The sequence below is a fragment of the Diabrotica virgifera genome, chromosome 7, assembly GCF_917563875.1.
Source record: "Diabrotica virgifera virgifera chromosome 7, PGI_DIABVI_V3a".
Lineage (NCBI taxonomy): Eukaryota > Metazoa > Arthropoda > Insecta > Coleoptera > Chrysomelidae > Diabrotica > Diabrotica virgifera.
Window position 1 is genome coordinate 219,390,771 of NC_065449.1, and position 144,179 is coordinate 219,534,949.

The 144,179-nt window shown below is 32.6% G+C and overlaps 1 protein-coding gene across 4 annotated transcripts; it reads left to right on the forward strand.

The window, feature by feature from the left end:
• Window positions 1-24,576: 24,576 nt before the first annotated feature.
• Window positions 24,577-92,620, forward strand: LOC114333892 (uncharacterized). Of its 4 annotated transcripts, none has more exons than XM_050657171.1 (4): window positions 24,633-24,705; window positions 53,532-53,678; window positions 83,682-83,837; window positions 92,370-92,620. In XM_050657171.1, the coding sequence occupies exons 1-4, from the start codon at window positions 24,648-24,650 to the stop codon at window positions 92,555-92,557; spliced, it is 549 nt and encodes a 182-aa protein (XP_050513128.1). In that variant the 5' UTR covers window positions 24,633-24,647; the 3' UTR covers window positions 92,558-92,620. The 4 variants fall into 4 exon arrangements, with proteins under 4 accessions (XP_028139693.2, XP_050513128.1, XP_050513129.1 ...); XM_028283887.2 differs by lacking the exon at window positions 24,633-24,705 and adding an exon at window positions 49,297-49,485; XM_028283892.2 differs by lacking the exons at window positions 53,532-53,678; window positions 83,682-83,837; window positions 92,370-92,620 and adding exons at window positions 35,500-35,655; window positions 39,287-39,541 and having other exon boundaries at window positions 24,577-24,705.
• The last annotated feature ends 51,559 nt before the right edge of the window (window positions 92,621-144,179 follow it).

A 144,179-nucleotide genomic window follows, 5' to 3' on the forward strand; every position in this document is an offset into this window, starting at 1 on the left:
TTTTTTATTAGTAAACATTTTAAAACCATACTTAGTATGTTTTGAGGTTATGATATGAGAGAGTAGATCGGCTAGAAAATATTTGTTTTCGTGTTGCCAATTTTAAGTAATCAGTTAGAATTTATTTTTTGTGGAATGGTTCATACTGGGAAATACCTATGTGGTGCATACTGGGACATCTAAAAAAGTGGTCTATACTGGGACGCATGTAAATAGTGTATGTTTTAAGCGTTTTTCTGATGATTTTTATTTAAAAGTAGGTTTCTAATTAAATATTTTTAACTTTTGTATATTTAAAACATATCAATGTTGCCAAATTGAATAAAAAACAATTAAAGATGATAATTTTTATATCTTGTTTAATTTTGTTACAGATTTTTTAACAATGCCTAAGTGGGCGAAGGGAAAGCTACAAGATCATTATGAAGATAGTGCGATACTTCACTTGGAAAGAGCAAACCAGATAAAGAAAGCTGTCCTACAAGTAATCAGCGGTCAGAAAACCTTAAGAGAAGCAGCAGCAATAAACTCTATGTCAAAATCGGCTTTGCAGCGTCATGTTTCAAAATATAAGGCTCTCTCAGGTGATGAAACAGAGAATTATGATTTTACACAAAAACATGGGTATAAATCCGTATTTACTGAAGCACAAGAAGCTATGTTGGCACAATATTTACTTGATGCCTCTTATATGTGCTACGGTTTAACTGAAAGAGAGACTAGAATTTTGGCTTATTCTTTTGCCATCACAAATTCAATTGTTATACCAGATTCTTGGAATTTAAATGGTGCTGCTGGGACTGAATGGATGAAAAATTTCCGACATCGTAATTCGCGGTTGAAGTTACGCACACTGGAAGCTACCAGTTTGTCTCGTGCGACAAGCTTTAACAAACACAATGTTAGTGAGTTTTTTAAAAATCTAACGAGTGTGCTTCAAAAGTATAAATTTTGTGCAAGTGACATTTATAATTTAGACGAGACCGGAGTTACGACTGTTCACAAGCCTCCAAAGATATTAGCGCAAAGTGGTTGCAAACAAGTCGGAAAAATCACTTCGGGAGAACGAGGTATATTAGTAACAATGTGTTCTGTAATATCTGCAAATGGTACTTTTATTCCACCATTTATGGTTTTCCCAAGAAAAAAATTTATCCCAAAAATGTTACAACACGCTCCTCCTGGTTCTGGTGGTTCCGCATTTCCTTCAAGTTGGATGACTGCGAACACATTTTCAGAATGTTTGGATCATATTATCAAACATACTAACTGCTCTCCTGCTAAAAAGATATTAATTATATTGGACAATCATGAAAGCCATTATGCAGTTGATGTTTTAAAGAAAGCAAAAGATAATGGCATAGTATTTTTGACCATACCACCACACTGCAGTCATCGGCTGCAGCCTTTGGATGTTTCCTGCCATGGGCCCTTCAAATCATACTACAATATAGAATCTGATGAATGGATGATTAATCACCCGGGTACACCTTTAACAATTTATAACATAAGTGAAATTGTTAGTAAAGCATTTCCTTTAGCCTTTACCCCAACCAATATCTTAAAAGGTTTCCAGAAAATTGGAATTTGTCCGCTGAATTCCAACATTTTTACAGACCAAGATTTCATGATGTCTTATGTCACAGATCGACCGTCTGGAGTTGCAGCTTTACCAAATCCAGAACCTCAAAATACTACAACAACCGAAGCAAATACTCCACCCCAGTCATCCACTGAGGTTCATATTGTTCCCATAGAAAAGATATCAGTTGATTCAAATGAAATTAATACTGCCTATTTTGAACCTTCTGATTTACCTCCAGTAGCTGGACCTTCTCATTATAGAGCATCAATATTAATAACACCTGAAGGCATTAGGCCTCATCCAAAAGCACCTCCTAGAAAAAATACCACCAAAAGAAAGAAGGGGCAATCACTAGTACTTACAGACACTCCTATAAAAGATAAAATAGAAGAAGAGTATAGACAAAGACAAGAAAAGGAACAGTTAAAAGAAAACAAAAAACAAAAAGTCACAAAACAAGGGTTTGGAGCATTACAAAAAATAGAAACTAAAAAAATAAGAACATATGTAGTGTAGATTTATTACCTAACAAAAGGTACAAACCCCAATCAAGCTCTGAAGAGTCCGAAACAGACGACGACATGGAATTAAACGCACTTTGTGACGATGAGGACAATGATTTAGAGCCAGATATTTATATTGGCGATTTTGTTATTGTGAAATACCCTACCAAAAAAACTGTTCGTCATTATACTGGATGTGTTGAAGATATTATTAACGGTGAATATGTGATTTCCTTCCTTCGTAAAACATTGGGTAATACATTTACTTATCCCGAGAAAGAAGATATAGACACAATAGAACAAGATAGTATTGTTAGGGTTTTACCAAAACCTAGCGCAATAGGTTCAACGGAACGTTCAGCAAATCAGCTACAGTTCCAGTTTGATTTTTCTCCATTTAAAATGTTTTAAATGCTTTCTGTATGGACCATATGTGTCCCCATATAAACCAATAGTCCCACTATGAACCAATATTGGTCCATACTGGGACAAATGGTTCATACTGGGACAATGATTATGCAGTCCTTTCTATTAACTTTATCTAAAATTCCAATTGACACATAATCAAGGATATTCAAAGCAGTGATTTTATACGTTCAAACCTTTATAAAAATAAGAGATGCAACCGAAAGACTGAAATGTTCAAAAGTGTCCCACTATAGACCACCTTCCCCTATATTTAAAAAATCTGACGATTTGAGCCGGGCGTAAGGAAATGGGTGAGTCCCAAAATTTCACAAGAAAAATGCAAATATTTCGCGAAATGAATGACAGATCGAAAAACTAAAAAATATTTGCTCAATATTTTTTAAAAGTCTATCGAATGATACCAAACACGATTTCCCACGGAGAGGGGTGGGGGGTAAATTTAATATTTTAAATACGAATCCCGCGATATTTCGCGGAATGAACATCAGATCGAATATTTTTGAAAAAAATATTAACCCCACCACCCCACGGAGGTGGGGTGGGGGGTTACTTTAAAATCTTAAATAGGAGCCCCATTTTTTATTGCAGATTTGGATTCCTTACAAAAAAATAAGTAACTTTTATTCGAAATATTTTTTCGAATTATGCATAGATGGCGTTAAAATCGGAAAAAACGATTGTTGGAAATGGAAAGTTAAATTAAAAAATGACAAGCGCCCACTAAAATGGAAAACATTACTTAACTTTTTTTGGTTTTAGGACCTACTCTTCACAACCCAATAGGTCCGAAAAGCTCTCGAGTGACTGCACATTTAGCATACTTTGCTCCCCTACCACAATGACCAGCGGTAAAAATATAAAATCAAGAAATAAAAACAATAAATTTCAATAGCTATTGAAGAAGTGTGAGTTTTATTGAACTGAATTACAAACAAGAGACATTTTGTTTAATCTGAATTGAGTTATTTTTTAGCTGAATTAACAACTACTACTTTACTTGCTTATTATTTGTTATGACATGGCAAACTCTCATGGCACTGGGAATTACACAACTTTCCATTTTTTTTACATTTACACTTAACTGTTTTACATTTACTTTTGCAAGAACATCGCTGATAGCTTTGCCCACCCGACAAAGACGTTTTTGTAACATACTCACCCAAATGAAATGTTTAGTTTGGGAACCATTCTAGAGAAATGAAGGATTCTTTGCAGATGGTAAATTGGTTGCTGCTATACAATTGGGCAATCACCCTTCTTTAGTACCCAATTCGTATAGTTCATTTCACTCAAAAAAATTTAGTTCGTAATATTGATTAACAGTGATTATTGAATAGTATTTCGTTGTCACAACAATTTATTTTGTTGTTTCAACGAACTTTTAGACATTGACGAATGTACTTGGTTATTGCCACAATGATTGAATAATAATTGTGAGAATAACTAGAGTACATTATTCAATAACACTCAATTTATTCAGCCAATAACTTAGTTTCGTATATTTAATAAATACTGTTAATTGTGGCAGCAACTCACGTTCTTGATTTCGTAGATGACAAGCAATTACCTTGGTTTATTGTGACAACGTACAGATTTAATTAAAACAATGTACAAATGTTGTTAATATAGAGTAATATATGATTATTGAATAGATGTACACTGATTGTTGTGCCAACGAATGCATTAATCAATCTACTACTGCCTTTAATTCCCACAATCAATGCGTTAATTGTGACAATAATCGTGGTTGTTGAGACAATAAATGTTTTGCTTGACCATTTGAAATGTAACGGCTTTTTCTTATCGTGATACCCCTAGCTTCTCTGTGTTACCATTGTTTAAAAAAGAGTTCTTTGTTAAACAATGCTGTTACCTCTACCGAAGTGCCGAATAATAATTGCATTTTGTTTCCAAGTGTAGTCTGTAGTAGAAGGAAGATAAGGATAAGATATTACTTATTTTTTATATTTGAATAAAAGTAAGTTTTTTCTGATAGGTAAATACGGGAGAACATTCTAATTAAAAATAAACTTGTCAGTGTCTTATGTTTGTAAGTGTTTACTTTTAATATTGTCTTGTGATGTTATTTATAAGATGAACTAAAAATGAATTTTCGAATCCTAAATGAAAAAAATAATTAGTATTTTTGAAAATTTAAACGCAGAATAAAATATTACAGTATTATCGAGGGTCTGACGTCCCTGAGAACTTCTATAATGATTATTTTAATAAGTCACAGGGGTGAAAAAAAGAAAATTTAGTATGATTTTTTTATTTCAAATATACTATTCAAAAGAAACTTTTTGTTTATTCTAAGGGACTTTCAGCCCTCAGTAATAATGTAGTATTTTATTCTGCGGTTAAATTTTTCAAAAATACTTATTAGTTTTCTCAGGATTCCAAAAAAATGAATGCGTTTAAAAATAATTCGATCGAAATTTTGCCCCTGGGCTCTCAAAAATGATTAAAGTGTTATACATTTTTGAAATCACCATTTCAAACACTTTTAAATGAGCTGTCACATGATGTATTTTCCCATTAAAAAAAATCAAAGTTACGCCTGTCACCTGAAGAGGGATCGTGTAAAGTTCGAAACATTGATGTTATAATATACTTTGATAATTTTAAAATCGACCTGTCTGAGCGTTTTGCTTATGTGCTAAAAATAAATAAGTTAATAAGAGGGGGGAGTGTAACACTTATTCCAGTGCACTGTATAAGCGATATAATAATTATGAGAAATCACACAGTGTAAAGTCCTAAAGGTTAAGGACAATAAAGGGGATTTAAAAAATTATTATTAATCAATTAATATGATACATTGGGCTAAAGCATTCAGTAATTATTAATATAAAATACGTTCATAGTAGGAATGAACGAAACTGATTGTAACAATGAATAGAATTGCTTGTAAGAACAACCGTATTTATTGTGCCAATGAACGGAATTAATTGTAACAATAAACGGAAATAATTGTAGAAATAAACGAAATACGTTAGGAGAAATAACACTGTTATTGGCACAACGAATGGTCTTCGTCGGTCAATTAACGACGTTGTTGTTTCAATAAATAGTGTTCGTTGACTCAATGAACTGAGTTCGTAATATCAATAAAATGATATTATGGTATACATAATGAATATTCGTCCATTCAATAAACGTAATACATTGGCTCAACTAACGAAAATAATGAATCGATGAACATCGCTTTGTTGTTCCAATAAAACCAAGAATTGGACAAATTTTAAGAATTGCGTTTGTTGTCTGAATTAACATTTTTATTGATATTACGTACCTTTTTCGTTGAGTGTTTGAATACTCATAATACTAGCCAAAACATTTCTAGAATAACTTTGTGTCCAGCCAACATCTGGCACTCTTAATTTTACCGTATTACCGACATTACCAGGGGGATATTTCAAGTTTGATGTTTTAAGCATGTTCTTCGCTTTTCAAGACCTCATTTTGCACGTGTTAGTTTAATTGCAACGAATCTTACCTCTCTGAAATTTGATTAGAAGATAGTTCTTCTATTCTAGAATCGCATTAGATTCATTCACTGATTGTCGCTTAGGTTGCTCTGGTTCTTGTTCTATTAGAAGCTCATTTGTTTCATCCACTTCTGCTTCTTCACGTTCTTCAGAATCAGGACCTGACTGGGTTTCTTCTACTTGTTCCACTAACGCTTCCAAATCTTCTTCAGTCGAAATATTTTCTAGCTAGAGCATCTTCTGGCCGTAATGAAGTTTTCAAAACAATTTTGGCAGAAACGCTATTCCATTGTTAAATCAGAAATAATCAGTTCTAGGATAATGTAATGTAATATAGACGTATATTTTTTTTTCTACAATTCTGTATGTAGGTAGGTTAAAACAAAACGTTATGTCGGTAAAGAAAACACTTCTAAGATAGGTAGTAAACATTATTGTTAATTTTTAAAAACCCTAAGCACATGTCAAATCAGGAAAAAACAAATTTGGTGTCTTAATCAACACTGCGACTGAAGACTGATTATGCACGAGGTAAACAAAGACCTTGCGCTTGCATGCAAGTTCCTCTGGGAAATGTATACAATTACCGGTAAAAGTAGGAAATAAAGGGTTTTTAAAGAATATTTCCTACATTTACCGTTGACTCTGGTATATACAGTTACCGTTAATGGTGTACAATTACCAGATTATCTACTTTTTCCGTAACCTATACCTACATAAAAAATTACACATGTGATTTACCTATACTGGAGGACAACACACTTGCCACCTTTGCTGATGATACATACGGCTATCCAAGCAGTAGGGGCGAATAGTGAAAATGAATGTGACCAACAAAATGCAAATAGTAGTTAACCAAATCCATAAAAATGGAGGATCAGGCTGAATTAACCCTGGAACAGTCGCGCTCTCTTCTGTCGCCTAAGCAGTCGCGCGTTAGATTAAATCTAACAATACGAATTTAAATACGAAATAACCAAATTTTTATTTTATAATATTTTCATTTACTTGTTATTTTAAAATACCTACGCATTATTAAAATCTTCCTTGAGGCACTTACGAGTGGGAAGTTATGATGCAAAATTTTCATTAAATTATCACGGAAAAGGATAAAACATTAGATTTTTTTATAACGGCGCGACTGCTCCTAGTGCAGCCGATATGTGAAACAATTTTGCATTTAATGATAGAAGTATATAATTTGGACCACATATACTGCACGTATAAAGGTTCAAATTTAGATATCAGCCCATCTCAGATTTTGCCTTTTACAAAAATGGCGGGGATTCAAATTGGCGACTATTCATATGTGACTAATAGCACGATAACTTTTGAACGAGACGTCGTATTTCAACCAAATTTGGTATATAGGTTTGTTTTTTGATGACTAATATCTAGGTCTTGAATCTGAAGGATCGGTTTACCAGAATTTGTGTTTTTACTGTTTTTTATGTAAAAACATGTTGTTCTTTTTGAATTCATTCACCCTGTATATATAAATTTTTCAAAAAGATAATACCACCATTCAAAAGAGTGTAAATATATTTTTAGGAAATATTTTGAACTTTTCAGTTGTCCCAATTACCATTTAATAAATGCATAATGTATGTTCACATGTACCTATGGGCGGCAGATTCATTTTGAATGTCCGCCATTTTTGTAAAAGACTAAATCTGGGATGGCCTCATATCTAAATTTGAATCATTGTATGTCTAGTATGTGTGGTCCAAATTATATGCTTTTACCATTAAATGCACAATAATTCTTATATTATTATTTGCACGAATCTGCCGCACATAGGTACCTATTATATATGTGAAAATAGGTTATGCATTTATTAAATGGTAATTAATATAACTATAAAGTAAAAAAAAAATATTTCCTAAAAATTATTTTTACGCTCTTTTCAGCGCTGGTGTTACCTTTTTGAAAAATTAATATATACAGGGTGAAAGAATTGAAAAAGAAACAACATATTTTTACATAAAAAAAACAGAAAAAACACAAATTCTGATAAACCGATTCTTCTGGTTCTACTGGTTCTAGACCTCGATATTATTCATCAAAAAGAACCTATATACCAAGTCTGGTTAAATCTGCCGCACTATCCCGGGTTAAGCTAAATCCATTTATGATAATTTTACAAATAAAAAATACAATATAGTTATACCAGTTATAATCAACAATATCCAAGTACTATAATATGCAGATATTGCTAAGTATTTAGGTATAACATTAGATGCCAAACTACACTGGAACGGTCACATCAAGAAACATGGAAAGAACTAAATACCTATAAGGTATATATTAAAAAATGTATTGGCTGGTTGAAAGAAACTCCACTTGGACCTCGATTTTTGGCCCTTCGCTTCGTTAGTGAACGTATTCGCTTCGTATCTGTTTAGTGTACAATATAGCAAATGATCGATAACGAGGCGAAAGGTCAAAATCGAGGTCCAGCCGATCTATAATAAGTTGCTACTTTACAAATGTAGCGACCTGCATGGACTTATCGATGTGATGTGCTAGACCAAGCAATATAAAAATAATACAAAGATTCCAAAACATAATACAGAAAAACATTGTAGACGGTACGTAAAAACAGTGACCTCCATAAAGAAATAGGAACGGAAACTGTGGATATAATCATCAGGAAGATGAGAGGAAGTAGCCAGCAATGGCTTCGTAGACACAAGAATATTGAAGCAATCCATCTTCTGTATACTACTGGCAACCAAGAAGATAGAAAAGGCAAAGACTTCTGAACTGCTGATAGTGAAAAGTAGGGCATAGTGCTTGTGCGTGTGTGCATGGTATACCTCATTTTTTATTCTATCTGTTTTAATAACGGAGGAGTCATATTCGCAGATAGACAGACGGAGAGACAGACAGGCATGAAACCGGAAGTATATATATTTGTATTCTTCTTGGTAATACGGTCGAATGATAATATATCGTCTATACTATTTCAGATACTTCAAAACAGTACTTCCGGTTGCAGATCTGAAACCAGAAGGTCTAGTTCAAATTTATCACCTTTAATTTAACACCATCCTTAGGTTATGAGCTTTCATCTCATCATCATCATTCTCTTTGTCTTATCCCTATGCGGGGTCAGCTTCGCTTATTGCATTTCTCCACACAATTCTATCTTGGGCCATCTCAATGTCAATCCCCTTTACCAACATGTCCTGCTTTATCGTCTCTCCCCAGGTCTTCTTTGGTCTTTCTCTCCTACTCCTTCCAGAAACCTGCACTTTAGCTATTCTTCGGATTGAATGATTAACGTCTCGACGTTGAACATGACCAAACCATCTTAACCTATACTCTCTCATTTTGGCATCAATTGGTGCCACACCTAGACTTCCCCTAATATACCCATTTCTAATTTTATGCTTCTTTGTCACTCCATTCATCCATCTAAGCATTTTCATTTCCGCCACATGCATTCGTTGTTCCTCTTTCCTCTTCACTGCCCAACATTCAGTTCCGTACATGATAGCCGGTCTTATGGCTGTTTTATAGAATTTTTCCTTCAGCTTCATTGGAATTTTTCTGTGCAATCCTACTTTCACATGAAATTTATCAGTCTTTCCTACACCTGTCCTAACACTAATCGTTACTCCCTCATACATATCCCTCACAATCTTTACATATTCACCAGGGACTCCTTTCTTATTGAGTGCCCACCACAGAGTATCTCGAGGAACTCAATCATATGCTTTCTCAAGAGCAATGAACACCATATGAGCGTTTGTTTCTTTATAATCAAAATTGCATCTGTTGTTGATCTGCCCTTCATAAAGCCAAATTGATTCTCGGATATTTCGGTCTCTTCACGTATCCGTCTATGAATTACTCTTTCCCATATTTTCATGGTGTGGCTAAGCAGTTTTATAGCACTGTAGTTTGTACATTGTTGTATATCTCCCTTGTTTTTGTAAACAGGTACCAGTATACTGCTTTTCCATTTGTCTGGTATTTGTCCAACTTCCATAATTTTCTTAAATAGACCTGCTAGCCACTTTGTTTCCGTCTCTCCTAATGCTCTCCATACTTCCCCAGGAATATCATCTGGTCCTACAGCTTTTCCTTTCTTTATTTTTTGAAACGCTTGAGCCACTTCCTCGTTTGTTATTTTGGTGACCATTTCTGCTACTGTCTCCTTGACTCTACAGGTTGTCTGTCAAATTCTTCATTTAATAAGCTGTCAAAGTATTTTCTCCATCCCTCTCGTGAACTAGTATTTCATTATTTTCATCTAGGATACATCTAATCTGATTAAAATGTTTTGCTTTCTTTGCTCTCTGTTTTGCTCTCTGTTTTGGCTATTTTATATATCTTCGTTTCGCCTTCCCTGGTATCAAGTTGCTCGTATAGGTTTGAATACGCTTCTGCTTTGGCTTTTGCTACTGCTACTTTCGCTTTCTTTTTTGCCACCATATAGTTTTGAAGATCTGTGTCGGATTTGGTTTTTTGCCCCTTTTTATATAATTTTTCTCTTCTCTTTTATTTTTCCTTGTATTTCGTTTGACCACCACCAAGTCTCTTTATCCTCAAACTTTTTTCCTGGCGTTTTCCCAAGTATTTCAATAGCAGTCTATCTAATACTACTGGCCATTTTTCTCCAAATTGTATTAGGGCTTCCTTTCATGTTCCAACATATTTTTTCTAATATTCTTCTCCTGAATAGACCTTCTTTCTCATCTTTCAGCAGCCACCACTTGATTTTTTGTGGTCCTCTCCGATATTTTTGTTAAATTTCGCTTTTTACTTCGATGTCCAGAAGCATTTTATGTTGTTGGCTTACTGTCTCACTAACTATTACCTTGCAGTCCTTGCATTCACGTATGTCTTCTTTCCTTATCATGAAGTAGTCTTTTTGGGATTGATGTTGTCCACTTTTGTAAGTAATAAGTTGAGTTTCTCTTTTTTAAAGAATGTGTTAACAATCGCCATATCCAATGCTGTTGCTAATTCAAGCATGTCATCTCCGGCTTCATTTCTAGTTCCAAAGCCTAATCCCCCATGTATTGTTTCATATCCTCTCTTGGTTTGGTCCACATGTGCATTGAAATCACCTCCTATTATAGCTTTCTCCTCTGCTGGAATATCACTCAGTACGTCTCCTAATTGATCATAGAAAGCTCTTCTTTCATTCTCACCCAGACCTGTTTGGGGAGCATACACACACAACATTCAATACCTCTTTATCAATTACAAATTTCACTGACATCATTATATCATTCGTTCTTACAACTTCTACTACGTTATCTTTCATTTCACTATCAGCAATTATACCAACTCCATTTCTAGTGTTACTACTCCCTACATACCACAATTTGTATCCTTCACCTAGTTCTCTCGCCCTTTGTCCTTTCCACCTAGTTTTTTGAATACAAGCAATTTGAACTCTTCTTCGTTTGAGCGCATCCACTAACTCCAGACTCTTACCTGTAAGACTACCAAGATTCCACGACCCTATCCTGATTTTTCTAACCTGCAATGGTGTTCCCCTGAGATAGTCGTCACCCAGACAGACATGGATAATTCAACGTTTTCACATTTTTTCAAAACGAGTAAAAACAAAATCAGGAACACGTTCTTTTTACATAGACTTTTCTAATCATATAATAATACAACCTATGATTATCTCTGATTATAATCAAGAGTGTAGCCAGGGCCTATTTTACCACTAGGCCCGTGAGGCACCTGCCTCGGGCCCGAATTTTAATGGGGCCCGGAAAGATCACCAACAAAAAAAATTTTATTACAATAACAAAAGAAATTTTCAAAATTCTTTCATTTTATGAACAGGAAATAATAAATGACAACAATAAGAGTTATAATTAAACAATGTTTAATTGTTTAAATATACACTTTGTTTATTGTTACATAATTAATACATTTAAAAAAGATATTATTTAATATTAAATTATTTAGGGGCCCCAATAATTGTGTACTGCCTCGGGCCTGATTTGAAGTAAAATGGGCTCTGAGTGTAGCATTTAATATGTATCGTAAAAGCAACAACTAAAGAATAAGCTGTCTGTGGGATTGGATTTAAAGTTAAGGTGTAATTTTGGCCAAATAAAGTTTCGCGATAAAATTGAACAGGTTGAATTGGGATTGCAGCAAAGATACATTGTTTGAATCATGGGCGGAGAACAATACCTTTAGATCCATATAAAAAAATATTTTTTATATTTATTTTTTATTTATATTTATCTAAAAATTTTTGGCGTGGGTCATTTTTCTAAAGTTATTATTTTCGTTCTCTATAACAGTTCTCCTTCAGTAACAGGATCTTATTTTGAAACCATTATTAGACATATTTTAACAATTTTAACATACAGTACGAGCAAACGTACGTGTGAACGATCAGCTGTGAGTGGAAATTGAAATCAGATGTGGAGTGAAACAAGGATGCGTGTTGTCGCCAATTATTTTTATTGCCTACTCGAAAGAGATCTTGAAAAAAGCTCTTGAGGGTGAAACAGCTGGAATAAAGGTAAATGAAGTTCCCTTTAACAACATTAGATATGCGGATGGCTTTGTCATCTTATCTGAAAATATTGGGGATCTTCAGTGGCTGGTGACCAGAATGACGGAGTTTGGATAAGAATACGGTCTAGTGTATTACGCATTTACGGAATTAGAATTTTTAAAATGATCAAGTTTCATTTTCTTTTGATAATAACTCTAAAATTTTTAGTTTTTTCCGTGTCAAAAACCTTTTTTACCTAACTGATTGTTGTAACGTTATTTTGTGTTTCTTATAATAGTTTGTAATTCTTTCCAAATTACTTTAAGTGCTACAATTTCTCGCCAAAGTGACGTATGTGTGTGCTTACGTTACATTTTTTATCAAGACTCAAGATTTTAGAACCCGTAAAATAACTTAAGTATCAATTAACCGCTAAAACTATACAAAAGCTTTAAAAAATATTGTTCTTTATTAAACTGTAGACCTCAAAAAACACCCTGATAAATTTTGTATAATTTACACAAGGTTAACCAGGTTAAATTAAGAACATGTTTTTTCTACAAAAACCTTTTTTTGGTGACTTACGTTACTATGCCAAAAAAGTATCGATATTAATCTAAACTAATCTAAAAAAAACACGAGGACAGTAAAATTCCTGTAACTGGCGGTAGAAGATTAATCACAAAAATACTAGGTCCTTGTAAAAGGTTTATTTAAAAGCCTAAGTAAGGGCTACATAACATAACAGAACGTTTTCGGATTAAAAAAATCCATCATATATATATCAATCGGTTTTAAAACGTCTTGCGACGTTGTCCGATGCCTAATTTCCATGACACTCTATCATCCCATTGGCCCTCTCTAAGATCTCTTGCGCTCATCGCCTTCGTTATTCCCTCTCTCCAAGATTTCTTGGGTCTTCCTCTCTTTCTGCGGTTTGGTGGTACCCATTGCATAATTATTTTAGGGAGTCTTGAGTTATCCATCCTCTGGACGTGTCTGTACCATATCAGCTGTTTTATTTCTATGTCTGTTGTTAGAGAGCCGTCAACCCCCATTCGCTGTCTTATCTCATCATTACGTATTCTCTCTCTGCGTGACACTCCTACTGATCTTCTAAAAGCGTCCATTTCTACTGCCTCCAGTTTTCTTTTGTTGTTTTCGGTTATCCGCCAAGTTTCTGCTCCGTACAATAGACTGCTTTTAATAAGAGATTCGTAGATATTGTGTTTTCTTCTTTTTCCTATTTCATGACTCCATAGTACGCTGTTTAGACAACCTATTGTTTTTCTGGATTGTGTTATTCTTCTCTTTATTTCTTCATCATCTTTCCCCGTTGTGTCAAAAACGATTCCTAGATATGTGTAATGGTCGCAGGGCATGATGATTTCATTATTTTCTAATGTGATGTTCGATAGTTCGGTACCTATTGGCAGGTATTTTGTTTTTTCTGTATTAATTTCTAATCCCCACTTTCTAATCCATCATCAGTGTTAAAAAACCCTAATACATATAACCGAATTTTACCTTTGCTTAATTAATTAGGCTATACTTATTGTAGTGCTTTTTCAAGACTGATGATGGATTTTTTAATCCGAAAACGTTCTACAAAGGATCTAGTATATTTTAATCTTAAAAAAGTCTAGGCCTACAGGCCTATAAAAATAATAGATAAATAATAAAATTCTTTTACAATAATAATTAATTAATAAAATTGTCCGGGAGTTATTGTCCCGGACAAACAGCGCTTCAGCTTAACGTGTCGTCCTATTTAGGCTTTTATAAGATTTGATTATTTGTGCATATATTTTTAGTAAAATGTTAGATTTCCTTAATTTTTAGCCACGCTTTCTCGTTACATTTGTTGCAACAACCCTTCCAAACACCTGCTCATCCCTTTCTTGCCCCAAACCTCCGACATTACCGATTTCAATCCGTTTTGGTGTGTTCCCTTTCCGAAATTTATACCAGTGGAAAGTTTTCAGGAAAATGTGTGTCTGCATCTAAGTTTGCCGATTTTTACTACCTAAGAGGCAAAGAACAGACGAAACGTAACATAAAACTTAGAGAAGTCAAGAGTTCGTTTTCCGCGATCCGGAAATTTGTCATCAGGGTTGAATTGGCGTTTAAATATCTTATAAAATGGAGATTTTTTGAATAAAACCCTATAGCAATATTCTCTTACAACTGCTTGGTTTTCAGTTTGAGACCTCAAACTTTCCTCAAATACCTCTTCATGGATAAACTACAATTTTGTTTTGCTTGGAATTAAATACAATTAGTTCTATCTCATAACGTAATCTTAATTGTAAAAATATAAATAGTCAACACTGACACCATTTGAGATTAAAATTATTCATTGTCATTGTCTAGAAAAAGTTTCTATCTAGTCCAAGTAATGAAGCTTGATATAGGACGAAACCTCGCAATTTTTACAGAATGGATCGATTTGCTTGAAAATTTGAGAATAAGTAGTGGATAGTCCAAGGATCAAAATCTATATGATGCCAAAAGGCGCTTTTACCATGGGGGTGGTTGCCACCCGATCTCGGGGGTGGAAATTTTATATTATATTTTGACTGCAAAAGTTGATAAAAACATTCATTCTAAGCAAAAAGTGTTCTATAAATTTTTTTGATAAAATTAATAGTTTTCGATTTATTCGCCATCGAAAGTATTAGTTTTATATCGAAAAAATCAATGTTTTTTTATATAGGCTCATTTACGATTCACTCAATTTTTGCGATAGAAAAAAATTTTTTAAACTAGCTTCTTGGAAATTAAATAACCTACAATTTCATATTTAAACATTTTTTCGTATCTCTAATGCTAATCTTTCTATTCTGAAGAAAATGTGATTTTTTACCAAACTACAAATATTCGTTATTCGCTTTTAACTCCAGTTTTATAAAAACTATCATTCTAAGCCAGTCAAACTTCTAGAATCTATTAATAATACATAAACAAAGAAGAGTAAATAAGGTCAATGACCAAAAACACCGCTAACTGTCATTATTATGCTTCCAACTGGATTTCTCCTTTTTTTTCAAAAAAAAATATATTGATTTTTTAACCGTAACTTTTTTATTTTTTATCTTAGCAAGTTTTCTAAAAAATAATTTTGTAGGTTTTTGCATGATCTTTAAGCCTATTGATATTAAATCTTTTAAAAATGCTCAGTCGCAAAAAGTGGTGACTTTGAGAGGGTTGGTAAAGGTGGTTTTTGCATATTGTTACAAGTTTTAATTGTCAATAGCTCACTTAATTTTTGCCGTGGAAAAAATTTTTTCAAATCATGTTCTTGGGAACTAAATAAGCTACAATTTTATATTTAAACATTTTTTTCTATCTCTGATTCTAATGTGTCTATTCTGAAGAAAAGACCATTTTTTCCAAACTACAAAAATTCGTTATTCGCTTTTAACTCCATTTTTTTTAAAAACTAATCATTATAAACCGGTCAAACTTCTAGAGCCAATTAATAATACATAAATAAAGAAGACCAAATAAGGTCAATGACGAATTGTAATTAGGGTGGTGATTAGGGAGTTGCTTCCTATCACTTTTTCGCTGAAAAAAATAGGGAGTGACATTCTTTTCATTATAATTCACTTAATTTTTGAGCTAGAGACCTTTGTTTTATTTCTAGAGATAGAGATTTTTAAATACTTTAAATTAGTTTAAACAAGTTGTCCTCAAAAAATGCATAGTTTTTCCGTCTTTTGACTTTGAAACTACAATATTTAGCATTTGACGAAGAAGAGCTAACATATAATAAACTATAGCTCTATTGCTATTGGTCTTAAAGGAAACTAAGAAAAACGGTTTTATGTATTTTTTCAAAAGGTACATTTTTATTAAGTAAAGTTGTTTTGATAAAACGAAAACTTTTGGAGTTATTAGCAGAAAAACAATTAAAAACATTGATTTTTTCGATATAACACTAACACTTTCGATAGCGAATAAATCGAAAACTATTAATTTTATCAAAAAAATGTATAGAACGTTTTTTACTTAGAATGAATGTTTTTACCAACTTTTGTGATCAAAATATAATAAAAAATTTCCACCCCCGAAATGGGGTGGCAACCACCCCCATGGTAAAAGCGCCTTTCGGTATCATATAGATTTTGATCCTTGGACTATCCACTACTTATTCTCAAATTTTCAAGCAAATCGATCCATTCTGTAAAAATTGCGAGGTGAAAAGCTTCAGTTCCTGGACTAATCGTAGAATAATAAAAACATCAGAGTTTGCTGATATTATTACCTCATATATAATGATATAGCATTAATAATTTCCTAATTATTATTATTATTAAGCTGTTGTTATTATTATTGAAGTTATACTTAGGAGCGACTGGAAAAATTGTTGAATATGAACTTTTATAAAAACGATACTATGAACTACAAGCACACAGACATTATGAAGTTACTTGCTAAATCTTTCAAATTACGTAGTATGTGTCAGCGCAAATAAAGTGTGAAAAAAATATATTGTTTTTTTTTGGTAAATATTATTTTATAATAATTTTTGTGTCTTTGGATTTTTCTTCGTCGGAAATAAAATAATAAATAATAAAATATGATGAAAAGAAGATTAAAAAACAATCTTAATAATATTACAGTAAAACCTGTGTTAACGGCCACCTGTCAAAACCGGCCGCCTATGCTAGCCGGCCAGTTTCAAAGTTTCCCAAACCAAAATTTGTGGGCTATAAAACCTGGTATTAGCGGCCACCTTTTTATATCAGCTAATAGTTCTGTCATTTTTAGAGACCGCTATTGACAGGTTTTACTGTATTACAATGTGTCAAAATAATTCATGGTACCAGACGAATTAACTGCCATTCTAATTATTTGAGACATATTTTTATAAAATTGAATTATAGGTATTACTACTAACATTTTATTTATTTTTACTAAATCGAAATATTTTATAAATTATATTAGAATACTGCATTATAATGAAATATTGCTAAAATTTAGCAAAATTTTAAATTTTTAATATAAAAAAATGTTACAATAACTTTATAGCATATTAACTTAACATATTATAAACCAGTGCCTTTAAAACAGTTAATAATGTTCTTGGAGGTACTTTTTGGAGTGTTATATTTCGCCCGATTTTTAAAAAGATTGTAAAATTGTAAAACTGCAAAATTGTGAAATTGTAAAAATGTAAAATTGTAAAATTGTAAAATTGTAAAATTATTAAATTGTAGAATTTTAAAATTGTAAAACTGTAAAATTGTAAAATTGTAAAATCTTAAATTGTAAAATTGTAAAATTATAAAATGGTAAGGTTGTAAAATTGTAAAAAATTATAAAATGGAAATATTGTAAAAATTTAAAATATTATATTGTAAAATTGTAAAATTGTAAAATTGTAAAATTGTAAAATTGTAAAATTGTAAAATTGTAAAATTGTAAAATTGTAAAATTGTAAAATTGTAAAATTGCAAAATTGTAAAATTGTGAAATTGTAAAATTGTAACATTGTAAAATTGTAAAATTGCAAAATTGTAAAATTGTAAAATTGTAAAACGGTAAAACTGTAAAATTGTATAATTATAAAATTGTAAAATTGTAAAATTGTAAAATTGTGAAATGGTAAAATTGTAAAATTCTAAAATTGCAAAATTGTTAAATTGTAAAGTTGTAAAAATGTAAAATGGTAAAACTGTAAAATTGTCAAATTGTAAAATTGCCAAATTGTAAAATGGCAAAATTATAAGATATTAAAACGGTAGAATTGTAATTTTGTAAAATAATTAAATTGTAAAATTGCAAAATTGTAAAATCTTAAATTGTAAAATTGTAAAATCTTAAATTGTAAAATTGTAAAATTGTAAAATCTTAAATTGTAAAATTGTAAAATTGTAAAATTGTAAAATTGTAAATTTATAAAATTGTAAAGTTGTATAATTGTAAAATTGCATAATTATAAAATTGTAAAATTGTTAAATTCTAAAATTGTAAAATTGTAAAATTGTAAAATTGTAAAATTATAAAATTGTAAAATTGTAAAGTTGTAAAATTGTAAAACAGTAAAATTACACAAAAATTTTAAAATTGCAAAATTGAAAAATTGTAAAATTGTGAAATTGTAAAATTGTAAAATAGTAAAATTTTTATATTCTAAAATTGTAAAATTGTAAAACGGTAAAATTTTAAAATTGTAAAATTGTAAAATTGCAAAATTGTTAAACTGTAAAATTGAAAAATTGTAAAATTAAAAAATTGTAAAATTGTATAATCATAAATTTTAAAATTGCAAAACTTAACGGATCTGTCGCTAATAACTTTTAGGTGAATGCGGCTTTGTCTTTATATAATACAAAAAATTTATGTAAAATTTGTAAAATTGTAAAATTGTAAAATAGCAAAAAACAAAATTGTAAAATCTTAAATGATAGAATTGTAAAATTGTAAAATTGTAAAATTGTAAAATTGTAAAATTAAAAAATTGTAAAATTGTAAAAATATAAAATTGTAAGAAAGTACAATGGTAAAACTAAAAAATTGTAAAATTTTGAAATTGTAAAATTGTAAAATTGTAAAATTGTAAAATTGTAAAATTGTAAATCTGTAAAATTGTAAAAGTTTAAAATGGTAAAATTGTAAAAGTTTAAAATGGTAAAATTGTAAAATTCTAAAATTGTAAAAGTTTAAAATGGTAAAATTGTAAAATTGTAAAACTGCAAAATTGTAAAATTGTAAAATTGTAAAATTGTAAAATTGTAAATTTTTTAAATAGTAAAATTGTAAAATTTTAAAATTGCAAAATTATAAAATATTAAAATTGTAAAATTTTAAAATTGTGAAATTGTAAAATTGTAAAAGTGTAAAATTGTAAAATTGTAAATTTGAAAATTATAAAACTGTACATATCTGTCGCTAATAATTATTAGGTAAACGCGACTTTGTCTTCATACAATATAAAAAATTTCTTATTCTGATTGGTTCTATACTAATATTTTTTTCGTTTTTGACTTGGGGTTTGTCACATTAATGCCCGGTTGCACCAACAGATCTTAAACTTAAGTCGAGAATATCACAAGAATTAATATAATATAATTATAATATATTACAATAATGCCCGGTTGCACCAACAGATCTTAAGCTTAAGTCGAGAATATCATAAGAATTAATATAATATAATTATAATATATTACAATAAGAATACCACAATATAATAACAGATATAATTGATAATAAGGTAAGAATCTAAAATTATGGTGCAACGTAAGTGATACTCAAGGAGGCCCTATCTATAAGTAGAGCTTAGCTAAGTGGAGCTTAAGATCTGTTGGTGCAACCAGGCATAAGAATACCATAAAATAATAATATATATGATTGATAATAAGGTAAGAATCTAAAAGTATGGTGCAACGTAAGCGATACTCAAGGAGGCCCCATCTATAAGTAGAGCTTAGCTAAGCTGGAACTTAAGATCTGTTGGTGCAACCAGGCATAAATGCTTTAATCTACGAATCTTTGTTAGTTAATCGTTTTATACTATCTTCACTGGACCCAATGTTGATAGCCCAAGATGAAGACTTTTTGTTTTCTTTTTACATTATGAGTTGTAAAAAAGATATGTGTTTTAGGAAAATATATGAAGTAATTGTAATTTAAATTTAATGAAAAAATATAATCGTATGACATTATTTCTTAAAATATAAAGACAGAAAAGAAACAATTTTATTGCTGATAAAAAGATCAAAACTAATAAAAACGTTATCGAAAGATAAAAAATAATATACAACAAGTGTGGTTACGCTATATTGCAAAAATTTTATTTTTTTTATTTTATGCAAGTTTATATTTCAAGAAGATGAAGCCAATAAATTTTGGTATCGTTGGATTGTTATATTTTATATACTGAACTGAAAGTGAGTATTGCTAATTTGTTTTTCTATTTGTTGCAACTTTTAAATAATTGTGTTTAAACAGAAAATAACACAAAACGGAAACCTATATTAGATTTCATTAATTATCTATAGCTCATGTTGTGTCAAGCAAGTAGCAATTATTATTTTAGTTTTGATATTTTGGTTTGGAATTTTATATTTTAGTTTTGATAGTATTTCCTCTTTCATTGTTCTTTATATTTCATTAACATTAGCCTTTATAAAAGTCCATGCTTTTTCATCATCATCAACCCGTACGAGTCCACTGCTGGACAGAGGTCTCCCTCAGCTCTTCCCATCTGTCTCTGTTTTGTTAGGTCTTGCATCCAGTTACCGATAACACGCTTCAGATCATCGGCCCATCTAGTTGGTGAGCGTCCTCTACTCAGTAGTGCTTCTTCTCGTGGCCTCCACACTCCAATCGACAATACGTTTTGTCTATCGGTTGTCTGACAATGTGGCGAAGTGTGCTGCCCAATTCCACTTTAGCGACGCGATTTTTTCGACAGCGTCTGTTGTTTTTGTTCTAAGGCGTATTTCTTCGTTTAGGATTCGGTCTCTCAGGGAGACACCGAACATCTAGTGCTCCATAGCCCTCTGAGTTCGCGAATCTTGTTCACTGTATTCTGGGGAGTATTTGTTGTTTTTAAAAATATAACTCCAAAGGTGTACCAAATATATTAACATACAGTAAGGGGTTTTAACCCCCAAACCCCCCTGGGTGCGCCACTGCAGTGAGCACGTAAGCGCCTTAACAGACGGGCGGCTGTGGCCGTTCACTCTGTGAATCCACAAAAGTAGTTTACCGTGGGTTCTTATGCGAGCGACTGTGGCCGGCCTCAGTCACTCAACTGTGATGCAACGTCCGCTCCACATAAGAACCCACAGCCCACAGTCAATCATCGGAAACTACTTTTGTGGATCCACAGAGTCTGTTTCGCGCAAAAGGTTGGAATAAATTCATTTCCTCGTGAATAGACGACTTTGATAAGAAACAGGAAACAAGTCGATATTTATTTTTAAGTTATGACTTTTTGGTATTATATTATACTAGTGACTCATCCATCAGCTGAGGTTAATGACGTAATCGATGATTTTTTTAAATGAGAATAAGGATCGAGTGATAGCTCATTTGAAAGATTAATGAAAGGTTTAATAAATTTTTAATTGAGTTAAAATTTTTTTTAGGACACCCTGTATAAATAATTATGTTAATGTTTATATTACTGAATAGAGAATTGCATAACCTTTCAAATGAGCTATCAAACTACCCCTATTCTCATTAAAAAAATCATCGATTACGTCATATATAACGCTCAGATGAATGACGTCACTAGTATGAAATATATATACCAAAAAGTCATAATTTAAAAATAAAAATCGATCTGTTTCGGGATATGGTTCCAAAATCCCCCATTCATGAAAAAATGACTTTATTCCAACCTTTACGTGCTCATGTATATTAATATGGATATGTTTGTATGTTTTAAGAGGCTAGCGCACTAAACTGCTATGAGTGCAGTGACCAGACTGGAATAGATCCAATTGGCTGCGAAAGTGGGAAGAATATGGATCCTGCTTGGAGTATTCCTTGCTATTCTCCTCCGGGCAGCAAGCTGAGACCTGCTTGTGTAGCTGCTGTAATAGATGGCAAGTGAATGTTTCTGTTTTCTGATTAATGGTAATTTGTTTGTTAAAAAAATAATACTTGGGAAGGACGAATACTTAGATATAGGCAAAATTTTATTGTGGTGTTGCGTTTCTTTATTCAAATTCGTTCTTTGTGATATACAAATATATAGACACCAATATCAATCTACATATTATTTCTAGATTTTCCCAGATCCTTGGATATTATATTTAGTACTATTTATTTTATTTTCTTGTTTCATCATCATCATCAGTGGTGCTACAGCCCTATGAAAAAGCCTCGACCTTCCCAAGTCTATTACGCCAGTCAGTCCTATCCATTGCCAACCGTTGCCAATTTGCTGCGCCTATTTTTTTCCCATCCTCAACTACACCATCCTTCCATCTGAGTTTTGGCCAACTTCTATTTCTATTTCCCACAGGTTGTGACATAAGGATTATTCTAGGAGGGTTGTTCTGCTGTGATCTTGCTACATGTCCTGCCCATCTTAGTCTTCCTATTCTTATAAGAGATACTACGTCTTTTCCACCAAATATATGTTTATACCTGTGGTATACCTCGTAGTTTTACCTCCTCCTACAAACACCATTTTTACAGATATCATTGAATATTCCTCTCAGGATCTTTCGTTCAAATATAAGCAGAAGGTTTTCATCTGCCTTGGAGATGATCCATGTCTCCGATCCATATGTCAACACTGGTTGTATACTTTCTCGTTTAGTCACATAATATAATTTAGTTTTGAGATACTCTGTTTTCATCTCATCTTCCATTTAAAACTTACACCTCCTTTGTGATCATCCTATATCGTTTTTGATTTTAGCTTTCTTTTTTCTAATTAACTAGGATATTCATGTTATATTCAAACACTAAATATAAAATAAAATGTAACAATAATTATACTAAATATACTAATAAAATAAGAAAATTTACGGTTTCGTTTTGATTCAAATCTGTCTCCCTCCATCCTCCGACAGTACTATTTCTAGGTCTACCTGTTGTCAAGGAGGCTCCGAGTAAGACAAATTTACACCAAAAGGACCGTAGTTTCTCGACATAAATTAAAACTATTTATGTCGCAATATGGTTAGAACGCCCTCTAACGGGGAATAAGTGAAATGAATTTCTACTCGATTCAAGTTCTCTGTTTAACCCAGGTATGACAATACCAAAAGGCACCGTTAGGAAAATATTCCAATTTACAGTTCAGAAAACCCGTATGAAACGAGTCTGTGTTCTCTACCCGTATGAAACATGAAACGAAAAACATGTTTCATGAAAATAAAACACTGCTAAAAAAATCTTAAAGTCCTCCTACCAATGAAAGGAGTGTGATTCATGCTCATGACACATTTTTATTTTCGGAGAGTTTCATAATGGCCGGACGTATATTTGTTTAGCAGTGTTTTATTTCCATGAAACGTAATTTACGTTTCATGTTCCTTTGATGTGCGGCCTGCCTAATACAGATTATGGCTCGTCTCATACGGGTTCTCTGAACAACTGTAAATTGGAATATTTTCCTAACGGTGCCTTTTGGTATTGTCATACCTGGGTTAAACAGAGAACTTGAATCGAGTCGAAATTCATTTCAAAAATACTAATGCTGTTATTCGGTTCTAGACATATTCTACAGACTTTGCGGAGACGGCAACACATGCAATGAGATGAAATCAGAAATTGGATTTAAATGGTGTAAAAGTTGTACTACCGACTTATGTAACACTCACACTTCTTCTGTCTCCGTTATTACACCAACTTTATTAACTCCAATCATTATTTTTATAGCAGTACTAAGTTACTTTTAATTATAAGTTTTGTAGAAGTTGAATTTTTGTAAACATACTTGTAGAAGTTTTTTAATCAAAAAATCACAACATTTTTTTTTAGTTTTAGTATTTGTTTCTTGTTACTCTATTGGAAGATTACTGGCCGCTATATTTCAACTGATCTATCTGGGGTGAAGTCAAATGTGTGTGTTATATTATACATAAATTTGTTACACTCAGTACTATTTTGTAAAAACCTTTTTTGTGTAATAATGTAACATACCAATATCTGCTTGATTGTAAAATTATACAGAGTCATCCCTAATAACAATCACGTGGAAGCGAGTTTATTTTTAATTTAAAAAATCAGATACAATTATTAATTGTTAATTTAAATCTGATTGGCTATACACTAATTAATATATTTTCTTTACTTTCTGACTTAGGTTTTATCATATTAACTTCTTTCTCTTATATTAAATCTATGAAGTAATTTTTATAGGCTTATCTTCACTGGACCAAAAGTTTATAGCCCAAGATGAAGAGATTTTCTATTTTCTAAAAGAAGATATTATGTGTTTTAGTAATATTATGAAGAATGAAATATGTACTAAATAATTGTAACTTGCATTTAATTAAAAAATATTCTGGTGTGATATCATTTTTTAAAATGCAATTGAGAGAGAAAAGAAACAATAATTCTAATTTGCTGATAAAGAGATCAAAACTAATAAAAACGTTATCGAAAGGTAAAAAATAATACCCTATATTGGTCAAGATTTAACTTTTTTATTTTATGCGACTATCTGTTTCAAGATGAGACCAATAATTTTCGGTATCGTTGGATTGTTATATTTTATATACTGTACTGAAGGTGAGTATTTCTTATTTGTTTCTCTATTTGTTGTAACTTTTAAATAATTGTGTTTAAACAGAAAATAAAACAAAACAGAAGGCAATATTAGATTATACCTCCTATAGTTTAAATCTAATTTTTTGATTTCGTATATGGCACTTGGTTTTTTATTGCTCTTTGTATTTTAATGACAATAAACCAAGCTGCAGACGGGGGTTGTGAATTGCATAGTGTAGAACTCCTTCCCCTTTGTCTTCACTGCAGCATCCATCTGGCTTGCCTATTTTAGAAGCCTTGGAGGTGTCACCAGGGAAATGGACCAATAAGTTTTCAATTTAAAAATCTTTTAGTAATCTTTTAGTAAAATCTTTTAGTAATCTTGGTTGCATACAATCTGGCTACTGCTCCATCCACATTATAAAAATCATTTAATACAACCTACCAAATTGGGGTAAACTTTATTATATCCACATCTTTGTTGATGTTAGTTATTACTGTTGGAAAATTTTTAAAAAAATATCATATCACAATCAGTTGGCTGAGGTAACACATGGTAACTACTATGTCACATTGTCACATTGTTCGGTTTGATCTTTGACACCTTTCAGAAACATCACTTAACTTTCATTCAGTTGCCATTAGTCCAGAAAGCCACTGCGCATCCGCTAGGAAAAATATTCTAATTCGGATTTTTTGCACAATCTTACTCAAAAAGGACCCCTTTTAACAAATTTGTATGTTGCCAGGACCAACAGTTGGTCAAAAATTTTTGAAACGTTTTTTTTTTGTTTTTTTCCTAAAATTCTTTTTTCTGCATGGAACAAATTTTTTTTAGTTTTTTGGACCATTCCAAACAGAAAAGGTCTTTAGTGACTTTTCTCTAAAGTTGATAGTTTTTGGCATATGAGCGATTAAAAATTGAAAAATTGCGAAATCGGCCATTTTTAACCCTCAAAAACTATGTGAAAAACTGAAAATTTGAATATTGCCAAGGTAGGTAGATATTCTTTAAACATCGATTGATGAAATCCCGAAGAGTTTTTTGCAATACAATATTCAAAACTCCTTTGTTTTTTAATTGCTAATCAAGCGTGCGCGACACTATTTTCCACCGTTGCATGTGTATGCAGTATGGTGCAAATGAAAGGAATAAATTCGTTATTTCGTAAACCGGCGACTTTAAGAAAAAATCCCGAAACAGGTCGATTTTTATTTTTAAGTTATGATATTGTGACATATATGGTATAACTAGTGACGTCATCCATCTGGGCGTGATGACGTAATCGATGATTTTTTTAAATGAGAATAGGGGTCGTGTGCTAGCTCATTTGAAAGGTTCTTCAATTCTCTATTCAGTAATATAAACATTTACATAATTATTTATACAGGGTGTCCAATAATTTAATTTAATAAAAATTTTTTGGACACCCTGTATAAATAATTATGTACATGTTTATATTACTGAATAGAGAATTGAAGAACCTTTCAAATAAGCCATCACACGACCCGTATTCTCATTTAAAAAATAATCGATTGCGTCATCACGCCCAGATGGATGACGTCAGTAGTATACTATATATGCCACAATATCATAACTTAAAAATAAAAACCGACCTGTTTCGGGATTTTTCCTTAAAGTCACCGGTTTACAAAATAACGAATTTATTCCATTCATTTGCAACATACTGTATACACTGCAACGGTGGAAAATAGTTTCGCGCACGCTTGATTGGAAATTAAAAAACAAAGGGGTTTTTGATATTGTATTGCAAAAACTCTTAGGGATTTCATCAACAGATGTTTAAAGAATATCTACCTACCTTGGCAACATTTAAATTTTCAGTTTTTCACATAGTTTTTGAGGGTTAAAAATGGCCGATTTCGCAATATTTCAATTTTTAATCGCTTATATGCCAAAAACTATCAACTTTAGAGAAAAGTCACTAAAAACCTTTTCTGTTTGGAATGATCCAAAAAACCTAAAAAAAAATTGTTCCATGCAAAAAAAATAATTTTAGCAAAAAAACAAAAAAAAAACGTTTAAAAAATTTTTGACCAACTTTTGGTCCTGGCAACATGCAAATTTGTTAAAAGGGGTCCTTTTTTAGTAAGATTGTGCAAAAAATCCGAATTAGAATATTTTTCCTAGCGGATGCGCAGTGGCTTTCTGGACTACATAAAGTCATCGAAATGTATACTCAATTTTTTGCATCCCACATGTTGGGAATTTAAATACCTTACCTTAGGGCATTATTCCTGTTGCCTTTTGCCCATCACAAGGCATTTTAAGTAAATATGCATCTGTAAAGCATACATTTTATATTTGAAGGGTTATGACCCCTATATTTCTTTGGTGGCTCAGCTTGCATCCAGACTGTGAGTATAGCCACTTGTTTTAAACCTTAGTCAGAATTTAAATATTAATTTTACATTAATAAAATAGGTTATACTTACTTTTAGGTTACGTATTTTTTATGGGAAATAAGCCACAATTTTACTAAAAAATTAATTTATTAACGTTTCGAAGCCCAAATCGGGTTTCGTTGTCAAAATACAAAATACTATTAAAATAAAACAAACATGTTGTTGCTAAGTAAAAAAATTCTTCTAATAATTTATTTAATCTGACTCATTTATATTGGCAATTCAGACGTATATTATACATTTTAAAGTAGAAGACTTTAAAATGATATCGCCAATATTTATGAGTTGCGTTCCTGGGACGACTTTACTAAAAGATAGTTCATTCGATTACATGAAATCAATCCCAACTCAAGAATATCCGTCGCAAAAAAAAATCATAGCATGTGATCTGTCTTTAAAAAGACAACCAAATGCAACGATGACAGTAAAATTCTCGCGTTAGAGATTCCATAGTAAATCACGAGGGAAAACCAGGAAAAAACCTCGTGATACTATCCCGACATCGTAAGTATTTGGTCTTACATTTAATCTACCTTCAAAAAACTAATACCAAATACTTACGATGTCGGGATAGTATCACGAGGTTTTTTCCTGGTTTTCCCTCGTGATTTACTATGGAATCTCTAACGCGAGAATTTTACTGTCATCGTTGCATTTGGTTGTCTTTTTAAAGACAGATCACATGCTATGATTTTTTTTGCGACGGATATTCTTGAGTTGGGATTGATTTCATGTAATCGAATGAACTATCTTTTAGTAAAGTCGTCCCAGGAACGCAACTCATAAATATTGGCGATATCATTTTAAAGTCTTCTACTTTAAAATGTATAATATACGTCTGAATTGCCAATATAAATGAGTCAGATTAAATAAATTATTAGAAGAATTTTTTTACTTAGCAACAACATGTTTGTTTTATTTTAATAGTATTTTGTATTTTGACAACGAAACCCGATTTGGGCTTCGAAACGTTAATAAATTAATTTTTTAGTAAAATTGTGGCTTATTTCCCATAAAAAATACGTAATTATAAAAATGCCACAAGCAAATAGCTTCAGAACAACATTACTTTTAGGTCTTACACTGATGATGATTTTGTAATAAAATCGAAAACGTTTTGTTCTGATATAGCCCTTTAGGGATTTTAATAAATTTTATACCTTTTACAAAGGATTTATTCCAATTTTTTTTTAGTAATATTTTTAATATTTTTCAATATTATAAATGTTGCTATTAGGATTGAAAACTTTACCTTTCAATTGCCAGATGACGCTAGTCACCTAATCTATACACGTCAGTTGCAATGTGGGGGTAATTTGTCATGGTTGGTCACTTCGAGTATGGAGCAGCAGGCCTACGTCTCTCCGATGAGACTCCAATAAGAGTCGAAAATCGTCGATTCAGAGTGCTGGAGTGCGCTCCGTATTCTAAGTGAAAAATAAGATTGTTTTTCCTTTGCATTACAACTGAATAAAAATGGTATACATTTTTATTTTTATTTTAATAACATTAGCCTTTGTGAAAGTCCACGCTTGTTACTCATAAATAAAAACGGGGAGCGCATATTTTTTGTTTTTTATTTCTAAATATACCTGACACTCCACCAAGTATGCCTTGTTTTCAGTTTATTTTTGTAGTAGGGACTTCTTTCTTTTTCATGTACATTGTCCCAAGTCTTCCGGGTGGAACCGCTTCGATATTCTCTGGGCCGAGCTTTCGACGTCCTCTTTGACGTCATCTTCAGGGCTTCCGGAGTCTCAGTCTACCGAGTCACCAGACACTACTACACTTTACACTGGACAATGCACGGTTAATTTTGATATCAATGTGATTATTATAATGAATTATACAATATAATATCAATGTGATTATAATAATGTCTGTATAGTATGTTTGAAGAGGCCAGTGCACTAAACTGCTATGAGTGCGGTTATCAAACTGGAATAGATCCAACTGGCTGCGAAAGTGGGAAGAATATGGATCCTGCTTGGAATATTACTTGCTCTTCCCCTCCGGGCAGCAAGAAGAGATCTGTGTGTGTAGCTGCTGTAGCAGATGGTAAGAGAATGTTTCTGTTTTCTAATAAATAGTAATTGATTTGTTAAAAAAATAGTTATTTATGTATCAAGTCAGTGAAGTGACTCTTTATCGAACGAGTCTGATATTACGAGCAAATTGAGCGAGGAGAGTAACAGACGAGTTCGATAAAGAGATTTTACTGACGTGTTGGATACAAAATTTTATCGCCATCTCTAAAAAAAAATAAACAAATAGTCATATTTTGTTTAAATTTTTTATTCTACAAACATACAAATAAAAATTTCATATGACTAATGTCAGATGACTTTTGCATGATGGCCGCTTGCGAGTTTTAATCGATAGTGATTAATATTGGATAATATTATTAAATAGCTAAAATTTTGATTTATTTTATATGAATATACTTAAATTAGTAAATAAATTTTAAGTTCTCTCAAATAAATAATTGATTATTGCCATCGATCACTTACATCCAATCTAGGTTAATTTGATTAATATTTGCGGCAGGTAAGTTTCCTTTATTCTTTTATTATATTTTTTTTTTTCGCCACAGTCCTTTGTTTGTACCAGACATGTTTTCTTTCCTAGCTTGATTGCATTTTCTGTTTCGATAGCCTCTTTTAAGTGATTTGTATAAAATCTTCTACGGTATTTTTTAAGTGTTTAATCTGTTGCGACTGTTAGTAGACCAGTAATTACTACGTTATTTATTTTTATCTGTTTTTCAATCCTTTCTACTTTCTATTAGTGTTAGTTTATTTTTTGTTTTCTTCCAATTCCTGTTTTACGTTTTACCTACTTTCCGAACTGTAGAAAAACCTACTTTCCGAATTGTAGAAAAACAGCCCCAATTGGGAAGAAAATTGTGCTCTACCAGCATGACAACGCACCGGCTCATACGTCCGCTATCGCCATGGCCAAACTGGTCGGTTTGGGCTACGAACTACTGTTCCATCCACCTTTTTCTCCAGATTTGGCCCTATACGACTTCTTTTTGTTTCCAAACTTGAAAAAGTAACTCGTCGGACAGAAATATAAGTCTAAAAATAAAGTGTAAAATATATAAAAATGCTCTTATTCTGTTCTAGACATTTTCTACAGACTGTGCGGAGACGGCACTACATGCAAGGAGATGAAATCGGAAATTGGATATAAATGGTGTAAAAGTTGTACAACCGACTCATGTAACACTCAGACGTCTTCTGTCACTATTATTACACCAACTTTATTAACTCCAGTCATTATTTTTATGGCGGTACTAAATTACTTTTAATTACAATAATTTTTAAAACACAATTGTAGAAGTTTTTTTTATTAAAAATAACAACAGTTTTTTGAATTTCTTTCTCTGTATGAAAAAATTACTGGCCGCTGTTTTTTAAGATATTCTTCTTTAGGCGCGATTCGATTGAGGGTAAAATTGTACATAAATCTGCGCGCCTGCGCACACAGACAGTACCTATGTAGTTCGTTGCTAATCTTTCAAGATAGGTCTGTATGTATCTGTAACCGTGCAAATAAGTCATTAAAAGAATATATTAGTGTTTTTAGTAAATGTATTATTTATTATAATTATTGTGTTTTTGGATTTGTGTTTCTCTGTAGTAAAATAATAAAATATTATGTAGGTATAACATTTTTACACTATTTGTCGCCGTGTTGTATAATTATATCCGAAACTTACACGTCAATTACAAGGACCTCGCTGGAGTAGTTGGTAGGGTGTTAGCTCCGAGATTGGAAGGACGCGGTTTCGAATCCTGGGCGATTCATATTTTTTTTATTTTTGGTTGTTTAAATAAAAATTTTTTGAAAGTGGTAGATAAGAAAGTTAGTTTAATTTTTAAATAAAATACAAATAACCTGTTAAGTATATTTACTTCGTTTAAATTACCTATATAATAGAAGAATATGTTCTTACGTGCGTACAAAGTACACACACATTCTTTTTTTAACTGTAATCTGAAGTAAGTGAAAAGTGAAGAATACTAACCATTGTGCATAAAAATGTTTAACAAACGAGTTCTTTGAAAATGCTTCCTCCTTAAAACAAGATTTTCTAAATTAAAAAATGTTTATAAACAAAAAATCATTGTAAGTTAAACCCGAAATTAAGCATTTTTTAAATTTTTTATGATTATTAAAATAAACAATAAAAAAAGATTTCACCACATTTCAGAATGTAAGTTGTTATGTAGAAACTATAATACAGTTGAGTCCGCGAGTCTTTACCCGTGCGTCATCATTTAAGGCATACGAAATATCTTCCTCTTTTTTTTGAAAAATGGCTTTGGTGAGCCAATTAGCCAGACTTGTTTGTGATTGATTGCAGGAAATTTACTAAACGCAATAACAAGTGACAGAAAGTGGGAACTATTCCGATCACGGGTTATAGTATAAAATTTGACGTTATCAAATAAATAGACTGTCAAATTTAAGTTGTGCTTTAAAATTTTGGTGCATAATTACAGCTACATTCAAAGTAGCTTAATTAATTATTTTATTATTATTGATTAATATATAAATAAACAATTTATAAAAAAATTCAATAACATATTTTCTTTTTGTTATTTTATTCACTTTGGCGGAACATTAAACACAAGCATTTCTTGTACGTTGTCAAAATTTATCGTAAAATAACATAAACTTAATTATCATAAAATTTCTAACTCCAATATAAAATTAGTTATGAAAACAACTGTTTGTATATTATAAAAAAATTCAAAATGCAAAAATTCGACAAAATAACAGCAAAAAATTCAACAAACTGACAGCCACAAAAGTAAACAAAACCAAAACGTCAGAAATTGTACTTAGAAAATGTGAAAACATCCCCAGTCGTCTTTCTTTGTATCTATCTCTTTTCAATGCACTGAGTCTAAATCGTTCATAAAAATAACATGTGTTTTTACTTAATAACATGCGGCAGTTGGTTTGTTATTAGATTCATGCGTGGAAGAGAATCATGCTAGATAAAAATATGTGTTGTGTCTCGCCAGGTATTAATGACGCACGGGTAAAGACTCGTGGACTCAACTGTATGTATGTGCAAAAGTTTTTATACAAATATATTTGTTGGCCCCATTTGAGAAAAAAATGTCTAAAGATCGTGAGTTATAAAAAGATAAATATGTGTTTTAGGAAAATATGAGTAATAAAATACTAGGTAATTGTAAATTAAATCTAATTTAATAGAAATATCCTCGTATGACACAATTCCTTAAAATGTGGATTAAGACAGATAAGAAACAATAAATATTGCTGATAAAGAGGTGAAAACTAAAGAAAAAACGATATCGAAAGATAAAAAATAATACAAAAGAGATGTGGTTACCCTACATTGGTCTAGTTTTATTTTTTTATTTTATGTAAGCTTATATTTCAATATGAGACCAATAATTTTTTGGACCATTGGATTGTTATATTTTATATACTGCACTGAAGGTGAGTATTTCTAATTTGTTCCTCTATTTTTTGCAACTTTTAAATAATTGTGATTAAATAGAAAATAGATGGCGGTCAGATGGCTCAGTGGGCTGAGGCGCCTGATCGACAAATCTAGCGGATTTACGATCGAGGTTCAATTCCCGGCCCGGTCATTGAAAAATAAAAAGGACAATGTCGTAGTATAAAATTCTGTAGAATCTACGACTTGTTCTGGAATAAATTGGTATATGATCAGCCTATGGAGGAGCTAAAGGATAAGGGCTTGCGGCTTGGTGATACTCCTCTACAGATCCCTACCGAAGGGCGTTGACGCCTAATAACGGTATATACATATATATATGAAATATATGAAATAAAGGAAAAGATTCCTCTGGTATACAAAGAAATCTTCCCCAGTAGCGGACATGAAAATGTGAATTCAAAGTCTTGATAAAAGACGATGAAACGGCATAACATTATGTATCACATATATGCCTACAAAGCCACGTTATTCGCTACACATTCGTCAATTACGGAGAAACCGTAAAATGAGAAAATCGGCGATTGCATTTTATTCCACTCTGAACACCACCGATATCCTACACGACGTGTTTCATTCTCATATCACGTGGACGAAAGACTTTTGAACACGACATTCTGGGAAAGGCCCGATGACAAAAGGTCAGTTGGTCGCCCAAGAAAGAGCTGGAAGGACGCAGTAGCTAGTGATCTACGCAAAATAGGAGTACAGCAATGGGAAATAGCTGCTCAGGACCGACAACAATGGAGGGAAATAGTAAACGCGGCCAAGACTCATAAAGAGTTGTAGAGCCAAATGATGAGGATGATGTGTTTCATCCTTATATGAAGGGTTCGTCAGGGACATCTAGGTGGATGTTCAGAGCGGTACAAAATGCCACACGCCTTCCTGGTTTAATAAACTAACCAAACTTCAGTACAGTAGGTACGACATCTATATGAAATAAAGGAAATATTTCTCTAGTATACAGTGAAATCTTCCCCAGTAGCGGACGTGAAAATGTGAATTCAAAGTCTTGATAAAAGACGATGAAGTGGCATCAGATACCATTTTGTATCACATATATATGCCTACAAAGCCACGTTATTCGCTACACATTCGTCGATTACGGAGAAACCGTGAAATGTAAAAATCGGCGATTGCATTTTATTCCACTCTGAACACCACCCATATCCTACACGACGTATTTCATCCTCATATCAAGGATTCGTCAGGGACATCTAGGTGGATGTTCAGAGCGGTACAAAATGCCATACGCCTTCCTGGTTTAATAAACTAACCAAACTTCAGTACACTAGGTACGGGTACGACATCTATATGAAATAAAGGAAAAGATTTCTCTGGTATACAAAGAAAACTGCCAAAGAAAGATACCATTTTGTATCACATATATTATATGCCTACAAAACTACGTTATTCGCTACACATTCGTCAATTTTCTCACGTATGACATTTTGTACCGCTCTGAACATCCACCTAAATGTCCCTGGCTAATCCTTAATATGAGAATGAAACACGTCGTGTAGGATATCGGTGGTGTTTAGAGTGGAATAAAATGCAATCGCCGATTTTCTCATATACATATGTATGTATATATATAGAAAATAAAACAAAACAGAAACTAAAATCAGATTAAAATACCTATAGCTCATGTTGGATCAATCAAGTTGCAATTTTAGTTTGAATATAATATTATTTAAATAAATAAATCAAACAAAAATTTTATAATATATGTATTGAGATAAAAATTAACCAATAACAAATAAAATACGTCATGTTTACAGTAATAAATAAATGCAAGGCGCTTGTGCCAACGAGTACAGTCTATAGAATTTATTCGACGAATAACTAACTGTACAAATACAAATAGTTGGTGAAACACAATAAAAAAATATAATCGACTAATAAATTTTATTTGACCAATAACTAGTCACCCATTTATTTGGTGCTGGTGAAACCGGCCCTTAATGATATAAGTACTTAATTTCTTATTACAAAATAATGGTAGGGGAGCAAAGTATATTAAATTTGCAGTCACTCGAGCATTATGGGGACTTATTGGGTTGTGATTAGGTCCTAAAACCAAAAAAAGTTAAGTAAAATTTTCCATTTTAGTGGGAACTTCCCACTTTCTAAATAAATTTTCCATTTTCAACAATTGTTTTTTCCGATTATAGCACCATCTTTCCATAATTCGAAAAAATGTCGAATAAAAGTTGCATATTTTTACGTAAAGAATCCAAATCTGCAATAAAAAATGGGAGGTCCCATTTAAGATTTTAATGTAACCAACAGCCCTCTCTTTGGGGGGTCATGTTTAGTACAATTCAATAGATTTTAAAAAAATATTAAAGACGTATTTTTTATTTTTTCGATCTGACGTTCATTTCGCGAAATATTCGCTTTTTTTGTGAAACTTTTTGACTCATCCATTTCCTATTTTGAAATATACACTCTTTTGCATGTACTTAACTTAATACCTTATCTTAATCTGGCAATTTCCAGTATTTTTAAGGATATATTTTTATTCAGGCCCCCCTTAACGAACTTTCCTGTGTTAATAGCCAATATATGGTAGAGGTACATTTGCAGGGTACCAGGTTTCTCCCCGTTTGATAATCTGACGCGCTCGAGTAACTGCAAAAATCCCCGCTCCCCGCTTGGGCTCCCCTAACATAAATAAACTTGAATATACTTTTTTTGTTTTGAATTATCATTGAAAAATTATGTATACAACTTGCATTTAATTGTCATTATGATGCTGATCTTTCATACGACACTCGCAGCTTCGCGGCTCGTGATCATATCTGCCATACTCGCTTCATAATGACCATCATTAAATGCTCGTTGCATAATAATTATATACTATTGTATGTTTTAAGAGGGTAGCGCATTAAACTGCTATCGGTGCATGGCCCAGCTTGGAACTGGATCTAGCTGCGAAAGTGGGAAGGATATGGATCCTGAATTTAATCGTACTTGCTATTCCCCTCCAGACAGCAACGTGACACTTGCTTGTTTAGCTGGTGTAATAAATGGTAAGTGAATGTTTCTGTTTTCTTATAAATAGTAATTTCTTTATCTCTAAAAAAAATTAAAGAAACCGAGCCACTAAAATTACCGAACACTAATGTACACTTCTCCAAGAAATTAACGCAAACTTTCTAAATGTGTTGTTCCATTTGAGTGATTTTTTTAATATGTTATAACCATCATCGTTGGTTTGCAATTTTTAGAAACCACGAAATTGTTACCAGAAGATTGTTTCCAATAAAGTTTAATTTTTGATATGATTTTTAATTTTATTAAAAATATTTTCAAAAATTTTCAGTTGTCTTTAGCAGATGTCGCTACGAGTTCTACACCATCGGGTTATTTTGTTGTGAATCGATGCTAGCAGCCCGAATTTTAGTTGTTGAAGACTTGGTCTTGTTGAAATCAGCTCTTTTTTGTCAACGTAAGAGTCTTATTTTCGAAATAGCCTAATAAGTAATATGCCATCTAGTAGGCGTATAACGGTCCGAAATTCGTTGAATTTTTTGTTTCCTCCCTATATGCTCAAACCGTTAAGATCCATATTTCTTATCGAAGAATCGTAGTTCCTGACATCTTTCGTATTACGTAATTCTTCCTTCATTCACACGAAAGTCGCATTTATGATCTGTTTCGTTGATTGTACGATTCTCTGTGGTCTAGCGTTGATATTTGAGAGCCCCAAATTGTTTGTGTTTTGCAGAGGATGCGGCTTACTTTCAAAGCAAATTAATAGCTTTTTGAGTCGAAAGTGTTTATCTAATAAATTCTTTCGTAGAGATAACGTCTTAATTTGTCGATAAAATTCTTGAGAGTTCGGTTCTCAGATTTGACCGTTGAGTCTTAGCTAAGCAATTTCTTCGCAGGCATGAAAAGTTTGTTACGAGGAATCTGCGATTTTCTATTGGCGAAAAAGAATGATGATGGATCAGTAGGATGGTCTTAGAAAAATATCCTGTTTTTTTATTGGATGGAACTGTCTGATGTTTTTTAGAATGGGGAGATGGAGTGAGTTTTGGTTGTTAGAGTTATGAGAGAGCAGTTCTAAGTAGTCCAGGACAGAGATCAGTTATGAAAGATCAGTTCTAGAGAGCTAAATAAGAAGTTTGTGCCTTTCCGTCAGCAGGCTCTTTGCCTTGCTGACGGAGAAAATTGTTGAAAATAGTTCAATGGAGGAAATTAGTTGTTTGTGTTTAGTACAGTTTCTTCGAGTTTTTGTTCCAGAGCCGAAGTAGGCTTAAGTGGCTGCTGTGGTCGTAAATTCTCGACCGTATTTTGTATTTTTAGTGATGGATTAAACACATCCTTTAGTTTTCTTTTGTCGAAAAGTTCTACGTTTCTTTCAATTAAGTTTAAATAATAACAATAATAATAATATAGTATACCAGTGTTGCATACGATAAACGAACAATGGAATTTCATCTCTAATATAATTAATACCTGTACTTTGTCTGTAAAATTGAGTGTCGTTATGTGCGCGACAAAAAAAATGTGTCGTAACATTAGGACAATGTTTAACACCGTAACTGCCGCATGGATGGACTATGGATAAAGAACACATCAAGGTACTTGCGCTATTTTTTTATTGTTGAACTCTTACGTTTTCTCGCGAATTGAGGAAGCTTTATTTTTGCTATAACAACCTTGCTGAATTTTTATTTGTTTCAATAAAGTAAAAAGTATGTTTAATTACTAGGTTTTCTTTACCAATCTCTATCGCCCTTATAAAGTAATCACGCATGAAAGTAGCCTACGGTAAGTACAGATATTTCAAATAAACGGCATTCTTAGTTTAATATTTTTTTATAAAGTAAACATATAATATGATATTTTCTTTTTAATTATGGCGCCCCCGAGCAATTGAGTTTCAATTTTGTTTAACATCTATAAAGAATCCACACCCCTAGGTCTCTGAAGACTTAGTAGCTACCGAGGTATATCAAAAAGTTAAGTAGCATTGGGGCATACTTAGTGCCGGCTACAAAATTTGGCGCCCTCTCGTGAAGCCTTACAGGCGTTATTTAATTATTTTTGGAAATCTAGTTCTCTTCGGAGAATATTAAATACAAGTATGCATTTTTAATCCTCTATTACAAAGTTAGACCAAATTAGCAACATAATACCGAAAATCGCATGTCGATACCTTTTTTATACATCAAGATATCTTCAAAAAACTTGTAAATTTTAAATAACTGTTAATGTCACCGGTAAACGAAGTTAAGTAAAAGTTGTGTGCTATGGAAAAAACAAAGAAACATTTTACAGATATAAACGTATATAATTAATTAAAACAACAATAAAACAAACAACACTATAAAATATAACACTGAAATAAAATCAACTACTTACTTAGTGACGACCTAAATGTTTAAATTGTTGCCCATCATTTTCGATGCAAGCATTTACTCTTTTAAGAGTAGATTGAACAGCAGTGTCAATTTCTGCTCTAGCAATGCTTTGAATGGCGTTGCGTATTCTCTAGATTCTAGATCATGTTTTCTTGAGTAGTGGACCTAGCGGCAAAAACAAGGTCTTTAATCCATCCCCATAAATAAAAGTCTAAACCAGTTAAAAATATGTTGCTGTTCAATCTACTGGTGAAAGAGTAAATTCTTGCATCGAAAATGATGGGCAAGTTGCATAGTTGCTTTTATTTCTTTGTTATATTTTATAGTGTTATTTGTCTTACTGTTGTTTTAATTAATTATACACGTTTACATCTGGAACATGTTTATTTGATTTTTCCATAGCACACTACTTTTCCTTAACTTCGTTTACCGGTGACGGTAACAATTATGTTTAAAATTTACACATTTCTTAAGATATCTAGAGATAGAAAAAAGTCATCGACATGAGGTTTTCTGTATTCTGTTGCTAATTTGGTCTAAATTTGTAATACAGGATGAAAACTGCATACTTGTATTTAATATTTTCAAAATAAAACTAGATTTCTAAAAATAATTAAATAACTCCTCCTAGCTGCTTTAGCTGGCAAATTGCTTATTAGACCATTTCGAAAATAGGACAATTACATTGACGAAAAAGAGCTGTTTTTAATAAGATCAAGTATGCAAAATTCGATTTAACAGAACCGGACCTACAGCCATTTTTTTATAAGAAGGTTCCCACTCACCCGCATCTCTTATTTGCAAAGGTAGATTTAAACTTGTGAAATCAAATATGAGCAGAATTTATGAAGAATACGATGATGGGATTTCCAGTGCCCTTTCATTAGGCAAATTTTGTAAAAATTTGATATTTTAATCTTTGATATTCAATTACGCCCTCTAGCGGTGCATCTACAATTATGAAAATACTTTCCATGCTTTTCCCCAGGCTACTTTTGTTATAAATATTTACGGTTCCCTGAATATTTACTATAAACGGTCCCTGAGATATGGCTGAGGGCCATTCTAATTGGGACACCCGGTACATTAGCCCTTGAGGACCGACGACTTAACGTGCTCTCCGACGCACGGTGAAACGGCTCATATCATTTTTAGAAATGAAAAATTGATTGTCGTTGTTAGGGCTCGAACCCGCTTGCTCTGGCGTATGAGGCCAGTGATCATGCCATTGAGCTACGGCCTTTCACCATAATATTAAAAATATTACAATACTGTTATTCTGTTCTAGATACCTTCAACAGAGATTGCGAATCCGCCACTAGATGCGATGAGCTAATATCAGAACCAGGATATGGTGTAAAATGGTGTACAACTTGTTTTACCGACTTATGTAACACACAGACTTCTTCGGTATCTACTATTGCATCAACGTTATTATCTCCAATCATTATTTTTACAGCAGTACTAAGTTACTTTTAATTATAATTTTTAAAACACATTTTTAAAAGTTGTTCAATTAAAAATAAAAACATTTTTGAAGTTATACTTCTTTAGGCGCGATTGAAACTGAATTATTTTATCCCACGCGCCTGCGCACACCGGCAGTATGGAGTTAGTTGCTAAATCTTTCAATTTGTGTATGTGTCAGCACAAATTTAATAAGGTGCGAAAAGAATATACACTCCTGGCCAAAAAAATCGGGACAGCTTAAAAATGGGTCATTTTTAAAGTCTCCATTCACCTAAACCTGTTGTCTGATTTTAGTGATTTTTTTAGCATGTTATAGCCTTATTCTCTAAGAATCTCGATGTAGTAATATTGTTGCTAAACATGTAAATGTCATTATATACCGGGTGTAACAATAATACTGTGTTTTTTCCTCAAAGTTCGGAACACCCTGTGGAATATTTTAAAATTTAAAAAATATTGAAATTAAAACTTAGTTCTTAAGCCTTAGGCTTTCTTAACATTATGTTTTTTGACTTATTCACTTATGTTGGATAATAAAAAAGTTAGGTACTTTAACAATTAGCCACGTTCCTCATCAATACAGGGTGTTTCTAAATAAGTGCGACAAACTTTAAGGGTTAATGCTACATGAAAAAATATTGACAGTTTGCTTTATACACATATCGATGGTTAAGAGCGCAGATATATAGGGTGAGGCAGATAAAGGGCCTATTAGAATTATCTCGAGAACTAAAGACAACTGAATTATGAAAATTGGAATAAGGGGGTTCTGAAGACTGAGCTATTTAATGAAAATATTTTCATCTATTTGGTACTTCCGGTTATACCGGAAGTTGCTTATAACTTCGTTTTTTTAAATGGGACACCCTATATATTTTTTTACATTTTTGAATTCTCCTTGATTTCTTCTTTGTTAAAATATAAGGTTTTGTAAGATTATACAGGGTCGGTTAAAAGATAATTACGTTTTCTTATTAATTTCGTAGCAAAATTCACACCCTGTAGGATTGTAGTAGTTTGACATAATAAACTCTATTTATGTTCAAATGATTTTTAATATAGTTTACAATTGTTAACAATTATTAGTGTAGCTAAATTTTTAATTTTAGTATACAGGGTGGGTCGAAATTCGGAATGAGTATTTTCTGAGTTTTCTTAAATGGAACACCCTATATTTTAGTATTGTAATGAAATGATATTTCATGGTACTTTTTACTTTCTTAAGCATTCTCTATACCTAACTGCTTTAGTTTGTGCTTAATTGTTAATCGAACCAACAATCTTAACTTCGATGGTATTTTGAAACCTGAACCACTATTGGCAATTTTAAGTATCAGTATAGATTAATATGCATTTATTTCCAAAAAATTATTTGTGACTGAATATTTTCACGGCCAACCTAATACAATTTCACTAATTTTGTGTTGCAATTAATGTTTTGCTTGAATCACCAATAACTCACAAATTAAAGAAGTTAGGTATAGAGATTGCTTAAGAAATTAAAAAGTACCATAAAATAGCATTTTATTACAATACTAAAATACAGGGTGTTCCATTTAAGAAAACTCAGAAAATACTCATTCCGAGTTTCGACCAACCCTGTATACTAAAATGAAAAATTTAACTATACCAATAACTCTTAACAATAGTAGACTATATTAAAAATCATTTGAACATTAATAGAGTTTATTATGCCAATCTACTACAATCCTACAAGGTGTTAATATTGCTACGAAATTAATAAGAAAACGTAATTACCTTTTAACCTACCCTGTATAATATTACAAAACCTTATATTTTAAGAAAGAAGAAATCGAGGAGAATCCAAAAATGTAGAAATATACAGGCTGTCCCATTTAAAAAAACGAAGTTACAATCAACTTCCGGTATAGCCGGAAGTAGCAAAGACAAGAAAATATTTTCATTAAATAGTTCATACCTCAATACCCCTGTATTCCAATTTACAAGAATCTCTTAGCTTTAGTTCTCGAGATATTTCTAATAGGCCCTTTATCTGCCTCACCCTGTAGTATAGGTATCCAAATATCGTAATTGTTGAGGAGAACGTTTTGAAGTTTTCGCGTTACTTTTTGTTTGATACTGCTGATATACCGATATATCATAATGTTTGGGTAATAAGTTCCGGTATCATTATTAGCTTAATGTAGATATTTTTTAAAATATTATGTATTATTGGGTTAAAAAATATTTTTTTTGAAAATGTGTGTGGACATACAACATAAGGCGCATGTTACTGCATGTCCGGTCAAATAATATTTACAGCCATGAAAAGTTTGATCGCGTGAGCACTAACATTGTATGTCCCAAAACATACTATGTTTGTGCACTTCCAAACGGACATAAAATATTTGTGCAAGTCGGTTTTTAGTACAAATGGGAAATACTATATTTTGGCAAGGCCGTTTAACCCATTTACAATCATTCTGGACTTACAATAATTATGCAGAACATTCATATGACCCTACTGAATATTTTTATAATGTTATCTTAAAATTAGCAAAAAGTGGACATACTATATCTGTGCTCTTAACCATCGATATGTCCGCAAATGCTTCGTTTTCGAAATACGGGATGTTGAATTTTTTCTTACAAACTGACGATTTATTTATTGCTCTAAAACCGGTTGAGGTATGCAACTGAAATTTGGTAGGTTTTAAAAGGTAGTCATTTTACATTTTTGACATATAACTAAAAATTTTATATTCACCATTGCCGTGCATACAGAGGATATGACCGGGTTATATGACCCGTATGCACTCCAATGGTGAATATAAAATACATAATATATAATATATAATACGTCAAAAAATACGCAATAACTACCTCTTAAAACCCACCAAATTTTATTCGCATATCTCAACCAGTTTTAGAGCAATAAATAAATCGTCAGTGTATAAGAAAAAATTCAACATCCCGTATCTCAGAAACGAAGCATTTGCAGACATATGTTCATAAATCAAACGGTCATTATTTTTTCATGCAGAATTACCCCTTAAAGTTTGTCGCGCTTATTTATAAACACCCTGTATTGATGAAGAACGTGGCTAGTTGTCAAAGTACCTAACTTTTTCATTATCCAACCTAAGTGAATGAGTCCCAAAACATAATATTAAGACGGTTCCCCAAGGTGGACAACCTTAATAACTGGGTAAAAAATAGAATTCTGAGTAGAATAGAATTCCCAGTAGAACGACGGCGAGAGACGGTTCCCCAAGAGGAAGAGGACCAGGAGGAAGACCACGAAAACGATGGAATGACAACCAACTGGAGGCACCTTGAAAAATAGTCATGTCCACATAAACAAAAGAAGAAGACCAATTATTTAGAGTAGTAATAAATATTGAGCATAAAATAAATGAATAAGTAGAAATAATAAGTCAATTTTATTATTTAACACTTATTCTGAGAATTTTATTCTAGAAGCAATTGATTGGTAATTTACCAGAAAAAACGAACAAGGTTTTAATTTGGTATTCAATTGGCTCATGATACATCAATAATGGTTGATAAGTCGAATAATCTAGAAAAAAAACACGTCAATATTTATATGATAATTTACAACTTTCTAGTATTGATTGCTATAAGTAAATATGACACTTGTCTGCGTCTTGTCCCTGATTTGATATATTGGTTTGCCAGTATGTATATATGTATGTTCAATCTTCTTCTAAATTTTGGCCCTTGAGCAAACGGGTGACATAAAAATTACATAAACAAACGGGTGAGGCCTGTGATAATCAAAATAAAAAATTACGAAAAAAAAAAAATAAAAATGAAACATATTTTCATAAACCATAATATATACATGGGTATTTCAAAAATAGTATGGTTTGCTGATTCAAAACAGGAATATACAAAGAACGGATTTGGAAATAACCTAAAGAAAACTGAATATCATCTCGAAATAGATGAAAGTAAACAAATCAAAGGAACAGACAAGCAAAAGTATTAATTTAGGTCTCATAATATTAAACAAAGGATCGAGTGAAGAACATATAAGAAATAGACTAGAACAAACAAGAGACTGCATATAAAAATTGGACACGTTGCTATGCGGTAACAACATTAGCATAAAAACAAAAAGGAGAATATCACACCATGATTTGTCTACAAATCACAGATATGTAAACATACCTGGGTCAATAAACACAGACCACAGTGGAAAGTTGCATCAATAATCATGAAGGAAACAGACATGAAAAAGAGAAAAATCAAAGAAGCAGATCCCATCTTACTAAATGAAGAAATTTGTTTAGCAAATCCAACAGCAGAATGCGGCGGAGTTTGGTTGCCAATACTTTAAGAGAAGTTAATAACAAAAACATTCCAACATAGAGAAAAATTAACATAGTGCCACGTCCACCCTCATATATCTTTCCAGCCAAAGCTGGCTGCTGCCTACAACCATCATAGGCAGAGTACAATATTTGTTGACTGTGATATAAAATAACCTTAATAAAAACAATTGGCGGTTATAGACTCCTTTTCAGCAAATTTCTCTTACTTTTCTTTTGATAACGATTTCCAAATGTTAAAATCGAAACGTTAGGTATTTTTATGTAAAATATGTAGGATAGGTGGGGGCAAAGGTACGCATTTTCTAAATTTTCATCTCTAGTGAATCTCCTAATGCTTGAATTGGCACAGAGTAGGTATAGATGAAAGTGAAATTGATAAATTATTTTGTAATCATATTAGGAAAATGGAAATTCTTCAATAATATTTTTGTAGTGTTGATAACTTAAAAAAAAAAATGTAAATGCGTACCTTTGCCCCACCCAATGGGGCAAAAGTACGCATGAGCATAGAATATCAAGCTCAACTTGATATTCACTTTGAAGATTGACTTGAAACATGCATTTGCCAAGTCTACCTCACTGGGGGCAAAGGTACGCACTGCAAACGTATGCCACATTTGTGTGAGTACTTTTGCCCCATCCGGCAACCAATAATATATCTAACCTCAATATGAAACTATGCAAATGTGAGTGAACTTTAAACTGCCATGTAGAAGAAGTCTTCTAACAATAAACTTTCAATATGCACAGTTAATAATAATCTGAGTTTGAAAGATTAAGAATTAGAATCAATCAATTTTTAAGAAAAATTAGATCAAAAGGTACAAAAATAATTTTTACCTCATTTTTGTTGTTGTATTCGCCCTGATTGCCACAAATTTTCTCATCCAGTGCTACTGAGTAGTACAAACATATGCCACAAGGTGTTGTCGCCAACATATAAGAAATTACTAAAAAATGTAAGTGCGTACCTTTGCCCGTGCGTATTTTGCCCCCACCTACCCTAATTGTCATTTTAAAGTAACTGTGGCTAATCCCATATAAACATAACATTTAATTCAAAGAACTTAATAAACTATTTAAAAGCTGTCGATCTACTCCATATTATTTATTTTTTTTTGTATAAATTTTTTTACACTTTCAGTAGGTACTATTTTTTAAAAATCTCTTTTTTATAATAATGTAATATACCTATACGAGTATATACTACATTGGCTTGTAAAATTGAAAAATTATAAATGATCGTCACTAATTACCACGACCTGGTAGTCCAGAGTAATAAGGATTTTCTCGGGACACTCAAATATCCAGGTAGCTGACTACTTTTTTAGTTATTGTAGACCTATAGGAAGAAAACCTACCTGTTTCCTGCCTAATGTTCGCGTGCGTTTTTTAATTATTAACAATTTAGTGTAAAAATCGCGATTTTTTCGATTTTTTGCACTCCATTCAAAAGCTAAATAGTTAACATAAAATTACAACATTCAGTTTTTTAGAACATTGAAAAACCTTCAAAATGCCGATTTTTGAAAGTTAAAAAGTTAATTTGTTGCTACGAAACTGCAAAATAAGTGAAAGTCGTTATGTTAATAACTTTTACCAAAACTACATTAGAACTTTAGTGTTTTACGCAAAGTTGGATATTGGCGTACTTAACAAACCTTAAAAATTTTGAGACCGATACATTAATTAGTTTAAGAGTTATTCTATTTGTTTATCCCAGAGAACTTTATTTTGCATTAAGATAAGACAGAAAATAATGAAGATAGGGCAATTCTGAGTATGCCAGATGAAAGTAGAAGAGTGATAGTAACAAAATGTATTAAAAAAATTAATATAGTTAAAAATCCTAATGCCAAATTTTTGAAATTTTGTAGTTTATAAACATTTAGAAATGTTGTCCGTAGAGACAATATTTTTATATATTCGAAAATATAGTATTTTAACACGAATTTTCAAATAAAAGATATTGGCCTGGGTTCATTTGGGACACAGTTAGCCATATGTTTTTTTAATTCACAGCTAATTTATTTATGATAATTGAGGAACCTCATTAATGCCATTTTGAAGAATGAGATTTGTATTTTTTCTTTAAAAAACTGCACAAACATTGTACCTTCACAGCACCCTCTACGATTTTTCAAAAATGTAGGTTAAACGATTACTACGGGGAACCTACAAATCCACCGAGTTTTTTTTTTTTAATAATGGCTTTGACATAGCCAATTAGCCAGACTATTTGTTTTTTTTTTGTATGGTATTACAATAACAATTTTAAGTTAATATCTAAGCCTACTTATTATCTAAATTTACAGGGTGTTATAATATATTAATGCATACATTTTTCAATTTTTTTGTGATATTTTTACAATTTTTAATTTTATTATCTAAGCCTATTTAAAATTTAAATTTACAGGACGTTACATATTCGTAAAGACATTGTAACGTCTGCTTATTTTTTGAAAAAAAAATTTCGTTTAAATTGACAGGTAAAGGACAATTTAGATCAATTAACTTTTCATACATTACTTTAATATTTTGTCTGTACTCTCCACACTCCAATATGAGGTGCTGTAGATCTCCCATTCCACCACAGGCGCAATATGGGTTACCATTGATACCTATGCTGTGTTTGTATGCTGGGGTTAGTGCGTGATTTGACCTCATTCTGTTTATTGTTTTTATAGATAGCCTATGTGATTCTTGTTTAAACCATCTCTCATTGGGAATTAGTGGTTGGCAATTTCTAAAATTTATTCCGGTTGTACTTTGGTTATATATACACGTTGCCAATTTTGTTTGCAATGGTTTTTACTGATATTATCTATATCGGTTACTGGTAGAAGTATGTATGTTGTTTATGTTTCGTTTGGTTAAAGCTGCAGATTTAGCTAATTTGTCGACTTCTTTATTTCCAAATATTCCAGAATCCACCGAGTTAAAATACCGAAAAAGCAATTTCAAACGAATATAATTTTCCGTATCTCCGGATCAACTCAATGGATTTTGATCTTTCTTTTTTTAATTTGTATGTAATTTCTACGTAAATTACAAATATGCAATTTGTTTATAAATTTATTAATTAGTAAACAGTCTAATTCGTTTAAGCCACTCTTGAAAAAATAATTTTTTACAAAAATTTATTTTTTTAATCATAGTATCATTAACGATAGAAGAAGTTAAAGTACACTTTAATAAATAAATGATTTTTATTAGATAATTATTTATTGAAGATCATTTATTTATTAAAGTATACCTTAACTTTTTCTATGATTAATAACGATAGTATGATTAAAATCATGGATTTTTGGGAAAAAAATTTTTTTTCAAAAATTGTTTAACCTTCGGATGACCAAGCGGGGGAAATTGTGACCCCAGCGCAAGTTTTTCTTTAATAAATTCAAAAGTATTTTTAATTTTTAACTTATTATTTTTTTATTTGACTTTAATATCATTCTAGATATCCTCATATTTTGAAATAAAAAAAAATCCCTATATTTTACGAATAAAAAATATATTCTGAAGTTGATGTTTAGTAAAATAGCGTCTATTATGTGTTTTTACAAGTAGTTTTACGCTAATGACGTCGACTTTGCCAACTAACAAGACACTTACTCAGCATACACACTACACATGACACTAATACACTCATGTTGTGACTGGCTGAATGACATAAAGTCCATGCCAAAAAAAATTTAAATTTAAAAAAAAAACTTTATTTTTTGTTAATTGTCATTTTTGAATTTTTGTGACCTGGGGTCATTCCCCCCCCCCCTTGGTCATCCGTGTAACAAAAAAAGGTTGGTCATCGGAAGGTTAAACAAATTAGACTGTTTATTAATTAATAAATGTCTAGACAATTGCATATTTGTAATGTACAGAAAAATGACATACAAATTAAAAAAAGAACGATCAAAATATATTCAGCAGATCCCGAGATATAGAAAATGATAGTAGTTTTAAGTTGTCTTTTTTAGTTTTTGAACTCGTGCATTCGTCGGCTCCCAGCTTCACTTACCACGACTAGTCACCAATTGAACTACATTTTTAAAAATTGGTGTAAAATACCATCTTTTCTAATATGTCTATATGATTTCTATATATTTTCTATATAATTTCTTCTACGGGCAATATTTTACGGGCAAGTTATTCTAAATGTTTATACACTACAAAATTTCACAAATTTGGCATTAGGATTTTTGACTATATTAGATAATTTTTTTATCTTTGTTTAGTACATTTTGATAGCATCACTTTTCTACTTTCATTTGGCATATGCAGAATTGCCCTATCTTCATTATTTTTTGTCTTATGTTATTGCAAAATAAAGGTCTCTGGGATAAACAATTAGAATAAGTCTTAAACTTTTTATTAGAATAAGTCTTAAAAGCAACAAATTAACTTTTTAACTTTCAAAAATCGGCGTTTTGAAGGTTTTTCAATGTTCTAAAAAATTAAATTTTGTAATTTTATATCAACTATTTAGCTCTTGAATGGGGTGCAAACAATCGAAAAAAAAACGCGACTTTTGCACTAAATTGTTAATAAATAAAAAACGGACTTGAACTAGGCAGGAAACAGGTAAGTTTTCTTCCTATAGGTCTACAATAACTAAAAAAGTATTCAACTACCTGGATCTTTGAGTGTCCCGAACATGATATATGTCTAGCTTATTACCCTGAAGTATGGATGTCGTTTGGATCAGGATGTGCCTGATTAAATAAAAAAAAATACTAACGCTAATAATTTTCAATTTACGAGTGATTGGTTATATGTATACTGTAATATTTTTTTGGTTTTTTGATTTGGGTTTTGTCATCTTAAATTCATTTGTTCTTGAAAATCAAAGACATCTTATGTTTCAGTTCGATTCAGAGATGATGAATTATCTCCTTACGTCCTCTTCAGTCTCCCTAGACCTCATCAGGGTTGCTATATGAGCGTGGTTGATCATATAGCCCCTCTGATGAGGTCTGGATATATTTAAACGTACTTAAGGGGATGCTTGATCATCTTTGTACCGAAATGAAACATAACCTGTCTTTCATTTTCTTAGTTTACTCATGTGAGTACATGGAACCAACTTTCGTTGGAAGTTTTTTTGGCGAATGGACGAAATGCGATTGCATATTGTAGAGTCCCTTCGTCTCCTTCATTCGTGGTCTATTTGCCTTATAAATTGTAAAATATGTAGATTAAAGATGTGCTCAGAAATTGGTTCCACGGCAAAAGTTGTCAGATTTACGAATCTGGGATTCCTATTTCTTTTGTTCTTGTGTTATGAACTATGAACTAATCTTTGTAGACTATTTTCACTGGATGAAATGTTAATAGTCCCAGATGAAGACATTTTCTATTTGTTTTTTATTTATTACAGTGTTATGAAAAGATCAATATGTGTTATGAAAATATGAGGAATGAAATAATTAGTAATTGTAAATTAAATTATTTAAAAAAATATCCTCGTATTACATCATTTCTTAAAATGTAGGCTAATACAGATAACAAACAGTTCTAATTTGTTGATAAAGAGATCAAAACTGAATAAAACGTTATCGAAAGATTAAAAATAATATAAAACGGGTGTGGTTACCCTATATCGGTCTAGTTCTTTTATTTTATCTAAGTTTAGATTTCAAGATGAAGCTAATACTTTTTGGTATTGTTGTATTGTTATATTTTATATACTGTACTGAAGGTGAGTATTTATAATTTGTTTCAATATTTCGTTTCGTTTCAATATTTGTTGCAACTTTTAAATGTCTGTGTTTAGGGGGTAGGCGCAAAATCTTGGTCCAATGATGTATAAATACATTCATATTTTAAGAATCCTGAGAAAACTAATAAATATTATTTTTGAAAAATTTAAACGCAGAATGATAGATTACATTATTACCGAGTGCCGAAAGTCTCTTAGTATAAACAAAAAGTTTTTTTTTAATCCTTTTTCCTCCTATTTGATATTTCAGTGTGTTTTTATGTTTATTTAGTATTTAGTGTGCTTTTTATTTCTTGTAAATCTATATTATAGTGTAGGCTTCCTAAATAAACATCATTATTATTATCCAGATTTAGCTATACGACTCTTTATTCCCTCTAAGTGGAAAATTCACTCATCACAGATACCTATGGTATCAAAAGGATTGAGCTCTGGTGGGACTCTTTCCGTAATGTAGAGCCCTAGGTGACTTGGTATGCTGGAGTCTCTCCCAAAAATTTTCGTACACATCTGGCCGTAGAGAGTAGTACAGGTTTCTGCATGGTCTTATAAAGATGCTCATTCAGACCCAGCTTCCTTATGTTCTCTAGGATGCTCTTCGGAATGATTCCAGTGGTAGAGGAAATAATAAGTATTGTCTGGATATTTTGTACTTTTCATTTCTTTGTATTTGAATTTCCAGATCTCTGTACTTGGCTATCTTTTCAGTTTATTTAGTACGTAGATTATTACACCAGGGAAATAAGGCAAAAATATACCATGTTCGGGACACTTGAGCAGCCGGGTTGCAAATGAGGTTTTTTTGGTACTATATACCTAATAAATTATAAATACAAAAATGCCCATCACAGTTTGGACGAGAAATTTATTTATTAACAAATAAGGGTCAAAAATGAGAGTTTTTTCGCTTAAACCGCTACAGGTAAAAATAGAGTAATTAATGCCCGGTTGCACCGACAGATCTTAAGCTTAAGTCGAGAATATCATAAGAATTAATATAATATAGTTATAATATATTACAATAAGAATACTATAATATAATAATAGATATAATTGATAATAAGGTAAGAATCTAAAATTATGGTGCAACGTAAGTGATACTCAAGGAGGCCCTATCTATAAGTAGAGCTTAGCTAATCTGGAACTTAAGATCTGTTGGTGCAACCAGGCATTAGTGTCTTTTTTATAATATTTTTCTTTTAGTAGATGAGCCAAGGTTTAAAATAGCGTTTTTTGAATTTTGGTCCGATTATTTTTTGCTTCGGATATTGCAAAACAAAAATAAAATTTCGAAAATAAAAAATTTGCTATAACTTTTGCGAAAATGAATGCAGGACTTCCATATTGCACGAAAAGTTGAGTCAGGCAGTCCGTGCAATACACAAAAAAATTTAAGACGATGCGTCAATTAGTTTAAATTTTATTCAATTTGTTTATCCCAAAGAGTTTTTTTCGCAATGTTATTGTTCAAAAAATAATAATGATAGAGCAATTCTGTGAAAACAACATGAAAGAAGAATAGTCATATTTTCAGACCTTTTAAAAAAATCATTAAAAAGTCATTTTTATCACTCAGAAAACATTTTACTAAAATAGAGTCATTTTTGGCTAATAAACAATTTGAATTACTTTGTTAATATTGACTATAGGCTAAAACTACAATGGAATGTGATAAGGGTGGTATTTTTATACGAATTTTTAAAGAAAAACTTTTCACCTGGGTTAATTACGGTCAAAGTTAGAAACTTTTTTTTTTTAATTGACGGCTACTTTGTTTATAACAATTAAGCAACCTAACTAGAGCCATTTTGAAGTTGAAGATATATAAGTTATGTTTAAAAGTTCGAGTTAACTTCGAACCTTAACAGAATGGTTAATAAAGCTTTAAAAATGGCGTCCAAACGGAATTAATTCGTGGTCGGTGGAGGGGAATTACTAAAATACGTGGACTCAAAAAATGAAACTGATTCTGCAAACGTATGCTGGGATTAATATCGCTGGAACTTGTTGATGGATTTTGATCATAATTTTTTAAATTTGCTTGTACTCGTAGTCTTATAGAGTACGTTATGTACACGTACACACAACCCCATCTAACATTAGAAAATGTTAGGGGGAACTCCCCTTATCACTCAGGGATATGAAAAATAGATTACGACCGATTCTAAGACCTACCGAATATACATATATAATTTCATAAAGGTCGGTCAAGCGGTCTCGGAGGAGTATGGAAACTAACACTGTGACAGGAGAATTTTATAGATGTAAATATATAGAGGCTATTAACAAATAGGGGTTGGTGATAGAAGAGTGAAAATTAAGGGTTGTATGTATTTTTTAATTCTACATCATACAAAATTAAGGTAGATAATTTTGTCCAAAAAAATAAAAAAATGTCAGGTTGTCAGACACCCCTTCAACGTCCTACAGGATATACGTGTAAAATTGTATAAAATTCGGCCAAGCCGTTTCGGAATAGTATGGTAACTAACACTGTTACAGGAAAATTTGATGTATATAGAAGTAACTGCGAATCAAATAATAAAAGTGGCTAACTTTGAACCTAATTGACCTAGGCAAAAAGTTTTTTTTCTGAAAATTCGTATAAAAATACCATCTTTTGAAATCCTAAAGTAGATTTACCTATAGTCAATATTAACAAAGTTATTCAAATTGTTTAGAAGCCAAAAATGACTCTATTTTACTAAACTTTTTTCGGAGTGATAAAAACGACTTTTTAATGTTATTTTTATAGTTTAAAAATATAACTATTATTATTGCATGTGGTTTCCACAGAATTGATATGTCATTATTATTTTCTGAACAATAACCTTGCGAAAAAAAGCTCTTTGCGATAAACAAATTAAATAAAATTTAAACCAACTGATGAATCATCTTAAAATTTTTTGTGCATTATATCGAATGTTTGACTCAACTTTTTGTGAAATATGAAAGTCTTAAGGCCATTTTCGCAAAATTTATAGCACATTTTTTATTTTTTAAATTTTAATCTTATTTTGCACTTTCCGAAACAAAAAAGGATTGGACCAAAATTCAAAAAGTGCCATTTTAAACCTTGGCTCATCTACAAAATGAGGAATATTATAAATAAGATATTTAATTACCCTATTTTTACTTGTAGCGATTTACGAAAAAACTGCCATTTTTGACCTTTATTTGTCAATAACTAAGTTTCTCGTCCGAACTGTGACAAGCATTTCTGTATTTATAATGTATTAGGTATATAGCACCCAAAAAATCCAGTTGCAACCTGGCTGCTCAAGTGTCCCGACAAAAACCTTATTTCTCTGGACTATATTGTTGTTAGGTATCGCCACTTCAATTAGTGTGGATTGTCTCGTTAAATTATTAACTAGTATGAGATCTGGTCAATTATGTGCCACTGTTCCGTCTGTAAATACAGTGTGGTCTCAGTATAGGTTGTAGTTGTCATTCACAATCCTACTCTCAGGAACGTATTGATAATATGGAAAATGGTCCGTTTGCAGAAGTTTCAGTTTGATAGATAACTCTTGATGAAGGATCTTTTAGCAAATTTTCCTTAGTCAGTCTTAGGATTCAGTTATAGGAAATGCCAGACAGCCCATTATAAGATGTTCGATGGTTTTTTGGGTTTGACATCCATATCGGCATTTGTCGTTTTGGACCTGAGGATCTTCTACAATATACTTCACGTAATTCTTGGTTGGTATAACCTGATCCTAAATGGCTAGTAATGAACCTTCCGTTTTCGGCAATATCTTTTCTGATGTCAACGTTCGACACTATATTGTCGACGTAGTCTTGGCTGACTTGACTGGGATGTCGCCCATGCAGAGGTTTACCCATTCAGTTTTTTTTTTGTCCTTGGTAAGGTGATTTATGCGCCTTTCTTGTTCACTCAGTTTGATCAACGTTGTGTTATTTTTATTATTATTTTTATTACATAATTTCGTCCGTCACTGTATAATAATAACATGTGATTTTAATAATCACATATATATTTAATGCTTATATTTTTTAAGAGGGTAGTGCACTAAACTGCTATCAGTGCCAAGCGAAGGTTGGAAATGGGTCTGACTGCGAAAGTGGGAAAAGTGATTCTAATACTACTTGCCAGTCTTCTCCAGACAGCAATGAGACACTTGCTTGTTTCTCTATAGTAGTAAATGGTAAGTGAAGTTTTATATTTTCTTATTACTGTTGACTCGATTTTTTACTGCATTTAAATTGTAGTCTTTTGTTGTTCTGAAGCTATTTTCTTGTGGCATTTTTACAATTTTAACTATTTAGAATGGGAAATAAGCCACAATATTATTAAAAAATGATTTTTATTAACGTTTCGACGCCCAAATCGATTTCATGTAATCGAATGAACTATCTTTCAGTAAAGTCGTCCCAGGAACGCAACTCATAAATATTGGCAATATCATTTTAAAGCCTTCTACTTTAAAATGTATCATATGTATCTGAATTGCCGATATAAATGAGTCAAATTAAATAAATTATTAGAAAAATTTTTTTACTAAGCAACAACATTTTTGTTTATATTAATAGTATTTTGTATTTTGACAACGGCACCCGATTTGGGCGTCGAAACGTTAATAAAAATCATTTTTTAATAATATTGTGGCTTATTTCCCATTCTAAATAGTTAAAATTGTAGTCTTTTGGTCGAGATGGCCCTGTAATTGCTTCATCCACAACATGAATCTAAACTCGCGTTATCTCAACTCTAACTCACTCAGAATAGAAAGTCAACTTGTTTTAATCCAAGTCAAACAAATACTAATAAATGTAATATAACATCTAAACGAATGTTGTGTATTGTGTATATCAGGATATGAGGGGTATAGAAGCAAAATCCGCCAAGTCACATCTATCAAAATTTGCAGGAGACGTGAAAAACCATTACAGAGGACTCCTGCGATATTTTGAGCTTATGTTTAATTTACTTGTATTCTAGTATTACATATATTTTATTTGAATAATACAAAATAACAAAGAATGTGTGTGTACTTTTTATAGTCCTGTCGCCAGGGGGGGTACAACGGCCTCTTGTATTCAGATGGACTTACCCAAGTTTTTTTTATGTATTTTGACCCGTAGAACACGAATTTTTTGGGTAACAGTTGATCCGGATGTCGATAAGATTGTTATAAACAAAGAACTTGAGGAATTACATAGCAGCGATTCTAACCAAAAAATGTTCCTACAAATTTTTTCGTAGGATGCATAGTTTTCGAGATAAACGCGGTTGAACTTTCAAAAAATCGAAAAATTGCAAGTTTTGAACCCGAATAACTTTTGATTAAAAAATAAAATAGCAATTCTGCTTACCGAATTTGAAAGTTCAAGTCAAATTATATCGGTTTTAATTATTTGTATTGCTAAAAATTTATTATTTTATTGTTAAAAAAAGCTATGAACACCTAGTGCTTGAGTGATGTTTTCAATGATTTCTCATTTAAAATCGAACGAGTAGGTAGAAGAGGTAAAAGTGCAAGCGGGGCTATTTCTACGTAGCATGCATTAAAACGCATGTATTAGAGACGGGAAACACTATGTGTTTATAGCTATTTTTAACAATCAAAAAATAAATTTTTAGCAATGCAAATATTCAAAACAGATATAATTTGACTCAAACTTTTAAAGGCGGTAAGCAGAATTGCTATTTTATTTTTTATTCAAAGGTTATTCGGGTTGAAAAATTGCAATTTTTCGATTTTTTGAAAGTTCAACCGCGTTTATCTCGAAAACTATGCATCCTACGCAAAAACTTGTAGGAACATTTTTTGGTTAGAATGACCCAAAAAATACAAAAAAATGTTTTGTTTTGCGAGAAATCGCTGTTATGTAATTCCTCAACTTCTTTGTTTATAACAATATTATCGATATCCGGATCAACTGTTACCCAAAAAATTCGTGGTCTACGGGCCAAAATACATAAAAAAAACTTGGGTAAGTCCATCTGAATTAAGAAGGCCGTTGTACCCCCCCTGGCGACAGGACTAGTACGCACGTAAGAAGTTATACTTGTATTATATGATTTCAACGAAATCAATATACTTTAAACAGTTTATTTAAATTTTATTTAAATATTAAACTAATTTTAATACTTACTACTTTACTACTTTCCAAAATATTTAATTAAAACAATACTAAAAATTAAAAAAAAAAGAATAAAACACGCAAATACATTCAAAAATGTAACAAAGAAATGATTGCATTGTTGACAAAAATTTTAACTAAATTTTCTGAAAAAAAAAATAATAAATATACCTACAATCATAAAATGGTTGGTCTATCAGGTTGTTAGATTTTGAACTCACCGCACGCAGAATTTAGCTACCGAGACATATGAATGATGTGGGAAGATATAGCAACTAAACGTTTTAAACTTTTTTGACAGTTGCTTATTCTCTTAGTTTAATCAAATAAGTTTGATTCTTGTGGACCTAAAATAGTAAAATACAACAAAATATAGACTAAAAAAGTAATATACAGTACGTAAATCATTCAGCTGGACATAGGGAACATACATTGTATATATTTAGATACATAAATACATACATTGTATTATATTGAGATCATTGTTGCAACTTAGCTTTCTCGATGGCAATATGGTTTTTAGCATTAAGGGGAATTAACCTCAAACTTGACAACTCATTTCGACTGACAAAAATAAACGTCAAAATATTACAATGTAGTAGCTAAATATTTTTGGCATAAGCGAATGGGAAAACTGTTTAGTTTTGAAATTAGTTTTAAATAAAAAATATTTTAAAAATTAGGCAAAGTAAACTTTGTTTTTGATTTATTTATGGACAGCCTTGCTTCAAAACCAACTCATTATATTCGTTCTAACAGCTCTATCGCACCAAAAACTCGTACTCGAACTCGAACAGAAGCTAAACTAACAAAGGCTAGCACAGTTGGCACAATTCTCTCAATGTATATTTCCTATGACCTGCTAAACGATTTACGTACTGTATTAGATGAAGATTGGTAGAAATTTTTTTGGTAATCAAATTATGTAAATCAAAGTATTACCTCTACTATGTAGCTAGGGACATTTTCCAAATAGGTATGTAATTTTTTATTACAATACTGAAACATTTACGTACGTAAATATACATTTAATATACTTAAATATTTAATACAGTGGAACCCCGATAAGTCGGCCCCCGATAACCCGGAACTCCGGCTAACCCGGACCGATTTTTATCAGACAAACATTTCAACAATAAAAATGTATTGCTGTTACAAAATCTCGTGAACCTAATTCATTCATTTGGTGACGTCAATATACGAACGAAACGATTGAATCCGACATTACTGAAAATATCAGGGTGCAGATGGGACCCTGTCGCACAATTCGCAGCAAATAAAATAGTCGTATGTTTTTGGCTTCATTTTATTTCGGTTAAGCAAGAAACCCATTATGAACGGCCGGCACGGCACAGCCCGGCCCGGCACAGGACAGTCCAGATTCATTTGCATAGTTTTAAATGCAACGTAACCCATTATGAGCGGCCGGCTCGGCCCGGCACAGGCCAGCACGCAAACGGAACGGCCAAAATTCTCCGAGGAGAATAAAATCCGTTGAAGTCGAACGGCCTGAACGGCCAGTCGGCGCCAGTGCGTCATAATTGTTAGTAATAAGCAGATATATTGTTGATTTTTTAATTGAAAGCGCGTTGTTTCTTTTGAAATAAAATAATATGGAAGAACTTTTCATTAAGAGTGTCAGAGAATACCCATTTTTGTATGATGGATCGGACTCAAGTTAACATGATAGTAAGAAAAAGGACAATACATTGGTACAAATATCCGAAAATTTTGATCAATGGACAGGTACGTACATTATCTTTTAACCATGAATTCGTTTTTTTTAACATGATGCATATTCATTAAAATTGTGTAGTTTATGTCTTTTAAAAACTTTTATTTTATGATAGTTTTTAAAATATATGATCATTTTTCCGGTGCCGTGCCGTGCCGGCCGTTACAAATGGGTTTTTGGACGTGCCAGCCTGTCCTGTGCCGGGCCGGGCTGTGCCGTGCCGGCCGTTCATAATGGGTTTCTTGCTTTATACATACGCATTTTCAAGGTTCACGAGGTTTTGTACCAACTCTATGTAATATAATATTTGAGAGATAATGGGTATTTGTGTAATTTGAACTACATATACCATAGTAAAAATGACTCATGGCACACCACATTCATTGTCGTGTTATCGAAAACAACAGGCACCTGTATTATCCTTTATTTATTTGAAACTGTCTTAGCATTGTTTAGAAAAGACTATTAAAATTATTTTTTTAACCATGGTCTTAGTCATCACTGTTATTAAATAACATAACATCAGAGACGGTATTGTGTGTAGTAAAGTCGTATTGTTCGCTTCCGTTCTGTAATCGTTCGTAAATCTATTCAGATTTTGTGTGCGTGTTTTTGTTTATAAGGGCAACAAAACGTAAAAATGTTGTAGTGACAATGGAAAAGAAACTAGAAGCATTAAGTAGAATTGAAAAAGGTGAATTTTGCAGCATTATATGGTGTCGGTACATCTACAGTATCGGATTGGAAGAAAAATAGAACTAAAATCGAAGAATTTTTTTTTTTCAAAATGATAACAAAAGACAGTTTGGACAATCGGTGCAAAGGTAATAAAGCTAAGAATGAGACTCTTGACGACGCTTTGTATGTGTGGTTTTATGTGGAATGCAAACGTGGTTTACCAGTGTCTGTGTGACAATTATAACGGAGTTTATCTGTAAGCATACCATATTTTATTAATTTTTACCATTTTCTCCGGCTAACCCGGATTTTCGATAACCCGGATCGGCCGCGGTCCCGATTAAACCGAGTTAACGGGGTTCCACTGTATACTTAATTTAATATACATTTAATATAAATAAATGAAACATTTAGGTACGTACCTGTTGCTTTTAAAAACTATTTAAAAAGTCACTCACTAAAATTGTAAACTTGCTTTTTTCTCTGTCCTCACAACAATAAAAACTAATATACACAACATTTGTTTACTCATAACCGACATATTGAACAATTGTTGACAGGTTATTGTAATTACCCAATCAGAGCCCGTATAACGTTTGAGCTGCGCTCAGGACCAAGACTTTTGATGAATTAGCGCACATATAAATTGACTCACAACGCGCCTAAAGAAGTATAACTTCAAAAATATTTGATCTGCAGTTTCAGTATAAAATTAGTTTTATTTATGGACATGACGGGATTTGCAACAAAATTTAGCAACTTTGGATTTGAAATCACCAAAAATTCGGAACAACGTGTTTTTTAAACTTTACTTAATAAACTATTTTAAAAATTACTTAAAACACATTTATTTGTCAATATTTATAATTATAATTATTGTTATAAAATTGAAAATAACATAAACTCATAAAAATTTTGCGTGAAAGGGTAAATCACGTGTCAGTCCAAACGTTATGCCATTGGTCAGACCGGACTTGGCGGTCTTTGTTACTAATTTTTTTTTTTGAAAAAGGCGGGTTTTGCTGCTTAAGCGTATTTTCTCCTTTAAATTACTCCGATTTAAGGTGGGATTTGCACCTAAATTATGTTTGAACTTATGTATATACACACAACGAACAAATTCGCGTATCAAACGAAAATTTCACAAAAATGTGACTTAGCGGGTTTTGTATCTATACCCCTCATATTCAAGAGACCCGAAGCCGTCATACGCATCTGACAGCAGTAACCGTATGATGTCTTTAGGCGTCATCTCAACATTCAAAGTATTAAAAACGTTGTATATAGACGGAGAGGCAGCGCTGAAAAATCTATTTGAATTTACTAAAGCTAGATTTTTCACAGTTGATTACTGTGAGTGTGTAGAGAAACATACTGCGGTCGGTCAAGCGAAACGTAGAACAGGGCTTACTGAGAGGGTATCAAAGTTGCTTTCCTACGAAGGTAATTATTTCTATTTACTAAGGCTGAAAATCAATACACACGTTCTAAATTAAATATAAATAAAAGTTATTATAATAAATGATGGTTTTGCTTGTTTTAGATTCAGAGGGTTGCACACCAGCTAGACAGGCACTGTTTCTACCCTTTCAGGCGTCATAAGTAGCTTTCGAAAGTTTGCCCACCTCTGAACCGAAAAACAGCTACACCATCATTTTAAAGGGAATCTGAAAAATAATTCAAATTTCCCATCGGACGCGATACACCGACATCTACTAAAAAATTGAAGAATCTCAGATGCAGAATCCACCAATTTAATAAATTAAAATGGTAGATAGTATTTTAAAACTGAGATTTTTCGTGTTTGAAAGTTCTTACTGGTACATCCTTAATCTGCGACTTTTTCAATTAATAAGACAGCAGACGACGAATATAGAAAACGAAAGGGAAACGATCACATTTCGCTTTCATTCGTCTAGGAAAAACGGACATCAGAGGAACTTTCAGTACTCAAATCCGAGTAAAGGAAATAAAAATAATAAATGATGGTTTTGCTTGTTTTCGATTCAGAGGGTTGCACACCAGCTAGACGTTATTATAGTCGGTCAGCTGTATGACGGGACAGAACCGGTCGGTCGGCCCCAATATTCGATTGAGGAAATGAAGCAATTTGGCTCGCAATTTTTTCGTCCAGCATGGATTTACTAGGATTTTGTAAGATTTTTAAACACCTATAAGGCTGTGTAAATTAAATTCCATAAGATCCCCTACTTTTTAATGGGGGCGGGTTTAAAGGGCTCGAATAAGGGGGTGTTTGCTGATAAAGAGAGGTTTAAACAGCTATAACTGGCTAACTGTTTACTGTAATGAAAATCTATGCAAAGGGTAAATTTAGTCATTAAAAAAGCTACAATTTATTCATTTTTAATTTTTTTCGTATCTTCAGTATTTTCGGAGATATTTTGAAGTAAAATGTGAAAAATACCAAATTTAAAAAAATCAATTTTTGTATAAACTCCAATTGTTCCAAAATTAGGCATTTTAAATAGGTCAAGCTCCTTGAGTGTATTGATAATATAAATATAAAAAACTACAGAAAGGTGAAGACCAATTTGGAATTAGGAAGGTAGTTAGGGGGTTGTTTTCACTGATTTTTTCGTAGAGAAAAGCAGGTACCGATATTTTTTTGAGTCGCTAAATTGATAAGTCGCTTAATTTTCATGCTAAACATTTTGTTACTTTTTTTTGAAAGGTCTAATTGTATACTTGAAAAAAGATTATTTAAGTTTTCCTCGAAAAATGCAAATTCTTCCCATTATTTGGCTTTGAATATTTCAAATTATGCAATTGAAGAAAAAAGCAAACCTTTAACATGCCGTATCTCGGTTTGTATTGGTCTTAAAGATATTATAGGAAAATAATTTAATTTGTGTTACTAAAAGATATAATTTCGATATCTACAGTTTTTTTTATTAAATGCATATTTTTTGAGGTATTCTCAAAAAACCGCCTAAAAAAGTCGATTTTTTCGTCGAAAAAACTGTTATTTTCAAGCACGAATAACTCGAAAAATATTAGTTTTACGAAGAAAATGTAAAATACATTTTTTTTTAGAATCACTTTTTCCATCGAATTATATGGTTAAAATGTAATAAAAAATTCCCACCCCCGAGATGGGGTGGCAACCACCCCAAGGTTTTAGCGTATGATAGCGGCATGATATATAAAATGATTCTTGGACTATTCCCTACCTTCTGTGAAAATTTTAAATAAATCCATGCTGGACGAAAAAATTGCGAGCCAAAATGCTTCATTTCCTCAATCGAATATTGGGGCCGACCAACCGGCTCTGTCCCGTCATACAGCTGACCGACTATAATAACTTTTATTTATATTTAATTTAGAACGTGTGTACTGATTTTCAGTCTCAGTAAATGGAAATAATTACCTTCGTAGGAAAGCAACTTTGATACCCTCTCAGTAACCCCTGTTCTACGTTTCGCTTGACCGACCGCAGTATGTTTCTCTACACACTCACAGTAATCAACTGTGAAAATTCTAGCTTTAGTAAATTCAAATAGATTTTTCAGCGCTGCTCCTTGGTCTAATAGTTTTGATATTTTTATATTCAAGGCTACACATTTCTTTAGTCTTTTTTTCTGTTGCGATTCTAGTACAAAAGTGTATTGTTGTCAAATATTACAAGTAAAATAAAATGTAAAAATTTTATGAAAAATATTAAAATGCTCTCATTCTGTTCTAGGCTTTTTTATAAGAGGTTGCGACAAAACTACTTTATGCAATGATGAACCACCACCTGGATATGATATAAAATGGTGTAAAAGTTGTACTACTGACTTATGTAACACTCACACTTCTTCTTCCTCTATTATTACACCAGCTTTATTCACTCCAATCATTATTTTTACCGCTGTACTAAGTTACTTTTAATTATAATTTTTAAGCATATTTGTAGAAGTTTTTGAGTTAAAGATTAAAACATTTTTTTTTGTAGGTATTTGTTTCTCTATATTGTTGAACCCCCTAATAATCATATAAAATCATAAATATTGAGTCTCTTGTAGCCCAATAAGTGGAAAGAACTGTATCATTTAAAGCTTATTTAGAGAATTTTGTACTATAATATAAAATATGTATAATTATATAAGATATATACAGGGTGTAACAAAAATACAGGTCATAAATTAAATCACATACTCTGGGGCAAAAAATAGTTCGAATGAACCTAACTTACCTTAGCACAAATACGCACACAAAAAAAGTTACAGCCCTTTGAAGTTACAAAATGAAAGTCGATTTTTTCGAATATAGCGAAAACTATTTTTTATTGAAAATGGACATGTGACACACCATAAAAATTTTATGGGGGTTTCGTTCCCTTTAATCCCCCAAACTTTTGTTTATATCGCAATTAAATTATTATTGTTTTATCATTAGTTAAATTCAATATTTTTAAAACTTTTTGCCTCTTTGTATTTTTTCGATAAGGCAGTTTTTATCGAGTTGAGGCTTATTTGTTAATATGTTTCGATAATCTAGTTTTTATCGAGATGCGGCTTCTTTTATAATATGTTTACATAAAAATTTTATGGGGGTTTTGTTCTTTTAAACCCCCCAAATGTTTGTGTACGTTCCAAATAAAATATTACTGCGGTACCATTAGTTACACACAGTGTTTTTAAAAAATTTTTGCCTCCTTGTATTTTTTTGAGAAGGCACCTTTTATCGAGATGTGGCTTCTTTTTTAATATGGTTTAAAATATACCTAAAAATGTAAATCATACATAAATTTTCATAATATTACAAAGTCTCCATAATCCAGGGGCAGAAATTTTTCATTTATTATAAATTAATAAGTGGAAAATAGTTTCTGTCCTTGTGGAATCGGTACTCACCGGAGGGACCGCAGACGTTCGGAAACAATTAGCGTCTCTTTGCAAAGACAATGACGTCGACTTTGCAAAGTAACAAGACACTTACTCAACACACACACTACACATTACTCCCCTGACTTAGTAATAAGTTATACAATTACGTGGCTAAATGTTCTAGTTCTAAACCAAAGCCAGAATCAGAGAAAAAAAAAGTCTCCATAATCGTACTTAACCAGAAAAAATATGTGGTGGATTTGACAAATATTCAAAATATCTCGATAAAAATTGACTGTACTGAGGCAAAAAAGTTTTAAACATATTGTATTGTGTTTAACTTGTAAATTGAACTTTTAAAGTTTAACTCCAAATTGTTAACAGATCATACTGCCATAAGAATGCCACATGTCCTTTTTCAATAAAAAATCTCTAATAGTTTTCGATATATTCGAAAAAATCGATTTTCATTTTGTAATTTCAAAGGGTTGAAACTTTTTTTATATGCACATTTGTAGGTACTAAGGTAAGTTAGGTTCAATCTAACTATTTTTGGTCCCAGAATACGTGATTAAATTTATGACCTGTATTTTTATTTTACCTTGTATATAGTATATTATTTGTATCTTTTTACAAGCTATTGATTATAGCCCAGAGCATTTAGGGAAAAAAAACCTATAAACTTCGTGGAAAAATGGATGGAAATGCATAATTGCGTTTTAAGGGGCATAAAATGTATCCAAAAGACATAAATATGTCAAAATAAGTTAGTATTTTTTGGACCAGTTTATGATACTCATAGGTTTTTGTGGTCGATGAAGACGGATACGCCATCAAAACCGACCATCTAGTGCACCTGGTGCCGAAAACCCTCCAAACTCCAGAATAGAACGTGCCTTTGCTATCACCTTGGATACCAGATGGTAGGGAGGGTTCTGATGTGCGTATTCGTATTAAGCGACCCCAAAAATCGCCTAGTACCTACCTAATCTATTTGCATGCATTCGGTGTCGAAAACTTTCGATGTCCCAGAAGATGACGTGCCTCAGTAGTGACCGTAGGCACCAGGTGCTCCAGATGGTGATTGGTAGTGATGTATGCGTTCTTTTTATCAACCCCAAAAAACCCCCGAGTAGTCTATTCGCATAAATTTAATGTCGAAAGCCCACTAAACTCCAGAAGATGACGTGCCATAGCAGTGAAACTTGTCACGAGGTCCTTTCGGGGTGTCAGATGACGTGACTGAAGACACCAGGTGTTCCGGGTGTTGGTTCTGATAGCTTATTCTTTTTCAGCAACCATAAAAATCGCCCGAGTAACCTTTTTGCATCAATTTAGTGCCGCAAGCCCACGAAACTCCAGATAATGGTACCTTAGCAGTGACTCGAGGCACCAACTGCTTCGGTGTTTGGTTCTGATGGCGTAGTAGTGTTCGACGAGCCCTAAAACCCCCGAGTAACAAAATCTTGCCCTTGATATATTTACTTTGTTGTTTCAAAAAAAAAAATTAATGAATTTTCAACTTGGCAATAATCAATTTGCTGGTGACACATCAATAATGGTTGATAAGTCGAACAATCTAGACTACAAAGAGAATGTCATCATTTACATGAAAATTTACAACCTTGACACCTATAACTAAATATGACACATACATCTGAGTCTTGTTCCTGATTTGGTATATTAGGTCTGGATCCCGCGTATGAAAAAAAAGTTGATTAATAGCAAGCTGAAAATTTGTTAATAGCTTAAGGGTGTTTAGTCGGACAAACTTTGATATATGGGAACACTGGAACAGGGGAAGTTTTAATTGTGGAACAGGTTAAAAATTTGGAACGGTCAGACCACGAAAACGGCACATGTATTTTGTCCGACAGAACAGACTTAAACTCTCCGAACAGAGAATAAACTCTAATGCAAAAATCAGACTGCTATTTATCACCAAATGGGCGTTTTAATGAGTGGAACATGTAGAATATGTCAAATGACAGGAATTATGACAGGTGATAAATAGCAGTCTGACTTTTGCATGAGAGTTTAATCTCTGTTCGGAGAGTTTAAGTCTGTTCTGTCGGACAAAATAAACGAGCCGTTTTCGTGGTCTGACCGTTCCAAATTTTTAACCTGTTCCACAATTAAAACTGCCCCTGTTACAGTGTTCCCGTATATCAAAGTTTATCCGACTAGACACCCTTAAGCTATTAACAAATTTTCAGCTTGCTATTAATCAACTTTTTTTCATCCGCGGGATCCAGACCTATATTGTTTTGTCACTATTTGTTTAATCTTCTTCTAACTTTTGGCTCTCTAACGAACGGGCGAAATAAAATTACACGAAAAAGTGTGATGCCTGTGAGGACCAAAATGAAAAATTAATTTGTTTAAAATATATTTGTTTGAAAGTCATGAAAAGTAAATGTTAAAGTAATATAGGTCTGGATCCCGCATACAAAAAAAAATTATTAATAGCAAGCTGAAAATTTGTTAATAGCTTAACGGTGTCTAGTCGGACAAACGTTGATGTGCGGGAACACTGGGACAGGGGAAGTTTTATTTGTGGAACAGGTTACACGTTTCGAACGTCAAACTACGAAAACATCCCACGTGTTTTGTCGGACCGAACTTCTAATTGATTTGTTACCCTTTCATTAAACTTTCACGCAAAAATCAGACTGCTATTTACCACCAATATAATTCCTGTCATTTGACATCTTCTACGTGTCGGACTTATTAAAATGCCCAATATATTTGTCGGATAAACTTTTTTTCATATAAATTTGCGTGCTTAGAAATCAACCCACTTAAAAATTTGGTCATTTTTGATGTCTCGAATTTCCTAAACCTGTTGTCCGATTTAAGTTGTTTTTGAAGTTATACTTCTTTACGCGCGATATGAGGGTGAATTTTTATATGTTAAAACCTACGATCCGGGCGCATGCGCATTATAACTTTGTTCTGATTGGATGTTCAAATGACATGTCAAAAATTATCCAATATGGCAGCTGTAGCACAGCTGTGATGTGGACGGTTGACGGTTTGGTTAAGTATGGTTTTTAAAATTTGTGGGAAGAGAAACAACAAAGGTTAGTTAATAGTTACACTGCAGTTAAAAGTGAATTATCAAATTGTGAAACGTCAAAATATTTATATTTCATTTAGTAGCATTAATAGATATTACTAATACCTATTTACGAATGTTTCTTTTAAAATTTAGGAATAATATTATTTAGGAATTAATATATTATATTAATTTTATAATACATTTAAGTATGTAGTAATTTTCTTTACAATTTTTACTTATCAGTTTGTTTTGTTTATACCTAATATCGCCGTTGTCTAGCATGTGTCTGCGTAGATTAGCGGTATGTGTATTTAGCTACGGACCTGTTAGTACTTGGTTCGATTCCCACGTAAGGACATTTTTTTTGTTTATTATTAATTGTTATTCACATCTTAGACTATGATTATATGGACTTTTAAATGATTAAAATTAATTAAAAATAATTAAAATAATTAATCGGGATGTTGCCCAACTATTTACCGGGTTGCAAATTTATAATAATTGCCTATTTCAAAATGCACTTTTGAAATGAATTTTTCTTATGCACAAAAACAATTTCAGATTTCTTATTCATTACAATAGTTCACAAAATTTCCTGACATTCTCACGAATCCAACGCACCAAACTGCATTAAAATCCGTCTTACTGTGCCAAAAATCGAGAGTAAGGCCTTTTTTTGTGCTTCAATGCCTCGACTAATTCGGCCAGAGATCGGGAGGTCGTGAGTTCGAATCCAGTGCAATCCTATACTTTTTTTTTATTTTTTTGAAAGCGGTAAGCACAAAATTAGTTTGGTGTTAAAAAAATTAAAACAAACTGTTTAAAGTATATTTTAAGAAATCATATTATAGAAGTATAACTTCTTACGTGCGTACAAAGTACACACACACATTCTTTTTTTTTTAATATGTTATAACCTTTAGCATTATTCTTTAAAAATACCGCTGTAGTAATATTGTTGCTAAAGAGGTAAATTTTCATTGTATACAGGGTGTATGAATCAAACTGTGTTTTTTCCCAAAGTTCCCATCACCTTGTGGAATATTCTAGCATTTATAAAATACTGAAATTAAAACCCAAATATAGCCACATATTTCCTTTCTGTTTTTTATTAATTTGCTTATGTTGGATAATAAAAAGTTAGGTACTTTAACAACTATCCATGTTCTTCATCCAATAGCTAAAAAATATATAAATATGTAATACCTATTTTCAAATGTTTTATTGCTGTTTATTATGAAATATATTGTAGTTAATATATATTATTAACGTTATGTAACAAAATTAAATTTAAAAATAATTTTTAAACCAAATCTACCTAGTGGAATAGTTGCTTTTTGTTAAAATTCATAGGTGGTCATAATAATTTGGTATTTTTACCACAAATTTATCAAAAGCAGTTGTTAGATACCTGTATCAACGGATGTCACGGGAAAATCCAGTCAGTTACCCTTCTCTCCTAAAAATAAAACGTTATCGAAAGATAAAAAACAATATAAAACAAGTGTGGTTACTCTGTATTGGTCAAGTTTTATTTTATTATAAGTTTTCGTTTCAAAATGAGACCAACAATTTTTGGTATCGTTGGTTTGTTATATTTTATGTACTGTACTGAAGGTGAATACTTCTATTTTTTTTTTGTTACTCTTGGCAAATTAGAAAAAACAAGGAAAAGTTATTTACCAGCAATTTTATTGCCGGAGTCGAATCTTATGACTGTATACAGTGATGAGCGCGCTAATAACCGGCAAAATAACGCAAAATATGGAAAACATAATACATTGTGATTTAAAAAGAGTAGAGTAGAGCACCACTAGTAGAGGTGAAAGTTATCGATATAAACGAATAAATTAACATTACATTACATAGTTTCACACCTCTTTAGACTTATCGGAGGAGTATGACAACTGCCAATGTGACAGGAGAGTTTTATAAAATAGTCCTGTCACAGACGTCTAAAGGTGGGAATCTGTGTAATCTAATGTTAATTTCTACAGTTAAATGGATCATTTCCACCTCTACTAGATTCATCTCTTTTTATTTCACAATGTATTTATTATGTTTTCCATCTTTTGCCTTATGGTGTCGGATATTAGCACGTTCATCACTGTATATTAATAATATAGGTATGGTTCTTTTCATGAGCATTTTTCAGTGCGTCACAGTTTTTCGATTTCTCTCTAACGCATTAAATTGTATGTGACAAAAAAAAACGCACGTCGCTGATTACATTTCGTCGGTGACATTTATAACATTTAATCTAGTTAATCAATAGATCGCGCTAATAATATAATATTAAATAATATTATATTATTCTATATAAAAAAAATTTAATTTCTACAATTTATAAGACTATACAAATCAAAGAAAATACCATTTTACAAATGCAATAAACACAATTGATTTGTTTTTATACCAAATTGCAAATAAAATGTGACAACTGTTAGATTTAAATAAAATGTCATATTAGAATAAATGTCATAGCTGTGTATTTATCACGGACTAACCTTTTTTCTATCATTTGTGACGCACTAAAAAATGCTCATGAAAAGAAGCATATGCAAAATCCGCAGATATAATTAAATTTAATTTCATACTTGCCGAGATATTCTACTTGTTAATAAGCCAAAAAATTGTGTGTACCTTTAGAACATTCCTGACGCTACTCAAATAAAATTTCGTCTTCTTCTTCTTCTTCTTCTTCTTCTTCTTTCTACTTTATAAATAGGCTCAATGCCTGTTTTACTTCGGTTTTTAGCCTCAATGGGCATTGTCTTATCATCTTTTCCTCGGTCGTCCCAATGATCTTATATTTAGCGATTTGTCTCTCGTACTATTCTATATTTTCTGTAATTCTTTCTATGTGTTAATTCCAATCTGTTTTTCTTCTTTTGGTCCACATGTTTATTTCTTCTATACCACATCTCGCTCGTATTTCCTCACTTCTTATTCTGCCTCTTAGAGTTTGATTTGTTATGTTTCGTAAGACTTTCATTTTCTGCTGTCTTCTGCTCGTTTACAGCAGTCTTTGTGTTTTCGCCGTATCTGCTCTTGTTTCCGCTGTGTACGTCATTATCGGTCTTATTGTTGATTTATATATTCTGGTTTTCTTTCCTTTGTGAGGTATTTGTTTCTCCAGATTGTGTTGTTGAGACATCCTGCTAGTAAAATTTCAATTATGTAAAGTATGTTAGATAGGTATAGTGTCTTTTTATACGAAATTCATACTTATTCTGGTGTATAATAATAATAATGGTTATTATTGCAACCGTAAATTGTTAAATAACAATTTAATTGTTGCTAAACTATTCGTTAAATTTTCACCGGCTTCTGGAAATATATTCTATAGCAAAAAAGCTTTTAGTTTTCCAAGTTATTTAATTATTAATAAATAATTATTTACCTAAAATTTGAGTTGAAAATTAAAGATTTTGTTGGAAAAACCCACATTTGCCGAGGAAAATTTTTATTGAAGCAAATCGGGTAAAGCTGTCTCTATACAGAGTTTAATTACGGTGAATTTTTATTTGGATATTTTTGGTGTAAAGTTAAAATCTTCGGAGTATAGAACAAAAATTGAAATAAACAAAATTTGGGAGCGCTATTTTGTTTATAAAAAAAATAACACACTATCTACGGACTTTGCATACATCCCAAGCGAACGGCAGTTCTCGCCAGTGGCGCACAACCCCCCTACAAGCGACACTATACGAAATTTTTAATTTTATAAATCTGACTGAATTGAAAATTGGGCCAAATCACATCTTAAAGTTCAGGAATAGGCTCACCCATCCATATATCAATCATCCATTTTGGTCCAAGGGTGTGGATTTTACGGCTCTTCCTATTTAGGGTCTGTTTTTCGTTCTCGTCCCCAAAACTCCAAAAAATTTCAAAAATCTAAGTCCGACCTTTGCAGCTTCTGAGAGTACTGATCATTACTTTTCCAACGCATGTCTAAATTTAAAAAGCGGTTATACGCTTTGAGCTTGGCTGGTGTCGCTTCTAGCGGATTACTAATGCAACTTTCACCGGTAATTTTTAAATTTATTATTTAATTGTTATCGCTTAATATTTACAACACAAAAAAGTAATTAAATTGTAATCGATTTTTTGAAGATTTTGCTAATCATTTTAACAATAATAATAATAATAATAATAATAGCTTTATTGCCCAACAGTTTCCCATTTATAGGACAAATACAGAAAAAAAAATCACATAATTCATTAGTATAACATCTACAAAGTAATAGTAGAGACCTAATCTAAGTAAAGAGAAGCCATTTTTAACAAATCATTAAGTGAGCACGAAAAAATATCACAATGATTGCAAATACTATTATAATTCTTACACATGACAAAAAGAGGCGATTTAACTAATATATTTGTTCTTGCTCTTGGACACTTAAATAAAACGTTTGATCTAGATCTAACTCGAGGAACGTTGAAATTAATTTGTGCTAATAAATCACTACAGTCAATACTGTTATGTAATAATTTATACAAAAATGTTAATGAACTAATTTCTCTCCTTAATTCTAAACTAACCATGTCAACTCTACAACATAATGTATTATTATCACATCCACGGTTAGGATAGATTCCATCAATTTTAAATATCAGATATTTTATAAGTTTTCTCTGTACTTTTTCAATATCTTTTGTATAACAATTATATATAGGATACCAAACTAAACTGCAATATTCTAATTTTGGACGTACTAGAGAATAGTATAATAACTTTATTGGTGTTATGTTGGTGAAGTTTCTGCAATTCCTAATAATGAAACCGTACATTCTCATAGCTTCAGAAACTTTTTGTTCAATATGCAAATTGAAAGTTAACTTGCAGTCAAAAATGACACCTAAGTCTTTGAGGCTATTACATTTTTCCAAAACAGAGTTCTGAATTATATAGTTAAAGTTAATTGTCGTCAATTTCCTGCAAAAACTCACTACTTTACATTTTGCAGAATTTAATAGTAGTTTGTTATTAGTACACCATGTATCAATAGCAGTTAAGTTACGCTGAAGTTCTAAACAATCGCCAATAGTGTCGATCTTACAGAAAATTTTCAAGTCGTCCGCAAAACACAATTTTTTACAGTTAATTTCTTGAAACAAATCATTAATATAAAGTAAAAATAATAACGGTCCTAGATTGGAGCCTTGCGGAACACCAGACTTAGACAGAATTAAATCTGACTTAAAGCCATTATAGAATACATACTGTCTCCTTCCTATTAAATAACTACCAAAGAATTTAATTAAATTAACAGAAAATCCTAAATTTGATAACTTGGATAATAAATACGGATGAACCACCTTATCAAATGCCTTCGAGAAATCTGTATATACGACATCAATTTGTCCTTGTTCATCTAATACTTCAGAAATAAATTGTGTCATCACTACCAGGTTTGTGACGGTAGATCGTTTATCTATGAATCCGTGTTGAAAAGGTGCAATATAGCCGCGAACACACGGATATATACGATTATACAGAACAATCTCGAAAATCTTTGAGAAGTTACACAACAGAGAGACAGGTCTGTAATTAGATATATCAGATTTAACTCCATTTTTAAATATAGGACATACTTTTGACTCTTTCCATATTTCAGGATATTTTCCAGTTTCCAAAGACAAGTTAAACAGTTTTTGAAGCGGTTTGACAAATATTCGTGTACAATCTTTAACTAGAAATGCTGGAATCTTATCTGGACCAGTCGTCATTTTATTTTTTAATCTTTTAAAAGCTTCCAGAATTTCATTTTCTTCAAATTTCAAAAAATTAATGGTTGGTAAATTAAAACCCTGAACGCTGATGTCCTCTGGTTCATTATTGTCAGTAGATACATATACTTTTTCAAAAAATGTTTTAAAAGCGTTGACAATATCCTGGGGATTATCAAAAGTATTTCCCTCATAGCACATTTCACCTGGAATTCGCGATGACTTATTTTTAGTATGTACATAAGACCAAAATGATTTTGTTTCAATGGTAATACTGTCTTGAATGTTTTCAATGTAATTGTTATATGCAGTTTTAATTTGCTGTTTAATAACTTTGCGCAATCTTTTAAATTCTATGTGATATATTTCGTTTCCTGTTTTTCTATACTTTTGACGGTTTTTGGCTTTGAGTTTAATATTTTTAATAATATCTGAGTGATACCAATTTGGATACTTATGTTTATAATTTTTGTATACCGGAACATATCTATCAACTATTGTATACAATATATTATAAAATTGCTTTAATGCTATATTTACATCATCGTAATTATCTAAAAAGTCCCAATTAGTTTGTAATAGTTCAGAATACAGAGAAGTGAAATTTGCTTTCCGAAAATTATACATTTTCGAATTAGAATTTGGTAAAAACCTAATTTCCTTTTTTCCCAAATTATTAATCTTTATCATAAGTGCAGGATGATGACCATCTTCTTTAACCAGTGAAGAATTATCATGAATAATATCACATTTCTCTGATGACATTACTAAATCCAACAAACGACCTAAGTTATTAGGCACATCATTGTATTGAACTAAATTAAATAAACTTAAAAAATCTAATACAGTTGATGTTTTTTTATCTAATCTGCTTTGATCTACAAACTTGGGTACATTGAAGTCACCTAATATAACAATGGTTTCATTAAATATATCCAGTTGTTCTAAACATTCAAAAAAGTATTCGAAGTCTTCAGAACTTAACTTATCAATAATATAAAGAACTAAAACATAAAATTTTCTATAACCAACACAACATTTTACAGCTAACATATCGATTAGGGGAAACTGTAGATCGTATGTGGATACATCGATAACAGACGATTTAATCTCCGTCTTCAGCGCTAATAAGACGCCTCCCCCAGTGGTTTTATCTACAACATCAAATTTTCGATCCTTTCTATACACATCGTATTGATCAGGAAACAACTCTAGACTGGACACATCCTTGTTCAACCAGGTCTCACTTAAAGCAATAATGTCATATTCACCCTCACTTACACTAGTATAAAACTCTGAAACTTTAGAGTTAAGACCACGTACATTCTGGTAATAACATATAAGTTCACATCCTACAACACTGTCGGGCTCTATTGGTTTAAAGGCACTACCTTGGGTATACCATTCATATACTTGATTTTGAAAGATCCATTTCCACTCGCATTCATGTTGTTTAGTTCAACCTTTACATTGTTGTAATAATTAATTTGATTTCTAGTTCGATCAAATGACATTGACACATTTTTGTAGTTCCCATTTCTTAGAAATTTAGCTTGCCGTATTAAAGCAAATACATCATTTTCATCATCTAATATGACCTTAATTGGTCGAATTCGCCCTTGGTTAACTTGCCCAAGTCTGAAGAGCTTAATGTTGGCAGTATTCACATTAGGACTTACGCTTGAGATTATTTTTTGAACTTCAGACTTATCGCTAATCTTACGATGATCCTCAGATAGTTGTTGATCCTGTTCCGGCACACCAAAGAAAATAACATTTCGTTTTCTTTTATTTCGTTCGTTGATTTCTTGTATTATTTCTTCCATTTCTAGTGGGTTCGAAGAAGATTTCAAAATCTGGTTATCATTTTTTAGGGCTTGTATTTCAGCCTGAAGTGAGAGAATTAATGATTTTAAGTCCTTAATCTGATTACCAATTTGTCTACAATTTATGCAAGACCAGTCACATCCCTTCTCTTCATCATTAATCAGTTCAAGCTCATTTGCACTAATGTTAACACAAGTATGTCTAAATACTTTAGTACACACCGAGCATTTTAACATTAAATTTGGTTTGTATGATTTGCTGCAGCAAGAACATATTAAATTTGACGGCATATTTCCGAAAATACAGCTAACGATACGCTTATGTTCCTCCAAATACTTTAAAAAACAACAAGAAACAAAAAACAGACTGGAATGTGTTACCTTACTTTATGAATTCTTGTAATTAGCAAGCAATTAAAAATTATAATATACCTGTTCCAAAACACTAATTGCAAACCACTTTTTAGACTAGTAAAAAGAAATCACAACAAATATCAAATATTAATACGTTGATTCGGTTATTAAAGAGATTCGATGTTGCTTCGATCGTGTCTCAACTACTACTTGTTCTTTAACGTTCTATTAATGAAATATTAATTTCTTACTTCGGATACTTCGGATAGATGGCGCTTAGATTAATTTATAATTACATATTACGAAATATTAAAAAAACTTAAATTCAGTATTTAAAACGTTAGTATATTTAAGGTAAAAATATACACCACAGCTTTGACCAACTAATATTATTTCCTATTAATTTTTTTAATTTCAATGTTTTAAATTAATCACTTTGAAATTTATGTCAAATTTCCAGTAAAAGCTTACAGACTTGTCACTACTGGCGCTCGCGAATTTTTAATTATCCCCTCTACCTACGAGCTCATAGCGTATACCAAAAAGTTACCGAGCTCAGAAATATCACTCAATTTCTATTCAAAAAAGGGAAAATGTTTGTGGATATGTATGTATGTATGTATGTATGTATGTTTGTATGTGGAAAAGTTAAACCGATCTGAATTTTTTTTTCTGGGTTGAAGAGGGGGTCAGGGCAGATTTAGAACCGGTGTAGTTTGTGACTTTTGACCACCCATAAGCCAGCTAGAGGTCTTGGTAGGTACAAAACGGCATATTTTTTGAGGGGTATATATCTTCGGTTTAAAAAAAAAGGAGAACCGCAAATACACAAAATTAATAGTGTTGAGTTAAGCTTTCAAATGGTATTTAAGCCGTCAGGATCAGACATACATACGGCTCAGTATAGCCGAAAAACTAAAAAACTAAACTTTGAAAATTTTGGTTTTTCGACAATTACGCAAAATTTCAACCTACGAATTGCGCCAATAACTGAGCGTTTGTAGAAGGGCTCTAGGTGCATCTAACAGTGTATACCTCAGATCCGGGAAAATTCGAATTTTTAAGTTGTATGCTTCATAATTATGAACAAATTTATTTCCAATGGAAAAAATGGTTCTTCAAGCTCAATAATTCCTGTAATACCTTCAGTTATCATAATTATTGACCTTAGATGCATCATATACTACTACCTGTCAATACGTTTCAAACTCATGTTTAGTGATCAAAATCGGTTAAGCTGTTTAGAAGTTATTAAGCTACAGAAGTATAATCCAATTAACCATTATCCCCGAAATGGTTTATGTAGATGTAGTGGTTAGGACGCTAAATTTGATCGTGCAACGGGCAATCCGAGTTCATTTACCGGCCAACCCAATATTTTTTTTTCAATCTATTTCGAATAGAAAAAATCTAGTGTACATTCGATGGACACTAGATCATTTTTGGGAGATAATGCGACAAAGGCAACCATTTATAAAGCTTAACGCGTAATCGAGAAACATTAAATTCATCTTTATAAATTTAATTTATAAATAACTTTGAAAAACTCCTGATACAAGAATAAAAACTGCTAAACGCCGTAAAAATAAGTGGCGCATAAAATATTCCAGCTACAAAAGACCTGATATGAATATTATGGGGCGCGAAAATGTATTTTCATTTTGATGTAAAATAAAATTATTGTTTCATTTTAAAAAAAATTTCATAATATTTGCTATATTTGAACTAAACGCGCCACAAAAGTGCTTCAAAATTCAAATTGTATCAAAGTTACTCTTTTGTGGCGCGTTTTAGTTCATATTCATTCAGACATACATCTTAAAAGTATATAAATTAATAAATACGATAAATCATACTTAAAATTTATTTTTAGAATATGGCTCTAGCTCACAAATGTATTAATGTACACACCTCCGAAAGTTTGGCTGATGTAAATTAATTCGTATATCTATTGGCAATTTGTTAAAGAAACTTATGGCTGCATAATGTGTGCTACCTTCCAACAAAACAAAACGATGTTGTGGAAGCATAAAGTGATTGTCTTTGAATTTTCTTGAATAAACATGGTTAAATTGAAATTTATTAAATTCATAAATTTTGCAATGTAAATACACGAAAATATATACAGACCAGGAATTATAAGAATATTGTTTTGTCTAAAGATGCCTCTACAAGAATATCTAAATTTCATTTTATACATTATCCTAATAGCTCTTTTCTGAAGTACGAATATCTGCTCTAATTCAGAGGTACAACCCAGACTTCAATGCCATATTTGGCTATTGAGTAAAAATGGGCAAAGTATACTGTTTTTAATATTGATGTATTAAAGAGACGTGAAAGAATTCTCACTGCATAACATGCGTTACTTAATCTGGATTTCAAATTAGAAATGTGGTTTGACAATTTAGAATTACTGTCTAAAAGGACCCCCAGCAACTTCGTGCAGTCTGTTTTATCTATTGCTGCTTGTATAGTGGCTTGATGGTTTAATAAATTATTTGACGTGATAATCATATATTTCGATTTCTCTTCATTCAAAACTAGTTTGTTGGATAAGAAATAACGGTTGATGGTGGATAGTATAATATCTGTGTAGTTTTATTTTGCAAATTTTGATCAGATGTTCCTGTGACTAGAATGTTGGTATCATCCGCATAACTGATGATGTTAACCCCAGTCAGTGAATTAGTTACCAAAGCTATATCATTAATAAATACTACAAAAAGTAGAGGACTCAATACACTACCCTGAGGGACACCATAATGGATATCCAATGTGTTTGATTCGTTTATAAGTCCATTAGATATTACCTTTACTTTTTGTCTTCTATTCTCTAGGTAGGAAGTAAACCATTTTAGAACTACACGACGAATACCAATCTCCTCAAGTTTTTTTAGCAACAAATTATGATACAAAGTGTCAAAAGCCTTGGACAAATCGAGAAATAAACCACATGCCTTCTCTCGTCTGTCCAAAGCATCCAACACTAAGCTGACGAAATTTGCAAGATTTATAGTTGTAGACTTAGAAGATGTAAAAGCATGTTGAAAATTGTGCAAGAGATTATGCTTTTTTAAGAATTCGTCCATTCTAGTATAAAACAGAGTTTTAACTTTGGGGCCATTTCAACAAAATGGTGGTTAAATTTGTCTGCTAAATTATTATTATTATCACTAGGTATTTTGAGTTATCTTGTTTCCCGACTGTTAAGTTTACTAAATGCCAAATACATTTCATTTTATTTGATGATTCGTTTAACTGTCTCATGAAGTGACTACTTTTTTTAAGATTACTATTTTGCTGACAGATCGTTTCTAAAAGTTTTAGCTGATCCCTTAAATTGTACAGTTCCTGCGTAAACCAATTCCAACGTGTACATTTTTTGGGTTTACATTTAAGTAGTGGAAATGGGACCGAAAGTAATCTTGGATAGTATTTAAAAAAGCTAATGATTTATCCTCAGCAGAAATTGTACTAAATACCTCTGACCAATTTGTTGACTCAAGGGTTTGAACAAAACGATTTATGTTCCTTTCACTATATGAACGGATGAATATATCATTGTCTGTTAATGGCATCATTGTCTGTTAATGCTACATTGGAACAATTGCGCACGATGATCAGAGATAAAACCTTCCACAACCATTGTTTTTTAGTAGTCCTGTCGCCAGTGGGGGTACAACGGCCTCCTTAATTCAGATGGACTTACCCAAGTTTTTTTTATATGTATTTTGGCCCGTAAACACGAATTTTTTGAGTAACAGTCGATCCGGATGTCGATTAGATTGTTATAAACAAAGAACTTGAGGAATCACATAACTGCGATTTTTCGCAAAACAAAACATTTTTTTGTATTTTTTGGGTCATTCTAACCAAAAAATGTTTTTACAAGTTTTTTCGTAGGATGCATAGTTTTCGATATAAACGCGGTTGAACTTTCAAAAAATCGAAAAATTGCAATGTTTGAACCCGATTAACTTTTGATTTAAAAATAAAATAGCAATTCTGCTTACCGCATTTAAAAGTTCAGTCAAATTCTATCGGTTTTGATTACTTTCATTGCTAAAAACTATTTTTTTAAATGTTAAACAAAGCTATAAACACATAGTGATTGAATGGTGTTTTCAATGCATTTCTCATTTGAAATCGAACGAGTAGGCGCGCATACATACAATTTCTACGTAGATTACGTACATTAAAACGCATGCATTGGGCACGGAAGACACTATGTGTTTATGGCTTTGTGTACCTAATAAAAACTTAATTTTTAGCAATGTAAATAATCAAAACTGATAGAATTTGACTTGAATTTTCAAATGCAGTAAGCAGAATTGCTATTTTATTGTTTAATCAAAAGTTATATTCGGGTTCAAAAACTTCACTTTTTTGATTTTTTGAAAGTTCAACCGCGTTTATCTCGAAAACTATGCATCTTACGAAAGAACTTGTAAGACCATTTTTTGCTGAGAATCACCCAAAAAATACAAAAAATGTTTTGTTTTGCGAAAAATCGCTGTTATGTGATTCCTCAAGTTCTTTGTTTATAACAATCTTATCGACATCCGGATCGACTGTTACCCAAAAAATTCGTGTTCTACGGGCCAAAATACATAAAAAAAACTTGGGTAATTCCCTCTGAATTAAGGAGGCCGTCGTACCCCCCTGGCGACAGGACTATAGGTTTGTAGCAATATAATCAATTTTGAGTTTTACTAGTAGCAGTTACTCTTGTATAATCATTCAAAGTTACGGTTAAGCCATAGGAATCTAAAATATTTACCAAGTTCTGCTTACTTAGTGCATCTCGTTTGAAATCTATATTAAAATCACCTGTTAATATTATAGCCGCACCTTCGGAAACTAGCACATCAAGTATTAGATCCAGTTTTGACATAAAAACGTCAATAGAGCCACGTCCAGGCAGATATATACATAACACAACACAATTAAAAAGGCAATGGTCTATTTCCACAGCACTTACTTCAAAATTATTATTCTCAGATTGAGAACATATATTAGAACGTTCCTTCCAAACCACACCCTCTTTCACATAGATTGAAGACCCTCCATGTTCCCCTTGGTCACGGCAGAAAGATGAAGCCAGAGAAAATCCATTTATATGGTGTAGTACTCGTTGTTCTTTAGATTTCCAGTGCTCAGTTAAACAGACACATATTAGACCTTAGCACTGCAGGAAGAACACTAGTTTTTCAATGCTTGTTGATACACATTGTATATTTTGATGAAGTAAGCCAAAACTTTTTTGATTGAAAGTTGAAGCATTTTTACAAACAGTGTCAAAATTAGGAGAATTGAATACTTTTAACTTATCTAATTTAAAGCCAGTTTTCTGACTAACACTTGGGATATTTAATAATATAATATATGGATCAAAAACTAAGCTTCTTCTGTCTGTTTTTTATTGCGGTAAAAAAACGACTTACAACAGCTCCGTGAGGCCAAACTTCGGGATTCGTGGCCCTGTTGAAGTTCCCTGAACATATATTTACTTTGAACGATGAGTAAATTGTTGGATGTTTCGACTGAATCATTTCACATGTTGCTTTAGGAAAATTCACTTTAATTAACTCGGTTAGAGAGTCAGTTGTAGTTTCTTTATTAATTCTGGTAACATGTAGAGTTGAAATTTTTGGAACACCCTTAACCTCATCGCTATCTCTATTGCTACCTACTATAATTTTTCTTCGTCCGTCCGTTAAACTGATGTCGCCTAGGCCTAATAGTTTTCCATTCTTGATCATTGGTCTCATGAATTATAGGTATTTCATCGTTAGTAGGTTTTTCGTGCCCAGTAGGTTTTTCGTCCTCTACTAAATTAATAATGAACTGGTCCATTTTTAATCTGCTTTGTTCAAAAAGCAGTCCTTTCGAAACATCTGTTTTTGTTATTGTTTGGGAATTCCCTTGTTTATTTACGTCAGGTTTTTTCTGAGTAGTTACCAGTTCACTTTTTGCTGCTTTGCCCATAAAGTTTTGTTTGTGTTCTTCTTTCTTTTTTTCGGCAATATTTAAATTGGAAAAGACTGCAAGACTTGTACACACTTCCAAATAGGTCAAAACGGCAAAACGGCAAAAAAACTTTTGATACTGTGTAAAAAATATTTTATTATCAGCTAAGTAATTTCGACACATAACGTGTCATCATCAGAGCTTCCTAAAAGGACATATTTAAGATAAGATTTTTTTTATATAAAAAATAAGTGAAAAACTTACGTCCTCTTATAAAACCTTCATAGAAGAACAATTGCTAAACGACACAATAAAAAACATGTATACTGGGCAAAAGCCACAGATTAGGGTATAATAACCCTTTAAAGTGAATAAAATCACATCTAAATTCTTTAATTAATTAATAAGACAACATGGCTGAGTCAAACCATTTTGAGCCCACGTGAACAGCAGATCAGCTGAGGAAGACTGTCATTTATTAAAATGATCAAGAAGGAACTACAATCTTATGCGACCTCTATGTTCATAAATATTAATTAAAAATTGAAAATGACTAAAAAGCCATGTACAGGTTAAGTGAAATTAAAGTTAAGATACTAAATTTTAAAGTTAAATTTTCAAAAAATTTCTATTATTACTATTGAAGTGAAATGTTAACGTGTATATTAAAAGTTATCAAAATTCTTCCAAAAAACAAAACTGTTATAGTTTGACCAAGTGTAGAAGAAGTTAGATGAAATCATACCTAGGAGAAATATCATTTGACAAGCTCAGAGTTCGAAAGCTGTTATTAAAGATTAAAAATCTTATTGATTAATTCAGACAAATAACAAATATTTACTTGTTTACAAATATGTAAACAATGAACGAAAACTCAAGAATACCTAAAAGTAATGTTCAAAAAACTTTCATAAATTGTTGGGTATACTGTATACTAAACCAAAATTACTAAAGAAATTTTTTAAAAATAGGATCAAATTTACAATTTAATTGAATCTGGGTGTTAACACAGTTTTGAGGGTTTCTTTTCATTTCTCTACTTATTTCTAGATCTTCTAGTAGATTCATTTTGGTATAGTTATTATTAGGTATGTTGTGTAAGATCCTACTATTTCTTTGTGGACTAAAGCTATGTTTCGATGCATGTAAATGATGACCAAAGCTAGATTTATCGATCTTTGACATATGCTCTTTGATACGAGTATCCAAATATTTAAATTGGTCTTATAATGTGTTTTGGAGTTCGCAATAGTACTAGTAGGCGGCGTTATATGTATCTTTGGTGAATCTGAATTCTCTTTTAATTGTTTTAGGAGAAAAATTAGACCTTCTTGTTCTTGGCACCTTTTTTCTAGATGATATGTAAGTTTACTTACAGCGTCAAGTTTCTTTCTGATGATGATGGTCCTGTCTGATAGTGTGTCACAGTGAGAACAGGTTATGTTATCCACCAAATCATAAGATTTATTGTCGCTCTTGCTGTTTATAAATTCACAAATTTTATTTATATAGGTAATCACTTGTGGATTTGCAACCTTCACTGGTACTTTTAACGTCACAATTATGTCGATTAGTTCATTTTTATTTAATTTATTTAACTCAGTCGTTAACGTGGTTGTAGCACGCGCCGCCATCTTTGATGTTCTCCAATATAAGATTAAATTCCAGCAATAAAATTGCTGGTAAATATCTTTTCCTTGTATTTTGCTAATTTGCCCAGAGTATAATTAGTCCGTTCTTTAACGGTAAAATATTGCAAAACCTCTAAATTTTAAAGAACCGCTTGGATTGACATGAAATTTGGCATACACATAGCTAACAAGTCAAAGAAAAAAAGTGATATTGTGTCGATATGTGCTTTTGCCCCGGGGGGTGCTTTTCACCCCCTCTTGGTGGTGAAAAAGTATTCGTCCAAAGTAAGTCCGGAAATAGATAAACTGACTAATTTTAAGTAACTTTTGTTCTATAGAGTTTTTTCAATAAGTCAATACTTTTCAAGTTATTTGCCAGTGAATATGTTAATTTTTTCAACAAATTAACCACACTTTTAGACGATTTTTTGCAAATAACTCAAATAGTACCTATTTTGTCGAAAAAACATTTGTAGCAAAAATATAACCTGTAAAAAATTGAAAAAAATGGTGTATATATCACGTTTCTATACCTAGTAGAAGCAGAGTTATAGCTAATTAAAAATAGGTCCATATTCATCAAATTCCAAATGGAATACTTTAACGTGAAATAACCAAAAATGAAGCATATTTCGGGGAAAACTCATCACAACTTATTTAAAGTGTTTAAAAAAAGCTTCATTTTTGTTTTATAAAAAAAATTTCTAGCAACAAAAGTAAACAAGTTACGCTCAAAATAAAGTTAGTCCTTTTTTTTTGGTAAAAAAATCGGGAAAATCACCCCCTAATTATTATCCCAAATGAACTTAATCGTTACGACTTCACAAGTTTCTTGACCCGTGTATTTATTGTTTATATGATCTGTAAGTTTCATCGATTCAAAGTCCTTATTTTTAAAAGGGCTGTAGTTAAAAGGGGTTGAACGAGTCACTCGTCACGAATGTATGCAAATTTAGAAACAGCAAATCTCAATAATTTTTGTCTAACAGAAAAACAAAAAAATATATGATATTCAGAAAAGCAATGCTGATTTCTTTTGTTTTTCGAGATTTTTGGTATCTCCAACAATTTTTAAGTTATTTTGAAAAAAAGCATATTTTTCAAAATTAAAATTTTAAAAAATTTTACTTTAAAACCAAATTCTTTCCAAAATAAGCACTTTGAATCGATGAAACTTACAGATCATAAAAACACAACATAAGTAAAATAATTTGTGGAGCGGTAACGATTAATTTCATTTAAGTTGCTAATTAGGGGGTGGTCTTCCCGATTTTTTTTTGCCAAAACAACTGCGACCAACTTTACTTTGAGCGTAACTTGCTTAAATTTAATGTTAGAAACTTTTTATAAAAACAAAAATAAAGCTTTTTTTAAACCCTTTAAAAAAGTTTTAATGGGTTTTCCCCAAAAAGTGCTTAATTTTTTGGATATTTCACTTCGGAGTATTCTATTTGAAATTTGGTGAATATGAATCTATATTTCATTGGCTATAACTCTGGTTTTACGAGGTCCAGAGACCTAACGTGTACACCATTTTTTAAAATTTTTTACAGGCTATATTTTTGCTGAGAACGTTTTTTTCGACAAAATACTTACTTTTTGAGTAATTTGCGAAAAACCGTCTAAAAATGTAGTTATTTTGTTGAAAAATGAACATATTCACTCGAAAATAACTCGAAAAGTGTTGACTTGGCGAAAAAGCTCTATAGAACAAAAGTTACTTAAAATTAGTCAGTTTATCCATTTCCGGACTTATTTTGGACATATATTTTTTCACCCCCAAGAGGAGGTGAAAGTCACCCCCGGGGTAAAAGCACACATCGGCACAATATCACTTTTTCTCGTTCTTTGACTCGTTAGCTATGTGTATGCCAAATTTCATGTCAATCCAAGCGGTTCTTTAAAATTTAGAGCAAAAACCGTGAAAGAATGGACTAAATAACGTATTTCCAAGAAATCATATGTTAATGTTTATATTCCTAAATAGAGCATTCAATATCTTTTCAAATAGAGCTAGCACAAGATCCCTATTTTCAGTTAAAAAATCGCATCATTGTTTACGTCATCACCCAAATGCATTACGTTCAAAAAGCATAACGTAAATATCTAAATCGACCTGTTTCGGGATTTATCTTCAAAGCCCCCTATTCTTGAAAAAATTAGTTGATTCCATAATTTGGCCCCTCACTGTATTATAGTAACGTGATTAAAATAAATATATTGTATGCTTGTATCTTTCAGAGAGTATCGCATTAAACTGCTATCAATGCAGAGCCCAGCTTGGAAATGGATCTAACTGCGAAAGTGGGAAGGATATGGATCCAGCTTGGAAAGTTAATTGCTTCCCCCCTATAAGCACTAACAAGACAGTTGCTTGTGTAGCTGGTGTAAGGAATAGTAAGTAAATGTTTCTTTTTGAAGATATTCTTCTTTAGCGGCGAATCGATTGAGGGTAAAATTGTACATGAACCACGCGCCTGCGCACACTGACAGTATGTAGTTAATTGCTAATCTTTCAAGATAGGTATGTATGTGTATGTATCTGTAACCGTGCAAATAAGTCATTAAAAGAATATATTAGTGGTTAATGGACGAAATTGCAAAAGAATGCAGGGGTAAGGTAAAAAGAACTAGGGTTGGGGTGTATAAACTTCAACAAGTATGCGTGTCAGAGTTGATATATGCCGATGACCTGGTAATTGTGGCAAAATCAGAAAAAGACTTGCAAGTAAATGTGAATGTTTGGAATGAAGCCTTTAAGAAATTTGGGATGAGAATAAATATTGAAAAACAGAAGCTTTAGTAATATCGAAAACACAAGAAAATATAAATGTTAAGTTGAATAATGAGACCATTACACAAGTTGAGGGCTTCAAGTATCTAGGATCAACAATTAATGGGCAAGGAAATATAGAACCAGAAATAAACAGCAGGGTAATGAGTGCAACAAAATTATACTATGCACTAAATAAAAGTTTTATTAGGAAGAAAGAAGTAAGCCTGAAAACAAAAATGAAAGTATTTCAAACCGTATACGAGCCGGTGCTACTCTACGGTAGTGAAACGTGGACAGTGAACGACAACATCCGTAGTAAAATTCAAACATGCGAAATGCGATATTTACGTGCGGTATCCGGGGTGACCAGACGTGATCGTATAAGAAATGAAGACATACGTGAAAGGTGCGGTGTTGGAAGGACCTTAGACAGACTTGAAACGAAACAGTTATCGTGGTTCGGACATATGGCGAGAACGAGTGAAGGTAGAACTGTAAAGAGGGTATGGAAAGAGGCATCTGACAACAAACGAAGAAGAGGCAGGCCAGCAAGAACGTGGAATGCAAATATTGGAAAGGCTTGCGGAAAAAGAAATATTGGGTGGAGAGAAGCAGAAAGACTAGCTACCGACCGAAAGGCATGGAGACGTCTCATTTCTCCACTTACCTCGACACCGTAAGGTACAAGAGGACGGCTTAAGTAAGTAAGTAAGTATTAGTGGTTTTAGGAAATGTATTATTTATTATAATTCTTGTGTTTTTGGATTTGTGTTTCCCTGTAGTAAAATAATAAAATATGTAGGCCTAACATTTTTACAGTTTGTCGCCGCCGTGTTGTGTAATTATATCCGAAACTTACGTGTCAATTCAAGTGGCTCGATGGCGTAGTTGGCAGAGCGGTGGGACAGAGAACGGAAGCACACGGAAGGTCGCGGTTTCTAATCATGGACGATTCATACTTTTTTTTTATTTTTCGTTATTTTAATAAAAATTTTTTGAAAGTGGTAGATAAGAAAATTAGTTTAATTTTTAAATAAAATACAAATAACCTGTTAAGTATATTTACTTCGTTTAAATTACCTATATAATAGAAGAATATCTTCTTACGTGCGTACAAAGTACACACACATTCTTTTTTTTTTGTTTCGATTAACTTCACTTGGGATGCTAAATAGGAAGAGATTTTCACAATTTCTTTCTACCAAAAATAAGGGGGCCAACCTTATTCTGTGCTTATTTTTCCCCAAAAAGTGCTTAAGTTTTTAGATATTTCACGTTGAAATATTCGATTTGGAATTTGACGAATCAGAACGTATTTTTCATAAGCTACAATTTTGCTTTTACTGCGTCTATAGACTTCAGGACTATAGATACTATTTTTTTCGTTTTTTATAAGCTATTTTTCCTAATAATATTTTTTCGATAAAATACTTAAATTTTGAGTTGTTTGCGAAAAACCGCCTGAAAACGAGGTTTTTTTGTTAAAAAATAAATATTTTCACTCGCAAATAACTCGAAAAGCATCGACTTTTCAACAAAAGGTGCTTAGAATTAGTCAATTTTTCGATTTACGGACCTAATTTTAACGTATGTTTTTGAATCCTCGAAAAGGGGAACTTTAGTCCCACAAGTAAAGACAACCAACGGCACAAGACCAACTTTGAAGTGGAGGATAACTTTAAGTCAAGCGTCCACAGACCCGCATCGTACGCATCGTACGCAACGGATTTTAGTTTGACAATCGATAATGCGATCCGTACGATGCGGATCAGTGGACGCGGTTACATAAGTTTCTGTACAAGCGCTCTCACTAAAATCCGTTGCGTACGATGCGTCCGATGCGTACGATGCGTGTCTGTGGACGCTTGAGTAGAATCTAAATCGAAATTATCATACAATTCGGTTGTGACACTGAAAATTACACGATATCGTTGTATTTCACGTTCATTTACTGGGCTATTATACCGGGTGGTGAATCGTAAAACGGGCCATAAGAAACTCAATGTAAAATTCTAAACTGTTGAATTCCTGCTTCCCTAATTATTTTACATCAAAAGGCATAAGAGAATATTTGTAGAGAATTGAAATCTGTATTAAAATCAAAAGTTAAAATTGTTCTACGATTTAAATGCATTCCAAAATTTTGATAAATAAATACATTTGCCACAGAGTATTACACAGAGTTACACAGAGTGTGTGTAAAAGTTAGGCCACACGGTACAATTTAACTGACATTGCTCACACCATTGACTGAATAAAAAATCTTTATTATTATTAATACTTTCTCCTCAAATGAGGGTATCTTATGGTAGGGGAGCCCAAGCGGGGATTTTTGCAGTTACTCGAGCGCGTCAGATTATCATATGGGGAGAAACCTTGTACCCTGAAAATGTACCTCTACCATATCTTTTCTTCTTCAGGTGCCGTCCTCGTTCCGAAGTTTGGCTATCATCAAGGCTATGCGTATTTTTGATACCGTAGATCTAAATAATTGGCAGCTGCTGCACTTGTACCAATCTCTTAAATTCTTCAACCACGAATGTTTTCTTCTGCCAATGGATCTTTTACCTATTATTTTTCCCTGAATAATTAATTGTAGTAGCTGGTACTTTTGTCCCCTCATTATATGTCCCAAGTATTGCAGTTTGCGCTTTTTAATAGTAAGCGCAAGTTCTTTTTCTTTCTGCATCCTTCGCAACACTTCCATGTTTGTTACTCTCTCTGTCCACGATATTCTCAGTATCCCGCGGTACATCCACATCTCGAATGCTTCTATTTTCCTTGTATCGATCTTTTTCAGTGTCCAAGCTTCCATTCCATAGAAAAGGACTGACAGCACGTATCATCTCATGGGGCGAATTTTAAGATTTAAACTTCCGCATAAAACTTCCTTAACTCTTCCGCATAAAACTGTTTTCATTTTGGTAAAAGTAGCTCTAGCTTTTTCTATTCTGATCTTGATTTCTTCAGAGTTGTCGTTGTTTTCATTAATAACAGTTCCCAGGTAATTATATTTTCTAACACGCTCAATTCTTTGATCATGTAGGGTTATGTCAGAAAAATTTTGTGGAGATTTCGACACCATCATTATTTTTGTTTTTTTGATGTTAAGTGATAAACCGAACTTTTCGCTGCACTCTACTATTCTGTTTATCAGTGTTTGAAGATCTTCCGGGGTTTCTGCTATTAATACTGTGTCATCAGCGTATCTCAAATTGTTTATTAAAGTGCCATTTATTTTAACTCCTATATCTTGGTCAGCAAGGGCTCTGTTTATAATATCTTCTGAATATAAGTTAAACAAGGTTGGTGAAAGTATGCATCCCTGCCTTACGCCTTTTTTGATCTCGAGATCCTCGGTTGTTTCCCGTTCTACTCTAATATTCTCCTTCTGGTTATAGTAAATATTGAAGATAATTCTGAGGTCCCTTTTATCCAAGTTTTTCTCTACCAACAGTCTCATCAGGTGTTCGTGGCGAACTTTATCGAACGCCTTGTTGTAGTCAATAAAGCACATATATAATATAGCACTATATATAGCACTCTACCATATATTGGCTCTTAATGCAGGGGAGTTCGTTAAGGTGGGCCGAAAAAAATCTATCCTTAGAAAAATTCGAAATCGTCAGATTAAGATAAGGTAAGTAAGTACATGCAAAACAGTGTATATTTAAAAAATCTGACGATTTGAACGGGGCGTAAGGAAATGGGTGAGTCCCAAAGTTCCACAAGAAAAAAACGAATATTTCGCGAAATGGATGACATATTGAAAAACTAAAAAATGCGTACTCAATGTTTTACAAAAATCTATCGAATGATATCAAATACGACTTCCCACGGAGAGGGGTGGGGGGTAAATTTAATATTTTAAATACGAATCCCGCGATATTTCGCGAAATGAACATCAGATCGAAAAACTGAAAAATACAGTTATTAAATATTTTTGAAAAATCTGTCGAATGGCATCAATCACGACCCCCCACGGAGGTGAGGTGGGGGGTTACTTTAAAATCTTAAATGGGAGCCCCCATTTTTTATTGCAGATTTGGATTCCTTATGTAAAAATAAGTAACTTTTATTCGAGACATTTTTTCTTATTATGAATAGATGGTGCTATAATCTAAAAAAAACGATTCTTGGAAATGGAAAATTAAATTAAAATGGACAAGTCCCCAGTAAAATGGAAAACTTTACTTACCTTTTTTTGGTTTTAGGACCTACTCTTCACAACCGAATAGGTCCCCAAAGCGCTCGATTGACTGCACATTTAGCATACTTTGCTCCCCGACGTATTGTTTTTAAACAATAAATGGTATAATAAAAATATTGACAGTTCAAAAATGTGAAAATAATAACTTCATTGTGACACATTATTGCACTGTGTTTGGCCTAATTTTGGGTTGAAAAACTCAAAAATGTATTACATTTTTACAAAATTTTGGAATAAGTTTCATTCGTAGAACAATTTTAACAGTTGTTTTCAATACAGATTTCAATCCTCTACAAATAGTTTCTAATGTCTTTTGATGTAAAATAATTACGGAAGCAGGAATTCAACAGTTTAGGATTTTACATTGAGTTTTCTATGTCCCGTTCTCCAATTCACCACCCGGTATATACTAATAGCATATTAGAGATTTTGGAGTACTAAGAGTTATTTATTTATGTATCCAGGGCATTAAATAGATGTTTATACCCTAAGTGCGACAAGCTTATAAACTCAAGGGCCTCTGGCCCGAGAGTTTATATGTCGCCCGAGGGTATAAACATCTAATAATGCACGTGGTGCATACAGTCGGAAAAATGAAAGAATACCCATGAACGAACATATAAAACACGCTGTATTTTCCTGTCATTGTGTCACAAAGAAAATTGTCCAGTGCAAGTACATGTAACAATAATTATTACATGTACTTGCGCTGGCCAATTTTTTGTGTGACACGGTGACAGGAAAATACAGCGTGTTTTATATGTTTGTTCATGGGTATTCTTTAATTTTTCCTACTGTACAAAACTTGTCATACCGTTTCATTGCGTCAATTAAAGTTTCAATTTTATTTTATATTAACCCTCCGTTAGTCGCTATCGGTGTCACACCGACGACAGAATTATTCATTCGGGATTTACAAAATAACTGTTTTTTTCTATCGCCACTTTCTGTACCTCTTCCTATCAACTAACCTCGTGTTAGTATACATTCTTACACACTTGGGCACAGTTGTACGAGTTTTATAGCTATTTTCGGTGCAAGACTCCGTAGCGACTAATTGTGTGGTTATTACTTTATTGGCATAACTTGCAGTTCAGGTAAAGATTTAGCATCTTATTATTGCATTTTATCGGTAAGTTTTGGTCAAATCTTATTTATAGATGTCCTTTGAAGCCGAACAAAAATGTTTGTTGGAATTATGGGAAATGGTTCCTAGCGAATATTTTTATATTACAAAACAATATGTATATTCTTATACTAGGGTTTTTCATTTTATATCTGTTGTTTTCAAATAAAACATTTTCAAAAATATTTTTCAGTCATTCCTATACACAATATAGAATATTTGTATGAATTTTATTGCAATAACTATTTTTTTTAAATTGTCGGTCTCTGACACCGTAGCGACTCTTGATGCTCCGTTTATCCTAGCGATTAACGGAGGGTTAATTACAAGTAATATTTTATCGCAGCAGGTTGCTGCCGTTGCTAGGAAAGTGATGTTGGTTAGCAATTTGGTATTAACGTAAATACAATTTTCCTATGTGACATTGTCAAAAGAGTCAGAACGCAAGAGAAATTCGATATTTCTGAAGAAATAGTTAAAATGGCCAAAAAATCGACTGAGCACCTGTTACCGAAAAAATCCAAAGAAACGTACGACAAGGAATTGGCTAAATTTCAGCAATGGATGGCAGATAATAATAATAATGAATGCGTAAATGAGACCGTACTACTGGCATACTTTGGAGACATATACTTTATGCCCGGTATGACATTAAAAAAGTTAAGGCTTATTGGTATATTGTTTATCACAGACAAGTAGAGATAATTTAGCAAGAATGAGTCAAAGTCAAACATTTGAACAAAAGAAATTAAATTGGAATACAAATAAGTTTAGAGATGAGACAAATCGGATTCATGTCGAAAAATATTAAAAATCTTTTTGTAAGAATACATCTGAAACGCATAAAGTGTATACTGTATGAAAACCACTTAAGGAATAAAATTATTTGGGTCCTTATTTGAAACAAGCTGAAAATACGAGCAATATCATAACGAAAATTTTGTTTATTTACTTATTTTAGTTTATAATATTGAAAATTGCTATTATGAAAAGTTTTTGAGAGTTAAAAACTATAATTGCTAAAAACGCAATTATATCCTTTCAATTTAAATATTGTGAAATTTAAAGGTATTTTACTCTTGAGTGAAAATCTTTTTTTTTTGACAGACTTCTTATAAAATAAATAAAAGCTGATATGTGATGATTGCGACATAAACCTTAGACTATGAAGAGCTTTTTATGAAGAATAACTTTTTTTTTTCGTCAAATTCAAAATAAAAGAGTTATAAATGAAAATGATGTTGCTATCCGTAACTTGAGAAACATTTTTAAACATTTTGTTTTTATTAGAAGGATGTAATTACATATTATATTATTAGAATATAATTTTTTATTCCAAACAACTGTTCGTAATAACAGTTTTCAATATTGTGAAATAAATAAAGTTACTTTACTCTTTAGCCAAATTAACATTTTTGATATACCTACCTCGTATAATATAGATAAAATTTGATATCTGGTAGTGGAATCTGGCGTTTTAGGCCATGCAGAACTTTTCATGAAGAATAACTTTTATGCGTAATATTAAAATTAAAGAGTTTCCCATAATATATGACGTGTCCAAATTAAGTGACACCCTGTATATAATATACATAAATGCGAGTATAATGATCATAATGCATATCATTCAGTAGACAGCTCAAATAAAATAAACAAAGTGTTCGTTGAAAACAGTGAGCTGTCATTTAAATAAAATTTATTTATTTGACGTTTCAATTTTGTGTTGACGTTTAATTGCGTCAAACGAAAACTAATATATTTTAAGAAGGATTGTGACGCCACAATGTCGAATTTGAGGTTGGATATCTCAAAGATATTTAGAGATACCGAAATGCCGTTTTCAGATTTGGGTTTAGAAGACAAATCTACATATGAATCCATCGGTAAATCGGCTATGTATTGCAGGAGCGGCAACGCACGAACGAACGAACAGACTTTGCGAATTTATAAACGAAAATTTTTTGTTGAAAATTATAAAAAACTTTAAAACTCGTCAACTTGTAAATATAAATAATATGCTTTTTAAACATAAAAAATATGCAGGGTGATTCACGCAAATCTAATAGCGTCTTTATCTTTAGTCTAGTCCATAATATTTATTTTTAATGAAACGGCCTGCATATTTTTATATTTTTGAGAGAGCCTTTATAACCTGATCTCAGCGAACTATATTATGTAGGGTACCTAGGTCGGCTCGGGGTAAGACTTAATAGAAAAAAACAAACAAATGGATTAGAAGCCAAACCAAGGTAAAAGACACAGGAGAGCATACTGCCAAATTAAAATGGAGCTTCGCAGGACACAATGCCTGACTGGAGAATAATAGATGGAATCATGAAATACAACAATGGAGACCATGATTAGGAAGAAGAAGCAGAGGTGAGTCACAAATGAGACGGGCTGATGACATTAAGAATATTGGAAAGCACAACTAGAAACACGTGGCGCAAAATAGAAAACACTGGATTGAATTGGGGGAAGCCTGTGTCCAAAGTTTGGTTACTTAAGGCTGAAGAAGAAGAAGAAGAAGAAGAAGAGGAAGAAGAAGAAGAACAAGCAGAAGAAAAAGAAGAAGAAGAAGAAGAAGAAGAAGAAGAAGAAGAAGAAGAAGAAGAAGAAGAAGAAGAAGAAGAATCTAGTTCGGCGGGTCTCAGCGTTTTTTATGATTTTCTTTTTAGGCTACTTAATTTTCTTTAATCTTTTTTTTCTTCTTTTTTAATTATTGTATTACGAATATTTACTATTTTCAAAGAATAAAAATAAAATAAAGTGTAAAAATTCTATCAAAAATATTAAAATGCCGTTATTCTGTTGTAGATACTATTATAAGAGATTGCGGAAACACCAATACATGCAATGAAAAAGTACCATCTGGATATTATATAAAATGGTGTAAAAATTGTACTACCGACTTATGTAACACTCAGACTTCTTCTGTTTCTATTATTACACCAACTTTATTAACTCCAATCATTATTTTTACAGCAGTACTAACTTACTTTTAATTATAATTTTTAAAACACATTTGTAGAATTTTTTTAACTAAAAATAAAAACAGTTTCTTTTTATTATTTGTTTCTTTATGTAGAGAAATTACTGGCCGCTATTTTTCAACTGAAATATCTGGTGGAAGTCAATAGAAAACGCTTGCCATCTCATGGGTGTCGAAATTTTTACTGCGTCATGGTTGTTTATTAACATTTACGCAAAAATAACGACTTTTTCATTCATTTCAATATAGCTAAAAAGCTACGCGTTGTAGATGAAAACGCTCAAGATTTGATAACGAATGAGTTTTTAATTTAGCGGTCTAACTGCTCTTCAACAGCCTATCGAACTCTGTAAAACTTCTTCTTGGTGTAGTATTCACACTGGCGAACTGCTAGCTATCTTGTGTGCTTTCAAACATGCTAAAAAATATCCAAACACACACATAGCCATATTTATGTACTGATTCACTTTCCTCTATACACTCCATCAATACTATAATCACCAACCATCCTCTTGTCCAAGATATTCATGACATTTATCAGTTTCTTATAAATCAAAATACAAAAGTCACTTTACTATGGGTACCATCCCATGTTGGGATTAGTGGTAACGAAAAATCCGATTGCCTTGCCAAAAATGCTGCATCATCGATGAATACCATGCTGAATATACAAATCTGCAACGATCTAAAAGCCAGACTGAAGAAGCTCAATCTATTCACCTGGCAAATTCACTAGAATAAAATTACTTCAGCGCTCCATGAAATTAAGTCCTCAGTGAACCTATTTACCTGCTCTAGTTTATCTCGGAAAAATATGGCAATCATACGGAGACTGCGTATAGGATATACCCGTCTAACACAGACATGACTATTTGATGACATCATCTCCACTACCAAAATGTCAACCAAATCACATACTTATTGACTGTCCTTTTTATGCCAAAGAACGCCAACAGCTTGGTATCAGTCCTAACTTCAAAGAGGTCCTCAACAGCACAGACCAAATCAACAAGGTTATCAAATTCCTCGAGAAGAATCAACTGTTAAATAAAATATAATTGTTAACCGATTTTCCTTTTATTTATGTTAAATAATGTTAACTATACTATTTGTAATTTATAATATTACCATGTAAACTATAACTCGTGCTAACGACGAAATTTTCTGCCCACCTTTCCAATATCTGATACTGATCACCAATAATTTCCCATGTTCTTTTTCTAATTATTGATAGTCAAGGATTTAAGTCCTTTTAGATCTAGGTAATCTTCTAGAATTTTGTCCTTGCAGCCTTGCAGATGCTTGATTTCTTCTTCGCGTTGCTTGTGCATATTCCTCGCCGTAATAGTTCGACCTCATTTTTTCACGCTTTTGTCTTTCAATCACCTCAGTTGCTACCTCTTCCAATATGCTTCTGCACTGCCTCAAGTAGTTGTTAACATCTTCAACTATATCACCTGTCCAGTCCTCCAGCTTACCTTCTAGACTTTCCTCAAACTTATTAGCCATCGCAGTGTTTTTTAAAGCTCTACGTTAATCCTTTCCTCTTTAACTCATCTGACTTTATTTGCATTGGAGATTTTAGCTTTTGTTTTGCTTGGATTAGATAGTGGTCTCAGTCTATGTTTGCCCCGTGTCTTGCACATACGTCCACTATGTCGCTAGAATATCTTGCGTCGACCATTATAATATGGTCGATTGGGTTTAGGTACTGTATTCCCATAAGGACTTCTCCATGTCCCCTTATGTATATTTTTGTGCATAAAGCATGTGCCGGCAACTATCATGTTCATTGAGGTGGCTTAGTGTATCAGGCAAGTTCCATTGTTGTTCGGCTCTTCATGTACGTGAACTATTGTTTCAAATGGTTGGCATATATCTCCGCTCCTTACCTATTTTTGCATTACAATATCCACATAAATATCACCTTCTTCTTCTTAAAGTTTCCTCTCCTATCGAAGGTTGGATATCATAATGGCTATGGTCACTTTGTTGGCTGCTGCTCTGAATAGTTGTAATGAACTACAGTTAAACCATTCTCTAAGGGTCCTCAGCCAGGAGATGCGTCTTCTTCCTATGCTTCTTCTTCCTTGGATCCTTCCTTGCATAATAATTCTCAGCAACTCATATTTTTCTCCTCTGGTAATCTGACCCAAATATTCAAGTTTTCTAGTTTTTATACTTTTCATAATTTTTAACTCCTTATTTAAACGTCGTAGCACTTCAACATTGCTAATCCTTTGAACCCACTAAATTTTCAATATTCTTCTGTAAAACCACATTTCGAACGCTTCTATTCAGCTTATGTGTTATCTCTTTAACGTCCAAGCTTCCATTCCGTACAGCAATATAGAAAATATGTAGCATCTTAGAGCCCTCAATCTGAGAGGCAACTGAAGGACTTTGTTTGTAAGCAGTGTCTTCATTTTTATAAATTCTTGCCTTGCAGTTTCAATTCGGACGTTAATTTCTTTGCTTTGGTCATTTTTCTTATCAACCCAGGTTCCCAGATATTTGTATGTTTTAACTATTTCTATTTAGGTTTGCTCTATCATTTAACCATGTTCTGTTTTTGAGACAATCATAAATTTAGTCTTTTTCTTGTTTATTTTTGGTCCGTATCGAATGCAATAATCGTTAATTATATTTAGAAATTCTTGTAGCGATTCTAGGGTGCCTGCCATTATAACGGTGTCATCAGCGAATCTTATGTTATTTACTATTCTTCCGTTTATAGAGATTCCATCACTTAGCTCCTCTATCGCTTCCTGAAATATGGCTTCACTGTAAAGGTTAAACGGTAGCGGCGACAGAACACAACCCTGTCTAACTCCTCTCTTTATATCAATATTCTCGGAATCTTGTTCTTCTATCTTTGTATTGGCCTTTTGATTCCAATACAGATTGATGATAATTCGTAAATCTCGTCTGTCTATACAGGGTGTCCCAGACTAATTTAGCCACGCTATATCTCTTAAACAAATAGAGATTCTCGAATGGGACAAAAAGTGATATATTCTACTTGTAATACACTTTAATATGGCGTACAAAAAAATCATCCCCTAAATATTCATCCCTTAGTTACAACCCCTAAGTTTAATTTTTTTAATAACACCCTGTATATTTTTTTATAGTTTTGGATGTGGTCTTTTATCATCTATTCAACATATTTTTTGAAAATAAAATCGATTCGTAAATAACCAAGAAACTATCTGTTCATTTTTGTTAATTGTGTGTCCCAGACTAATTTATCCAGGCAGAAAAAATTCATCCTCCAAATATTCATCCCTAACTTACAGGGTACCATTTAAAAAAAAATAAAATTACGGGTTGTAACTAAGGGATGAATATTTAGGGGATAATTTTTTTTTCTACGCCATATTAAAGTGTATTACAAATGTAATAGATTAGTTTTTGTCCCATTCGAAAATCTCTATTCGTTTAGGAAATATAGCCTGGATAATTTAGTCTGGGACACATAATTAACAAAACTAAACTGATATTTTCTTGGTTATTTACGAACCGATTTTATTTTCAAAAAATGTGTTGAATAGACGATAGAGGACCACATCCAAAATTATAAAAAAATATACAGAGTGCTATTAAAAAAATTAAAGTTAGGGGTTCTAACTAAGGGATGAATATTTAGGGGATGATTTTTTCTACGCCATATTAAAGTGTATTACAATTAGAATATACCACTTTTTGTCCCATTCGAAAATATCTATTCGTTTAAGAGATATAGCGTGACTAAATTAGTCTGGGACACCCTACCCTGTATATCTGTTTTTCAAAAATTATATTAGTTTTTCATGTCGGACCCTGTCGAACTACATGGCTTATTAGTAATATTTTCCTATAGTCCGAACAATCTTTGGCATATAATAGGTTTGTTCTAGCAAACAGTCAAACTAGTCAGAAACCGTCAGCAAACAGTTGGTCAGTGAGAGAACATAATACAGTCACCAGTGCTATCCCCTCTACTCGCGCTGGTCCGCTATACGCTGATGGTTTCAAACCATTTGAAACTAATTTGAGAACGAACCTATTGTTTTTGGTATTGTTACAAAGGTGGACACCAACCATTCCTGAGAGATTTTTCCGGTTTTATATACTTCATTAAACAGATCCAGTAGTACCGGTGGAGTTTCATAGTCTAGACATTTCAGTAATTCCGCCTGGACCTAGAGTTTTTCCGTTTTTTGCGTTTCGTATTGCTTGTTCGATTTCCTCCATTATGATCTCTGGTCCCGTTTCGCTGTCGATTTCTTCCGGTTCTTGTCTATTATCCTCAAACAGATCTGTTATGTATGTCTTCCACTTTTAATTTTTCTTTGACTTCTATAATAATTTTTCCATTTTCGTCGGTCTAATGAGCAAATTGCCTAAGTCCATTTTTTGCGAAAATTGTTTTTTGGTTTCATCTAGTAGTAGACGGTAAAAGTTACCGCCTGACAATTCCCACAAGCGCAATTATCATTTTATTTCGCGGCAATTTCGCTAAACGAAAGTTATTTTCCTCATAGGACATAGGCAAACTCCACACTTTTTTGTCTCTCCTGTAAAATTTTCAATTTATGACTTAGGCAATTTGCGCATTAGACCGACGATTATGTCTTTAAGAAGGCCACCTTTCTTTTTTCGCTGTGTATTTGTGATTTCCTTTATTTTCTTGTGCATGTTAAAGCTATCATACTTTTTAGAATATTCTTCTATTTCACTACATTGATTTGCCAGCCAGGTGGATTTGGCCTCTTTTATATTCTTTCCTATTAATCTCTGGATTTCCTTGTATTTTGCCTTACTCCTGCCTTTATGTTTCCTTCTTTCCTCCATTAACTCTAGGATTTTTGAAGTCATCCATCTCTGTTTTTTTATTATTTTTGTGGGTAATATCTTCTTTCCTGCCTCTACTAACGTTTCTTGTATCATGTTCCATTTGTCATTTACATCTGTTGTTTTTATCACGTCTTGTTTGATTTTCTTTAAATTATCATTTATTTCTTCTTTTATACAGGTTCTTCTTTTATCATGTCTTGTTTGATTTTCTTTAAATTATCATTTATTTCTTCTTTAACCTCTGACGTAAAGGTTCTTCTTTTATATGTGAGACTTGTGGTATATTTTTTTGTTTTTGGATCTTTTTCAGCTACTAATATCACTAGAGACTGGAAAATATGCACTAAAAAATGTCTAAAATATGCATGCAATATGCATTTTAAAACAAGCTGAATATGCACAATTAACATGCAAATATGCATTTATATATGCACTTATTTTTATATGAATAATTTTATGGTTTACGTTAAATACATAAATAAATAAAAAATAATAAAAATAAATAAATAGGTTTGAATTTAAACCAAATTGTATTATTATTTCTTAATATATTTTTTTAACTTCAGGTTTTGTGACAAATAAAACGGCAAAATATTTTATTTTGACCACAAGATAAATAAGAGTACAATAAAATAAATGTACATATTTTTATTGTTACAATATTGATTCATATTTTCTAAACTAATATTATAAAAAGAGTACAATAAAACAAATTTACATATTTTTATTGTTACAATAAATAATCATATATTGATTCATATTTTCTAAACTAATATTATGTCTTCTATCTGTTAATATTTGTTTATAGGCAGAAAAAGATCTCTCAACGTCACAAGATGTAATTGGGGCATATTTAAACTTTGCTATTAGAGACGGATCCATATTAATATTTTCATCGAAGTTTCCAAAATTGATTATATTATTTATTGAACGCAATAAAGTGAAACCCTCATTTTTGTTTAAAACGTCATCAAGTTTATCTTTAATTTTTACTCCAATTTCCCCATTCAGATTTGTTATTTTCTGTTTAACCGAATCAACAATAGACATACTATTGTGAAGACATAAATTTTGAGCCTCTAATTTTGTAATTGAACTTTCAATGATATCGAAATTCGATTTTATATACAACAATTGATTTTTAATAGACTTTTCTTTAAAAATATTTTGACAGTTATCAATAGCGGTGCAAGTCGGATCAAAACTTGAAATAACGCTTTTGATGTCGTCGTAGTGTTCAGATAAAAATATAGCACTTTTAAGCCAAGTTCCCCATCTGGTTAATACTGGTTCTGGTGGTAAAGGAATATCGGGAAGCATCTCCCTATATACCTGTACACGTAGTGGTGCTTTCAGAAATACTTTTTTTACATTATTTATTAAGGTGTTTACATTGGGAAATTCAATTCTAACTTTCTCTGCAACTCTGTTTAGGCCGTGCGCCAAACATGTACAGTGAATTAAATTAGGGAAAAAGATTTTAAGATTGGATGCAGCTTTCATCATATATGAGGCGGCATCACTAAGCATTAATAATATTTTTTCAAATGGTACTTGATCAGGTAAAAAAAAATTTGTTAGGGATTCGTTAACAAATCTAGCTATTGTAGCATAGTTTGTTTTTTCCAAACATTTTACACTAATTAAGTATGAGTTTTTAAAATCGCCAGAGTCGTTAAGAACTCCAACAATTAGATTCGCAATTTGTCGACCCTTTGTATCCGTTGTTTCGTCGACGGAAATCCAAAGATATTCGGCTTTTAACTGATTTTTAATACTCGTCATCACATCTTTGTAACATGCACTGACATATTTTTTCCGAAGAGTTGAAGAACTTGGTATTTGAGCTGGTTTATCTTTAATCTTGCAATAAGTTTTTAAAAAGTTTTGACACGATTTATGTTCTAACTTGTGCAGAGGGATATTGCAGTTCAAAAAAAAAATGGCATAAATCCTTTGCAAAGGTTTCTTGCCCAACTGACGTATTCTGAATCTGCAAACTGTTCTGTAGAATCTGCTGGCGAGGTTTATTATCATTTTTTGATAGCTTAGTTTGGTGAAGTGAAGTTTTTATGTGTTGAACTACTTGGAATTTCTTTTGACATGGAATCTGGAATATAATGATAATGATGTTTTAGATGTTTTCGTAAATAGATACCTACATTAAAATGATCAAACTTTTTAAACCTCCCCCAATTTTTTTTTATTTCTCAAAGTGAAATTGAAATCGTCAAACAATAAAGTACAGTCAGTGTACCGTAGTATACAGGGTGGGCCACTCTCAACACCTCGCTCTGTATAAGCCAAACCGTTGCGAACTTTAAAAAACAGTTTTTGAAGAAATGGGACGGTTTGTCATTTTAGAATAGACAGACACATAGATGTGCAAAGAAGTTTGATAAGTTTAAAAATCTATTGAAGTGGAGAACTTACCTTTTTATCACAAATGGTGCAAAACATACTTTCACTGTCGATAACTTTTAGATGATTGTTACTTCCAATCCAACTTCTGAGAAGACTTGATTTTTCCCTTGCTACTTTAGGCATTTTCACAATAATAATAAAATGATTTTTTTACACAGTATAGTCAATAACTTGCAATCACAAAAGTTGAATAATCGGCGATTGATTTAAGACTAACCATTCATAAAATAAAATAATCTATCCTACCCTTAAAATGCTTAAAATTTCGTTTTGGTTGGTTTTCCCAGAATAATTCATAGTTGGCCGACACCAGCAGAAAGTACAGGTAATATTTGTAATGTTATTCAAAATATAATCGGTATTTACTTAGGTAATTTGTAAATTCTGAGAAGTCTATAAATCTTAAATATCCGGATAATGATACCTGCAGCTATAAATAACGCCCATTATGTTTATGGGTACAACAACAAAGGAGCTTAACAGCAAAATATTTACTTTCACATTTTATTTTAATGGATGTTGATGTTACTAATATATACCTTATTTTTAAATGGGGTAGAGTAAATTCCCATCAAAATATGCATTTATATGCTCTTAAATCTCCAAATATGCAAGGCATATGCATTTATGAAAAACATGAGAAATATGCAGCATATATATGCATATGCATTTTGCATATAATCCAGTCTTTAAATATCACCTACTTAAATTTAAGAATCGGGAAATACAGTGGAAATTTTTCGAAAAAAGTATTTTAATTTTTTGCCTTTTATGCGGTAACTTCCTTAAACTACAGCATTTGCGAATCGTCTTTAAATTATTTTCCATAGAAGACAGAGAAAAGGCAACAGAAATGTTTCCCAGTTGTTACAAAATCAATAAATAATGCACACGGTATTTCGGATACTCCAGATATTCTTGATTCCAGATTCTGGATAAAAGCTCTCGATTCTCATTACAATTTTTTATTTACGCCTTCATTTCCATAAGTAGCTTTGCAAAACTTCCAGGGTTCGACATAACAATTGAAATTACCTTCTTTATTTATTGGGCTGATGGAAGCTCAAATCTTTTTACGCCTCTCCCGGGACCGATAACCCTCTGATTCCGAACATAAAAACTGGGAAATATAACGGTTGTTTTAAAAGTTGCTGCATATACCGGGGTAAGCTACAATGCTAAAATGGACTGTAAAAGTATAGCGATAAATTTAATCACGTTGAATAAAGATAATCAATCGACAAAATTCAATGATTTGTTCATTTCGTTGGCCAAATATGAAAAATGTCTAACTCCAAAATATTCAATCGTAGATTTTGATGGCATCTGTTAGCATTATCCAAAAGCTATGTCCGGCTCTGTTTTCTTCTAATATTGTTTACTAGATTTTGCTAACAATGTGAAAATGACACCTGCATAAGTCCATTAATATTGAAAACAATATGAAATCAGCACAAGTCCCATAAGTCCACTCTTGTTAGTGGCCAAACCGTGTAAACGTATCGGTGTTTTTCTGATGTTTATACAATAAAAATATTTTCATTGTAAACGGGAGACGGTGCGTACCTGCAGAGTACAGGTTAAAAGGCCACAATATTGTTTGATAATTAAACAAATTGATTACTAAAACCGACTTGTGCAATCTTCACATTATACAGGCTGTTTGGTAAAGGATGGGCCATAGCTTAACCTTAAATTCCTGAGGTAACAGTAGGTCGATTTAAGCTAACTTACCTTAGTACAAAAGTTGATAATAACCGAAATACAGGGTGTCACAGCTAAACTTTTATTTTATTTATTTTTGAATATTGAATGACAGGCATGAGACAACAACACGAAATTTGGTAAGTGGTGCTGGTATTGTACAATCTGCTAAATTGTGTTAAACAAACGTTTCTGGCTACTACCAGAGGCGTACGACGGGGGAACGTGAATGGTTGACCCTTCCCAAATTCTACGCCACTGATCAAACTGCTATTTTAGTGCAATTTTTTGATTCTCCAATACTTTCTCTGTAAAAATTTACTCTTCAGTCGTAACTATTAAGCCATTAGTTTTCGAGATATTTGAAGCTAAAAACGAAGGAGCATAATACATTAATGCAGGGAAGAAGACCGGTTGGAAGACCTAAAAAGAGATGGGAAGACGAAGTCGATGAGGATGCCAGGAACTTCCTGGGAACGCGTTCATGGAAAAGAACAGCGGTAAATCGAAATGATTGGAGAAGCTTATTGAAGGAGGCCAAGGCTCGATTTGGGCTGTAGTGCCATTGGATGGATGGATGGATAATACATTAATCAAAATAATTGTGCATTTTCATTTTTAACTTCAAATATCTCGATAACTAATAACTTTGTCGTCACGAATGAAGAGTATATTATTTGCATAGAAAGTATTGGAAAATCTAAAAAATTATGCTAAGATAGCAGTTTCATCAGTGGCGTAGAATTTGGGAAGGGTCAACCATTCACTTTCCCCTGTCGTACGCCTCTGGTAGTAGTCAGAAACGATTATTTAACATAATTTAGTAGGGTGTACATTGCCTACACTTCCTGTCAAGTATCACACGGATATGTCAAATTATTTTAAAGTATTCTTTTTTTTTAATAATTTATTCTTTATTTAAAACTGTAGGAATTATGTGTGCCCGGTACTATAAAACCATTAGACATATCCTTATGGTACTTGGCAGACAGTGTAGGAACTCTACACCCTACTAAATTATGTTAAATAATCGTTTGTGGTTAACACCAGAGGCGTACAACAGGAGAAAGTAAATGATTGACCCTTCCCAAATTCTACGCCACTGATGAAACTGCCATGTTAGCATAATTTTTAGATTATCCAATACTTTCTCTGCAAATAATATACTCTTCATTCGTAAAAATAAAGTCATTAGTTTTCGAGATATTTGAAGTTAAAATGAAAAGGCACACTTATTTTGATTAATGTATTATGCTCCTTCGTTTTTAGCTTCATACAGGGTGTCTGCGTAACTTGGAACCATATGGGAAACTTTTTTAATATCAATTTTACGAAAAAAAGTCATTCTTTATAAAGTGCTCTGCACAGTCTAAAGCCTAATATGCAATCATCAGATATCAAATTTTGTCAACAGTGTACGAGGTATGTCAAAAAATATGAATTTCGCTCAAGAGAAAACTACCTTTATATATCAAAATATCAAAAAATTTTATTATGAAAAGTTGTTTGTAATTAAAAACCATATTCAAATATGCAATAACGGCATTTTACTTGAAAAAAAAAAAAAAATTCTGAAATTTTCCTAAATTACCGATTCCGAACATCATTTTTATTTATTAGACATGTAATAACTCTTTTATTAATAATTTTAGGAAAAAAAGTTATTCTTCATAAAAATCTGTGAAAGGTCTAAACCTCAAGATGCAGCCATCAGTTAACCAAGTTTGTTAATTTTATACGAGGTGTGTCAAATAATATGAATATACAAAAAATTATTTCTAAATTCATATTATTTGACACACCTCGTATAAAATTAACAAACTTGTATAACTGATGGTTGCATCTTGAGGTATAGACCATGCACAGGCTTTTATGAGGAATAACTTTTTTCCTGAAATTATTAATAAAAGAGTTATTAATTGTCAAATAAATAAAAATGATGATCGGAATCAGTAATTTAGGAAAATTTCAGAATTTTTTTTCAAGTAAAAGGCTGTTATTGCATATTTGAATACGGTTTTTAATTACAAATAACTTTTCATAATAAAATTTTTTGATATTTTGAAATATAAATGTAGTTTGCTCTTGAGCGAAATTCATATTTTTTGACATACAACGTATAATGTTGACAAAATTTGATATTTGATGATATTTTTTTGATATTCTAAAATATAAAAGTACTTTACTCTTGAGCGAAATTCGTAAGTATTTTTTGACATACCTCGTATAAAATTGATAAAGTTTCATATCTGATGGTTGCATCTTAGGTTTTAGACTATGCAGAGCACTTTATAAAGAATGACTTTTTTTCGTGAAATTTATATTAAAAAGCTTCCCATATGGTTCCAAGTTACGCAGACACCCTGTATATCTCGAAAACTAATGGCTTTATCGTTACAAATGAAGAGTATGTTATTTACATAGAAAGTATTGGAGAATAAAAAAATTGCACTAAAATCGAAATTCCACCAGTGGCGTAGAATTTGGGAAGGGCCAGTCATTCACGATCCCCGTCGTACGCCTCTGGTTGTAGTCAGAAACGTTTGTTTAAAATAATTTAGCAGGGTATACAGTATCAGCACCACTTACCAAATTTCGTGTTGTTGTCCCATGCCTGTCAGGATATATTCAAAAATAAATAAAATAAAATTTTAACTTTGACACCCTCTATTTCGGTTATTATCAACTTTTGTACTAAGGTAAGTTAGCTTAGATCGACATATTTTAACCTCAGGAATCTAATGTTAAGCTATGGCCCATTCTTCACCAAACACCCTGTATTTACGAGTAGTTGTGTACAAGCGGAGTTATGCCCAGTTAGTTTTTGTTCTCTCCTTTAAAATCAGGTATTTTGGACTTATGTTTTTTTCACATTAGGCCGACGTTTTGCTAGTTATCAGTTAGTAGTTAACAGATATTAATTTAAATGTTACATATGTTTATATGGGATTAGCCACAGTTAGGTAGCACATGATAAACAATATAATACCTACCTTAGCCAGTCTCCTTTACTTGGTTGACCAAGCGTATAAATAAATATGATATAAACCAAAGGTGGGGGAAATATAGTGTCAATTTATAATTAACTGAAATATTTACGTTTGTATTACGAACTCCCCTTGTTGAGTAAATAAAGACATCGATTGACATTGGGTCGATCGAAGACACATCTCGAAGTTCGCGCATCTTGCTCGTCTTGTACGAACCCTGAGGCACAAGCGATTGCTCTCCGCACACTAGGCGATCCAGTTTGTTGACATCTTCCAACAAGGAAGAACGCATTTTTTGTATATCAATCGAAACGACTATTTCTATCTGTGAAAAGTGCGCTACTGTTACATTTTTAGTATAATTTGTATACAATGAGCATTCTACAATTGAGGGTATTTTTCTACTTCCGAACGAATGCTATAATAAACACCTAGAAAGAGAAGTTCAAAGTTTTCAGAATTTTATATTACAAACAATATATTTCCACAAAGCTACTTGTACTTCAATCAACGAACATAATATTCACCTATCTTTAAAAAATAACTAAAATTTAATTTAACGCAAAAATCAACAAAAAACGACGGAAACAAATAAAATAAACTTAGCTCCATGACTGGAAAGGTCGTCTCGAACTTTTTCGTGCGCTACCGATCGCAAGGGACGAGAGTCGTACAAGACGAGGAGATTTGCAATCCTACACGCCTTGTCTGCGGAGCTCAATGTTATAACGAAGGAACTTGAGTGGCGGGGAGAGATCTACGCGACTGGTATCGAGTCGACTACATCGAGCGTCGACCCATATGCGGACGGCCTAACTCTTCCATATATTTCACGTGTCGCTGTCGGTCGTGACGAGTTTTCATTTTATTATACAAAAATCCTCCAGGACCAGACGGAGTACAATCTGAATTTCTTAAACTTCTTGATGATGAATCTTTACGAATACTATGTAAAATCTTCAATAATATCTATGACACAAGCAATATCCTAAAAGATTGGCTAGTTTCAGAATTTATTACCTTACCAAAGAAACAGGGAGCAAAAAAGTACGGAGAATATAGGCTAATAAGTCTAATGAGCCATACATTAAAACTTTTTCTTAAAATTATACATCGTAGAATATACAAACTATGCGAAGAGAGAATACAAGACACACAGTTTGGATTCATGAAAGGCGTAGGTACAAGAGATGCACTGTTTAGTCTACAGGTTTTATTTCAAATATGCAGAGATATGACTTGCGATATTTACACCTGCTTTGTGAACTACCAAAATGCATTTGATACAGTTCAACACCGAAAAATGATGGATGTTCTAACAAAAGACCAAATTGATGATAAAGACCGAGGTATAATACAAAATTTATACGGGAACCAATCAGACACAAAAAGAACGAATCTTGGCGGTGAACCAACGGAAGCGATCCAGATTCTATGAGGCGTTAGACAAGGATGTATACTTTCACCTATGTTATTTAACGTTTATTCAGAGGAAATATTTAGTGAAGCCTTGGACAATTGCGAACATGGAATACTTCTAAATGGAGAATGCCTATACAACATCCGCTATGTAGACGACACCGTTATTTTTGCAGACAGTTTGAACAGTTTACAGCAACTAATAAACAAAGTAAATTAAGTAAGTGAAAGATTTCGACAAGTAAATATATCAAAAACTAAATTTATGATCATCGACAAAAATAAAATTAGAGACGCCCAACTACACCAATAATACCAATAATAAGACGCCCAATAATACACCAGTGGACCGAGTAAAACAGTATAACTATCTTGGAACAATAGTAAACGAACAATGGGATCACTCATAAGAAATAAAATGTAGAATAGAGAAGGCAAGGAGTGCATTTAATAACATGGCCTAACTCTTTAAAAGCCACAACCTTAATCTGGATAAAAAAATAAGGCTCCTACGATGTTATATCTTCTCAATATTGTATTACAGAATTGAATCCTGGACACTTACTGAAGCAATGGAGAAAAAAATTGAAGTCTTCGAGATGTGGCTATGCAGGCGAATCCTAAAGATATCATGGACAGACAAGATAACCAACGAGACCGTATTACGAAGAGAGTACAAAGAAAGAGAAGTAATGTATACCATTAAAAGGAGAAAGTTAGAATATCTCGGACACATAATGAGAAACGCCACTAAATACAGATTACTGAAGCTAATCCTTCAAGGTAAAGTAGTCGGAAAGCGAGGAATTTGGAGAAGAAGAATATCATGGTTAAAGAACCTGAGGAAATGGTTCTCCACAACAACAACTAATCTATTTAAAGTATCAGTTAATAAAATAATTATAGCCAGCATGATCGCCAATATTCGAAACGAATAGGCACTAAAAGAAGAAGAATAGAGAAAAATTAATACAACTGCACTACAAAAGCGTCGTATCACAACAAACTATTGTCAATATGGGTAATATATAATTTGTCAAATTTTATTTCTGCTGAATTTTGCGATAATCTTGATAACTCTTATCAAGTATTATATAAAAATACAATGCAACAACGCCTCATTCTAAATATCTGAATAATTCATACCCGAACCCCGAAGCAACATCTATTTTTTATTACCTCACAACAAAAAGCAAAAAAGAGAGAATAAAAGAAAAATCTCTCTTTTTATCCAATTCAGATTATAGGAAGTTATTGTCGGTGCGTAATGGAAACCAGAGAATATATGGTGCCGAGCATATGCAATATTAAAAACACTCAAAGTAATGGAAAGAGAATACACATATGCATATTTATGACCTAGACACTTCTGTTTTGCGTTCTTGTTTTATTTGTTAGGACAGAGAATAATAGCGTAAGCTCGGAAATCGTTTCTGAAAATAAAGCCAACGTCGGTGGACCATATTTTACTTTGATAAAGGGATTATCACAAGTTAGGTTAAGATGTCTATTAAGCTAGAAAGACCATTTCATAAGGGAGCCATGAAACACACCCCATATTTTTTTGCTATTTTATTGCTAATTTATTACGCAAATTAAAAATTTATTGCTTCATCCCCTTCAGAGAAACAGGTGGCCATTCCAGCTTAATATTAAGCTAGAAAGGCCAACATTCATATATCCGGAACGAAAGTAGATAGAGAGTTGCTTCCAGTGGCCTATTTTATTGCTAATTAATTGCTAATTTATTACGCAAAACAAAAATTTATTGCTTCATCCCCTTCAGAGAAACAGGTGGCCATTCCAGCTTAATATTAAGCTAGAAAGGCCAACATACATATATCCGGAACGAAAGTAGATAGAGAGTTGCTTCCAGTGGCCTATTTTATTGCTAATTAATTGCTGAAAGATTGAGTTTACAAGAATTTACAAACTCACCCCTTCAACCCCTACCGATATCATCATTCCCCGGAATCCACAAAAAGTGAAAATAACCAGTTTAAAGAGCTAAAACCCAGTACGTATTTTTTGCTTATTCATTGCTATAGGTCTAAGCCAAAAATAAATTTTTTGCTTCCTCCCCTAACGAGCCACAATGGCTACTGCGGTTTAATACTTAAGGCTACAATACTCAACACTCCTATTTCAGGAAAGAAAGCAGATAGAGGGTCGTTTCTGGCGGCATATTTAATTTTTAATTAATTGCTGAAAGATGGGGTATACCAGAATTTACAAACTCACCCCCTCCAACCCCTACCGTTATCATCGTTCCACGGATTTCACAAAGAGTGAAAATAATCAGTTTAAAAACTTAAAACCAAGTGGGTATTTTTTTCTAATTAACAGCTACAGGTCTACGCCAAAAACCAATTTTTTGCATCATCCCCTAACGAGAAACAATGCCTACTGCGGTTTGATCCTTATGCTACAATACCCAACACTCCTATTTCAGGAACGAAAACAGATAGAGGGTCGTTTCCAGCGGCATATTTTATTGCTAATTAATTTCTGAAAGATATCGTATACAACAATTTGCAAACACACCCCCTCCAACCCCCACCGTTGTTCTCATTCCCCGGATTTCACAGAAAGTCAAAATTACTAGTTCAAAAACCTATGACCAAGCGGGTATTTTTTTCCTAAGCATCTGCTGCAGGTCTACACCAAAAACGATTTTATTGCTTCATCCCCTAACGAGCAACAATGTCTAATGCGGTTGAATACTACAACACTCAATTCTCCTGTTTCAGTAACGAAAACAGATAGAGCGTCGCTTCTGGCGGCCTATTTTATTATTAATTAATTGCTTATTTATTACGCAAATTACAAATTTATAGCTTCAACCCCTTCAGAGAAACAGGTGGCTATTCTAGCTTAATATTAAGCTAGAAGAGCCAACATTCATATTTCTGGAAAGAAAGTAGATAGAGAGTAGCTTTCGGCGGTATATTTTATTGCTAATTAATTTCTGAAAGATTGGGTATACCAGAATTTACAAACTCATCCCCTCCAACCCCTACCATTATCATCGCTCAACGGATTTCACAGAAAGTGAAAATTACCAGTTTAAAAATCTAAGACCAAGTGGGTATTTTTTTCCTAAGCAACTGCTGCAGGTCTACGCCAAATTTGATTTTATCGCTTCATCCCCTAACCAGTAAAAATGGCTACTGCGGTTAAATACTTAAGCTACAACACTCAATTCTCCTATTTCAGTAACGAAAGCAGATAGAGGGTCGCTCTATCTGCTTTCGGTCTTGAAATAGGAGTGTTGGGTATTGTAGCTTAAGAATTAAACCGCAGTAGCCATTGTTTCTCTTTAGGGGATGAAGCAAAAAATTGGTTTTTGGCGTAGACCTGCAGCCGTTAATTAGAAAAAAATACCCACTTGGTTTTAAGTTTTTAAACTGATTATTTTCACGCTTTGTGAAATCCGTGGAACGATGATAACGGTAGGGGTTGGAGGGGGTGAGTTTGTAAATACTGGTATAACCCATCTTTCAGCAATTAATTAAAAATTAAATATGCCGCCAGAAGAGACCCTCTATCTGCTTTCTTTCCTGAAATAGGAGTGTTGAGTATTGCAGCCTTAAGTATTAAACCGCTGCAGCCATTGTGGCTCGTTAGGGGAGGAAGCAAAACATTCATTTTTGGCTTAGACATGTAGTAATTAATGAGCAAAAAATACGTACTTGGTTTTAGCTCTTTAAACTGGTTATTTTCACTTTTTGTGGATTCCGGGGAATGATGATAACGGTAGGGGTTGAAGGGGGTGAGTTTGTAAATTCTTGTAAACTCAATCTTTCAGCAATTAATTAGCAATAAAATATGCCGCCGGAAGCTACCCTATATCTACTTTCGTTCCGGAAATATGAATGTTGGCTATTCTAGCTTAATATTAAGCTGAAATGGCCACCTGTTTCTCTGAAGGGGATGAAGCAATAAATTTTTGTTTTGCGTAATAAATTAGCAATTAATTAGCAATAAAATAGGCCACCGGAAGCAACTCTCTATCTACTTTCGTTCCGAATATATGAATGTTGGCCTTTCTAGCTTAATATTAAGCTGGAATGGCCACCTGTTTCTCTGAAGGGGATGAAGCAATAATTTTTTGTTTTGCGTAATAAATTAGCAATTAATTAGCAATAAAATAGGCCGCCGGAAGCAACTCTCTATCTACTTTCGTTCCGGATATATGAATGTTGGCCTTTCTAGCTTAATATTAAGCTGGAATGGCCACCAGTTTCTCTGAAGGGGATGAAGCAATAAATTTTCGTTTTGCGTAATAAATTAGCAATTAATTAGCAATAAAATAGACCACCGGAAGCAACTCTCTATCTACTTTCGTTCCGGATATATGAATGTTGGCCTTTCTAGCTTAATATTAAGCTGGAATGGCCACCTGTTTCTCTGAAGGGGATGAAGCAATAAATTTTTAATTTGCGTAATAAATTAGCAATAAAATAGCAAAAAAATATGGGGTGTGTCTCATGGCTCCCTTATGAAATGGTCTTTCTAGCTTAATAGACATTAGGTTAAGTGATTTGGAAGAGGAGCAAAATTTAAAAATTTTGTTTTTGAGAATTTAATTAATGGATAGATCTACCATAATATATTATCTGAAGTATACTAGTTGATAATAGTTGGAGAGAAGCTCAGTCATGTGAGATTCGCAGATGACATCGTCCTTATAGCCGACCGTATGGATGATGCTATAATAATGTTGAACGAATTATCTTACGCTTCCTTAGTAGGCTATTGATTATGTACTCTAGAAAGGAACTACAACGTTAACGGAGTTTTATTATTTCATATGGTCAATGAATCTCTATACATATATGAAGAAACTGCGGAGTGCTACCAATTAAAGGGTGCGTTTTTGAGAAATGGGTGAGTTAGTTCCTGGGCACAGGTTACATTAGGGTAAGTTCTATGCACTTTTGGTACAAACACGTCTACATAAAAATTGATCCTGGTTAAATTTTCTATCTAAATATAACTTTTTAAAGTCAAAGATTCTTTTTTTTTACAAAAATATATTCAAAAGAAAAAGCCCAAAGAAACCGAAAAGAAAGAAATTTTGTTTTATGTCCCATAACTTTTGTCCACGGGGATATAGGTATAGATATTGCTACAAATAAAAAAAACTTACATATTTTATCTTTAAAATGGTGTTTGGTACAGGTCATTATGATTTACAGTTTTCGAAATATGATTTTTCAAAGTTTGCCACTCACAGCAATTTTGGGCAATTTTCCTTGTTATTTCGCAAATATTGTTCTGCAACTTTTTTTTTGAGGAATAGAAATCAATTACCTTTAAAATGTTCTATTGTATAATGTTGTACGACTTCTTTTAAAGAGGTTATCTTTTTCAAGATTTTATACTTTTAACGAGTTTTTATACTTTTTACGATTATTTTTTAAATTTCCCATTAATATTTTTTTTGCTACATTTAGGTATATATAATATAATTAAAAAGAAGGCTTATTCTGTTTACTTTAAAATGTTGTATTATAAAAAATTCTAGGATTATTTTTGAATAAGATATGCTTTTTCAGAATGTAATAAGTACTTGCAACGATTTTTGATTTTAGGATTATTTTTTAAATTTCTCATTATAACTTTTTTATGTAATTGTGTGTTATGATTGAATCTTATTTTTTATAGGTAATACTTTGGATCCATTTGACTCGACCGGGCAAACTTCAAAATATGGATTAATTCCAATATATACTGTCAAAGCTCCTGCACCACAAGCTTTGCTTGAAAAAATAGCATGTAAGTGTACCAAAGGATGTACAAAAAACTGCGGTTGTAGGAAGATAGGAATAAGTTGTTCAATATTTTGCAAAGGGTGCATGTGCATGGGTACTAATTTTGGGAACTCTAAGATAACTGAGGTGTCAGAGGAAGATATTGAAGCTAATGCTAACGAAGAGATGGACCTTGATTTTGAAAATTTTTTAAATGTCCACGTTTAAATAATTTTAACTTAAGTGGTGTTTTATAAGACTAATGTTTATGTAATCTTTGTAAAAGAAATAATTTTAAATAATACAGGTAAAAAAATATCAAAAAATCACTCGGTTTCCATTATTTAAATATAGATGATATACCGTTTTAAAGAACAGAAAGTAAGTCTTCTTTATTAAGTAATATATAGTATATCCATGTACAAGAAAAAAAAGTTATAATGAGAAATTTAAAAAATAATCCTAAAATCAAAAATCGTTGCAAGTACTTATTACATTTTGAAAAATAATATCTTATTCAAAAATAATCCTAGAATTTTTTGTAATACACCATTTTAAAGTAAACAAAATAAGCTTTTTTTATTGTATAATATAATATATACCTAAATGTAGAAGAAAAAAAGTTATAATGAGAAATTTCCAATATAATCGTAAAGAATGTAAAAAATAATATTTTTTTATATTAGGTATTATATAATATAATATTATATTATATATACTATATATAATATAATATATAATATATTATATAATAATATTATCCTATTTTTATATTATATTTTAAAAAACCGTTAAAATTGTAAACCCTTGAAAAACCATAATCTCTTTAAAAAAGTCGTACAACGTTATACAGTAGACCATTTTAAAGGTAATTGATTTCTATTCCTATTACGTTTACCATTGTATAAATATGCCTAAAGTTACAAAGAAAAAAGTTACAGAACAATATTTGCGAAATAGCAAGGAAAATTTCCCAAAATTGCTGTGAGTGGCGAATTTTGAAAAATCATATTTCGAAAACTATAAATCCTAATTTCCTCTACTAAACAACATTTTAAAGAAGAAATATGTAGGTTTTTTTTCTGTAAAGCAATGTATGTCTATACCTATAACTCGCGGACAAAAAGTTATGGGACAAAAAACAAAATTTCTTTCTTTTGGGTTTCTTTGTGCTTTTTCTTTTGAATATATTTTTGTAAAAAAAAGTATCATTGACTTTAGATAGTGATATTTAGATAGGAAATTTAACCAGGAACAATTTTTATGTAGATATGTTTGTACCAAAATTGCATAGAACTCACCTTTATGTAACCTGTGCCCAGGGACTAATTCACCCATTTCTCAAAAACGCACCCCTTTAAATAGTAGCACTCCGCAGTTTTTTCATATATAGATGTCCACTGACCATATGAAATAATAAAACCCCGTTAACGTTGTAATTCCTTTTAGCTATCTTATTTTGAATATAATCAATAGCCTATAAGGTCGGACTAAACATCATCAAGACTATTAATATAATAAGACAGCAACATAATAAGACAAACTATATAACTATAATAATATTAAGACAACTTATATAGTAAATACTAGTGAGGAAAGCGGACTAACGCTTAACGCTAATAAAACAAAATTTATGAAAATTTGCAATACACAATAACAAGGAGACATTTTAAACATAAGAGGAGTGCCAATAGAAAAAGTTAAAAAGTTCAGCCTTCTCGTAACTGACAAATGCAAAAATCAGTGTTATGTTGTACTCGATGTGCATTTGTGCCACATCCAGCCCTGACGCCCGCCTGTTCTTTAGGTTGATAGAAATTAGTTTTAATTTAGTTTTAAATTACAAAAAAGAGCAATAAGATATCTATTTGGCCCCAGAAGAACAACACATTGCAGAAGCTACTTCAAAGATCACAGGATTCTAACACTACCTTCTTTATATATTTTAGAAACTGTTTGCTTAATTCGTAAACATCTACATGTCTTTCCAGCAAGACCTTGACAAGACTGTTCCACCAGAAATTCTACCTTTGACATCTATTTACCGATCTCGTCCAGTGAGTTAGTAAAGAAATCTATATTATATTCTGCAAAAAAACTTTACAACCATCTCCCTCTATAACTTAAATCTGAAACATGTTTCCCCAAGTTCCGTAAAATGACTAAAGCCTATTTATCTGAAAGAGCACATTATTCAACAGCAGAGTTTCTTAACCAATAACTAAGAAAGTACAGTATTCTTATTTAAAAGTATAATCTTAATCTATAAACTGCTCGTCAAAAGTTAGAGATGTAGAAAATTCTGCTGAATTTTTATAGTAGATTTTTTCGTGAACACATTAACGGATTCCGCTAATTCGTTTTTATTATTTTAGACTTTTCTTTCGTATTTATACAGTTATGCATAGGTTTACTCAAACTTTTTTTTTGCACTTATACCGGGTGGAAGAAAAGAAATGTTTTCCTTATGTTAAGTTTGAGACGGCCTGTAGGGAGGACGAGGTACAAATGGGAGTGTATATCGAAATGTTATTGTAGTCTTATGTTTTGTGAACATTTTGTTTTTTGAATGTCTCTGATATTTTTAGAAATAAAAAAAAATAGACGGTTTTGTAACTTAACATGTGTTTTAACCGAAACAAAAGTTTGAGACACCTTGTAGGGAGAAAAGGGCACAAAGGTGAGTATACCCCGTTATTTTGTTGTAGTCTCATATTTTGTAAATATTTTATTTTTTTAATTTCTCTGATATCTTTAATAACAAAGAAAGTAGACGATATTACTCTTTAATATGTGTTTTAACTGACGACATGCGTCACATCACACATGTGAAACATAGACAAACATATTAAAGATTAATACCGTCTAGTTTCTTTGTTATTAAAGATATCAGAGAAATTAAAAAAATAAAATATTCAAAAAATATGAGACTACAACATAATATCGGGGTATACTCACCTTTGTGCCTTTTTCTTCCTACAAGGTGTCTCAAACTTTTGTTTTGGTTAAAACACATGTGAAATTACAAAACCGTCTATTTTTTTTTGTTTCTAAAGATATCAGGGACATTTAAACAACAGCATGTTCACAAAACATAAGACTACAATATTATTCTGATGTATACTCACATTTGTACCTCGTTATCCCTACAGGGTGTCTCAAACTTAACACAAGAAAAACATATTTTTTTCTTCCAGCCGGTACAAGTACAAAAAATAAGCTTGAGTAAACCTTTGCACAACCGTGTAAATACTAAAGAAAAGGTTAAAATAAAAAAAAAAAATAGCGGAATCCGTCTGCTTGCGAAAAAATGAACTATGAAAATCAGCAGAATTTTCTATATCCCTAACTTTTGACGACCAGTTTATTTGAGTGTCATATGCAGCAGCTTAACTTAACTTATTAAATTTCTTAAGGTAGATTATGCAATGTGTAAATTTTTTTTAATTTTGCAATTGATTGTTACTGTTTTTTTGTTTCTGTTCATTATTTTTATTTATATAGACGATTTATATCATTTTAGTAAATTGTATTTGTTATTTGTTATTGTTCTTATTTATGATTATTGTAAGCTTTGTCTATAAAACTGTTAAATTTTTCATAACAATAAAGCATATTTCTATTCTATTCTATTCTATTCTATTCTATTCTATTCTATAAATCAAGTTTAGGTGTTAGTCTATTCGTTAATATTTCCATTAAGGGTTTGTACATGTGTCAAAAGGCTGGTGGGTAAAAATTTTTTAAATTTAGTAACACCACCTTTTTTGTGTAACGAGACTATCTCTGTATCGTTCCAGTCTTTTGAACTCGTACCCACATGTAAGCATTTATTAAACAGTTCTCTTACCGATTTTAACAGAATACCTAAATTTCCCAGACTAAATACTATAAACTAGTTAACGACAGCCGAAACCCAAAAGCGTTTAGTAGTTAAGAAACTTTGTACATTGTAGCTACCACGTCTTTCGGTATATTTGTACTCATTATATACATAATACAACACCTGTCATCTAATAAGTAATCTAACTAATCTGAAATTCATCCCACGAACTCTAATTTGCCACAGAGATCCGTTCATCCACATCTGTAGCGAAACAAGAGAGGGACGACAAGCATGAATGTAGCCTTCCATTCAATTTATTCGTTTTTTAGGTTTTGTGTGGATCAGAAAATAGATCTGTATTTTTCTGTGATACATTAGCGTTAAAGAAAATTTTGTTAGATAATATAATGTGCTTTAGTGAAGAAATAATTTTTTTTTGTTAAGAAAAAGTCGCATCCACCTAATGGTTATTAGCGACGGAGCAATACATAATAGGTTAAACAAAAATGTGGTACAATAAAAGTATAGTACAAAGGTAAGGTTACATGCATTATCTACAAAAACTTGTTAGATTTTATTGAATACACCAATTGTTTTTAAAAAGTCAATTACATTTTTTGGTTCTTTATTATTGGCACCCAGAACTGACATATTTAACACGATATTAAAATCAATCCGTTCTTGTGTATATTTTGGCATTCAATGTTTAACAGTTAGTTGTGTGTTACACGATTCACAAATAGGTGGATCAGATCTTGAGAACAAATATGAGTGAGTAAGCTTGGTAATGCCTAGTCGTAGCCGGCGGTTGAAATTGCTTGCTCATAAAAACTTTTATAAACTCTTTTAACTTTTTTTACTATGTCTTCAATTTACCTGAGTTTTGAATTTGAATTTTGCCACTCATCGAGCCAGTCATTTAACACATATTGTTTTATCAACACTTTTAAGTCATTAGGGGAACATTTTAATATCATTTCTGATTCATTATTATCACTACACGCACTTGAGTCTGCATCTTTCATTTCCACTAATGCCCACGTGGGAGGGAATCCAAGTGAAGTTGACTATTCTACCATTTTTGAGATAAGTGAAGCTCCAACTTGATCATTTTTTCAATTGGGTGATTTGGATATATCTTTTGTACCGATGTTATCGCACTAAGCGAATCAGAAAGAACCACTACTCTAGTTATGTTATTGTCGTTAGAAAACTCAAGTTCTCTGTAGAGAGCGAATAATTCGGCTGTGTATATACTGCAATGCGGGAAAGTCGAAATAAGTGGTACTAAAATTTCAACTCCCCCACTTGCGAGAGCTGTGTTAGTTCGGTCTTTACGAAAGCATGTAAAATGTTTTGGCGAATATGGGTTAGAAGATACAAGATTATTTTCCTGTAGACATATAATTTCGGGACAGTATTCTGACTGAATGATATTGAGCATTGGTTAGCGATGGAAAATTCCATCAATATTTCACTGTAAAATTGAGTTGAATGTTATGTTTTAGTTGAAGAGAGAGATCACTCTCAGTAGTAGCGTCTTCACTGAGAAAAAGTATCAGTAGTGTTTTTAGTCTTGTAAAACGATGTTTTGTGGCTCTGTCTGGAATATATTGATTAGAGACAGTAAGCAAATTTATGAAGCCAAGGAAATCAGATGTGAATTCTTTAACAATTTCGATAGGAGATTGGCTGCCTTGAATATTTTCAATAAGCATCATTAATTGGTCATAGCTTAAAATGGACGGTGTTGATTGTTTACTTAAATATGATTCAAGCGATTCCGGGATAGGTAATGAACGTTTAGGTTTTTTATTCTTTTGAGTTTTGGTTTTATGAGGCTTAGCAGGAAGAAGAAATGTCTGTTTATCAACAATATTTTCGACAGGTGGAGATAATGTTTCCTCTATGGTTCGTTTGGGGGAGGGACAGGGTGATTCTTTCGTAATCGCTAGAGAAGTCTGTGAAATTTTCTCTATATTTTCGGCTGTAGCAGAAGATTCCAGTGAAGTATTTTCGTTAGTTTTTAAATCTTGGGTTGCTTCAGAAACAGGCTGTATAATTTCCACTGATGTAGAGTTAGAGGTGTTTGGTGTGGATACTTGTAGAAATATTTCGGTATTTTTATTTTGATCATTATTAGAAGTTTGGCCTACTTGATTACCAGCATTGGTAGGAGAGTCAGAAGATTTAACAGTAGGGGCGGCTAAGTGTCCTGAAGGCTGAGGAGAAGAATTTTTATTGCTTGAACAGTTAATAGCAATGCGACCAATTTGTTTACAGATATAGCATGTCATACTATCCTGCGAAATGAATATTATATTATTAGTATTATCATAATTTAGAAGAATTTAATCTGGGATCGTCGTGTTATGCGGACTCATAAACACTTGCCTTCTACAACTTTTTATATGGCTGTATTCTGCAAGAGAGGCACTGATCTTTAAGAAAGTGATTGAAGAACCTATGTTTAGGCAGCGATGTTTTAATTCTTGGATGATTACTTCGTGTGGGATACTTGGACAAACATTTGATAGCACTATTCTTTCTGCAGGCGTTATGAGCCTTCTAGCCCTGACTATTTCCCCTCGTACCTCTATAGTATAGAACCATAGTTCGTCATAAAATCCTTAAGAGCTTGCTTGCTTGCTACTTAAATACATGCATATTCGATTATTAGATGGGCGAGACGAGAATAAGATTTTTTTATGATTTATTAAGTTACCTAAAGAAATAAGGTAATGTTGAAGTGGTGTATTATTAACAGCGCTAAAAAGTATTGCGTTTTCTTTTCCTGGGAAGAAATTTTGCTGTGCAACTGCGGTAGAATAAGATTTATTTGCTGGAACATTCTGTATAGTAACATCTGATGACATATTGATAATTTATTTACGGTACTACCGAAACTAATTACTTTCGTTTTCCGCAAAAAACAAACTAGTAAATTGTTTATAATCCATAAACCTGGGTCTATTTACAATAACTGCTGTAGTAGGCAGGAATATAAACTAACAAAACTGGTTTAAATACGCAAATATAAGATTAAATAACACTGGGGAACACATTTTTTGTTGAGTTAGATCTGACACTTGCTTTTCACTAATTTTTGGCGTCTTAATCTGAGAATAGCCTCAAATTTTGTCCATCACGTCAACTTTTTAAACTGAGGTGCCCATTGAGTGGCTATGTCTCACTTTATGAGGTGCCCATGCTTTATCTTGATAACCAAATTTCACTTTAAAATAAGCAATATTATATATGCTTGTCTGACAAATGTACTGATGTTTGTGGTTTGACTGGGGATGGTAAAACTGCCACATATATAACAAAACGAATGGGGGCTGTTTTCGCACTTACGACGTGTAGGAGCAGAGGTAGCCATAAGGAAACGTTTCAGTTCAAACACACCAAGTAGTTATATATACTTTAGTAAAGAAGTACAAATACTGCTAACCGACACACAACGTTTTATCACAGTATAACTGAGTATAGCAGACGTAACTGAACAGGAAACAGGCAAGTCTAGACCAGTTGCAGTTTTCGGAGCGTCATTCCCCCCACCCACATAGAAAACGAACTTGACGTGATAGAAGAAAACTAAAAACAGTTTTGAAACCAGCATGCCTAAGTCTATAGAAAACTGCTAAAAAATCTAACTTAACAGAAATTGAGTTTCAAATTGTTCCCCAATGAAATACATGTGGTATAAAGCTGACAGTTTAAAGTTAGTTTGATCATTTTAACTATAATTAAAAACTGGTAGTTTCACTGGTAATAGGCAAAATATCAAGAGCCGAGACACTACGTGTTTACAGATCATTAACTTTTTCGGTACTCTTTGAAATAATTATTAAACTATTATTTGTGATATATGTAAACATTTACTTTAAAAATCATGCTTTATACCCAAAGAGACACGCATGTAAAGAAAAATAAAGAGTGCCGGAATCCTTACCACGTAATTATTTAGTTCTTCTTCTTTCCTAGGTTCTGTCTCCGCTTCGAAGGTTGTCAAACATCAGAGCGATTTTTACTTTTGAGACCGTGAATAGATCAATTTGGTTTCAACAAGATCACCTTCTCATTATCTTAGAGGCATTCATGAGTTTCTCGAAAATATATTTCCAAATTGTTGGATTGGGGGAAGAGGAGCTGTCGAATGGTCAACAAGATTACCGGATTTGACACCTTTAAATTAGTTTTTAAGGGCTTATTCAAAAAGCAAAATGTCTGCAAATAGGCTACAGTTTATCCAAGAACTCAAAGACAGAATTACAGAAGCAATAGCACCAATTTCTTCGGAAACGATTAGAATAGTAAAGTAAGTTATCAATCGAAGTAGCACAGAAAACGACAATAAATATCGTTCCCATACCACCAGATTGACAACAGGTGGAATACTTTCTTTGGTTACACCTCCTGAGATTTTCAAAATTTATAAATCATACAGGATGCTGAGGAAATTAAGATGAGAGAATTTTAAATAATTCACAACTCATCTGCTCAGCGTGGTAAAAGTTCCAACAAGAAAGATTCCTTAATACTCATACAAAAGAGAAAATGAATTAAAAATGTATAAACATTTTCAATTTCTTTGCAACACGAAAATGTAGCAGCTGCATAATGCTCTGGTTAAATCGAAGAGTACTGTAATAAACGAGCGTTCGGGTATTTATATACGATTTTATTATTTATTTATACAAGTTTACTTTACAAACTTTAGCTTAAGACTAAACTTTATTTACAAATATGCCCGTATTTATACCCAGTTGTTATTCTGGAACAATCGACGCCCATCTCTAGCTATCAGCGTGTTCCGCCTACGGGTCGTACGTTCGAGATGTTCCTCCTCCTTTCCGCCGAGGCCTAGATCATTCGATGACGTCATTCTCGAGGTGTTTACTGTTATACGGCGGTCGGCCAAGATTTCTCTTTTGTTACACTGCTCCCCTCTTAAGATCTGAGCATCCCGATCAGCAACTCTAGATGAAGGCCCAGGATGGCGGAATCTACACGACTCTCCAGCTCTGCATACACCCTTCAAGAAGAAATAGCAGTCTACTGTCTTTGAAGGGTATGACATCTTCGGGTTCATGCAACACACAGTAATTCGTACGCCAGTTTCTCTGAAGATCACTTCAAGCATGCTTCTCACAATCTTCCAATCCAGATTTTCTACTGCATGGCCTATTTTTGGTATAGCCAAATCTTTGATGTCATAATTACACACGATTTTCTTCAAATTAGTTAGAGCACGCCATATGTTCTCGTAGCTTGGCGTGTCCGTATAAGACTTCCTGGTCACTATATACAGCAAAGATCGAGGACCATCTTCCAATCGCAATACTCTTCCAATTTTAGGTTGTTGATTCCTTAACTCGTCCAGGCGGCCGAACTTTCTATTGAATACGGACGAGATTCCTTTAGTCATCTCGAGGTCTTGGGCAACACAGTGGGCTAGAGAGACGTTTTCTGGAACACCAAACAGATCTTGCTGAACTTCTGTGGTCACGCCGAATCTAGCACTCTTTCTTTCTGCGTAATTTGACATAAATTCCTTAAAACTTGGCTGTGGTGCATCTTTCATCTTCTGTTGGAGGACTCGGGCTTGCTCTGCTTCATTTGAGCCAGCATATGGTGCAAGACGATTTATGTGAATAACTTTTGGTTTACCGTTTGGTAACTTCTTAATTCTGTATATTACGTCATTTGTTTTCTTCTTAACTCATACGGACCTTCCCATTGTCTTTGCAGTTTAGGACACAGGCCTCGACGACGTTGTGGATTATAAAGCCAGACATGATCACCTACTTCGAAGCTTTCATTCTTGCAGCGAGAATCATATTGATCTTTCATTCTGTCACTGGCTATCTGGATGTGTTGTCGGGCAAGTTCATGAATGTTGTTCATTCGTAACTTCAGGCGGTCTACGTATTCTTCGCCTGCAACATATTCCTCGGAAGGTCTGCAGCCAAAGTCTAGGTCGCAGGGCAAACGAACTTCACGACCCAACATCAGGCAGGTTGGTGTTTGACCTGTAGTTTCATTCACGGCCGAGCGGTAGGCCATCAGGAATAAATGAATGTGTGGGTCCCAATCTCGCTGATGTTCAGATACAACTTTGGACAAGTGTTTACCCATCGTTCGGTTCATCCTCTCGACCATTCCATCTGATTGAGGATGCAGGGGTGTTGTTCTGGTCTTATTGGCACCAATCAATTTACAAACGTTTTGGAAAAGAGCTGACTCAAAGTTTCGCCCTTGGTCGGAGTGGATCTCCAAGGGAACACCAAATCGGCTGAAGAATTCTTTAACAAGTACCTCTGCAACGGTAGCAGCATCTTGATTCGGTAATGCATAGGCCTCGGTCCATTTCGTAAAATAGTCCACGGCTACCAGAATGTATTTATTTCCAGCATCGGTTTCTGGAAATGGACCTGCAATGTCGATTGCTACTCTTTCCATAGGACTTCCAACATTGTACTGTCTCATGGGTGCTCTCTTTTTACCAACTGGACCATTACCGGATGCACACAGTTCACATTTCCGGCACCATCTTCTTACATCATCTTTACAGTTCACCCAATAGAACCGTTCTCGAACCTTTTGCAGAGTCTTCGTAATACCAAAGTGTCCACCTGATGTACCGTCATGCAACTGACGCAATACTTCTGACACTTTACTTTTAGGTACAATCAACTGAAGCTTAGATTCTGTACCATCATCGTTCTCAAAGGTTCTGTACAGAAGATCATCTTTTAGTATCAGGCAATTCCATTGGCTCCAGTAGGCCTTGACTTCCGGACTACATGCACTAATGTTTTGCCAACTAGGTCTCTCACCTCGACGCATCCAATCCAATACTCTTTTTATACATGGATCATCTTCTTGGGCGTGTTGTAACTGTTGGGGCTGCCATTGTTCATTAACTACGGTGGTTCGTCTCACGGGGCAAAATCGTTCCTCTACTTTAAGCCGGTGATTACAACTTTCACCGCATGGCCGTATCGAGGAAGCATCTGTATTTGAACGAACTCTTCCAGCCCTCTTCACGCGTCTCTTCGGCATCGTGTCACGAATCACCTTCCGTACCATTTCCACCAAACGTTCATCTTTTCTCTTATCGCCTTTTTCCACGGCTATTACTCGATTGTTTCGTGAAGCTTGGCTAGCTGCTTCGTGTTCCAAGGCAATAGCAAGTGCTTCATCTAAAACTTTCGGTCTTGCTAGTCGTAAAGCTTTCTGTAGTTCACTATCTTTCAGCCCATTGACAAAGGTATCTACCGCAATTTCTTCTAAAATACTGTCCGGCGCCTCCGGATAAGCCAACCGCACCACACGAGCAACATCTGCTACAAATTCTTGCAGATTCTCACTGGCTCGTTGACTTCTACTTCGCAGTTGTGCTTTGTATACTTGTTGTAGATGAGCGTCTCCATAGCGTTTTTCTAGACGAGTGAACAAGGTCTGGTAACATTTTTCTTGACCCTTAGGAATTGACCTTAAGATATCTGCAGCATCACCTCGTAAAGCAGCAGTCAAGGAAACAGCCTTTTCTTGTTCGGTCCAATGATTGGCGGTCGCAATAGCTTCAAATTGTTTAAGGTATATGGACCAAGAGGACTTTCCATCAAATGGTGGTAATTTGAATCTCATATTATGCGACATTTCTTCTCTCGGTAGTTCATCTTTCACTACAGGATCTAAAGCTACTGCATTAACTGACGGTTGCACTTTTGTATCGGTTATCATGCTCTCTAATTCTTTGATCTTCTCTTCTACGGCCAAAACTACTGCATTAACTGAAGGTAGAACTTTCGTATTGGTTACCATAGTCTCTAGTTGTTTGATCTTCTCTTCTAACGTTTCTTTATTGTCGTCTACACTTTTCTGTATCTTATCGAATGTTCTAGAAACTTCTTCAAATTTCTCATTGTTCTGTTTACAAACTTCTTCAAGTTTTTCGTTGTTTTGTCTACAGACTGTAACAAAAATGAAGAAAACTTCTGTTGGAGTGAAAGTAAAAAGAAAGATATAGGTACTCCAACAGAAGTAAGGAAAAAAAAGAAATGAAAAGACTAGGTAATAAAAATGAAGAGAGAGTGGGATGTGTAAAGAAAAGGGTGAAGTGGCTTCTACGTTGAGAAGCCGCAATAGGAAAAAATACTACTTTGCAGTTGTAATGAAGAAAGGGGAATTAGAAGGGATAGAAGTAGAAGTGGGAAGAGACAGAGGCAAACTGAATAGAGTTGGCTAGCAAGAGATGCAAGAAAACCACTTGACACTCAAGGATGGATACGGCTCGTTTGCATGCCTGTCGAAGAACAGTAGCTCTATATAGATAGTAATGATGACTAAAAGATGAAATAATAAAATAAGAATAATGTACTGAAAATGAATGGAGATGACTAATGACTAAAGACGAACAAGATAAATAAATCTAACAAATCATGGGCGCCATGAAAATGATCTTCGATCATTTTCCCAAGTATCTTATACTGCTGTCAAATATCAAATATATCAAACCTGTAATAATGAACATAAAGGAATAATAAAATTCATGATATACAAAATAAATAAACATTTATTAAAATTAACTACCAGATTTTTAACAATCTCTGAGTTAAGCAAGTTCATATTATGCTGTGACTCTAACATGACAAAAGTTATACAGAGGTTATATCTAAGATAACAACAATAATGTTATCTGTTATAAACTTAAATACCTCTTACATATATATAGGGTCCAAAATTACATAAGTCTTCTACCAAATGGTTATAGTACGCCCGCTACGTACAACTAAAGGAAACTGACAAAGATGAAAATACTACAAATAAATAGGCCAAGCCTCACTAAGGGAAAATACAATAATGAATAAATAAAGTTAAATATACAATTGACTAAAGTAGAAATGAAGTTGAGATAAATACCGACGATGACCTAAATTAACCGAACCAATGGAATAAAGCGAATAACAGTAAAATATTTGGGAAACAAGCTAGTAATATTAAAAAATAAATTTACCCGAATTACATAAACCAATATCAAAGCAGTAATAAAGCATTAAAAACCTAATTTTCTCTAGGCTTATTCCTGTGCACAAGAAGTTACCGTAGATACAAAGTTTGGGAACCAAATAATCTAATATACAAATATGTCATATTAAAAAAAAACCAGAGGTAACCTAAATCTGGAAAAAAACATAGTGTATTTAACAGATAGTCTGAAATATAAAAAAAAACCAATAGTTACTAAAACACCTCACTAAATGTTTCCAAACGAATCCCAATGATTCCTAAAAAGGGTGCGGTTGCATCCTAGAAAATGATGCACCAGGATGGTGCGACCCATGACTCCTGTAGGCCCAGGTGCCAAGACGAAAACTGAGCTGGAACGCTCCCATAGCTTGCTCCCAATTAGACATACTCCCATGATGACTTGGCCGTGGCTGCAGTGGTTTCCCTAGGTGGTCAAAGGGCTACGATTTCATGTTAGGGTTTCTTCCAAATGGCGAATGATTCCTATTTATACTCCAACAGGAGTTGTCACCCACATGTCTCCTCACTCCAGACAATCCCTGGTGGTAACTTTTTACTTTACGTTAAATTTCTTATGTGATAAAATAAGTTGGAGGAAATCATCCGCCATTCTATATGGTATATCTATTCGACACCACAGCTCACAGTCAAGTCAAGAACGAGAGGCGTTTCTCCGCCAAGGTAAACGTCAAATTCTCTCAGAACCCGAATAATTCTCGATAAGTGGAGTACGTTCCATCACCGAGGTATGACGTCACCTCAGTGGTTCTATACGAGAATTTAAATGAGAGACCGAGGGAAAATAATAATAATAATTATTAAAGAGCTACTTTCGTAACGTGACCGTTACAATCCCCTTCTACTCGGGAAAAAAAATTTTATCCATAAAATTTTTTTTTTCCTAAATATCAAAATATTAACAATTAAATTTGCAATAGTCTAACAATCCACGTTGATTCGCAAGATTACCACTAAGCATAAACTAAGGTTCAAGGAAAAATAAATACATATATGACTCAAACTCATGCTAAAATGTTACTATGTTACTCTCTGTTACCAATATTAATATATTGCTTAAAAGTCAAAACAGAACTAAATATTGCACTAAAGTTCATCATAATGCTAAGTGTCGAATTGGGCACCAAACCAAAATTGAACTATCCATGGACATCAGATTTATAAAGGATATATCCAACCAAGGACGGAACAACCAGGAAAAGGTGTGAGCCAATTCGAACCATATCACAAGAAAATATATCAAAGTGAATAAAAAAACAGTAACTAAAATAAGTAAAGAATTGAACACTTTATCCAAAACTGAACTAACAATGGACACCAGATTCATAATAGTATATCCAGAGAAGAACAATCAGGAAGATTTATGGAACAATTCTCACTAATGCCAAATAATACCAACAATAAACATACCAAAGGAATCCAAAACTCAATAACCAAAATAGATGTGGAATCGGACACTTAATCCAAAGTCGAACTATCAGTGGACACCAGATTCATAAAAGGCATATCCAAAGAAGAACGACCAGGCAAATTTATGGACCAATTCACACCAATACTAATCCACATAAACAGATCAGGTCTACGTACACCCACATCCGGTAATACGAACCTATCCAACCAAATACACAAAATAAATGAAGAATCGGACACTTATCCAGAATCGGATTATCAATGGACACCAGATTTATATAGGAGTATATCCAAAGAAGAACGATCAGGCAAATTTATGGACCAATTCTTACTAATACTAAATAAACTAAATTATTGGATCCAATGGTAACTAATACTGAACAAAATAAATAAATTAGGTCTACATACACCCTCATCCGGTAATATGAACCTATCCAAACTAAGTAATCAAAATAAGTCAGAAAAAAAATTACTAACAGACTAAGTAACAGAGATGTAACCAAACTAAATCAAAGGTAAGATAAATACCTAAAGTGTATTGACTAAAGTATTCTAGAAAATACATAACTTAATTCATGCTGGTATTCGCGAACTATAGCATGTTGCTACAACAGATGTATGAGAATAACCAGACTCAGATAAGGTACTAATAATGTAAGAATAAGTAAGAAAGAAAAAGAATAAATGATGAACTCATAAGTTTTATGACACTATGATAAGTGATAGGAAAAAAAAATATGTGATAAGTGATAGGAAAAAAAAATTGATGAGAACGAGCAACAAGTTTTAAATTAAACTGCAGATTCATGCGTTCTCACATACATGGAATTATTCAGGAAATATTCCAGAATCTGAATAGCAAAACTAATGCTTAAGGAAAGAAGTGGGGATAAACTCAAATGAACAACTCATCTGTCTAAACACTCCAAATACTGACTTAACGAACCTACTGCGTATAGGGATAGTCAACAACAAACACACTATGAAGTACGAGATAAAATATAAACTAAATACTTCCCTATCAAATTGTAAATATGTAACTGGAATAATTGGACTAATTAGACAAGAATAGTTAGGACATGCTGCAGGCATTTCCTGACCAGAAATATTATGATAGATAAACATCTGTCTACTCTGCAATGAAAGACATAGATTGCGAAATCGGATAGCAATGGCGCCTTGCTGAACTTCGAACCCACGTATTCACCAACTTTGAGCATCAACAGACTAAGTAGTTTCTAAGAAGAAATATGAAAGACTCAAGAATTCATACATACTTACATCAAAATTCCAAACTAATTCCAGAATCATACTGTGTAGGATAGAAGGATATAAATTATTATAAAGTGTTTAAGATATTGGAGACAAATAATGTTAATAGAGTAACCCAATAACAAATTAAAAACCACATCTTTCCAATATGGCAAATTCAATAATAAGATATAAATATGATCAAAAAAAATTAGTAAGTAATCAAATATTCCAAAAATATATAACACATAGGTAATCTGACATATGTAGTGCATAACATATAGTTCCATAATAATATCCATATTAACCAAGAGTAGGTACTTGTATGAGTTCACCTATCCAAATATATAAATATATAATACTCAACAACCCTTCTAACTTAGGGGTTAGGTGTGTAAAAACTAGACAAAAATACAAGTGAAGTTTTTATTAATTGGATAATCCTACTGACAGGATTAGCAATTAATAACATTGACTCATAATAATAATTACAATGCACCATGCCTAATACACCAAAAAATTTTTAACTCATACATAAAGTACTACATAATAATTAAATTAATAAGTAATAAATTAAAAGTCATCAACAACAAAGCCAAAGATGAAATCAAGCAATGTATGTAGGTACCTGCATTATCAGATGGTAAAAAAAAATCAGACTAAAATTTCTAACCATACTAACGATTGAGCTAAGCTAAAGACAAACAGAAGAAGAGATTAGCTTGAACGACACCGTTAAGTTAATCTTCTTCTGAGGATTGTTCTAAACTTAATAGAAAAAGTACCAATGTTTCTAACTAATAAAAGATTTATGTTTAAATCTCAACCTAAAGTATCTGATTTCTATGAGCATTATATTATGGTACCCACATTGATATAATATTATTCTCAACAATAATAAAACTAGAAACTGAGATGGATAATGGAACTACTTTACCATACAATAATTATAATTGTTATGTTTAACACTACCAATTAAAGAAAAATAATTTGGATGACCATCTGTAATCATCCGAACCATGCGAATTCAACGTATCATGTGTAGAAGCTAATGTTGTGGACTGATTGTGCTTTGTGGTGTGTGCCTGTCTTACCAAACAACCCAAATATCAAAAATAACAAATATAAAATATAATCTAAAGTTTGTAAGACAAAGATACATATGGAGTAAATATTAGCGACACACCAACAAATCAAAAATGCCAGTAAAATATATAAATAATCAAATCAATAAAGTAAATAAAATACCTAAATACTGAAAATAATTTCTAGTTAGGTGTAAAATATAACCACACTAGAAAAAAAAAATATGCATATATTCAACGATTAATTGTACGCGCAAACGTACTACCATTGGTAGAAGGAATAAAAATTTAACTAATAGAACATAATGTCAGTTATGTATACTCAATCTAAATACATAAATAAGTTTCCAATAAAAATACAAAATCCAAACTAAGATATGAGTTGTACCACTAATTCTAAAAATGAGGTATCGAAAATAAACTAATCAAAACCAAAAGCAGCATAAGTCTACCTGTTTAGTATTCGTAAAGTTTTAAAGACCAAAAATAAATCAGAAGTAACATGTATACAAAGATATCAAAAAGTTAATAAAACAGAAAATTCCAATAAAAGAAAATTGAACTAAAAGAACTACTGTCTTAGAACCATAAAACGGTTGGCCCCACGTTGGGCGCCAGTGTAACAAAAATGAAGAAAACTTCTGTTGGAGTGAAAGTAAAAAGAAAGATATAGGTACTCCAACAGAAGTAAGGAAAAAAAAGAAATGAAAAGACTAGGTAATAAAAATGAAGAGAGAGTGGGATGTGTAAAGAAAAGGGTGAAGTGGCTTCTACGTTGAGAAGCCGCAATAGGAAAAAATACTACTTTGCAGTTGTACTGAAGAAAGGGGAATTAGAAGAGATAGAAGTAGAAGTGGGAAGAGACAGAGGCAAACTGAATAGAGTTGGCTAGCAAGAGATGCAAGAAAACCACTTGACACTCAAGGATGGATACGGCTCGTTTGCATGCCTGTCGAAGAACAGTAGCTCTATATAGATAGTAATGATGACTAAAAGATGAAATAACAAAATAAGAATAATGTACTGAAAATGAATGGAGATGACTAATGACTAAAGACGAACAAGATAAATAAATCTAACAAATCATGGGCGCCATGAAAATGATCTTCGATCATTTTCCCAAGTATCCTATACTGCTGCCAAATATCAAATATATCAAACCTGTAATAATGAACATAAAGGAATAATAAAATTCATGATATACAAAATAAATAAACATTTATTAAAATTAACTACCAGATTTTTAACAATCTCTGAGTTAAGCAAGTTCATATTATGCTGTGACTCTAACATGACAAAAGTTATACAGAGGTTATATCTAAGATAACAACAATAATGTTATCTGTTATAAACTTAAATACCTCTTACATATATATAGGGTCCAAAATTACATAAGTCTTCTACCAAATGGTTATAGTACGCCCGCTACGTACAACTAAAGGAAACTGACAAAGATGAAAATACTACAAATAAATAGGCCAAGCCTCACTAAGGGAAAATACAATAATGAATAAATAAAGTTAAATATACAATTGACTAAAGTAGAAATGAAGTTGAGATAAATATCGACGATGACCTAAATTAACCGAACCAATGGAATAAAGCGAATAACAGTAAAATATTTGGGAAACAAGCTAGTAATATTAAAAAATAAATTTACCCGAATTACATAAACCAATATCAAAGCAGTAATAAAGCATTAAAAACCTAATTTTCTCTAGGCTTATTCCTGTGCACAAGAAGTTACCGTAGATACAAAGTTTGGGAACCAAATAATCTAATATACAAATATGTCATATTAAAAAAAAACCAGAGGTAACCTAAATCTGGAAAAAAACATAGTGTATTTAACAGATAGTCTGAAAAATAAAAAAAAACCAATAGTTACTAAAACACCTCACTAAATGTTTCCAAACGAATCCCAATGATTCCTAAAAAGGGTGCGGTTGCATCCTAGAAAATGATGCACCAGGATGGTGCGACCCATGACTCCTGTAGGCCCAGGTGCCAAGACGAAAACTGAGCTGGAACGCTCCCATAGCTTGCTCCCAATTAGACATACTCCCATGATGACTTGGCCGTGGCTGCAGTGGTTTCCCTAGGTGGTCAAAGGGCTACGGTTTCATGTTAGGGTTTCTTCCAAATGGCGAATGATTCCTATTTATACTCCAACAGGAGTTGTCACCCACATGTCTCCTCACTCCAGACAATCCCTGGTGGTAACTTTTTACTTTACGTTAAATTTCTTATGTGATAAAATAAGTTGGAGGAAATCATCCGCCATTCTATATGGTATATCTATTCGACACCACAGCTCACAGTCAAGTCAAGAACGAGAGGCGTTTCTCCGCCAAGGTAAACGTCAAATTCTCTCAGAACCCGAATAATTCTCGATAAGTGGAGTACGTTCCATCACCGAGGTATGACGTCACCTCAGTGGTCCTATACGAGAATTTAAATGAGAGACCGAGGGAAAATAATAATAATAATTATTAAAGAGCTACTTTCGTAACGTGACCGTTACAAGACCTCTTTAAAAGTTTCATCAATCTTTTGAGAAGTCTCGTCGAATCTTTTAGCAACGTTTTCGAATTTCTCGTCGCTTTTTCTAGAAGTTTCATCGATCGTTTCAGAAACAGTTTTTAATTTCGATAAGATTGCTTGTTCTGCTGACTGGAAGTGGAACGTCTTTGGGTCTTCTCCGTTCTTCGTGAGGACATCCTCGAGTCGTGCTTGTAGGACTATATTGAGCCCACTGCTGTCCAGATCCCGTTCCTCTAGCTGTTCACGGAGCTGTTTTACTGTAAGTTCTTGTAGCAACATCTTTGGTCGGCACACACGTACTTTCCAAAATGTCTTTTAACAGTCTTTCCGAATACCGAACAATCAACGCACTTTAACTATTCCCGACGAATAAAGTCCAAAGGTCTTTTAAAGTCTTTCCGAATATCGAACAATTATCGCACTCCGGTTATTCCCGACGAATAAAGTTCAAAAGTCTTTTAAAGTCTCTCTGTAATTCACTTATTTATATCGCACTAAGTTTACCGAACACCGACACCAACTGTAATAAACGAGCGTTCGGGTATTTACATACGGCTTTATTATTTATTTATACAAGTTTACTTTACAAACTTTAGCTTAAGACTAAATTTTATTTACAAATATGCCCGTATTTATACCCAGTTGTTATTCTGGAACAATCGACGCCCATCTCTAGCTATCAGCGTGTTCCGCCTACGGGTCGTACGTTCGAGAAGTTCCTCCTCCTTTCCGCCGAGGCCTAGATCATTCGATGACGTCATTCTCGATGTGTTTACTGTTATACGGCGGTCGGCCAAGATTTCTCTTTTGTTACAGTACCAAAGAAAGTATTCCATCTGTTGTCAATTTGGTGGTATGACAACGATATCTATTGTCGTTTTCTCTGCTACTGCGATTGATAACTTACTTTGTTTTTCGGTAGATGGCTCTAGTTCATCCGTCACATTTATTTCTTTGCAATACGGAAAGGCCCAAAGTGTGAGGCCTGGGGAAATCGGAGAGAAGAGGATATGGGACTACTGATGAGGGGGAAAAGACCTCCGAAATCGGTAAAGACTCTTCCTGCACTCTCCGATTTAACCAGAGCATTATGCAGCTGCTGGATTTTCGTGTTGCAAAGAAATTGAAAATGTTTATACCTTTTTCATTAGAATAGTCTTGAATTTTTATTCACAATGTATTTTTGTTGCCAAAAACAAAGAACTAATATTTAAATTCACCTTTAATTTTTTTCTTTAGGTACTTGCTGTTGACACAGCAATGTTTCGACTGTGTCTTGATGTTGTGTTTTACGTGACTTTTAGAAGGAAAAGAGGGTACTGCATGATGTCAGCAGCTATTGGACTTTCCCCTTTATTGTACCCGATACACACGTGTCCCTTTCATTCTGCTTATGTGGATATATAATTCTTTTTTTTTTATTCTATTTCGTGTCCATTCATTTATAAACTACTGTACGCCACATTGTCTTCTAATGTATTCGCTCCTCTTTCGATATCTCAGCGTACTTCCTGTCATTCTTCTCACTACTCTCATCTCTGCCGTTTCCCATAGTCTTTATGTTATGGCTGATTCGCCATATAGTGTTGTTAAGACATCCTATCCTGCCAGTCTATTCACTTTTTGTACTTGATTATTTCTCACTTCTTTATCCAGGTCTCCGTAGCTTGATAACGTAATTCTAATGTATTTTATTTCCATTATTTGTCCAATACTGATACCATCTACCATCAATTTCTATTTTACATCTGACTGGATCAATATTGATTACTGTTGTTTTAGTTTTCTGAGATGAAATTGTCATATTAAATTATTTTGCTCTTATGTTAATCTGTGGACTAATCTTTGCAGACTGTCTTCATCTTGGTCTATCAGTATTGGGTCGTCTACATAACAAAGTATTTTTACTTCTTTGTTTTCCATTCTCTATCTTCTTCGTTTATTGAGGCTTTTTATGATTTAATCCATGATTAAACTGAAAATCATAGGACTCAATGAGTCTTCCTGCCTTATTTCAGTGCTTATATTTATAGGTTATATAAGTAGGCCATCTTTTCTGACTTGCATTTTATTATATTAGTACTTAGACTTCTCCATTATACAGAACATGGATTATATCTTTTAGTCTTACTCTGTCAAATGCTTTCTTCAAGTCAATCAGACACAGAAATGCTTGTCTATTATACTCAAGTGATTTCTCAGTAATTTGCTTTATGGTGCCGCTTTTATCTCCCTTTTTTGAACAGTAGAATGAGTTTGCTTGTTCTGAATGATTTTGTTAATTAGTGTTGTTAATTGTTCTGTCGTTGTTGCTCCAAAATATTTCAGTAATTCGTTTGGAATTCCGTCCTCACCTGCAGCTTTTCCGTTCTTCAGCTTTTCATGTTCTCCGAATTCCCTGTATCCTTATATTAACATCTTAATTTTTGGTAATTTTTGGTGTTTCCGGCTCTAGCGTCATTTGTCCTTCCTCTGCATAGAAGGACCTTTTTCAGATAGAACCTGAACCTTTTTCAGATAGCCAATCCATGTATTTTTTCTATGTGTCTTGGTTCTAGTAATACCTTTATATTACCTCCGTTCGTTGACCTCTTATAGGCGCCATATTTCCTTTTGGAGACCATAAAAATCATGTTCCATTTCTTTCAAAAAATATTCCCAGTGAATATTTTTTATTCATCTTACGAGTCAATATGTTTCGTTTCTTATTGTCTTATAATTGTCGTATGCCTCTTGTGTATTAGTTGAGATGTATTTTTTTAAGTAAAGTAAATAAAATAAATATAAACCATTCATATACTTAGATGTTTAACTTCTGCTATTACCATAAAATAACAGAGCAGAACTATCCGACCTAGCTGTGAAGCTAGATTTCATAGAAAAGTTCTCTAATAAATCCAAAAAACAGATTAAATCCTCCACAAAAAGCTTTTAGCTCGAAAAATGTAACGAACTGACTGGTCTAGAATAAAAACTCTTTTAAAAAGAACACGGGAGTCAAAGCTCAAGCCACAGATGTTAGTATCCGCCATTTCTGGAAAATTAATAAAGCCTTGGTTTACAAAGCTTAGCTTTATAATTTATTCTACTCAGTTTTTTAATGCTAAAATTATATACAGATGGTGTAGCGGAAAGTTGTGTAGAAAAATATGAAAGAGAATTTGGAAAAAGATGAGTACGTGATTGAGTTTAATATTTTATATGACTGCAGTAAAATTTTATGATACATTTTGGTTCGTATGTTATGTGCAACCGTTTTTAAACTGATTGAATATAGAATGCGATAGATTTTATTATTGATATCTATTTTGTTACTCGAATATATAAAATATAAGCAATATAAGTGAATTTACGATCACATGTAGGATATATTTCCGATATATTTTGTTAGAACCGTTTGCAAAAATATGAGTGCGTAACAATTTTCTTTATAGGGTATCTTAAATTGAGAAATTTAAAATATGAAAATATGTTACTTTACAACAGTGTAACGAAAGTATTTATTTATTTGGCTGCATACAAAATATTACAAGCAGGAGTTTTTATAATGAAGCTGGATTTTTTTTGTTGTTATTAGTCTGAATAATACCGGGTGTTCACTTATATTTTCCCCCATTTTAACTGCCTATAACTTCTAAACGGCTCAAGATACAAATATGCGGTTTTCGCTGAAATGTTTTATTTTAGCAAAAGTTTTGTCTGAATGGATTGAATTTTTTATATCGCTTTCCAATACGGAAAAAATGGCAGATTTTTGAAAAAAAAGTTGTTGACTTTTTTTTAATGGAACACCCAGTATATTTTGTTGTAAATTGAAAGAAAGGTCATTCACCTAGCCAGCTATATAAAATTTTTCAAAATCGGTTGTCAAATCACTGAGTTTTTTAATTTTTAAAATGAGGGGTGCAACGTGGATATCACATACCTAAATAACATAACTGAGCAAAATGATATTATGTTACGTGATTTCCACATTGCATCTCTCATTTTAAAAATTAATTGCTCAGTCATTTGGAAACCGATTTTAAAAATTTTTATATCGCTGGATAGGTAAATGACCGTTTTTTCGAGATACAAAAAATATACTGGGTGTTTTAATAAGAAAAGTCAACAACGTTTTTTTTTCAAAAATCCGCCATTTTTTATTTAAAAGCGATATAAAAAATGGTCATTTACCTAAAAACTTGAAAAAACGGTCATTTATCTATCCAGCGATATAAAAAATTTTAAAATCGGTTGTCAAATGACTCAGTCACATAGTGACTTGTCAAAATCACATAACTTGCTTAGTAGTTATGTTATTTAGGTATGTGATATACACGTTGCACCTCCCATTTTAAAAATTATTTACTCAGTGATTTGACAACCGATTTTGAAAAACTTTATATCGCTAGATAGGTGAATGACCTTTCTTTCAATTTACAAAAGAATATACTGGGTGTTCCATTAAAAAAAAGTCAACAATGTTTTTTTCAAAAATCTGCCATTTTTTATGTCGTAATTAAAAGCGATATAAAAAATTCAATCCATTCAGACAAAACTTTTACTAAAATAAAACATTTCAGCGAAAACTGCATAGTTCTATCTTGAGCCGTTTAGAAGTTATAGGCAGTTAAAATGGGGGAAAATATAAGTGGACACACGGTATATTATATATTATAAAGGATGTTAAATAATGCGAGTTCAGAGTATAGTTATTGTTATGCTCTGTATTTTCTCTCTGCTATGAGATTGATCAGCATCTTATTAATTCAATTAATTACTTAATTATTTTTATTGCTACTCATGGAAACAGAACCCAAATTCAATAGAACTTTCCAATAAAGAATATTCTCAGGGCTAATTGATTTTAATGTATCACCTTTAATTTGTGGCTTCTAGTATTTCTCGTTGCTTACTTTTTCCAGGACAAAACAAGGAAATAAATATACTCAATATCATATAAATTTTATAAATATTATTTATTTATATACTATACCATAAATATAAAATTTAAAATGTATGCTAAAACTTTATTCTGTTGTCAAAATTTATTATCTAATGAAAGCAATTTTTAATTCTACTATCTCCTTTTCATTTTAACAAATTTTCATTTGAATGATTCAGCAGACTGTTCTTATTATTATGAAAAAAAAACAATGTTAATTATATATTTTAAATAGCTTATTTATCTCTCCTATGAATTTATGAATGAATAAATTATGCTGTAAAAACTGTTAAATTTACATAAAACAAAATTTGTTTAATAGATTTACCATATTTAATATGGTATGTAATATACAAAAACTATCTCCATTTCACAAATAATATGACTAACCTTTTTTTATCTTCTTTACTTCTTCTCATGGAGTGTGTTGTCCTCGGTTCTCCCACACGTGCTCCTCGGATGCTGCTACGGTCTTTCTCCTCCAAACTGTTTCACAAACAAAAAACAGCACTCGCTCGAAATCTCTCCTCTATTTAGTCTCCGACTCGATACAAACAATATCAATCTTTATAATTCCAAGATTTTTTCTCCCAGCTTGATATCTTGTGCAAAATTGATACAAACCGGCTACTCGTTCCAGACAGAAAACTGGAATCTCTTTGGACACGAGGAGATTGTACTTCTCGACTCGATCACGATTTTGTCTCAACAGGAATCTGCTTACACGGTCACCAAATTCACTACTTTACACAAAATTACTATTTTTCAAACGCGACTGCTCCCTTCCGATCTTAATTACACAGTAAATCTTTTTCCTTCATCAATATGAGACTCAAACACCCTGTTCTCCCTCCATCCATCTCTTCGCCAATCACAAGCATTCTCTCTATACATTACGTCCCTACTTTCATTTCTAAGAACAAATAGTGTTGTATACAATTTTCTGTTTTGTCAAGTTTCCAGGAGATATTAAAATTAAATGTTTTCTTATATGCTAGAAAAACCCTATATTCTAAAGCTAAATAAAATTGTTTACCGTCGATTTCTTTCTAGGAAATTATTTAGAAACATTCTATTGTCTATTCCAAAGTTGCACATTAACTTTCTAAAACCGACCGTAATTTAGTTCATTGTTTGAATTACATAAATCCGTACGTAGAATCTTTATCACTAACGTTTTTCTCTTTCCACAAAAACACTGCTTACGGCTAAATCATATTATTTACAAATTTTGGCTACATACAGGGCGATGAAAATTTATGATCTCGTGGTCTTTGACATAAAATTGATGAACGAAAAAATACATAAAAAATATATAACAGATAGAATGCAACTGTAGATACATATTTCCTACTCGTTGGTCGCCATCAGTTATATAGATATATAAAATATAAGTTATAAAAAGAATTAATTTGGGATAGGATCACTATATGAGCAAGTGCCCAACTACGGCAATAATGTCAGAAGATTCCGTTGAATTCAGGACTACAACTTACACAGCTACACTGAGGAGCTACAGCTACATGAGGAACGAAACGCCAAGAAGTTTTAAACATAAATAGAATGTTTGAAATGAGATTGTTGATATCCTGTTGAGGTACGTTTCCCCATTCTTCTATCAGACGCTATCGGAAACGGAATGACTTATATATGTTACCCATATATGGAATAATTCTTAGTTGAAGCATGTCCCACACATGCTCTATTGGATTCAGGTCGGGTAATTGTGCTGACCAGAGCAACACATCAATACCTTTGTTGGTAAGCGAGTATGTCACTTGGAGTATGCGACATGAAGACGAACTTTTTCATGTGTTAGGTTTAAGGTTTGACCAACCCCACCAGCAAACGGACGAACGATAAATTGTATATAGAATGCTGTCGAGGTGCTGTTGGGCTATAAGGAAGCGGTTTTGAAACACGAGGTACATTCTAACAACTATTATTTCACTGCATACCATTAGTGCGACACCTCTGAAGGTATGAGTAAACGTCCGGGCATGTTTTAAGCTTTTAACACTTTAACCTTCGGGTGACCAAGCGGGGGAAATTGTGACCCCAGCGTATGTTTTTCTTTGATAAATTCAAAAGTATTTTCAATTTTTAACTCATTATTTTTTTATTTGACTTTAATATCATTCTAGGTATCCTCACATTTTGAAATAAAAAAAATTCCCTATATTTTACGAATAAAAAATATATTCTGAAGATGATGTTTAGTCAAATACCGTCTATAATGTGTAATTCCAAGTAGTTTTACGCTAATGACGTCGACTTTGCAAAGTAACAAGACACTTACTCAACATACACACTACACATGACACTAATACTCATGTTGTGACTGGCTGAATGATATAAAATCCATGCCATAAAAAAAATTAAAAAAAAACTTAATTTTTTTGTTAAATGTCAATTTTGACATTTTTGACCTGGGGTCATTTCCCCCCCCCCCCCTTGGTCATCCGTGTAACAAAAAAAGGTTGGTCATCGGAAGGTTAATATCGCCTTTACACTGTTAATCGATGATAATTTTGATGAAATCGAAATCTATATTCGTCGGAGAATAAAACCAATCATTTGCACCCGAGTTTTTATATTCTTGACATCACTCTTATCTTGCAGTGCGATTGCCTCTGGCGATAGGTGGACATCTCAATGGCCTTAGACTGTGAAGATTCGCTTCATGGAGACGATTCGTTACAGTATCGCAGCTTATGGTTACTTGGTATGCCCGTTGTATATAGCTAACCAAAGGTGCTGTAATTGTTGGTTGTCTTCCAGCAGATAAATTAAAAATCGGTCTTGAGCTACAGTTATAGCGCGCTCACTTGCAAGACGACGTTCAGCTGGACTTCCAATGTTACAAAAATGCCGCCACGATTGACTGGTAACACTTTGGGAGACCTCCCATATGCTCAGCTACATTATTTAAAGGTTTACTTATCTCATCCAAAGCCAATGTTTTTGACGCAAGCAATTTGATTCATCCCGACCCGTGAGACTTGTTCACCCCTAAGAAAGTACGTTCAGTTGTAACAATTCATTGGAGCGAGGTGTATTAACCCGAGTCTAAGATAGGAGTCACTCCACCGCGCTCCAATGCTCCAGGCCATACCTTTTCCCCCCTACGTGATAGGGGCACAACTATCAGACAAATGCTCTTCACGTGGGAATCCTGGGTAATAGAATTCCAACGTGGTGCTCTAATCGATTTGCAAATCAGGCCAGCGTGAAACGCTATATGCCTGTTATCTTCTTATGACTTGTCCGCGTTACTAAAATTGCTTGCTTGGGCCCCAGGCAACCGTTTTTAAACTGATTGAATATAGAATGCGATAGATTTTATTATTGATATCTATTTTGTTACTCGAATATATAAAATATAAGCAATATAAGTGAATTTACGATCACATGTAGGATATATTTCCGATATATTTTGTTAGAACCGTTTGCAAAAATATGAGTGCGTAACAATTTTCTTTATAGGGTATCTTAAATTGAGAAATTTAAAATATGAAAATATGTTACTTTACAACAGTGTAACGAAAGTATTTATTTATTTGGCTGCATACAAAATATTACAAGCAGGAGTTTTTATAATGAAGCTGGATTTTTTTTGTTGTTATTAGTCTGAATAATACCGGGTGTTCACTTATATTTTCCCCCATTTTAACTGCCTATAACTTCTAAACGGCTCAAGATACAAATATGCGGTTTTCGCTGAAATGTTTTATTTTAGCAAAAGTTTTGTCTGAATGGATTGAATTTTTTATATCGCTTTCCAATACGGAAAAAATGGCAGATTTTTGAAAAAAAAGTTGTTGACTTTTTTTTAATGGAACACCCAGTATATTTTGTTGTAAATTGAAAGAAAGGTCATTCACCTAGCCAGCTATATAAAATTTTTCAAAATCGGTTGTCAAATCACTGAGTTTTTTAATTTTTAAAATGAGGGGTGCAACGTGGATATCACATACCTAAATAACATAACTGAGCAAAATGATATTATGTTACGTGATTTCCACATTGCATCTCTCATTTTAAAAATTAATTGCTCAGTCATTTGGAAACCGATTTTAAAAATTTTTATATCGCTGGATAGGTAAATGACCGTTTTTTCGAGATACAAAAAATATACTGGGTGTTTTAATAAGAAAAGTCAACAACGTTTTTTTTTCAAAAATCCGCCATTTTTTATTTAAAAGCGATATAAAAAATGGTCATTTACCTAAAAACTTGAAAAAACGGTCATTTATCTATCCAGCGATATAAAAAATTTTAAAATCGGTTGTCAAATGACTCAGCAATGAATTTTTAAAATGAGAGATGCAATGAGGAAATCACATAACTTGCTTAGTAGTTATGTTATTTAGGTATGTGATATACACGTTGCACCTCCCATTTTAAAAATTATTTACTCAGTGATTTGACAACCGATTTTGAAAAACTTTATATCGCTAGATAGGTGAATGACCTTTCTTTCAATTTACAAAAGAATATACTGGGTGTTCCATTAAAAAAAAGTCAACAATGTTTTTTTCAAAAATCTGCCATTTTTTATGTCGTAATTAAAAGCAATATAAAAAATTCAATCCATTCAGACAAAACTTTTACTAAAATAAAACATTTCAGCGAAAACTGCATAGTTCTATCTTGAGCCGTTTAGAAGTTATAGGCAGTTAAAATGGGGGAAAATATAAGTGGACACACGGTATATTATATATTATAAAGGATGTTAAATAATGCGAGTTCAGAGTATAGTTATTGTTATGCTCTGTATTTTCTCTCTGCTATGAGATTGATCAGCATCTTATTAATTCAATTAATTACTTAATTATTTTTATTGCTACTCATGGAAACAGAACCCAAATTCAATAGAACTTTCCAATAAAGAATATTCTCAGGGCTAATTGATTTTAATGTATCACCTTTAATTTGTGGCTTCTAGTATTTCTCGTTGCTTACTTTTTCCAGGACAAAACAAGGAAATAAATATACTCAATATCATATAAATTTTATAAATATTATTTATTTATATACTATACCATAAATATAAAATTTAAAATGTATGCTAAAACTTTATTCTGTTGTCAAAATTTATTATCTAATGAAAGCAATTTTTAATTCTACTATCTCCTTTTCATTTTAACAAATTTTCATTTGAATGATTCAGCAGACTGTTCTTATTATTATGAAAAAAAAACAATGTTAATTATATATTTTAAATAGCTTATTTATCTCTCCTATGAATTTATGAATGAATAAATTATGCTGTAAAAACTGTTAAATTTACATAAAACAAAATTTGTTTAATAGATTTACCATATTTAATATGGTATGTAATATACAAAAACTATCTCCATTTCACAAATAATATGACTAACCTTTTTTTATCTTCTTTACTTCTTCTCATGGAGTGTGTTGTCCTCGGTTCTCCCACACGTGCTCCTCGGATGCTGCTACGGTCTTTCTCCTCCAAACTGTTTCACAAACAAAAAACAGCACTCGCTCGAAATCTCTCCTCTATTTAGTCTCCGACTCGATACAAACAATATCAATCTTTATAATTCCAAGATTTTTTCTCCCAGCTTGATATCTTGTGCAAAATTGATACAAACCGGCTACTCGTTCCAGACAGAAAACTGGAATCTCTTTGGACACGAGGAGATTGTACTTCTCGACTCGATCACGATTTTGTCTCAACAGGAATCTGCTTACACGGTCACCAAATTCACTACTTTACACAAAATTACTATTTTTCAAACGCGACTGCTCCCTTCCGATCTTAATTACACAGTAAATCTTTTTCCTTCATCAATATGAGACTCAAACACCCTGTTCTCCCTCCATCCATCTCTTCGCCAATCACAAGCATTCTCTCTATACATTACGTCCCTACTTTCATTTCTAAGAACAAATAGTGTTGTATACAATTTTCTGTTTTGTCAAGTTTCCAGGAGATATTAAAATTAAATGTTTTCTTATATGCTAGAAAAACCCTATATTCTAAAGCTAAATAAAATTGTTTACCGTCGATTTCTTTCTAGGAAATTATTTAGAAACATTCTATTGTCTATTCCAAAGTTGCACATTAACTTTCTAAAACCGACCGTAATTTAGTTCATTGTTTGAATTACATAAATCCGTACGTAGAATCTTTATCACTAACGTTTTTCTCTTTCCACAAAAACACTGCTTACGGCTAAATCATATTATTTACAAATTTTGGCTACATACAGGGCGATGAAAATTTATGATCTCGTGGTCTTTGACATAAAATTGATGAACGAAAAAATACATAAAAAATATATAACAGATAGAATGCAACTGTAGATACATATTTCCTACTCGTTGGTCGCCATCAGTTATATAGATATATAAAATATAAGTTATAAAAAGAATTAACTTGGGATAGGATCACTATATGAGCAAGTGCCCAACTACGGCAATAATGTCAGAAGATTCCGTTGAATTCAGGACTACAACTTACACAGCTACACTGAGGAGCTACAGCTACATGAGGAACGAAACGCCAAGAAGTTTTAAACATAAATAGAATGTTTGAAATGAGATTGTTGATATCCTGTTGAGGTACGTTTCCCCATTCTTCTATCAGACGCTATCGGAAACGGAATGACTTATATATGTTACCCATATATGGAATAATTCTTAGTTGAAGCATGTCCCACACATGCTCTATTGGATTCAGGTCGGGTAATTGTGCTGACCAGAGCAACACATCAATACCTTTGTTGGTAAGCGAGTATGTCACTTGGAGTATGCGACATGAAGACGAACTTTTTCATGTGTTAGGTTTAAGGTTTGACCAACCCCACCAGCAAACGGACGAACGATAAATTTTATATAGAATGCTGTCGAGGTGCTGTTGGGCTATAAGGAAGCGGTTTTGAAACACGAGGTACATTCTAACAACTATTATTTCACTGCATACCATTAGTGCGACACCTCTGAAGGTATGAGTAAACGTCCGGGCATGTTTTAAGCTTTTAACACTTTAACCTTCGGGTGACCAAGCGGGGGAAATTGTGACCCCAGCGTATGTTTTTCTTTGATAAATTCAAAAGTATTTTCAATTTTTAACTCATTATTTTTTTATTTGACTTTAATATCATTCTAGGTATCCTCACATTTTGAAATAAAAAAAATTCCCTATATTTTACGAATAAAAAATATATTCTGAAGATGATGTTTAGTAAAATACCGTCTATAATGTGTAATTCCAAGTAGTTTTACGCTAATGACGTCGACTTTGCAAAGTAACAAGACACTTACTCAACATACACACTACACATGACACTAATACTCATGTTGTGACTGGCTGAATGATATAAAATCCATGCCATAAAAAAAATTAAAAAAAAACTTAATTTTTTTGTTAAATGTCAATTTTGACATTTTTGACCTGGGGTCATTTCCCCCCCCCCCCCTTGGTCATCCGTGTAACAAAAAAAGGTTGGTCATCGGAAGGTTAATATCGCCTTTACACTGTTAATCGATGATAATTTTGATGAAATCGAAATCTATATTCGTCGGAGAATAAAACCAATCATTTGCACCCGAGTTTTTATATTCTTGACATCACTCTTATCTTGCAGTGCGATTGCCTCTGGCGATAGGTGGACATCTCAATGGCCTTAGATTGTGAAGATTCGCTTCATGGAGACGATTCGTTACAGTATCGCAGCTTATGGTTACTTGGTATGCCCGTTGTATATAGCTAACCAAAGGTGCTGTAATTGTTGGTTGTCTTCCAGCAGATAAATTAAAAATCGGTCTTGAGCTACAGTTATAGCGCGCTCACTTGCAAGACGACGTTCAGCTGGACTTCCAATGTTACAAAAATGCCGCCACGATTGACTGGTAACACTTTGGGAGACCTCCCATATGCTCAGCTACATTATTTAAAGGTTTACTTATCTCATCCAAAGCCAATGTTTTTGACGCAAGCAATTTGATTCATCCCGACCCGTGAGACTTGTTCACCCCTAAGAAAGTACGTTCAGTTGTAACAATTCATTGGAGCGAGGTGTATTAACCCGAGTCTAAGATAGGAGTCACTCCACCGCGCTCCAATGCTCCAGGCCATACCTTTTCCCCCCTACGTGATAGGGGCACAACTATCAGACAAATGCTCTTCACGTGGGAATCCTGGGTAATAGAATTCCAACGTGGTGCTCTAATCGATTTGCAAATCAGGCCAGCGTGAAACGCTATATGCCTGTTATCTTCTTATGACTTGTCCGCGTTACTAAAATTGCTTGCTTGGGCCCCAGGCCTCTGAACCGTGTTAAGCTCGATTCAGAGATCTTTTGCTCAAGGGTTGGGCCCTAGTTGCACGGGTTTTTGTGTTTTTGTTTTGTTAGAAAAATTTTTTTGTTGGCT

Excerpts from the sequence above, each read along its gene's own strand:
- LOC114333892 (XM_050657171.1), top strand. The coding sequence starts at position 24,648 with ATGAGACCAATAATTTTCGGTATCGTTGGATTGTTATATTTTATATAC. Across the intron at positions 24,706-53,531 it reads TTTTATATACTGTACTGAAG|AGGGTAGTGCACTAAACTGC; the intron begins GTGAGTATTTCT and ends ATATTTTTTAAG. Across the intron at positions 83,838-92,369 it reads TGTAGCTGGTGTAAGGAATA|ATACTATTATAAGAGATTGC; the intron begins GTAAGTAAATGT and ends ATTCTGTTGTAG.